This window comes from Chenopodium quinoa, unplaced genomic scaffold (genome assembly GCF_001683475.1).
Source record: "Chenopodium quinoa cultivar QQ74 unplaced genomic scaffold, ASM168347v1, whole genome shotgun sequence".
NCBI classification, from domain to species: Eukaryota; Viridiplantae; Streptophyta; class Magnoliopsida; order Caryophyllales; family Amaranthaceae; genus Chenopodium; species Chenopodium quinoa.
In genome coordinates, this window is record NW_018743212.1 from 711420 (window position 1) to 854364 (window position 142945).

Genomic DNA, 142945 nt, shown 5'->3' on the forward strand with positions numbered 1-142945 from the left:
GTGAACCCTCCTACCCTTAAAAATAATGAAAATTTACATATTAATAAAATATATTATCAATTTGTTCACGAGCTTATCGAGTCGAGTAAGCTAAGAGTTTGCTCAACTCGTGCTCAATTGCTCATTAATGTTTTGATTTGAGTTTGAGTTGCTAGTAAGCAGCTCAATTACCCCCAAAAATAAGTTTAGGAGGGAAAGATGAATCAAGAAATCTATATAAACACGAGGTGGGAAGAGAAAAATCATGAGAAATATGAGAAGTTAATTTAGCTTTGCTTAGTTATCTTTGGGAGAGTGTAAGGTATCTCGAATACTTAAAGTGAATTTTTACAATTTTCTATAATTCCAGCCTTAACAGTTAACAATTAAATTACCATATTTAGATCTTTAGTAGTAGTAGTATTTTATTCGAGGGAGCCTTGGTTGATCTATTCGAGCTATGTTAATCTAGTGGCGCTCTTATAATAATGAGCACAACAATATCATGATGGCAGCTCATGTTTTATCAATCTCACTTGTTGAGTCTTAAATTCATAATGAAGGCAAATTAATTGTAGCCTACTATTTCGTAATGTTGGTTCGTGATTCATCCCCACCCATCACTATTTGCACCATAACCACCATCAAAGGAGCTCCAACCACCTTTCACCAAAATCACGATCGAAGGAGCTTTAACCCCCTTGCCACCAAAACTAACCTTTCCACCATCATCTTCTTTGTCACCAGGCCACCTTCCACCATCGTCCACCGACACCATCTTCTTCATCTCCACTGTCAACACCACTATTATCGGTTCGTCGCCAAATTAAACGAAAACTCCTATAAAACTGGTGAAATTGAGGGCATGGTATTGTTAATCTATCCCTGCCATCTCCTTTGTCTCCTCCATTGTCGCTGCCTCTGAGCTTCTATTTTAAATGAAGGTTAGTAGAGTTAGATATTATTTTAGGACACCCAAAATACACCGTAGACACAATATTACGGGATTGAGGGCATGTTGAATAATTATATTTAAAAATATTTTTAATCATTGGAATTTTTTTATAGTATAACAAATAATTAATGGAAATTCTCAATGGTGCTCTTAGGTTCAATGGTAAACATAAAAAAATCAAATTACCTTTGGTAATCAACTATTTGTGTTACCAATTCAGTGGTGAAATTAATGAGATTAATCTACAATTATAAACCTAACCATAGTTAACTAAAGGCGAAATAACTAATAAATCCTTGAAAAATCAGATTTTCCTTTACTTTTTTAACAATTAAAAAGAAAAAAAAAAATCACCCACCAGCCCACTCCAGTACTCCACCCAAACCCAATCCACCTGCCAGCCGGCGCCGGCCGCTCCTAGACCTCACTCCCTCGGCGCTGATTCCCTCCCCCTATCGCGACGCTTCCCTTTCCCCCACAAAATCCACGAAATTCCTATTCAAAACCCCCAAGCAGCCCCGACCTCCATTGACAACCACCCCAGGCGCCACCCACCGACCGGAACCCTCGCTGGATACCGTCGACCAACACCCCCAGTCCCTCCGGTCACCTGCGAATTTTGGTAACAACCCAAAAGTTAGAGTTGAAGGATTCGATTACCCCCAGTCCCTCCATAGAATCGCAGAAATTGCATTATTCTGCCTTGGCTGAGGAACTCTTTATCTCTTCCCGTACCACTTTCGAAAGTTCTGCAAATTCATTTCCTGATGATGCCATGGCTCACTTACAGTGGCTCTTCCACCCTCAAAACTGAATTTCTATTTGACCTTTCCAATTTGAAATCTAGGTCAATTAATCACTAAATTTGTGTATTCTATTAACCAAAAGCTAACCCCAATCTCATTTCTGGGTAATGAAGATACATTTGCCAAAAAAAAATAAAAAATGAAGAACTCACAAATTTATCGCACATTTCTTTGATTTGATTTGAGATGGTGTTGGTGTTAGTGATGTTAGCAGCGCCGCGGAAGAGAGAGGAAATGACTGTGGGGTGGGAATTTGGTGGTTTAGGGGTGCGGCAATAAGGGGGAGGGGGTTTAGCCGGCTGTAATATTCCGTATTTTTGAAACGTATATTCTAATTATTTAATTAGTATTTTCTTAAAAGGGTAATTTATTATTTTATTTTACTATTTGAATTTTGGAGCCAAAATGATTTTGGAATTTTGGCGCCAACAATACCTTCAAAACTCAATTATTATTTTGGATTTTGAATAAGATTTATTATATATCTATTTATTTCATTTTAAAAATCAGATTATATATATTTCAGATATTTTAATTAAGTAAAATTATATTTTCTTATTTAATTTAAAAGGGCCGAATTAACCTAATTAATTAGCTAGGATTTTCGGATTTTGTAAGTGTAGAAAATCTGATTTTCTTAGTAAAATTAATTTGTGAATAATTGGTATGTTTCTAATTAATTATTTTATACAAAATATATTATTTACACAATCATTTTTATTCCTTAAAAACTAGCAAAATAATTGCCCAAGTATTTAAAGGGAGGTCCGAAAATATGAGCTTAGGAAAGCTCAAATTTTCGGCCACCATATTGTATTTTGAGCAAAATTATTTTGGTAATTTTTGTATTTTAATAATCTTCCCCAATTCTATTATTTTCCTTAATTCTTATTTTTCATCTCCTAAATATTTGATCATCTTATTTCCCTACCTTAAATCATTCTTAATTATTCCCCAAGCAAAGCCATTTACCATTTAATATTTCATGACTACATACTTACCTTATTTCTTCATTACTTAATCACCATAACTTAGACTTTCCTTAATTCTTTAGCTCTCTTCTCCAAGTAATTTCCTTAAACCAATTTACCATAATTCTTCCTACATTCTTCTACCATAATTCTTGCATGAGTTAGCCTATAAATACCCCCTCATACCTCTCATATTCTTCACACCAAAAAACTCAATTCTCTTCTTCTCTCTTACTCTTCTTTTTTACTTTTGTTCTCCTCTTTTCTAAAAATCAGCCGGATATCTTTAGAGACAATTTTCGGGCACTTCTGGTCAGTTTTGGGGTTTTGCAAATCCTTAAGGTTAGGCTCAAGAATCACCCAATTCGGAGTTATATTGAAAGAGTTATGGCCTCTGCAAGTTCTGCCTTTTCTTTCCAACGCAAATCCACTTCTCTTTAATCCTATTCCTTTATTTTCTTCATGGTTAGTTTTCTAAAATATAAATACCTATTTCAAAGCTATAATTTTATATTAAAGTATTATTTTTAAAAGAGTTTTATAATCCATGTACATTAGATTTGGGTTTATGTCTAAAGATGTTGTGATAACCTTATGGTTATGTTAATTATTGCAAGGTGTATTCGTGATTGAACTTTGCAAGTACGAAGTGTTGATTGATATTCAGAATCAAGGTACGTTTAGGTGCCTAGATACCTTTGAAAGTGATTGCTTTGGATATCATGTTTTATATGATTTCACTACTAGAAAACAGTCAATCAACGACGGAAAAAATCCGTCGAAAAACCTTGAAATTCCGTCGGAAAGCAGCGTCGCATTACACTTTGTAGGAATTTCGCGATATTCTGTCGGAAATTCCGTCGGAATGGACCTTTCCGACGGATTATGTTTTGTCGGAGTCAAGTTTGACTTAATTGGGAAGTCCGTCGCAAGGTTCCGACAGAAAATTCCGTCGTAACAAGCCAAGCTTCCGACGGAATTTTCTGTCGGAATATACCTTTTCCGACGGAAAATTCCGTCGGAATCTACTACCTTCCGACGGAAATTTCCGTCGGAAGCTTTTATAAGAAAAAACAAAAAAAAAAAAAAAAAAAAAAAAAAAAAAAAAAAACCCACCCACCACCAGCCCTAGCCTGAACCCACCCACCTACCTTACCTGAACCCACCCCCCTTACCTGAACCCACAGCCCCTAACCCACAACTACCCACAATCCGTATCCCACAACCCACCACCGAAACCACCACACACCACCACCGTCACCACTACATCACCACCGACACCACCACACACCACCACCATTCCAAAAATGAACCCAAAAAACCGAAATTAACACAAAAAAAACCCCAAAAAAGGAATCAACCCCAGAAAAACGAAAAGTCCCAAAAAAACCGAAAATTAACCCAAAAATACGAAAATTAACACAACATAATCAAAACATACCACACAAAAAATCAAAACCAGTAGATCTACTAATTAATCAGAATTTCATTAAAAAAATTAAAAAAAAAACGATAATTAACCAACGGAATTAATAGAAATATATATATATATATATATATATATATATATATATATATATACAATTGTCTAATAAATTATATAAACTAACATTACAATTACATACAAAATCAACTAGATCTACACTTGAGACTGGTGGCTCGCGACGGTGGTTGCAGGCTTGGTTGTTGCTGCGCCATTGTTGTTGTGGTGGATGTTGGTTGTCGGTCTTTGTCAACGGTGGTTGTGGTTGTTGATGGTGGTTGTGGTTGTTGTTGTTGACGGTAGCCGTTGTTGTTCGTTATTGATTGGCTTGAGAAATGGAGGACGGAGAGACAAAAGAGGCGACAGAGAGAAGAAAACAGAAGAGGATAAGGGAAAGAAGATAGAAGAAAACATAGAGGAAAGAGGAGAGGAGAAAGAAAGAGAAGAGGAAAGAAGAGAGGAGAGAGAAAGAGAAGAAGAGAGGACAGAGAAATGAGGAAAGAGAGGCGGAGTGTAAAGGGGGGGAGTTAGGGTTAGGATTTTTTTTTTTTTATTTTTTTTTTAAAAATCAAAATTCCGTTGGAAATGGTAAAAATCCGTTAGAAATGTATATGTTCCGACGGATTTTTTTTCCTCGGAATTTACAGCTTCCGACGAAATATTCCGTCGGAAGCAGTAAATTCCGAGGGAAAAAAATTCCGTCGGAATATTCCCGAGGGATTTTCCGTCGTAACTTACCTTTTCCGACGGAATTTTCACACAGACCCAAATTCCATCGGAAAACTCAAATTTTCCGACGGAATTTATGTCCGTCGGAACAATTCCGTCGGAAAACGGCCTATTTCTATTAGTGTTTTATTGGTGATTGAATTAAATTGATTTGAACTATGATTTATGAAATAAAGTATGGTCGGAGGAATTGATTTTAATATTTGTTTTAATAAATGTATTTTTGAAGGATTGATTTTAAAATTATGTTTTGAATGATTTGAAATTATTTATTTTTAAAGGAATTTGGTTTTAAAAAGTATGTTGTATTGTTTTAAAGAATTTTTAAAAAGGTTTATCAAAGGAAGAGTTATTGATTTTGAAAAGTTATTAATATGAGAATTAATTCTCAAGTATTTATTAAAAGGTTGATTTCGAAAGCATGTTGAATAAAATAAAGAGGAGTTTTGAGTTAACCTATTATAAAGGTTGATTTTCATTCAAAGAGGAATTTTATGAGGATTTATTGATTTATTTATTAAAACGCTTTACAAGCATGGTTATTATATTAATCCCACTATGCAGATTCATTGAAGACTATGGAGTTTGTATGACCTAGTCTTTCTCTCAGAATAACCTTGAAATAGTAGGAGACTAGCTTGGGGGGTGTGCACATTTAGTGAGTAGGTTGAGTTTTCGAAAATAATTGATTTTATTAATCATTATTATTGAGTTATTGGAATTATTTTGAGGATATTTGAGAATTGGTTTTCAAATGAGGAATTGGTTTTCAAAAGAGAAATTGGTTTTATAAATCGTTTCGTCGAATTATTGAATTATTGAGAATTGATTTGAAATAATGAGTTTTGGAGTTCATTGGATTAATTATTGGAATTGGTTTTAAAAGCATGTATGCAAATAAATTGAATTTACTTATTTTGCTGATGTGAATCGAGTCCCCTCTCTAATAACTATTTTTATTGTTTTATTTAGGTACTCTTTTGGTTTTACCTTACTCTTAAAGTAGGGGTTTTACAAGTGAGTTTTAATAATGTTTTAATTATTTTCTTAATAATAGTTATGGGGCCTTAGGCTTCCAAAGTCGTGTTAATTAATTAGTGAGCTCTCTTATTTCATTAATTAATAATTAGAGCTTTTTATTTAGGTTGCTTGCAGGGCAAGTAGGTTAGATTTAATTTTCCTATATATATTTGATTCATATCAACAATTATAGTAGGACGTTTATGAAATAAAAATCAGATTGTTGAGTTTTAACTCGAAGAGAACTTTGTTAAGGTTCGAACTAGTTGTTAACTAGGGTTTTAGGATCGTTGCTCCTAAGATCAAACTTAGAAGTCGTTGCCTTCTAAGACTATCCTTCAAATTTCCACCATTAAAATCAATCAAATCCTTTCACTAAATATAAACTGTCAAAAATACGCATCACTTGCACTTATCGTACTTAGCATATTTTGCTAACCCGTATTTCTTATAAGTTTTGGTTCACCCTGTTTACCGTAATGGTAAGCAGTGTTGACTAATTTCAGGTGGAGTCAAGAATTGAGCATATGGGAGTCCCGGGAATGTTCTTCACCTAGATTAGGATTGTTGGTCTTAGTTTATTATGAGTACTCATGACAATGGTTTCTATTTATAATTATAGTTAATAAAGAAAGAGTTTGAATTTCCGTTGCAAAGTATTGATTTTGGATAGTAGTTTGAGTAGTCTTGCGTAATCACGCGGCGGTAATACGTCTAAGTCTATCTCTACGGTTTAATTATACGTATTATACTAGTATTTTCGTAGAGGGAGATTTGGGGGTGTCACACTGGCGCCGGCGCCAGGGAGGGGATCTTGGTGGGCGTGGCCGGCGCTGGCCGAGAGCAAGGGAATTGGGCTGGGCAGGCAGGGGTGGCAGGGGGAAGAAGTGGGTGGTGGGTTTTTGTTAAAAGGGGTATTTTAGGCATTTATCTTTTCCCCTCCCTTTTAAAACATTAACAATGGTTAATATGTCCTTAAAATGCTTAACTAATGTTACCACATAATTAGTTTTACAAATTATAGATTACCAAATATAATTTGATATTTTAGTGTTTACCATTGAGGAAAAAAAAAAGCTGATGAGTACCATTCTATATTGAAGGCGTAAAAAAAGTTCATGTGACTTCGGATACAATTCCAAATATAGTGTCCGAAATTTGATATTTTGAAGGCGTAAAAAAAGTTCATGTGACTTCGGATACAATTCCAACTATAAATATGTAAATTTCGAATTTGCAAATGCAGATCCACTTGTAAACTACGGATTTGAATCTAGATCTTGGTGGATCCTGACTGAATACAACTCGTTGCTGTTCCGTCGATTCAATAACTTTACAATTTTACAGACATATCCATTAAAATCAAACGAGGTCACAAGATTGATTTTCTAAAAAAATCTAATGCACTTACATCCCGCCAAAACAAGATTAACGAAAAAAATTAAGGAAAAAAGCAGCTTGTGCTACGGCCTACGGAGTAAAATGCAAGGACAAAGGAGGAGTGAGAGAGTGAAATAATGACCAATTACCCCTTTTCAGTTAGTTTTCCCCCAAATTGAAAAGAAAAATGCAACCTAAATCCAAAACCAAACGTCTCGAAAACCTACGAAAACCCCCCATTTTCATTCCCTCTTCTTCTACTTCTACTACATCTTCTTCACTCCCCCATTTCCCAAATCCAAATCAAATTCACCCCTTTTTCTCACTCGGATCCCAAGTCGAAGTTACTTCCGACGAAGAAGGTTTCAAGGGTGCCTGGTATTCTGCTACTGTCATTCAACCTCCTCAATCAAAGCAGAAACAAGAACAGATTTTTGTCGAGTACAAGAATTTATTGTCCGATGAAAATGGTTCTTCCCTTTTGAAGGAATTTGTTGATTCCGAATTCGTAAGACCTAAACCTCCTGTTGATGAGAATGATAAGGTTTCTTTCGATTTAGACGACGTTGTTGATGCGTTTTATCAAGATGGATGGTGGTGTGGTGTTGTCACTTGTATTGTTTCGCAAAATAGGTACAGAGTTTTCTTCTCCAGTCCGCCTGATGAGATAGAATTTGATGCTCCTGATCTTAGGATTCATAAGAATTGGGTCCATGGCATCTGGGTTCTCCCTCAAAAGCAGGTATCAATTTGCTTTTTAGGGTTTTCCTAATTTGGGGTTTTGTTTTTTTTGTCAGATTTTAAATCTGGGCTGCTTTAATTTTATGGGTTTGTTTCTTTATAGGGTTTAATTGAGGGATTTTTTTTAATTGGGGTCTTTTAATTGTTCTCGAGCTCTTCAATTTGTGGATTGTCCCTGAGATTTCAGCTCAATTTTTTGATTACAGTTTACAGTTATATTATTATGGTTAGGAAGACTGATTTATGGACTTTGTTGGAAATTTAGCTCTAGGGAGTCTTCTGTTGTTGCCTTTTTAGTGGCAGTGGTTGGAATTGTCCGAGTTTCGTCATATTCAGGGCTTTGTTGTGGACCTGTGGTAATTGTGTTTTTGCTTTCTGAATTACTCGTGAGTTCTTGCATTTGTGTGAGGTTTCAGTTCGATTTAGAGCGGAAGCTTGTTGCTCTACCTAAATTATGGGTAGGAAATCAGCTAGCTATGATTGACTGATATGGAATATGTTGCAAATTCTGCTGAGAGCCTGAGAGTATTCATTTGTTGCAATTTATTTGCTACATGTTTTACGATTTGGTTGGAGAAATGAGGACATTTGTTCCTTTTTGTTTGTTTTGGTTTAATGAATGCTTTATAATTTGTGCTGTCCTTTTTAATGTTACTGTAGATTGCCGATAGTAATTATAAATTTAGGGCCCAACGAGCTATTCTTTTAGCTTAATGGTAGCGTCACTCTAGTGGAGGAGTCTTTTGGGATATTAATTTGGATATTTCATAAAATTACATTAATCAGGTACTTCATAAAATTTGCCCAATTATCCTTTTTTGGTCCCTGAACATGTCAATTTCTTATGTCCAGCCCTGCATGGATGCGTGATGTGAATGTTTTCTTAGAAAAATTGTCAAGCTTCTCTACTTCCTCCAATTTGCAAATCTGTGGTTGGCAATGTGCTGGATGACCTTATTTGCTTATACCTCCGAAAAATTGCTGTGTGAAATTCAATTGACTTAGAATTACTGTATTGGTCTTTGTTTGTTGCTTGCCACCTACTTAAAATTTGATCTATGGCTTTTTAATTTGGCTTTGCAATTTTCATGATTAATTTTTTTTTTGTGATTGAAGATTGTAATATAAATGTTTTGAATCTAATAACGTGGTTTGTTGGCAAAATTTTGATTTTAGATTCTAAATTTTTTGATGGAAGAGGGCTCTTTGACAAATTCCTTAGGACGAGATCTATCTTTCTTCGTCCCCCACCCCAAGCTGGTCATGGATATTTGGAGCACTGATTTAGTTTCTAGTCAGAAAGTGTTAGGGGATCACAATGTAAGCTGGTTTTACACTCCTCATCCCTGATTGTTGTATGCCTAAATTCACTTGAAGGCCTTTATTAGAATGTTGAAAACCCTTGACACTAACCCGATCCATCTAATTCAATTGTGTTAGAATCCTTGAGACTTTAACTTACCTTTTCCGTTAGGAGTATGGACCCTTTTTACCTAATTTAAGTTAGTGATTCAAGAAACACACACTAAATCAATTTCTTATGCCCGATTTGTCATTTCACATTTCCCCTCTCATCAATTCAGGTTTGGCTAGCCCCTAACTTGCTAGTATAGTAGACTAGTAGTATATTAAACGTTTAAAGAAAATACATAAATTGTAAAATTTTCTATACGTTTAAGTTGAGCGGTTAAAGTCGTGCCAATTTTGGCCTGAAAATTTCGACACTAACCGATTTTTACGTTTTCGGTTTGTGTTTTGCTACCGTGTCAGATTAACTTTTGCCAGCACTAGATATAAGTCATTTTTTTTTTTGCATGGCCTCCTCTGGAATATGACTTACATCTAAGGTTTTTCTTTCACAAGTCTTCTCCTTCTGTGCAGCTCATTTCACAATTTTAAGTCTTCTCCTATCCATACATCTACAAGCTTGGTGGTTGATCTGGCCTTTTGATTCTTATTCTTGACAGAGAATGAGGGATTTGAATTTTAGCCCAGGAACAGCTGTAGAAGTGAACATTGATCCAGATAGTCCGTGTGATGTTTGGTTCCCTGCAACTTTCATTAAACAAGCTGCTAATAACTTGTTCTTGGTGGAGTATCAAAGCTCAAAAAAAGTCGGACTTCAAAAAGTAGCTGTAGATTCTGATCATATTAGACCTTCACCTCCTAGTTCGAGTAACAAAGCTTTCAATTTACTGGAGAAAGTGGACGCATTTTACGATTATCGTTGGTTGAGTGGGGTGGTGACCAAAATTCTTGCAGACGGAAGGTACATAGTTTACTTTAAGCGAACAAAAAAGGAAAAGGAACTGTCTCATGCAGATTTGAGGCTCCACATGGAGTGGAGTAGTGGCAAGTGGATTCATTCTTCCCAGGTAAGCTTTTTCTTAAACCCCTGAGATGATGTTTCAACCAAAAAAATTTCAGTATTTAGTGGCTATATCATTTATTTATCTCTTTTTAAAGTTGAGCTCTGTCTCTCTCCATACAATTTTAATTTCCTTCGTGCAATATTTTCCTTTTCTCTATCCTCTATTTCTTAGCATGTTGGTGGTTAGATGGTTGGTGGGGATTGTTCTATTTGAGGTTGTGATCAGAAATAGCTTTTTGATTTAAGCTATTTTCCTTTAATCTTACATAGTTATTGGTGGTGGTTGTCTTTTAGCAATAGGATTTCTGTCCACACTCCCAAGGTGCTGGGATTGAAACTTAGAAGTGTGAAATATGAACAATCAGTTGATGGAATCTGATCCCCAACTAGACTGTGGAATTGGTCACCTCTTATTTGCAATCAATGATTTGCTAAACAGGGCCCTTTTCTCATTTTCTGGCTTTTAGTTATCTTTGACGTTGATGTTAAGCCTCATGTCCCTTAATTAAGGCAACTGTTTGAGCCATAAGATCTTTATCTGGAAACAGATGGTATGAGCTGTGGGTATATGTCATAATCGAGGAAGGCGCCATCTTTGGGCTTCTAGCTATTTATTGCAGGGCTTATTCCTTTCTTGTGAAGGTCTGACCAATAGCCTTGCTTCTGGTGCTTGCTCTATGTATTTAAACTCTTGTTTCTCTTTTAGGATTCCTCAATGACGTCAAATTCTGAAAAGCGTTCAAACTATATTGTTAATGGTGGTAACAAGGAGAAGACTCGCGCCCCTTCTGAAAGTGCTGGCTCGGATAAACATTTTATCATTAATCTTAGGAGTTGTCAGAAAGAGTTGACGCCTGGCAATGAAAAGGCCAATTACAGCAGCGCAGCACCTAGCAGTAAAAAAACTAAACAGACAAGTGCTAATGGCAATGCTAGTTATCCCAGACCTTCAAGAAAATCGAATGATGAATCTGCATCTGATGTGCCATTATCTCCTGAAACATGCAAATCAAAAACGCAACAAATGGAGGGATCAAGTAATGTGACTTCAGTAGATTTTGATTCCCCGGCACCTGGTCATCCTGAGCATTCTAATTTGAAACAATTTGAAGACATCAGTCAGCCTTCTTATCCTACTGAGATGAAGGTATGTCTCTGGAATATTCTTTGTGTTATATCACTTATATGTACATTACTATTGGCCAGTGGCATGAGCAAGCTGTTTCTGAACGGGCCAACTTATTGCTTTTTTATACAAAATCTGTCACTATTGATATTCCACTCTCGCAATACAAATATAATCCACTCTATAGTTTTTGCACAATAAGAATATTCCTAGGAAGTGAGATTGTAGGAAATGGATATTGTGGTCTTGTATTGTGCAGGGGTGGGGAAAGGAGTGAGAATTAGAACATCAAGGATTTTACTTGTCACCACTCCTGATGATTTTTGTAAGCTCTAAAAAAAGCTCTATAGACTAAAAGTGTTCCTTTTGAAAGGTAAGAAATGCTCTATATCATTGAAATAATCTTAAAAACGTTACTCTTTGTTGGGACGTAGAAAAGGCTTTATAGAAATGGGAGACCTAAACTAGATTTGATTGTAGGCTGCTTTTACATTTATATGTTAATGGCTGTGAAGAGTTTCCTATATTCTTAATTGGTGTACAAGCAGAAGTTATTCATATGGCCTTTATTTGTAAGATGCCTAGATGCCCCTGATGGCTAGTAAGGGAGCATCAGTTACTGTAGTCTGGTTCTGTACAATGATGCTATATTTATTTATGGAAAAATTGAAAAGAATAATCCCACCTTTGCTCGATCTGCTCAAAACGAGCCAACCTTTGCGTTAATTGGGAACAATCCCACCTTTGCTCCCTATTTCTCAAAACAAGCCTTTAATCGGTTTTTAAAAATGGTAACTGGTTTGTGAAGGTGACTTGCCACGTGTCACCTTCCAATTGGTCCTATTTTTTAAAAAATAATTAAAAAAAAACAAAAACCAAAAATAATAATTAAAAAAGAAACTAATTAAAAAAAAAAAAGCCCCTTCCCTGCCCCAGCTGCCCCGCCTGTACGACCATCCTTCTCCCCGCCTGACCGCCGCCCTTGCCTAAACGGCCATCCCCCTGCCCCCCTTGCCTTCCCTTTTTCCGGCAACCAGTCATTATGAGGTTGATGTTTTTACTCAATTCACCATGTTTTTCTTGTTGTAAAGTTCTTTTGATATAACATAAATGAGCTGATTCATCGGGGGTGGTTGTTTTCGGGGTAGGAAGGGGGTTTTCGAGGTGGGGGATGGGGTTTTCGGGGTTGCTGGGTGGTTGTTTTTGAGGTGAGGGTAAGGATTTTTGGGTGGCTGGGTAGGGTTTTCGGGGTAGGAGTGGGGTTTTTGGGGTGGCTGGAGTGTTTGGGTTGGTTGGGTGGGGTTTTCGGGGTGGCTGGGTGGGGTTGGGCTACCGGGGAAGGCGGCTGGGGGAGGGGTTGCCGGGGAAGCGGTTGTGCTGTGGTTTGGTGGGAAAAGGGTGGGAGGAGAGAGATTAAGGGAAAAATTAAAAAAAAAATAAAAAAAAAAACCTGTTAAATAGGTTGTGGGTAAAAAGATCCATTTTGAGAAAATGGGGGCAAAGGTGAGATTGTTCCCAGATAATGCAAAGGTGGGCTCGGTTTGTGCACATCGAGCAAAGGTGGGATTATTTTTTTCAAATTTTCCTTTATATATTTATTTTTGAATAATTACGTTCTTCTGTATACCACTTTTACAAAAAATTTCTCGTTTAGCTTCCCAAGAATTGCTTTGTTGGACAGTTTGTCAATTAACAATACTATAGAACTATATTCTTTAGTTTCCTTTTCACTTGCAAAAAAGAGCTGATCCTTCTGCAAAAAGCTATAGTTAGTAACTTAGTAATGCTGATCTAATATTGACCATAACATCAGTGGAAGCCAAATGGAGTGAGCCATATCAAAGAGACCCAGAAAATAATTTTCTTCATGGTTGTGGCCAGAGTTCGGTACAAAAGAGAAGATGGTTGCCTAATGAATACAGATTAGTCAGAAAAAGAAAAGAATATATGCTTTAAGCAGCTTCCGAAAGGAGGAGAGAAATGCTAACTACTTTGTGATTACACACATTCAACAACAAAGACAATTAGGCAAACAAACCAAGTATGATGAAAACAAGGAGAAATTAACCGTGGGAAACTTGAGAACTGGGAGAAATCCACCAATCCAGTATAAAGTAATACTTTGATAAAGAATAATGGAACTTACAAGCTTCAATTACACCATTAAAGCTCCCACCTCAATACAACTCTCTCTCACACTTAAGAGTTAAGACCTAAGTGCTTAGGCTATTACAATCGAGGCTCTCTTTCTCTTCCTAAACATTCTACATCTCTTCCTTTTACCCTAGTACGATGACTAACACGAGTATGCATAGTGCAAGGCATAAAAACACTCAAACAGACAAGAAGTTTCCATGTCACTCGATAGAGCATAACTCGAGTGAACAATCCCCAGGTTCTGAGTGAATCAAGTCAGGTTCACTCGAGCCTCTGTGGTGGTTTGGGCGAATTTTTTTAAGCAGGCCCCAAAACGGACTTCCAGTTACCTTCAAGCATGTTCGCGCGAGCTCCATTTCTTCCACCATGATTTAGCCTTGAACAGCCTCAAGGTAAGCCCTACTTCTGTGATGCCTACCACCTAAATAAAATTAGCGGAATGCTCTAAAGGCATTGAAGGCTGAAGGATTAAGCCATATCTATGAGTGTGATTAAGGAATTGACCCACATATGGCAAGTGTAGGGTAAGGGGTATGCCCCATGATGAAAGGTATTGCCTAGGATCAATAACACTCAACCAAAAATGCTGAGGGCTTTCTATTGCTCCAGATGCTAGTATCACTTTTCCATTAACATGCTCCATTGTAATATTGCATGCTAATAACACCCCGATGTATTGCCATATACTACCCTAAACCCCTAATGGCTAAAAGTTTTGAGTTATCATATTCAGTGTAGAGCGAGTAAAATTCTTTCCACTGTAGTATTAATCAAATAGATTGCTTTGTGAGGTAGTTTAAAACAAACTTTTTGTAAAAAGTGGAATGTAAATGATAATTTCCTACATTTTTTTCAAGATTTACTATTCATGCTAAAGGATGACTTGTGTGTAGAAGGTTCAATAACGCTGAATTCTGAATGCTTCTTCTTTCTTTTGCTTTTCCTTCTCTCAAATTTTTGTTATGTGGTTGGTATACTTAATTGCCTTCCATTTGTCATTAACTCATTACTTGATGTATAGATTGATCCTTAACAGTTTGATTTTCCTAATTAGGTGGACCATGAGAAACAATCTGCCTTGAGAAAGAGAGGAAGACCAAGAGTACGACCTTTACTGTCAGGTATTTAATATATTTTTATAAAAATTTCAGCATCTCTTTTGATGGAAATTGTCGATTGAGCATAACTTTCATATTATTTAGGGGATGCTGTTGGAGATACTATCGACCAAACCCCAAATACAAGTGACGTGATGAAACCATTTGGACCTATAGTCATAGGGCTGACGCATAATGGCAAGATGATTGACACACTAGGTGAAAGTTCAAGTCAGCAATTGATATTGGGGCATAAAAAGGCTGTAGATGATGAAGAGAAAAACGTGGATTCTTCAGCAGATCATGAAAGCGTAGTAAGCAATGTAAATAGACAACACTTTCATTCCATTTGTTCACAATGAAACATTTCTTTCTTTCCCCAAATTTTCTTTTTTCCAAGTAGCTGATTACCTCTAGTTTATATATATATAGGATCAAATGAGAAGTTCCTTAAAATGAGAAGGATTTTATGTGCATAATTTTTGGACTGAATGTGCATATTTTTCGAACTAAATGTGCAAATAAAAATTTGACATAAATTCAATGTGCATAAATTTTGAACATAATGTGCACATTTTCTGATTTTCAGAAAATTCAAAATTTTTATTAGTTCGAAAATCAATTTTGCACAGTTAGTGAAAATAAATAATATGCACATTTAGTGAAAAACTTTTGCACATTTCTTCCTTTTCATTCTTCTCATTTTAAGAAACTTCTCATCGGATCCCAACCCTATATATATATATATATATATATATATATATATATATATATATATATATATATATATATATATATATATATATATATATATATATATATGGATATTTTTTATTTTAACAACTGACAAAAACCCGAAAATTGTTTTTAACACCCCAAAAAAAAAAAATGTATTTTAACACCAGACAAAAACTACAAAAATGGTTTTTACCACCACTTAACTGATTCCGTTAAGGAATCCGTTAAGTGGGGTCATGAGCCACGTGTCGCTTTATTATTGGCCAAAAAAGAAAAAAAAAATATAAAAAAAATAAAATAAAAAAAACCTAAAACTACACAGCCACCCTACCCCCACCACTGCCACCTTCTTCTTCACCTTGACCCACAGCCGCTGACGCAGCCACCGCCGCACCACCTCCCCCTCCCTCACCGACCGACCTAAACCCATCCCCACCCTTTTCCCACAGCCCTAAACCACCCTAGCCCCACCACCGCCATCACCAGCCACAATTTTCGATTTGCTCTGATTTTCGATTTGCTCTGATTTTATGGCTGTTGCTCCAAGAACGGCCACGAATTCGGCCATTGATGGCCGAAATCGGTCGGTTAAGGCCACTCAGCCCCAAAACCGGCCGATTTCAGCCATTAATGGCCGAATTCGTCGCTGTTTTTGGGGAAGGAAGGTTGCGGAAACGGCCAACCCCACCACCCTTGAATCGGAAACAGCCAACCCCACCTAACCACTAACCCGATACCCAACCTCACCTTCGAACACCCAAACTTCACCGGATCCTGAAACCCAAGCCGACCCTATACTGAACACTAAATCCACCCCTTCTCACCTGAACTCCCCCTCACTGGACCGCCATAGAAATTTCGAGGAAGGAGGAATGGGAGGTAACTGTTCATCGACAGGGGTAGGGGGCTGCTGTTCGTCGACGGGGAAGGGGTGGGAGGCTGTTATCGTCGGCAGAGAAGGGATGGGGGGCTGCTATCGTCGGCAGAGAAGGGGTGGGGGCAGCTAGGTGAGGGAGGAGAAGAAGGTGGTGGGGCTGGGGTGGATGGGTAGTTTTAGGAATTTTTTTAATTTTTATTTTTTAAAAACAAGTAAAATGTGACACGTGTCGCTGTGGACCCCACTTAACGGAATTTTTGGACGGAGACCGTTAAGTGGTGGTAAAAACCATTTTTGTAGTTTTTGTCTGGTGTTAAAATACATTTTTTTTTTGGGGTGTTAAAAACCATTTTCGGGTTTTTGTCAGGTGTTAAAATAAAAAATATCCTATATATATATATATTGAAAACTCTATTGTTTTATCAATCTTTCTCGAACCTCCTCGAGTTTCCTGGAGGAATGTCTTCTTTCTCTCATTTAGGAATCCTAATAAAGAAGGATATCTTTCTTTTCTGTTAGGGGAGTGAGCAACAGAAAGAAGGTGAAGTCACCAATCAGAAGAGGAAGAGAGGCCGGCCACCTAAAGTGCTGTTTCGGCTTGGTAGTCCACAGACTAAAGAAGCAGGTATTTTTATATGCAAGTATACATTAATCATGCAATTTATTATATTGAACTGTGGGTTGAAATTCTTACTATTTTTGTATTTCTCTTATTGGGTGTATATTAACCACGTGCAGTGCCAAAATTTGTGGAAGAGGAGAAGAAAGATGAAGCTTCTGATGCCAAAGATGACGATGAAAGACACTTTCCAACAAATGAAGTTGAGAAGCTTGTTACTATTGTTGACCCTTCTGGGAATAGCGACTCTGCACCTACTGATTTTCATGATAAAAGCGTGAGGAAATTTACAGATCAAATTAAGTTACTAAGTGACATACGTAGGCTGAGTACTAGAAGTACTTTAAAAAAGCAAGGGAGAAAACAAAGGAAAGTCCCAACAGAATCAATCATGGTGGATTCAGATGAACCTGTCAAACCTGTTGCTTTGAGGACTGTATTGAGGAAAGGAAGGAAACAGAAACCAACCAAACTGGTTGATCCTCAAAGAGAAGGTATTACGCATCTTTATACGGGTAAAAAGTTAGGTTTGACTTCTTTTTTTTCTTTTTTTTTTTTGGGGGGGGGGGGGGTGGGGGCGGCGTGTGCTTATGGTTGTTGGGCTTTTTAGTGCTTTGTTGCACCACATGGCTTGTTAAAAGAAACCTGTAAAGGCTACATGAAGTCAGCTTTGTGGGCATTTTTCACTTCTCACCCTATCAAAGGAGATGGTTCATTTAACGACTGTAAATGATTTATGTAGCTTTGAGCCTTTGAAGGAGTTTTGGGACCTTTGCAGTTGTCAATTTATTTCTAATACTGGAGTATTTTAGTGATTGGATCTGTGCGGTCTTGAAAATGAAAACCCTATTTTTATCCTCTGACTTGCAACTTGCTTAAATTTAGGTGATCTTTTTCTCATGCTTTGTTGGATGTGTTTTTTGTGTGGATTTGGCAGATGTTGTAGATAATTCAGGAATCAAAGCAATTGAGGTTTATAACAATGTACCTAGAGAGTCTGACAAAGCTGTTGCTGGAACCTCCAGCAATGCTTCTGATGATGATAGGCCATTATCAGCCTGGTTTGAAGGAGCACATTCTCCCACAACTGATGCAAGTAAGATGCTGCATTTACATGCTTATATCCTCTGTTTGATTATTGCTAAAACTTTTAATTAAAATTTGCAGGAATCCCTCCGGGTGGGACTGCTAATGAATCTGGTGAGAGTGGAGATAGAGGAGAAGAATTGAAGACAACACCTGTTGGTCTCCGTGAAGAGAATGAACAAGATAATAGGTGCACTTCAGCTGAAAATGTCAGCCAAGAGCAATACAAGAATTTCGAAATGCCAATACAATCACAATCCACTGCAATTGTGCCTGTGGAAAGTCGAGACTTGCCCTTTGTAAAGAATTCCCTTATCTGGGAGATGATAGAGAACATGGAAGTTTTGAAGCGAATTCCTCAAAAGCCGCATTTCCTCCCTTTGTATAATTGCAAGGAAGAATGTCGTGAAGGATTAGCCATAGGCAGTATGGTAACTTTCACCAGTTTAGTGGAGAGAATTTCAAAGTCTCTTTTTAGTGAACCCAAAAGCCTCTTGGATGGGTATCTGGAAGCTCTTGTTGACTTGGAAGAACTAGGGTTTAATGTAGCACCGGTGAGAGAGCAATTAAACAAGATGATAACCATAAAAGGCAAGTACGAGCATGCTCAAAATACGTCTAAAGAGATTGAGAGTCAGATCATGGAGCGTAATTTTGAGAAGTCACAAATCAACGAGGAGGTTGCAGAGTTTGATAAGAAGATTGCAGAACTAAAGGAGAAACGGGCCTTAGTAGTTTCAAAGAAAGAGAGAAAGGATGCTGAGATTGCATTGCTGCAGACGAGTGTGGATGCTGTCAAGGGTGCCCTTGCAAACGCTGAAGAGGAGTTTGAGAAAGTAACTACCTCACTTTGGTAAACATTGTTCGCTTGTATACATCTTTGTAACTCTTGTGTGTACAGAGCATTAGCGGGTCTAGCTTGTAGTGCTAGAATCTGAGTAGGTCTAGGAAGTAGTGAAAGACAGGAAAAAGAAAAAGGAGAGGGTTTCATCTGTCTTGGCAAACTTGAGGTGGCCAATGTTAGAATTGCTCTATATGCTGCTGCAATATCGCAGTCAGAATTTGCTGTTTGTAGTGCTGTGACTGCTGTCTACAGGATCATCTATTATACCTGTTTGTCCTAGACAAAGTTCTATTGTTACTGCTTAAATTGAGCATCCTAGGTTGCATTGCATGAACCTGGTGGTTGAAGGCCTATTCTTATAATCTTAAGTACCTTGGCAAAGAAAGATGGGAAGGCATTACTTATTCACATGACTACATAATTGTGTAAACGTGGGGAAAAAAAAAATCATATAATGCAAAGAAGAAGGGATTTTTTTTATTTTTTTATTTTTTTATTTTTTTTTATTATTAAATTCGGATTTTGATAGGAACAGATGAGATTTATGTTTGAACTAAGCTGAGTTTTATTCGCTAATTAATTTTTTTTTTTTGATATTAATATGATATTCTTTTCTTATTATGTATTGGGTAATCATATATTGATATAAGAAGCCAATTTGGTTATAAAAGTTGGAATGGAATAGTATGAGAATTAGACAACAACCAAAAGTCTCCGTATTAATCATAAAGTAGATTACACATTAGAACATTAGAGGTAGGACCATACAACTTCTTTCTATTAGAAAACTAAATATTCTCGGTGGGCAAGACAACTAAACTTAAATAACTTATCTGAAGTTATTAAACCTTATTAAACTTATTAGACCTTATTGGACTTATTAAAACTTATTGGATCTTATTAGGCCTTGTTATACTTGATTAGAATTTATTGGAACTTATTAGATCTTATTGAACTTATCAGACCTTTTTAAATTTATTGAATTTTATTGTAACTTATCTAAACTTATCTGAGCTGATCTGAATTTATCAAACCTAAAACTTATTTTTATAAGGTGAAGAGAACAAGTGCTTAGAGTCACTCATTTTGAAAAATAAAGTGTTAGTAAAAACTCAAACCATTAATGTCACACTTTTCTTTAATTTTTCTTTTCTAATTTATATGCGGAGAACTTAATATTGTATTTGTTAATCTTGAGGCTAATTCATTATACACATTCAACGTTATTTATTTCATATTCTATCTAACTTAATTTCTTTTGAGAAAACAATCAATACAATCACGAACTCATCCTTTCCTCTCCCTTCCAAACTCTTTATATGAAATATGAAAATGCATTATTTTAGTTTTAATATACTCCCACTGTGTTTTATTAATATTACACTTTGAGTAAAAGTGACGATTCAAGAGAGAAAATAAGAGTGACGATTCAAGTGAAATATAACAAATTACGAGATACTTATAAGTTTTTTTTTTTATTTAATTTTATTTTTGGTGAGAGGTTTATGTCATAATATATATGGGAGTAGTATAAAGATTTTTCAAAATATTTCCCAAAATATAGGGAATGAAAAACAAAAACAAAAATATTGTATCAAACTTTAGTCTCCAAAAGACCAAAATTTTAAAAAGTCTCGAAAAGAAAAAAAAACTATTTTTCCCATTCCTTTACGCAAAAAAAAGAAAAAAAAGTTTTAAAAAAAGCCTTTTTAATACAACCCCCAAACAAGTACCCCTTCCTTCTCTTTCTTCCTTTCTAACATCACTTGAATCGTCACTCTTATTTTCTCTCTCCTAACTTGAAGCATTCATCAATGGCGGAACCTGAATCCGAATACGAAGAAATCTTCAAGAAAGGCACCATAGTTGAAGTCAGTTCTGAAGACGAAGGTCTCCGAGGTTCCTGGTACACTGCTACTGTTCTCCGCACTATTTCTCGCAAATCCCGCAAAATCTTCGTTGAGTACCACAACCTCATGGAAGACGACGCTGGTTCCAAGCATCTCTGTGAGTTCGTTGACGCCATTCTTGTTCGCCCTATTCCTCCTCGTGAACCTCATCGCATTTACTCTCTCATGGATGATGTTGACGCCTTCCATAACGATGGTTGGTGGGAAGGTGTTGTTACTCGAATTCTAGAACCTTCTAATTGTTACTCTGTTTTCTTCCGTTGTTCTCGTGAGCAGATCGATTTCTTCTCCTCCGATCTTCGCTTGCATCGTGAGTGGGTTCGGGGTAATTTGTGGGTCCCGCCATTGGAGCATCATGCATCTCCTTCTTCTGGGTTTGCTGCTTTCTCTCTCCTCCCTATTGAATTCTTCAGTAGTTGTATTTAATTTCTGGGTTGTTTTATGTACTAAGATAGTAAGATTGATTAATGGATGGGGTTTTTAATTTTGGGCTAGCTGTCAATTTTATGATTTCTGAGATATTAAATTAATGAGTGTTTTTTTTTTTGGATATATGTTTGTTTTGGATATTTACTTATTTAGTGAGTTATTGTACTAGTACAGTAATTTCGAAAATTAAAATTATCCCATAAATTTAGTTATGTGGGTGTAGAAAAGTTTGATTGGAAAGGAAATTATATGCTAATTGATGGGTATTTACATTTATGTTGATATATTATTAGTGTACAAGGAAATTAATTTTGGAATAGTTATACTTTTAATGATCCCATATGTTGATTGTGTGAGAGAACTAGGGAAGTAAATATTGGTTAGTTTTATTTGTGTTGTCATCATGTTAACTGTTGTTGGCGTATGATATGGGTACAAATAAGGGAAAAATGAAGAGAACAAAATAATGCTTATTAATTATATGCTAATTGGCAGCCTGAGGAAAAGGAGTGGAGAAGATGGGAGAAATGGTAGTCATACATCGGGTGATAAGGATAGGGTTACGAGTAATGGAGTAGAAAGAGATGTAGGAAGGAGAACTGCCAATACTCCGACTAAACAAGATGGTGGGTTCGTGTCGAATGGAAGATGCACTGAAGAAAGGAGGAGAAGCAACCGTTCCATAAATAATGACATTGTAGCGAAGAAAAGAAAAGATGTAAAACTGAGTATAAGTAGCAATGGTGTGTGCAAGAAACATAAATTGATGGTAAACGGAAATTTAAAAGAACCACAAAGGAGAGCTAGCAAAAATTCAGGTATAATTGTTTGCTATCTAAAATTCAATGTGGTGTTTTATGGTTGCATTACTTAATCTTGTGCCTGTGCTTGAATTTATTATTGTCTTCTAGAATGAAAGACTCATTTTTTTCATGGGCCATATCTTAAGAAAATGACAAGAATATTTCAAGGTGTGTCAATGAGAAAAACATTATTAGATCGACTTTTGTAAGGACATTTTGTATGAACGAGCCTACGAGGAAAAACATTATTTTGTGGCATCTTGGTAGATCAGTCTCCACATGTAATAATAATATAAAAAAACCCCATAAATTTTTAGTAATACGTAATCATAGATATTTGGTTCTAAGTGTTTGGAAATAAGATTTGGTCTGCTATAATAAAATTAACAAGTTTCTAAAATAAGGTGAAGAGAACAAAATCACTTCATATCCCTTAGCATCTACTTTTCTTTATAGTTTTGTAGTTTGCCTCTTGTTTTCTATTCCTGTCCTTTTCAATTAAAAACAAGTGGGTGCTTCATAGATGATTACTATTTATGGTTGCTTCCCTGCTGTTGATGGCTGTAATGCTTGTATATCGCAATCGCACAATAAGATCTGATACAAAAGTGAGCTTTAGTTTCCGTATTAGGATTAGACAAGCAATGTGGGGCAATTAATTTTCTCTCCTTTTCACACTCCACTTGTGAGACATGGATTGGAAAATTACTCTCACAAGTGAAGTGTGATAATGAGATGAGGATGTGTTAAATATCTACCAGCCATGGGTTAAGAATTTTGTATTGCATTGTGCTAGAGCAGTTGATGGGATGGGAATTGCATGGAAGTCCTTATGAGATGCTAAATTCTGTTTTTCAAAGGGTTGTCATATGAGCATCTGAGTTACCACAAAATGATTTACACGAGTGCAGTCTCAATTTATTACCTTCCTTTCCTTTGCTGAGGGCATGATCAGCCAACTGAATAAGCTGGTCGTGACTAACTTCAATTGAAGATCCTGAGTATATGCTGAGGTCATGACCAGCTAACTAAATATACCAAGAAATAGAGGTAGAAGATAGTAAGATAGTTATTATGACTATGTAAAGTGCTCGAGCAATGATTTCTGCTGTACATTTGTATAACAGTAATATTTATATATGCATTATGTTCCTGAGTCATTTTTCATCTAAAACAGGTCGCTAACTATTAAATGATGAAGGATTCCCTCAAAAGAAAGAAAATTTGATGAAGGATGATCGCCACTCTAGCATTTCACATTTTCCTTATTTCAAGAGCTTTCTATATGATTCTATAGTTTGTGGCCTCACCAACATATTATTTGGAGCTTTTGTGGTATGCACCATATAGGTAAACTACCTTTACAGTTTATCCTATTCAACAAGCTTAAAGCTCCTTAGTTCATATTGTCCGCTGTCTTATTTTCCTCTGTGAAAAGTCATAATGTACCATGTTCTAGTTTACTTTTGACTCGATCCTTTTTGTTGTGTGATACTGTGATGTTGTTTATCTTGGGGCCAACTCTTAGGGTGTGCCATCTGTGTGATTGCGCAGGCCCCCCTTGAAATTAGGGACCTTATAATTTCTAGAAATTATATATTTTTATTCAATTTTTAAATAAAATTCCCCTGCCCCCTCACCACAAGTGCTTTTCTGTCTTTAGAGGAGCTAAATTTTTAATGGACCGGTGGCACTGTTAAACTTGTACTTTGTAGGGCATAAAAAACTCAAGTCACTTTTTTTTTGTTTGTTATTGTAATGCTATACATTTTGTTTCTGTTAATTACACATTCACTCAGTTTTAAAGGACTTTATATTTATTAATAGGTACAAGGCCTCCAAAATATTAGAAAGGACACGTTTATTAAGGACTGATATCAAAGAAGTTTCATAGAGTCCTATACTTGAACATGTCGTTTCTAATATTATCACTTTTGGAAGTCAGTGCAGACTTCTTGGAATGTTCTCTTGAGATCATTTTTTAGTGTTACACAAAAATTATGAACTTTGGTTTTCCGTCATGCAAACTCTTTCCAGAAATGGCAACCTTAGTCTAAAGTCTAGTCAACCTGCCTACGTTTCCAATGTGCCTTCTAAATTGAAGATAATGTGCTCACTAATGTCCCGTGCTTATAAATGCGAGGATCAGCCCTACCACTGCAGAATGATTGCTCATTTCCTATTGTTTAGTCCTAGTTTGGGCATATGAATGATATAAGTTGTGCTTTACTATTAAGGATTTGTCTTTGTGCATCACCTTAATCTTGAATAGAATTGAATTAATAGGCTTCCTTTCGGCAAGAAATGACCTATTTGTTGTGGAGAATCCTTGTGAAGAGCAAGCTTAGGTTGTTTTCATTTCTTATGTAAAAGAAATTTTTTTGAAGAGAAGATTTTTCCATATTTGTCTAATGAAGGTTAGTTAAAGTTGTATTTAACAGAAAAGGCAGGCTAGATATTGGTGATGAAGAATGCAATTCAGTGATATAGGATGCTGCCAGCTACCAAGGTCTTGGTCGCAAGTGATTTTTGAGGCCCTAATGCCTGTGACCAGAAGGGCTCTTGAAGCGGCATTTGCATCTCATCGTCAAGGATATGTATACTTACAGGAAAATTAATGTCTATCTCTTAGTCATTAATATGTTAGAGCTTAATGAGCTTGTAAACTTGTGAAATACATGTTTAAGGAACTTATAGCAGACCTCTCGGTATAAGTTTTTTTTAACAATATTTTTGGTCATGACATGTATCAAGTTTTTTTTAACAATATTTTTCTGGCAAAAAGTCAGACCTCTCGGAAATGTTAGAACCATTTTATTGTGTTATTGTTATATCATATTAGCAAAGGCTTTAATTTCAACACCTTGTTAATTCTCTCTTATGCTATTTGATGATGACTGGCCTGTGATTATAGAGGTTGGGATTTAGCCCTTTTAGGCATGGGAAGGCACATAAAAACAGAAAAGCTTTGGACTTTCCAAAGCCTTTATCTGATAACGGCTTTAGTTCATGAGATGACCACGAGATTAAACCTTGAAAGGTCTACGTAGTCGTACATCCCATAAATTGAAACAATCCGTCACACATACAACCCTTCTGAATGTTGGTGCCCCTGCTGCCTCCGCCTCCGCCTCCACTCCACGGGGCTGTCAACTGCTCGACTACTCCAAGGGTGCATGATATAAAATCCAATTATAGCCCAATTTGAAAAAATACGAGTAGAAGGGGGACTAAGAGTCTCAAGTCAGAACAGATTACTACAGGTTTACTGTGAACCACCAAATTTCAGCTACTGCAGTATGAACACCAACACCTTCAAACCACCTCCTACCAATCTCACTCTCTCTCCTCCCCCAAATTTCCCAGAAATCTCAAACTGCAAAGCTATCAAACACTTTAAACAAATCCATGCCAAACTTATCAAAACTTCCCAAATTCATGACCCTCTCATTTCTGCTGAACTCCTTAGGTGTTCCGCTTTCGCGCTTAAAAATCTCGACTATGCTCGTCTTCTGTTCTACCGTATGAACCATCCCAACCCCTTTTCATACAACACCATTATTAGAGCTATTGTTGATTTACAAGATAACCCAATTGAAGCTTTGTCTATATTTACCCTTATGTTGCGTGATGATTCTCTCTCTCCTAACAAGTTCACTTTCCCTTCTGTGCTTAAAGCCTGTGGCAAACTCAGAAATTTGATTGTAGGTAAACAAGTTCATGCCCAGTTGATAAAATTGGGATTAGAAGATGATGAATTTGTTGTTAGCAATCTTTTGAGGATGTATGTCATGTGTGGTATTATGGATGATGCTCAATTATTGTTTTTTAATAGGGGTTTGCTTGATGATTATAGTGTTAATAGTAATAAGTTTTTGGATAATAATGGTGTTAGTAAGAGGAGGCAAGAAGGTGATGTAGTTTTGTGGAATGTGATGGTTGATGGGTATATTAAACTTGGGGATATGGAAGCTGCACGCCAACTGTTTGATAAAATGCCTCGGCGAAGTGTGGTTTCGTGGAATGGGATGATTGCTGGCTATGCTCAGCGCGGTTGGTTTAGGGATGCTATTGGGGTTTTTAGAGAGATGCAGATGGTGGATGAGAATGTTAAACCGAATTATGTAACATTGGTTAGTATCCTTCCGGCGATTTCCCATTTGGGTGCCCTTGAGTTAGGCAAATGGATTCATTTGTATGCCGAGAGAAGTGGATTTGAGATTGGTGATGTGCTTGGCTCTGCACTGATTGATATGTATTCTAAGTGTGGTAGTGTTGACAAGGCACTTCAGGTCTTTGAAAGCCTTCCGAAAAAGAGTACTATAACATGGAATGCTGTTATCAATGGACTTGCTATCCATGGTCGTGCAACCGAGTCTATTCACTATTTCTCAATGATGCTAGGTATGGGGATAAAACCTAGTGATGTTACCTACATTGGTGTTTTGACTGCATGTAGCCATGGGGGAAAGGTGAATGAAGGCAAGATGTTCTTTGATCATATGATAAGAGTAGCCGGGTTCAAGCCTAGGATTGAACACTATGGTTGCATGGTTGATCTCCTAGGTCGTAATGGACTCTTAAAAGAGGCTGAGAATTTTATATGTGACATGCCCATGAAACCTGATGCTGTCATTTGGAAGGCCCTGTTGGGTGCGTGTAAGATGCATGGGGACATCGAAATGGGAAGACGAGTAGCTAAGCATCTAATGGAGATCGCTCCTGATGATAGTGGATCGTATGTTGCTCTATCAAATATGTATGCATCTTTAGGGGACTGGGATGGTGTTGCTCATGTTAGGTTGTTAATGAAAGATAGAGATGTAAGAAAAGATCCTGGATGCAGCTGGATTGAGCTTGATGGAGTAATCCACGAGTTTCTCGTAGAAGATGACTCACATCCATGTGCGAAGGAGATCCATTTGATGTTGGAGGAGATTTCTAACAAATTACAGTCCATAGGTTATCAGCCAAATACCACACAAGTTTTCCTAAATGTGGATGAAGAAGCAAAACAAACTGCCTTGTACCATCATAGTGAAAAGATTGCTGTTGCGTATGGGTTAATCAGCACCAGTCCTAAAACACCACTTCGGGTGGTTAAGAATCTTCGAATATGTGAAGATTGTCATTCATCAATTAAACTGATATCAAAATTGTACAGCCGGAAGATTGTTGTCAGAGATAGGAAGCGCTTCCATCATTTTGAGGATGGATCGTGTTCTTGTAACGATTGTTGGTGAATTCTCCATGAAATAAATGATTACGTTTTTGTTATTGAAAGATTTGTAGGAACCAGCTCGAGGTCTATGATATACAGAAAGGGCTTGCTGTAATTAAGTAAACTACAGAGTATAGAGAAGTTTTAGTGAGGTATTCTCTTTGACCTCAGCCTCAATAGGTACCCCAGTAATATATTCTAAGCCTCAAGCCCTCAATATCTAGACCATTTAACTATTAGTGATGTATTTTGGGATGTAAATATCCTCAATAAGACATTAGACATAAACAAAGAATTCAAAATTGAATTGTGCACGACCATACATCACATAATGAATTTTTTAGTGAATAGACTATTTTAGTCGCACAGACTGTGGATCGCAGTCTGAATTTTTCACACCAGGCCAATTGCACGGCCGTGGATCATAGTCTGAATTTTCATTGAGTAGACTCTCTATTAGTTGCATCGTCGCACGGCTGTGGATACCAGTAATTCAGCGTAACTTATTCAAGTACGTTCTAGGGCATAAACCCTTTATGATGCACAAAGAATTATTGTGGATTGTGGAATAATGAGGCCAAGCTTGTTGTCTATTTTGTTCCTTTCTCAGATCATTCATACTTTGGACCATTTTCAGAGATTTGGGGACCTAATATTGAAAAATCAAGTAATGGTAAAGTATGCACATGAGACTCACAAAAGGTTGTTTGAAATAATGTACATCCTTGTTGCTTTCAAAAAAAAAAAAAAAAAAAAAAAAAAAATGTACATCCCTATTCGGGCATAAAAAGGCCCATTGGAGCATGAGTTATTGAAGGAAGGTTCCAACCACTCAGGTGGCCTCTTTGATTATCGTTGGGTCCATGAAAATCACGTCGACCTCTTTTCTTCTCGGGGTCTAAAAACTTGAAAATTTTGTGAAAATGAAGACTATTATCCACGCTTGGATCTTTTTTTTTAGAGATTTCGAGATCGGGTGTTGAAAAATCAAGTAATGGTTTGGGATGCATCTAAGGGTCATAAAAAGTTGTTTCACATGTTTGACATTATATACATCCTTTGTCGGATATATAAAGGCCCATTGTGACAATGAGCTAATGAGGGGAGACGTTTTGATAACAAGCTAGATTAGTAAATAGTTAAGAGGCAAAGTGAGCAGTTCCAACCATACAATTGGTATTCGAAGGTTTGTGAGGTCCATGAGAAACATTTTGGCTCCTTTCCTTTTCGCATCTAAAATTCGAAAATTCTTCAAAATGAAGGCTGCAATACATAATCGCAATGATTTTGGGAGCCGATACGGTGTCATAATGATATGATGGTGAGAGATGTATCCTGATATCATAAAAAGTTGTTTGAAATCATATAAAAAGTTGTTTGGAATCGTATAAACCACTTTTCTAACTTTTACGAAGTTTAAATTCTTTCAAATTCATAGAGCATGAGTATAAGACTCTATCAATAACGTCTCAGCGGTCTCAACATAACAATGGTTGACTGGCCGGTTGGTGGTCCAACATGAAATATGCAAAATGGGCAAGTGGCAATTGGCATGTATCAATAGTTAGTAACTTAGTACTGGTATTCATAGAAACCCAATTAGTTACCAAGGGAAATTCGAACCACCTTACTAAGCTAGTTACAATCAACTACTAATATTTAAGACAATAACATTCTTACTCATTATGGCCCAGCCACCGTACAGCTAGTAGGGAAACTACGTATCATTATCAGGGTGGATGCAAACATTTTGCAGGGGAATTTTTATTTAACTCAGAAGTGACTTGTTTGTCTTACATCCATATATATATAGAATATACAATGTTCTTTCATAGAAAATGAATACTCGAGGAGTTAATTTGGTTCACATGAACATAGGGTGGCTATGAAACTTTTTTAGAAATTTCTATTTTCCACAATATTTGAAAGTTGCTTATATATTTTCCGTTGTGTAATTTCTTTAGCTTCAATTCTTGTCACATTTTCGGTATTCCCATTAATTTTTAATAGGCATGGTTTATGAGGATGCCTAATAAGTAATAATCAGTATGACTACCACCCACTAAGAAGATCGCAACCCAAGCTACACCTACCCTTACATTAAGTGAACCTTGCTTATGTCTTAGAACCATTTAGATGTCACGCTCCATGAAATATAGACATAGCCATACGAGCTTACTAAGACTCTTATATTCCGTTCAATGAGCTTAAAGTAAGGGCTGTCCAAACAAGTATTAACATACTTGTACATTGAATAATATGCCAAGTTCAAGCACATTATGTCCACAAAAGTTTGTACCAAATTGAAGGCACGAACACGGTTAATATATGAAATCATAGAACCATGAACAAGCTATAAATAAAGTGACTTCTTTTGATTATTAAATAGTGGTAAGGATTATACCTTCCAACCTTGAGGCTGGGAGTTCAATTCTCATTAGAGTCACTTTGAGGGTAGGGATCCCTTACCCTTCCCCCCTTCACTGAGTGTCTGACCCGCAAATATCGGACCAAAAAAACCGTGAGGTTTGAGGTATGGTCAGAGAAGTAAGCTATTAGGACTAGTTTACTACTCCTGTACTCCGTAGTAACTTACAATGCAATTACTAGTTAATTTAATGAATTAATAGCTGATTGCTATGGTTGTTGATTGAGAGAGATCAGAGACAAGATAAACCTTGAAGAAGAATAGAGTTTTACGCAATTTTTGCGCAATGAATTTGTTACACCCATGTTTATGGAGGTTTTGACTAAGTACTTTTTCATTTAATCTTGCGTATGTAGTACATTACTATCATTTACTTGGTATCAATCCAGATAACTCACTTATTAACACTCTGAGTGCTCTAACTGATTGATTGGACGTACCAAATTAACCTAACTAATTAATTATAACGTACCAAAAAGGATGCGAAAAATGTTCAACAATTGTATCTTTGAGAATTTTATTTTATTTTATTTATTTATTTAATTGACCTTCTATCAATACATTAAATTAATTTCTATAATTGTATACGAGTTATAACTAATTTTCCTAAGTAAGATAAGAATGATATTATTTGTAACAATTTGGCTTTCACGACAAAATAGATACAACTTAATCACCTTTGCCAACCAAGAAGGTAAGAACTCGGAGAATGTAGACGGGAATATATAGATGGTCTTAATTAAAATGGTCCAATTAATATGGAGCTAGCTACGTGCTTAGCTAGTATCTGAATGATCATAAAAAAAATCTAGCATGTTTATTTTTTGATCAAATTGCGAACTACGTGACACATGTTAATACATAATTCGAGCACACGAAAGTACTTTATGATTAGACTATTAGTTGATTCTTGCCTTAATCCCTTTTTAACTATCAAGCATTTTGACTTTTCTTATATAATATAGTAATATCTTACATATGTGTAATGTATATAAGTCAGCAACCGAGAGATGATGCCTCGCATCCTCAAGGTGCGAGGTTCAATCCTCACCAACAATAAATCCCACCCCCTATTCATTTAGGGCATTTTCAGCTAGATTTTCTGTGATAGGAGCCTTCGGTTGGGGTCTAATTGACCTTACCTTATATATATATATATATATAGGGGAGGGATGCGGTAAAAATCCCTCCTTATATAAGAAACCTAGTTATATAGGAACCAACCTCAGCTGTAGGATTAAGTTACTTTGGACGGTTAAGATTAAAACACATATCCTCCCTCAAACCCTTTACCAACCGTCCAATAAAAATTTTGGACGGTTAGATCAAAAGTAATAAACGCCTGATATTAGTTCTTATATAAGATTGAGTTCTTATATAGAGGAGGGTTCTTATATGAGCTTTCATATATATATATATATATATATATATATATATATATATATATATATATATATATATATATATATATATATATATATATATATATATATATATATATATATATATATATATATTTATATATATAAATAAAGTCAGCAACTAACCAACTGAAGTACCTAAAAAATCATACTATTCAATTGCATGTTTTTATTGCATTGCACTTCTTCCCCTCCTTCCCACGCAATAGTAGAAGGACAAATTGAACATTCCTCAATCAATGCACTCCACTTGAAATATGAAGCAAATAAAAGTGGCATGGTGGTCTTCAATCTCGTCTTACCAACATACAAGTGTAGTGTAAGAATCGAATATTCAGTAAAAACATAAAATAGTAATAGTTTTTTGTATTATCACCATCTTTTGTCATGGTGGCCGGCGACTAGGGTGGTTGACGGGAAGAGTGTAGGCGGCGGCTAGGGCTTGAAAGAAGTTAAAAATAAAGTTTTATTGCGGAAGTTACGGTTGGATCTAAAACCTAATCTGTGATACCATGTTAAATTTTGTGAAAACTCCTCAGATTGGAGTGTATTCCAATAATTCATATATATAGGGTTACAAAGATGAGTCCTAATCACGTTAGGAAATCTCAAAACATGTTTACAGAATCAACAACTTTTTGGTGCAGCAGGCCACACCGTGTGGCAGGGGTTACCCGAGTTATTTTGTTAGGGGTTACCCGAGTTATTCAGTCGGGGGTTACTCGAGTTACTCGGTCAGGGGTTACTTGAGGGGTTCGGACAGGGGTTACTCGAGGGGTTCACTCGGTCAAGGGTTACTTGAGGGGTTACTCGAGTTACTCGGTCAAGGGTTACTCGCTCGAGTTACTCGGTTAGGGGTTACTCGAAGGGTTACTCGAGTTACTCGCTCAGGGGTTACTCGAGTTACTCGGTTAGGAGTTATTTAAGGAGTTCGGTCAGGGGTTAGTTACTCGAGTAATTCGGTCAGGAGTTACTTAAGGAGTTCGGTCAGGGGTTACTTGAGGGTTCAGTTAGGGGTTATTCAGTCAGGGTTTACTTCAGGGGTTACTCGAGAGGTTCGGTCATGATTACTCGAGGGGTTACTCGGTCAGGGGTTACTTGTGCGGTTACTCGGTCAAAAGTAACTGAAGTAACCCCTGACCGAGTAACTTGAGTAACCCCGACAACTCGAGTAACCCCTGACCGAGTAACTCGAGTAACCCCGGCAACTTGAGTGACCCCTGATCGAGAAACTCGAGTAATCCCGACAACTCGAGTAACCCCTGATCGAGCGAGTTAATCGAGTAATCCCTGTCACACGGTACAGCAGACCGTATACAAAAATTTGTGTTACAGAATATTCACAAAATTATATCCTTCTATACAGAATAATATCTAGAATATTTATCATACATTCTATCAGTCTTCACTTGGATTAATGCATGCTGAAATCTAATACAGTTTGTAATGGCGTGGGAATTAGATATAATCACTTAAGTTATACATAAGTAATAGTATTATACTTCCGGTCGCCAATATTTGAGTATAGTTTATTAGTTTATAGTTTTATCAAGTAATGACGAGAGTCAGAACTAATAAAGAGAGACGCCTTCGTAATTAGATAAAGTGACAATTAATAGGCAAAGTGGACAGTTCCACTTCACCCACCCATTTGGCCTCTCAGCTGGTCTCGTAGGGATCATTAGAATAATCATCTAGATTCTAGAGCAAGCACTTTTCTTTTCCAGGTCCAAAGTAAAAATTTTCCAAAATTAAAGCCTATTATTCGCGCTTTTAGGCCATATTCAGAGATTATTTCGAAATCCGATGTCAAAAATTCAATTGATTTGGGGAATGCATCCTAAGTTTATAAAGATTGTTTGTAACTATATATGCCCACTAGTTGGTCACATAAAGACCCCTAGTATAACCTCAAAAGATGTTTATTAATAATCAAATAAATTGACGGTTTAGAGAAAAAAGTGAATAGTTCCAATCACCTAGGTAGCCTCCCAGGGCTTCGAGGAGTCCATGGCAAACATCTCGGCCTTTATTTTCTTGAAAATGTTATAAGTTCTCCAAAAGTAAAGGCTATAATCCATGCTTTTGGAACATTTTCATAGATTTTGAGGCCTAGTGTGAAATACTCAAGTGGGGGAGGGGGGAAGGGGGGGGAGGGGGGGGAGGCGATTCCAACCACTCACATGCCTCCCAGAGTTTCGAGGAGTTTATTATGAGAAACATCTCGACCCCTTTCTTTTTTGGTTCCAAAAATGTCGAAATTTCCCCAAAAGTGAAGGCAATAATAATCCATGAGCACTTTCGGAGATTTTGAGATCTGATGTCGAAAACTCAAGTGATGACAGGGGATGGAAATTAAATCCGATTCATTAAAAAAAGTTGTTTCGAACCACATACACCCATTTATGGAACACATAGACCCGTGGTGACCTTGAGTTATTAACCAACTATTTGGACAATTAAGAATTAAGTAGAAGTGTACGATTCCAATCACCCATGTGGTTGAAAAATAAGCTAAGTGTAGTAAAAATAAGCTTTAAATAATATTGAATTACTAAAGTTAAGTTTTTTAATCAATAAAAATTAAATAAGTTCAGTCAAAATATATATTTAATTTTCCTGTCAAAAAAAAAATAAAAAAAAAATGCATTGTTGAGCATTAAAAAAAATTGTTCTGTATATTTTAACTTTTTAAGTGAAGAGACAAGACAGATCTTAATTATATTATGCTTTCAAACTTTCTAATTTGGGGCCAAATTATTACACTTCTATTTTTTTTTTTTTTTTTTTTTTTTTACACATTTTCAGAATTTAATTGGTCATACATACACATGCATATTTTGAGTCGTTGGCGATATAACTCAGGTCAGTAATTGAAGCCACCAACCTCAAGTTATCTATAGAATCCCCACCTCGTATAACACTAAGTAACTTGTAATACGTAGTATGTAAATAATGTAATATGTCAGAAGTACGAAGTAGCACATTATTGTAACTCTTAAAATTCTAAGTAAAAAAAAAAAAAAAAAAAAAAAACTAAAAAAGCGGTCCTCATTAGTATTTATCCTGATTTATGTGAGGAAATTAACGAAGAAAAGTTTAGGAATTGTCTTACCAAAAGTTGCCTATGTGACTTAAAAAGATCGAAAGTGAGCTGCCCTAGGGGTGTTCTCGAGAACTATCTCCGACTCTAGCATAAGGTGGAGAAAGAAAATATGTAGAAGAGTTTTGTGTAATGTGTATAGTGATGAGTATTATCAGATAACGAGATTGCCTTCCAATATATTTATAGGGATGCATGTGTGATGACAATATTCATAATTATTGAAAATCTTTTGATTATGAGAACGACGAGTCGTAATAAACCTGTGATTGAAAGAGGACGTCAAATGGGAAGGTTGTATGTGTTCCATTCGTATTAAATTAAATTAGCCGGAGTTTAATGTCAAAGGTATCTTTCATATTTAGTGTGTCCGATGGACCTCATTTAGAAACTTGATGAGGAGGAGACCAAAAAATCTCTATCTATCTATTGCAATTTCACATTGAATAAATACAAATATCTAACTCATGATTCTAATGAACACAACCTTATTATTTGTTAATAGGACTAAAGACGATATAGCAATAAAAACACTATTAAAAGACAAAAGATGTGACGATCAATTAAGTTTATACATTGGACAACGAACTAAGTGTTGATAAATTATTTGGTGTATAAATTAGCTAAAAGAGCTAGTAACAATAATGAACTTATTTAATCGTAAGAGTTTATGTGGGGGAATTGAATCTTCTTGTCCATAGTGTATAGTAACAATGATATGATGGAACCAGATCAGTATCAAGCTCAAAAGTGGAAAAGTATTTTATCTTTTGATGTAGTTCACAACATATACCCATTAGACACGTTAAAGTTGTTAATAGCATTGAAAGCAACATGAATCCAATCCATCTACTTATTATTAGGTGCTTGTACCGATCCAAAGTGTGGACACATTAAAAGAAGCCAAGGTAGCACGTAGGCCAACCGCCAAATATAGCCTTTGATGCATGGAAAGAGTTCAAATATAGCATAAAAAGAATTTAATCCTTCAAATCATAACATATTGTACGAGACGACGATGAATGAGTACGTGGAAGAGAAGGGATCACACAATCCCTTGGAAATCACATTGTAGTTCGTATAATCACCAAATTTGATATTTTGCAATCAAGATTAATACTTCTTACATTCTCAAATAATTACCATCCATGTATATAAATATATCATATTATTATGTGATGTGGATTCATTTATTGGTTATCTCCCTGACATTTTCTCTCCCACTAATCCACTATCAATAGGTTTTAAAAAATTCTTTACACTATCTACCCTTGACACTTACAAGTTACACTCCTTATTTTTTTTGATTTTAATAGAACGATTGACAAAAACTATGGCTATGTACAAACTTATTTACATTTTTGCTCTGATTTGAAACTTATTTACAGATTTGTCGTCCACGTAGATTCGAATATAATTATTTCGCTTTTAAAATTTTTTGCAGAGCAAAACCACTATCCTGTGACCTATGTTCAAACCGCTACTTTGACTGAAGAAGCACGACGGTGAGGAGGCGAACAACTACTATACTACATAGGCCGATCGATTTGGACTTTGGTGAACACTCGCTCGTCCGTTGGTTTTACTGGGCAATTGGTGTACGTTGTTAGAGAAGCAGCAAAAGGAGAAATTTAAGTTTCTCTTAATGTGTAAAAAATATAAGGTGAAACGGCTATCCTAAGTAGCAATTTTACTCTATAACACTACTTAGGATAACGGTTTATCCTTTTAATTTTTCTTTTAAAAACAATTATACTCTAAACCTACGTGGACGGCAAATCTGTAAATAAGTTTTAACCAAGAGCAAATATGTGAATACGTTTACAAGTAACCTTAGTTTTGTTAATCGTTCATTTTAATATGTGTATCTTAATTTAGCAAGACAATAGGTAAATGAATGAGAGAGTGAAAATCACTATTTGTTATATATATATATATGGCTATTTTTGTTGTTTGTAGATGTTTAACAAAGGATGTTTCATTATTATTTACTTTCTCTAATCTCTATTAATTAAAACAATTACGTACTCCCCTCTCTTCTCTCTAAAAATCCTAGCCTCCATTGTTGAATTTTGAAGGGGCTTCCATCGATTTTCAGTGAAAAATCCCAATCTTTGTTTTTTGTGTGCCTTTTCTCTTTGTTTTTGTTTGTTCTAGATTTATAATAACTCTTCCTCTTTTAGGAGGAACGCTTCTCCCTCGAAAGAAAGGGTTTTTCTTCTTCTTTAGGAGGATTTTTCTCCTTCATTTGAAAGAAAAGGTTTTTCTTCTCTCTTTTGAGGGAGGATTTGCTTTTTTGTTTGATGGATTGTTATAGAGTTGTTTCATGGGTAAAGATTTGTGTGGGATCGAAAAAGAGGTTAATGAATCAAGTGAAAATTTTCTTCACGGCTACAACAGATCAATAGACCCCCTTGTCGAAGCAGGCTGTAAATCACAGCGATGTGAAAGAGGGTTTGCAACAACGATCATAGTTTTGCTGAAAGGATGTACAATTTATTTGCAGCAACGATAGAAGCTTTGCTGAAAGGATGTTTTTATTTGAATCAATTGTCATGTATTTGTTTAATATAAATCTCTTTGTAAATGTCGTATGACTTTTTATTTATGAATCAATCTTTTGTTAAAAAAAAAAAAAAAAAAGGGAAGTTTCATTATTCGTACTAAAAAATTATTCATATTTAATTTAATATACATTTTTTTGGCGTGATAATTTAATACAAAATTAATAAGTAACCTACTAAAACCCTTAATTTGGTCCCTCATTTATCTTCCACTATACTGCTATTTTTGGCGCATTTAATCTTTGAAAAGTAGACATTACAATGTTTAATTGTTAATTGAAAGATGAAAACTGCAAGCTAGTAACACATATTTGTTGAATTGATCGAAACGTATGGGTTATGAGACACATAAACCTTGGCAGATGTCAAAGATTAGTTGATTAAAGTCTTGCGGACAATACTATATACTAATAGTGACTCTAAAAGCATATAAACTACCTTAAATTTTCTTGACAATTCTTACATGCATCTAACCTATAATAGAGAAGCAGAAACGCATGCAATGGAAGATGGAGCAAAGGAGAAAATATGGCTAGAGTGACAGAGGAACAAGGGATCAAGGTCGGGATCTATGAACTCATACATAAAAATAATATACTCTAGTCATCATATTTTGTTGTTTTTGGATCTTTATTATGCTAAAATGATCGACTTAAATTTTGCTTAGTTTTTGGATTTGGTGGGTTATGCTGGAATTTACATAAATATGAACTAAATAAGTAGACATGAAAATAGTATTCATTATTCAACAACTCATCATACTACGTATGTTTTTAAGAATGCTCGCTGTGTTAAACTTGTTAACTTGCCTTATTTTGTGCTTACAATTGGGAATTCTTTCACACAATTTTTGTGTGGCAGCATCCTATGCGGAGCACACATAACACATGTCATCTTGTGCGACCTTATTAATCAAACTTAGTCTATTAGATCGAGTTGAGTAATAACTTTAATTTTTGAAAAATTAGCGACGATAGCCAATCCAAGAAGCTAAGGGCCCTTCGACCAGCAAACGTGAAAGCTAAGATAGATATTACAATCATTATTGAATAGCAATCAATCAAAACACAGCAAAATGGTGATCCAAATCACACAGCTACATACAATCAACTTCAGTAGTCCATTTCTTAACTATATCATATCTACCAATTAAAACCCCTTAGCTTCAATTCTTAGGCCATTTATCATAGCATACCTATCAAATGAGCAATAATATAATCAACGATTTTCTATCAAATAACAACCATATGTATGTGAAAGGCATTGCGTAATCTGTTCCTACAACATTTATTAATGTTGTTGATTGTTTGATCATAAAAGAGTTTAGGTGATCGAAATGCAATGCAAGTCGATTGATGTACCCTAATCCTACTCACTATTACTTTCTGTAGCTTAATTAGCACAAGGTAGGTAGTTTGCATTGTCAAGTTATTATGCAATTACTAAGTGAATGACATTTAATTTCACCAAAAATTTATATCCTCACATTGCTTACATTAAAAAAATTAATATCGCGTTGATGATATTATAACAATTCAAAATGCGACAACTAATTTCAGACTGGCTAAGCAAGAGTAGGATTGGATTAGTGTATTATTACAAACAATGAAACAAGGTTATTCAACACATGGCCTAACCAAACTAGTAGCCTTTTATGAATACACCATTAAAAACCTATACTCGTAGTCCTACTAAAAACATGAAAGTAAAATCATCTCAAGTACGTATACTTTAAAATGATAACATAAAAATAAATACGCACTTGTATTTGGAAGTTTGGTTTCCAACAAAAAAATGATCAACGTCCAAAAAAAAAAAAAAGAACGTCACATTGATGAGAACTTATTGAGAAGTCTCAGGAGATGGTGTACATATCCTCTTTTTTATTAATTACACAAAGCACTTTAAATGCCTTCTCAACTAACCTGTCCTTTTCTTCCTCAACTCCCTAATTTCATCCATCTAATTCCAAACACCCCGTTTTGTTTTGGTCATCATATATATTCATCATCTTATGTAGTATCATATATCCCTAAGCTATACTCATCATTAAATTATAATTCGGGCTTTCGCAACGATCAGCCAGTTTCGAACTCATTACTTCACAAATTACGCTCTCCTTTTCCTTGTAAATTTTGTTCCTTCTCTCTCTCTCTTTTTTTTTTTAATTGCTTCTTTTAGTTTATACTTGGTATATATTAGCCCGTGTTTTTCTTTTCTTTCATTTTGCGCGTTAGAAATGGTTTTATGTATTTGTTACGTTCGAACTGGCTAGTTTTGATCATAATAGTATTGCAAAAACTGCAAGGCAAAATAACCAAGAAAGAGGAGGAAAAAAGGGTTGAGCAAAATGTGTGTGATTGATCAAACTTGCATTGTTATAAAGTTGAAACACACACATTATTTACGAACTTTTCACCGACTTCTATTAAATGACCTTAAAAAGTTAGCTTGAATTCACCACTTATTTATTACCACCTGACCTCATCAACTTTATCTTTAACGTATATGCTGTAAACAAGTAATAAATCAACAAAAACAAAATTGACCTATCATGGTTAATATTGTACGTACGAACATGTGGCTATATTTTTTATTCTGTATTCTATGCTTGTTTTGAGGTCAAATATTAACATAATTAAGGTTGGTGAACCACAGTGTATGATATATATAAGCTATGACGACGACCAAGAAATTCTCAGCACAATTAGGTAATGGAAGAGATGGACAAGACGGCCGCCCGGCCGTCGGTCCAATTTATCGGAATCTTCTTGCCAAGAATGAGTTCCCACCACCTCTTCCTGATGTTTCTACTGCTTGGGATTCCTTCAGGTAATTTTGTTTTTTTCTTATTATACTTCACTTTTTTTACTACCTTATAAAGTTTTTCTAGGTTAGTGCAAGATTTTGTGATTGTACATTAATTCATGGTAACTTAGCTAAGGTTGCACCATCGTACACTGATTATGAGACAACTTTTATTGAGAAATGACGTGACATTTTCCGTCTCATGTTTGAATTTATCTCTAATTTTGTAGGCTTTCAGCTGAAAAGAATGCAGGAAATAATATGTTGGGTTGGCGTGAAATGGTTAATGGCAAGGTAATAACTTACAAAAGTAATAAAAAAATATAAAGGGTTAATTTTAAATTCTCTAATTTTGACCATAGTAAGTTAATTTTAATATGTAGCTAATTGGTTTTGGGTGAAAATGTTAAATAGTGGGGGCCTTATGTCTGGAAAAGTTACAAGGAAGTTTATGAAGAAGTTCTAAACATTGGTTCAGCATTACGAGCATGTGGGGCTCAACCTGTAAGAAAATTTATAAATTTTGACTATCATATACTTTTAATTTTAATAATATTTTATCGGTTTATATTTTTACATGACCAATATTCTTGCTGACCATAAATTAATATAGGGTGCAAAGATCGGAATATATGGTGTTAATTGTCCTCAATGGATTATGGCAATGGAGGTTAGTTTGCTTCAAGAAAATAAAATCGTTTATAAATATACTATGATAATTAATAAGTATATTATAATTATATATACTAAAAAATTTCAATTTGTGTATAGGCTTGTAATGCTCACAGTTTGATATGTGTGCCTCTATATGATACCTTAGGTAAGAATTAATTAATTAACTCTCAATTAATTTGTTGAAAGATAATAATTCATCTAAAATACTGTTATTATTGTCTAATCAGGTCCTGGTGCTATAAATTACATAATTGATCATGCTGAGATTGATTATGTTTTCGTCCATTCCCTAAAGGTTGACGAAGTATGTGTGTACAACAACTCTATCTTCCTATACTTGTACGTGTTTGTGCTTTGTTTAGAGGTTTAATTTCGTATGGCCTGATTTGCTGTTGTGCTTGTGTTTTTTGTACAGCTTCTTAACCCCGATTGTTCCTCCACTACACGGCTAAAATGTAAGATTGATATACTTTTAACTGTGAGTTGGTTTGTTTAGACTGAATTCAGTGTGTATTCTAATTAACTAGATGGATTTTTTATGATATTGTAGCGATTGTTTGTTTTACGTCGTTCACTGAGGAAGAAAACCTGAAGGCTCGTAATGCAGGAATTGAGGCATACTCATGGAATCAGTTTCTCCATGTGGTCAGACTATGTGCTTGATTATGCTTGTTTTTAACTTGTGTTTTAAGTTGTTAGCTGTTAAGCTTATATTTAATCAGTATTTATGTGTTCACAATTTATCTGGTCATGTTCGAATAGGGGAAGGAGAATCCATCAGAGCCTGTTCCGCCACAACCAATCAATATCTGTACCATAATGTACACGAGTGGCACCAGTGGAGATCCGAAAGGTGTTGTGCTAACACATGAAAATATGGCTATGTTTTTAAGCGGGTTGGATCTTTTCTTGGAACAATTTGATGACAAGGTAACCAACCTCGCGCACACATTGTATAGTTCTGTTACTTTTTACTCGTGTTATCATTGGCTCTTTATCATGCAATGATATGATTAATTATGTACTCTTTAACAGATGACAGTAAATGATGTGTATCTATCATTCCTTCCCCTGGCTCACATATTAGATCGTGTTATAGAAGAATATTTTTTTCACAAGGGTGCTTCTGTTGGCTTCTTTCATGGGGTACTCTTGAACTCTTGTTACTCTATTCTATCATATCTTGTAACACGCAAAAGTTTTTTTTTACCACCAAGAAACAGGCTACTCTGCTACAAAAGTTTCCTCAGCTCATATCGAGTTTTATGAGTGTTGTTGACTTGTGCAATGCAGAATGTAAAAGAAATCAGTGACGATCTCATGGAGTTAAAGCCAACTTTTTTTGCTGGTGTACCTAGAGTTTTTGACCGTGTGTATGAAGGCATGTGCTTATACTCAGTCCTCCCTCTTTGATCTGGCTTGTACCAATGGAAGTTTACTAATTAATTGCGTGTTCACCAGGCATACAGAAGGCAATTGAAGATCTTATTCCGAGGAGGAGGAAGATTTTTCACCTTCTTTACAAATAGTAAGTTGCTCATGTTCTGTTTACATTTTAGTTCCTTGGCAAAAACAAAATACTTATGATAATAAGTGGTTTATAATATGCAGAATATATAACGGTTATAAGTCTCTTTTTTGTTGAAATGCAGCAAATTATTTTGGATGAATCGAGGGTACAAGCACAAGCATGCATCTCCTTTAGCAGATTTATTAGCCTTCAGAAAGGTTATTGCCTTTGATCTGATTTCACATTCTGATCTACTTTGTGCTTTAATATTCTTCAGAATATATAACTTTTATCAGCTCTTGTTTACTGATTTCAGTGCTTCATGTGTATTTTCAGCTGAACAACTATATTTATTCTTGAGTGTGACACTTATTATTGTACTGCAATGCCTTACTCATAGTACAATGTCTGCAACTAATTTAGGTGAAGAACAAGCTAGGTGGTAGGGTTCGACTTATGGTATGTGGAGCTGCACCTTGGAGCGAAGAAGTGGAGGAGTTTTTGCGGGTTACTTGCTGTTGTTTTGTACTTCAAGGCTATGGTACAGGAAAACTTTAGCCTGCTTATTCCTTCATCTGTAATCATTTGACTTGTAAACTTGGTTTTAAGTTTTAATCAAATTTCTGGTTTTTGTGCAGGATTGACAGAAACCTGTGGATTGTCCACAGTTTGCTACCCTGATGAAATGTCGATGCTAGGAGCTGTCGGTGCTCCATCTGTATACACAGAAATGCGCCTTGAAGAGGTTCCGGAGATGGGGTACCACCCATTGGCTGATCCTCCACGCGGGGAGATATGCTTGAGGGGCAAAACACTGTTTTCCGAATACTACAAAAACCCTGAGTTAACTACAGAGTCTATTAGAGATGGGTGGTTTCATTCAGGTTAAGCCTCTGTCTGGTTCCTGCTTATGTCAGATTTCTTTCCTTGAAAAATTTATACATACATAAATTCTTTCTTTATAAATTGTCAGGTGACATTGGTGAGGTGCTTCCTAATGGAACAATAAAGATCATTGATAGAAAGAAGAATCTGATCAAACTTTCACAAGGAGAGTATGTCGCTCTTGAGTACTTAGAGAAAGTATACAGCATTACTCCCATTGTCGAAGATGTAAAGCCTCTTCTAAGATAACTTATAACCTCTGCTTACTCTAGGGTCCTGTATTCTAATCTCATTACAGTTAAAAGTCTAAGGTCCTCCTTACTCTAGGAACTAATTTTTTGGTGTCTTTTTGAAGATTTGGGTTTATGGAGATAGCTTTAAGTCGATGTTGGTTGCTGTTGTGGTGCCAAATGAAGATAATACCAAGAAATGGGCGGCTCAAAATGGATGTAAAGGCACATTCACTGAGTTGTGCTCCCTTAAAGAGTTCAGAAATTACGTCCTCTCTGAACTTACAGTTGCTGCGGAAAGAAACAAGGTGCATACAACCTTCATATAAGAACTAAACATTTCTAAAACGAGTAGATCTCTGAACATGTCAATCATTCTTGTAACAGCTTAGAGGTTTCGAGCATGTCAAGGGAGTCGTTATTGAACCTCAGACCTTTGAATTATTACCAGGCTTAATGACACCAACTATGAAGAAGAGGAGGGATAAAATGTTAAAACATTATCAGGTAACAAACTATACACTTTCTTCAATTCGTTTCACAAGGAACTTTGATTTCATGCGATATTTCCTGATGTATTTTTCAAACCATGTACAGGCCGAAATTGATGACTTGTACAACACTTTGGCTAAAGGGAAGTGCTGAACGACAAATGCAAACTCAATATAATGTCTTCATGTGTGCAGCTGTTTAAGAAGAATAAACAGTGAAGAAGGCTAGGAGCATTTTCTAACTTTCTGTATAAAGTTTGTATTTGAGGCCAGAGTTTGAAGAAAATGGAAAGTCGCTGAGTTTTATCATCAATTAGATTGATTTCTTAGTTTTGTAACGTTTCATGATGCTGCATATTGTTACTGCTTGTACTTCAATTCTTACTCCGTGTATGATAACTGGCTTAAAGTTGAAGTTAGATAATAACACAACTTAATTAATACCAGATTATAACATGAATCAAATCTGTTGATCGATGGGTTTTCAATTAGAAAGTTTTGATAGAATCCACCTTCAAAGAATTAGACTGTTACTGATTAAGCTTAATAAGCTGAACAATAAATGTGACTGTTTACTAAGAGATTTATTCTATTTTTAACAAATCTGTAAAGGTAATATTTACAAAACTAATTGAATTAAGAGAGAATTTGTTATGTTATGTTATAGTAATAATAACCCTTACAATTTGTAATAATTCTTGAAACAAAATAGCCAATCATATCAATTAATATAGGAACATGAATGTGAAAGATTAAAACTCATTTCGAAACTCAATATCTTCAACTTGATTACTTTAAATAGCGAGTTAAACTCAAACAACCTAATTTTTTAGAAAGCTCAAACACCGATAAGATAGAGCTTGGCTATATGTAATATGCCTAGTTGGGTTGAACGGTTGGGTCTCTTTAGCTCATTTCCACCCTCAACTTAGGTCACAACATAATAAACTTTATAACAATGTTTCGTTACACCAAAAATAATAAAGTTATAATGTTGTTAACCATAGCAAACAGAAAATATTCACTCAAATTTTACCGCCAAATAACTACCCTTCAACCAGCTACTTTGAACCAAATGATAAAGATTTCCCTTCAAAATTCCCAACTTAACGATGCTCGGATGCTCTTTGATGACAATCCCAGTTCTCGAGATGTTGTTTCATGGAATATGATGATTGCAGGTTATATTAAAAAGAACCATATTGATGTTGCCCGCCAAATGTTCGATGAAATGCCTCAAAGAGATATTGTCTCTTGGAATACCTGGATTTCTGGTCTTCAGAAGAAGAAAGATCACAAGAATACTTACCAGTGTTACCTCCAGATTCAGAGTTCTGGTTTGCGGCCAACTCCGTACACTTTTTCGATAGTGATTAGTTCGGTTTTGGGTAGTGTATCCAATGTTTTGATTCCTCAGCTTCATGCTCAGATTGTTTCATTTGGTCATTATTCTAGTGTTTATGTTGGATCAGCATTGATGAGGGGTTATACAGATTTGGAGGATCATTCTGCTTTACGTGGGGTGTTTGATGATATATTAGACAAAGATAATAGTGTATGGAACGCGTTGATTTTGGGTTATATGGACTTGGGTTTTACTGATGAAGCTCAGAGAGCTTTCAACAAGATGCCTCAGAAAGATGTGGTTTCTTGGACTACCATGGTTGATGGGTATTTGAAGAATAATGAGGTTGAAAGAGCTAGGTATGTTTTTGATAAGATGAAAGAAAAGAATGTCGTTTCATGGACTGCTATGATCTCTGGGTATGTGGGAGTAGACATGTGTTTGGCTTTGGAGTTGTTTATTCTGATGATGAAATCGGGCCCTCGGCCAAATCCGCATACATTTGCAAGCATTTTAACTGCCTGTGCTAAGCATTCTGAACTTCGTACTGGACAGCAAATTCATGCAACCATAGTGAAGCAGGGTATACTTGTTGATAATGTCTTGGTGACTGCTTTTATCAGTATGTATGCCAAATGTGGAGACATTGAAGCAGCATATTGTATATTTGAGCAAATGCCTGGCAAGAATTTGGTGTCTTGGAATACAATATTAGGCTGTCATGCCAGGCATGGGCGAGCAAGAACAGCATTGGATGAGTTTGAGAAAATGATTAGCAGTGAGGTGAGGCCGAATAACGTAACATTTACCAACATTTTATCTGCTTGTGCCCATGGAGGTCTAGTTGAAGAAGGGGAAAAAGTCTTTTATTGCATGGAAAAAACTTATGGCATACATCCAGAAAAAGAGCATTATGCTTGCATGGTAGATCTCTATGGAAGAGCAGGTCACCTTGACAAGGCAAAGAGCTTAATTGACCACATGCCATTCGAGCCGGATACTGTTGTATGGGGTGCATTGCTTGCGGCGTGTGGCTTGCATTCAGATTTTGAATTTGGCAGTAATGCTGCAGATGCACTCCACAACTTGGAAAGAAATCACCCTGCTGCATATATGGTGCTTTCAAAGATCCTTGGTGAAAGAGGAATGTGGAGCTCTTTGACAGATATTAAACAGATGGAATATGAAAACATGAAAAAGCAAAAGGCTGGCAGTTGGATTGGTTAAATAGAGCTGGAAACTGGTCTTAATTCTGAAAGTAGACAGCATACTTGGTATGACCATATTTTTATTGCACAACCAAATATCAAGACGATTGAATAATGCCTGGAGAGCATACTGTGTCAAAATGAAGTAATTTCATTTAGACAAGCATGCACTATTATTCATCCATTGATCTTCAGGCACAGAATCATCAAACTTCAGTCATTCAGAGATCCAAGTTGATATTTGCTCTTTCTAAGATTGCTTGAAGTCAAAAATCCATGTACTTTGGTTTGTACATCTGAAAGCAGCTGGAGATTGGAGTTTTCAGTCCCCTGTGGATGTCAAGGAGACAGAAAATCGCTTCATGGAAGTACTGATTCTTTCACAATGAAATCAGAAAGAAACTTGGGGCTCTGCTACGGTCATACAGAATTGAATGCTATGCCACCATTTGGCTGGCTGAGATGGCTTCTTTCCAATTTCTTCTGCACTTAGCCACCATCCCCCAGTTGTCTTGCAGGCACGACTAACCTGATTAGAATGATTTACTAGAAGTAAACTTTGGTACTTCAAATCCATTATTACACTGTCAAAGGCCTCACCCACAAGGTCAGTTTTGGGAGCTCGCACGAAGGATGCAAGTGAAGCCTGAATCTAGAAGGGCAACTATATATCTATCTGAATTTTGAAGTCTTCAACTCCCATGCTCAAATGAGCAATGAGGAAACACATTAGGAATAACCAATATACTCGCACCATGTTTTCTGATTCCGAAATTCTCCGAGGAATAAACTCCAAGGCCAGAAAGCCATTATTTTACATCAGTGGAGTCCGGGTCAACTATTAGACATGTTTGTTTGCCATTTCATTTCTAATCCCTCTTGTTAGTACTCTGCTCCAGCCACACAAAACTAAAGGCCAACCCCAAAAGTGCTATACATGCGAATAAAAACCAAAACAAAATTTTGGATTGGATATCTGAAAAATAGGATGCGGCAGAATACTCAAATAGTTTTCTCACCTGTAATTCTTTACCTTCCAAAAAAGTTTTCTTTTTTCAAATCAAAGATGGAATCATGGAAGTAATTAAATATACTGCAGCAAGTATCAAGCGAGAAAATACTAGTCCAAACAATTTTATAAACTAAGATGGTATTAATTTAAATAAATAAAAGAAGATGACAGAAGGTAACAATTTGCACGAAATTGTAAGTATAACTAAGTTACACTCCAAGTAAAAGCAGCTTCCATTACACAAGGCCAATCACTAGAATTCTAAATTTAATCAGATAACAGGACATGACTGCAGCCTTTGGGAATGTCACAAATCCCACCTTGAAATGATGAAATAGCAAGAAACAAAAACTCCTCAACAAGGTGCACTTCCAAAGCTATCCATGTCCCAGGAGTACAGGAAGAACTATGAGGTGAATAATATATCTCCTACCTCCTATTCTTGCTCTCTTCCCCATCCCTCTCACGCTTCTTGTAAAGCTTCTCCAGAACTCGCTTTGCTTCACAATTAGGGAAGTTTTCAAGGTCATAGTAGTGTGGTGCAATATCAACAAGCCTGTTCAGAGAAAAAATTTAAAAAAAAAAAAAAAAAAAAAAAAACAGGCTTTATAACACAAGATCATTGATAATAGCCAAGCTGTGGTATTAAAGGACAGGATGATCTAACCATTCTCCACGGACATCAGTAACAGTACGAATGAAATTCCGGCTGGTCAACACGTATTCATTGTATATAACCCACTCTGGTTTATGATCCAAGCAATTTGAAGGATGCAAGTGAACCACCTATAGGGAGACACCATTGCATTGTATATTAGTTAAAAACTTACAATTGAACATATGTTTGAGCATTAAGTTATAAATAATGTCATTATTTGGGAGGGGAATGGGGGGAAGGGATCCAAATATCCATTTATCAATGAACAGTTGGAGTGCATGAATGAAATAAACATGAGCATTTGGTTTTTATTATTTTGCTAGCTTCGGTATCATAATCTGAACTTCTGAAGACACTAGTACAGAGTGGGGAGCAAATAAAATTATGTACTCACTTGGTTATCTTTCACTGTCAAATAGTGTCCTGTTTTTTCCAGATGAGCCACTTGCATGAAATATCCTGACAGCATTGCCTTCCGTATGTTGACATAGTAATCCCTGCTGTTGAAATCAGTACTGCATAACTTCAGGTTGAACCTAGCCATAATGCGCACAAGTTGCTGTCTCACATTATCTGCAGCCTTTAATGTCCTCTGGTTGATAAAATTTTCATAACACCAGTTTGGGTCCTCTTCTGTGAAGTGCAGGAAAGAAAAGGTGAGCAGGACCATCCAAGAAAAAAATATAAACCAAAAGCCAAAAGGACAAGAAATGGGCAAAATAGGCACTCACGATTCTGCTTGTAGGCATGATAGACGTTCAACAGCGTAAGGTGATCTCCATCAATGTGTCCAAACCTAGCTTTTGCTTCATCTGCAGCTTTCTGGGCCTCCCTAGGCCTCACAAAGCAATTGGGAACTAGATAAAGTAATTGTTATCACAGACGAGGCCCACGGAAGGTCAGCAGATGCATAGAGGCGAGACCAGACCATTTGCTTGATGAGAAAAAACTGAGAAATTGGATCTATCTGCATCAGCACTTACTTAGAAAATCTATGGCACATGCCAACCAGGGGCATGGAACCCAGACTAGATAGTTGCTGATGGTGACCTATACCGACTCACAGACATGCAATGCAATTCATGCATAGACATAACGTCTATGCATGTATAGACGACTTGAAAACAATTGACACATGCATAGACGTAGCCTATGCATGTATAGACGACTTGAAAACAATTGACAAGGATGCTGTCAGGGACAATTCTTGCCCCTCACAGACAACCAAAACAAGTTTTTAAAATGTGACATGAGACTCAATAATTAAACAAACATGCAAATAGACAAGTGACAAAAGATTACCTGAAAGCATTGCTGATATTGAAAGGATTTCATTTGAACAGTTGAATTCAGGACTCACGACAAGCATCTTTCCCATTTGGGGATCCAGGGGAAATTCACTCATAATTTCTCCAAGCCTGGTCAAATTACCTTCATCATCCAATGCACCAAGATAATTCAACACCTCTAAAGCTCGCATCAGAGTCTCTGGAGCTGGGGGGTCCATAAAGTCAAAATGTACCAGATCATCAATGCCAAGCTTCTTCAGTGTAAGTACAGTATTTGCTAGATTTGACCGCAGAATTTCAGGATAAGTCTGCGGCTGGAGATCATTATGGAAACTTTTCTCTGTGTATAGCCTAAAGCATTTACCAGGTTGTGTTCTTCCAGCACGACCAGCCCTCTGGTGTGCACTTGCCTTTGATATAGGAGAAACCAATAGTGATTCAACACGAACTCGGGGATTATAGACTTTCTGTTTAGCAAATCCTGGATCAATCACAAATACTATACCATCAATGGTCAAAGATGTTTCAGCAATGTTAGTAGACACCACAATTTTCCTCCCAGGAGGACCTCCCTCTTTCGTTGGAGGAGGAGCAGTTTCAAATATCTTCTGCTGCATAGCAGGAGGAAGAGTAGAATACAATGGAACAACTTTCACAGGTCCAACTTGGTCACCTAAATTTCCCACTTCTTTATTAATTTTACGACAAGCATCCTCAATCTCCTCCTCTCCAGTGAGGAAAACAAGTATATCACCAGGAGGTTCACACATGTGTATTTGTACAACGGTTCGAATAGCTGCCTCAAGGTAGTCTCTTTCAGGATCCTGGGTGTAAAAAATTTCCACAGGATGCAACCTTCCAGGAACTTTCATAAGAGGAGCACCATTAAAATAATCCTGAAATTTCTCAGCCTCAAGAGTAGCACTCATAACAACTAACTTTAAGTCCGGCCTGTTTCTTAACACTTCCTTCAAAAGCCCAAATAGCACATCTGTTGCCAATGTCCTTTCATGAGCTTCATCAAGAATTATAACTTTATACCTCTCCAAAAGTGGATCTGTCATTGCTTCTCTCAACAACATACCATCTGTCAGATACCTACAATACAGAATACATGAAACTTAGTAACCGCATAATTGTAAGTAATCCTTTTAGAGAAAAGGCACAAATTATAGAAAGGACATGCATACTTCAAAACCGTTCTTGAATTACTACAGTCTTCAAAACGAATACTGTAACCAACTTCTTCTCCCAAAGTCACATCCATTTCCTCTGCAACTCTACGTGAGACTGACATTGCTGCCACCCTACGTGGCTGAGTACAACCAACCATCATCTTTTTTCGTTTATCAGGAGACTCTAATTCCACAGCCTCCAAAACAAATTGCGGAATCTGATCAAGACATACATTGCAAGTCAGAAGAAAACTTGTCACATTTAATTTCCCTAACAAAAGATATATGATAACATTTTCTCAACAATTCATGCCAAAAAAATGCAACGACAATAAAACCAACCCTCTGCAAGTTAAAATTCCAAGACAACACACCTAAACCATAATACAGACAAATGTTTGACATCCTAAACTCTGTTTTACTCCACCAACTCAATCGTACACCCGTCAAATGTCTACTAACAAATACCTCCCTTTTACAGGCTTACAGCTACTCCACACTTAACAATCTTCCGATTATATTATTCTAAACAAAACCCACATTCTTCCGATATCTCTAACCCCTTTTGTAATTCTAGGCAAATTTGAATCCCAAAATACGTAACTAATCTGTATTTATTGACAGCGAATGTGTATCATGTAAAACATCATAGATAAACTAAATACGCAATAGCAATTACATAGCCTAGAACCTAATGTAAGCAAAACGATGGTTTACAATTTCAGCAAGAGACATTTAATCCCAAAAAATAACTCAAGCTATGATTACCAAAATATCAAGCTCAAATCAATACGAACGTATACACAAACATATCAAACCCTAATTTTTACACATTAAAAACATAGGAAAAATACCCAAAAAAAGCAAACGAGAAAACAATTATAAATAAACAACCTATCCAGGGTTTTCGACATAGATAAACCCAAATTTCAACAGAACTTAACTGAAGAAACAAAAATCAAAAAAACTAACCTGGGTAGTTTTACCACTACCAGTTTCACCGACTAAAACAATAGTCTGATTAGTATGAAGAACCTTCAAAAACTCCTCTTTCTGCTGCCAAACAGGAAGAGATTTACGCTTCTCCAGAATATCGAAAAATCGCTGAGAATAGGGCCTTCCATTCCATCGATTAATCGAAAGATTAGGGATTCCATTGTTCATCATCATCGGAGCAGCAGCACCGTTAGCTTTGGGAAGCTTGTTAATGGAGTTGTCGTCAACAACGTCGAACAAGCTAACCTTCCTCTTTCTCTCTGTCCCCATCAATTCAATTTACAAAACCCTAATTTTAGCCCGGATTATCGGATCCGAAAACCTCCCAATTAATTTATTTTAATTGAATTTGGGGGAGAAAGAGAGAGGGATTTCAGTGTGTTGTGGGTTGGGGAAACCCTAGGAGAGAGAAAGTGAAGAAGAAAGAAGGAAAAGGGAGAGTCCGCAGCCGTTGATATATATATGTGGGGTGAAAAAGGGTGGAGTAGAAATGTCAATATTCGCAACTTCTAGTTTCGTCCTTGTATTTTGTATACGTCGGTTATTAAACTTTCTGTAATTCTTGTAAAAAAAACTTTCTATAATTACAGCTACTTCGTATTTCGCAAAATAGAGGTGTCAATTCGGATATTTGTATCAGGTTTATTAAAGACGGATTGAATTAAATCGGGTTTATTCCAAAGTTAAATCAAACTCCGTACTAAATTATTATGTCTACACAAGTCAAAATCTAAATTAGGGGTTTTTTTTTTTTTTTGCTAGATAGAATCTAGTCGGCCCAGTTAGTTTTTGACACCTCTAGGCTCTTGTTATAATTTTTCTACCTTAATTTACTAGCTCGATGTAAAACAATCCTAGTGTATGTCAAAAAGGTGAATTTAATCTTATGTAGAGTAACTTTAAATTTGATATGATTTTAATGTAAATAGGTCATTTCATAAGTTTTAATAAGGATATATTACGTTTGCCTTCAATTCAGGCTTTAACTTTTGTTTATATATTACGATTACTTTTACTTATTTTAGAAAGACTTTACAACCGATGCACAGTACAATATTCATTCTACACCCTATTTATTGAAAACTTTTTCAATAATAATACTACTTTCGTTCTTAAAATTTCGACTCACTTACTAATTACTATTTGTGGTTAAAATGTACAATAATAACTTTGTTCATATTTTATAAATCAGGAGAAAGTATTGTAATTAGCTTGTTTGATATTGTTAGATTCTTTGATATAAATGTACATCTTCTAGATTTTTACTTGTTATAATTTTCATATACACAATTGAAGATTATACTATGTAATGGTCAAAAGATGTACATGGAAGACCAAGTAACAGTTCTGTGAGTCGAATTTTCAAGAACATGGAATATTTCATCTTCCTTGCCGTTATTTTATCATAATTGTTTGAATATATTTACCTTCAATTATTTTTATTTAAGTTATAAATTAAACATGTTAGCCTTTCATCATTTTATTTTATTTATTTGAATATGATAGACCTAAAATAAGTGATTATGAAGTGAGGAGAACATAAAACTGTAATAATAATTTATTAAAGGTTTCATCTTGAGGTGTTCATGCGAGAATAACTATAGTATGGATACAATTATTTATTTATCATTAATTGCATAGAGTCCATACAGAGTTGTAAATAAACTAATGTGATCTTGATAATTAAGTAGAAAAACTAATCCTAGTATAAGCTTTGGTTGTAGCTTGTAAGTAACATACTAATACTATCAAAATTAATAAATAAATAAACTTATAAGTAATTAACAATATACAAATACAGCAACTCTCTAATTATACAACTCCGTTGTTACCGGCCAAAATCAAGTACTTGTCCTTCCTTGTAAGTGTAGTGCACTGGAAATTGAGAGACTCTCCAATCTCTCTTTGTACATGATTGGCCACGTCGAACCTCGATTGGCTACGATCTTGACACGTAGACAAGCCGGAAACGGTTTCAAGCAACTGGACAGTGTAGCTAGGACGTGGGTTCATTAGGAAGAAAATAGGGTCCAAACATTTGAGACCACTAGCAGTTGTTCCATAAAACATGGTCACATGACAATCCATTGCCACAGGGGCAATTTTGTCATCCATTTCAGCAAACAAGGGACTAAACCTTAAGAGAAATGGTTCTCTACATGTTGTCCCTTCAGGGCAAACAACTAAATCCCCTTCATTTAGGAGCTTCTCCATCATGTTCCCGTCTTGATCGCGATCACGTGTCAATCGGACAGTTTTAATTGGTGCTAGGATCTCCGATACCCTACTTAGGCTGTATGTAACCGCGGTTAGTGGCTTGCTAAGTGCATAGGAGAGGAAAAGTGGGTCTAACAATGTTTTATGGTTGCAAACATAGAGCTGACCCTTTTTATCACCTTTGGAAGATGATTTCGGGTTCGAAGTTGTTGCACTTGTTAAGAGCCTTATGCCAGTGAATGTTAGGATTGGAGTAGCTATTCTTTGTGGAAGGGTTAAAGCAATAACACCTCTAAAAATGGCAAGGATTATTCCAAAAGGTAGCCACATAAATAGGGCTAAAGTGGATGTTGGTGTTGGTCTAAGAGCCAATCTTCCATCATGAAATATCAATGGTTTTGGGTAGTTCTCACTTGGTAGTGCTTGCCATTTCCTCTTCATTTCTTCATTCGTTAGATAAATTTCCTGCAAATTATTGAAAGCAAGATGTTAAACATCTATTTTTACTGATTAAACTATCTTGTCAATTTCGAGGATTTAAAACTTTATATAAATATAATTACATAGAAATAAAAGATTAAAAGTCAATGAAAAGCAGGAACTCAATACACCATAAAAGATATGATTTTTTTTAACGGTTTATTAAGTCGGTTGTTAAATTTATTGCTTAGTATTTATGTCTATGAGATTTAAGCTGGTCTGCTTTAGGATGCTGCCTCTTCAATCGGTCTCGCGTCTCATGCCCGGTATCAGTGTATACGTAAGTGCATGTCTATAAAACTGCGGCCAAAGCTATAACAAACTGCTCAACTTTCTATCAAAGTGACATCCTAAAAAATCTTAGCCCTTAGGTCATACCTGAACTCTTGGAAATGATGTTAGTTATGTTAAACCGAAAATTTGATCAGCATATATGGAAATATATTTTTATATTATATTGTATGACAATAGCAAATGTTCTGATCCTCTTAGCTTGAAAACGGTAAATGTACATGACAATATATTCCCTTCTTAGCATTACACTGGGATTAAAGGAATGGGCCAGGGATCCTAAAAGCTTTATTTTACGGGGTTAGTTTTCTGATTGAGCTACGAAGTAATTAACGCTTAGTTAGTTATGACTTGCGTCCATTTTTGTTGTCCTTTTTAGTACTTATTTGGTACCTATTAAACTAATTAAAGTATCGATACATTTCTTTATCGGTATTTAATTGAATTTTGGCTTTTACACTTTGTCAATATCAATAGAGTTTTTTACTACTGTTGATAATATGTAAATATAATACCAATAGGGGTCTCTTGTGTCCAAAATGGCAAATGCATGCATCGTCACTTTGGTTAGAGACTTCCTCAATTGACCACGAGGGTAGTCAACACAAGCCAACTAAGAGGAAAATCGAGCAACATACAAAAAGCATATTTATATCGTGACAATGATAAATCAGAGTGAATATCGTTATCTTTCAAATAATATTTTTTAATTACTACGTAAATTTTACTTAATATTTACATTATTACATATTGATAACAAGTTATTACTCTAAGTTAGGGCTGAGCAAAATTAACCGAAAAACCGGAAACCCGAAAATCCGAACCGTAACCGAACCGAAAATTAGGATACCCGTTTCGATAACCATAACGGTTTGGGTACCCGATCTGATAATTTGTTATCGGGTACGGTTATTGGGTATCATTTTAAAATTAACGGTTACCCGATCCGTTCCGATAAGCAATTTTTTCATTTTTTTTTCTACTTAAATCTATTTATCCAAAATCTAAAATCTTACTTTACTTCGTAATCACTTCATAATTTAAATAATTAGTAAATTATTAGTAATTTGGTCATAATCATGTGGTATTATTGTTGATTAGTGTTGAACGATATTATAATAACTATATTATAAAGTCTAAATTTTTATTATTGGATATCATATTGGGTACCCGATAACCGAACCGAAAATCCGGATACCCGAACTTATTGGTTCGGATAATGGATATCGTTTTTAGCGTTATTGGTTATCGGGTACCCGAACCGATAGTGTTAACGGTACGGGTACCCGTCCCATGCTCACCCCTACTCTAAGTAAATTAAAAATGAGGTTTCTTAAAAGGTTTCTTAAAAATATATTGAATATCACGTATCATATATTTAAGCACTACGTTACATATATCATATATGTTGCATGTATTACTTAATTACTACTCATATTGAAACAGAAATACTAATTATATATGGAATGATAATATTAATTATTGACAGTAAAAATAAGGTTAAAAAAAAAAAAAAAAAGCAGCATGTTAGAAAGTTACCTTGCAAAAGCGAAAAAATGGATGAGTTAGGGATGCTTTGGTGCCACTTATACCAATAACCTTAGAACCCTTAATTTCACCTTCTCCTAACATGTGCTTAAGATCATGCACATTATCTATCTTCTTGTTATTATCTTCCATTAAACCAATAAAATATCCATTATAAACTTTTAGCTCTTTTCCAACAACATAGTCAACCTCTAAATACTCTTTCACAAAGCTCTCAACCATCACATGAGGTAAGTTACTTACACCCATTTTCCTCTTACACTTTTTCACCACTTCAAACCCTTCTAACCCTACATCTTCAAGGAAAAACTTAGGCAAAACCGCTCTTCCGACCACAAAACCATCTTTCTTGATCCCACAAAAGCTAACCATAACCATCATCTTTAACCCCATTTCCTTGCTAAACATGCAAATGAAAGGGTACAAGACAAGGAGGAGCAATGCCCTTAAGAGACTCCCAGCTTCAAACGCGACAAGCATGAAGTAAGGGAACATAGATGATGATCTTAACAAAGTTTCCTCCACATTAAAGATCAAAGTTTGATCATCTTCACTATCACTTGATAATAGCTCATTTGATCCAATAAAGGAAGGGTATTTAAGCTTGATTTGAGTAGTATTAAGAACATTGATTACTTTTCTATGAAGATACTTAGGGGTTTTGTAATGTTCATGAAGAATTCTAGAAAAGAAGAAAATAATAGCTCTAAAAAAGGATGTATACTTCACCATTTTTTTTTTTAATAGCTTGTGTTTTTGGTTGTCAGAATTATAAGGGATTGTCTTAGTATTTATAGGGTTGAAGATATTGGGCCATGTATATTAATTGAAGTTATTTACGAAAATGGGATTAGGTCCAGCTGTATGGCGGTGTGCCAATAAATTTGAATAGGAATAGAATTGGTTTAGTCAAGACTTGTTAAATTTACTCGGTAAAATTCCTTAAGGTGCTCTGTTTTGAAATACCACTAGGTTGATTTGGTCAATGGTTTACTTAAGGCCTCCGAGTATCTTGCTCTGTCAATTTCAGTGAGAACTTACAAATTGGAAGCCAACGCTAGTACTTATAAAGTCATATACTCTGTAAATGCAGGACATTACGGTAATCAATATGTAGAAGTATTAATAAGGATCTGTTCACTTCACCTTATTTTTGCTGAACTTAAATTATTTTTACTGAAATGAAATTAATTTTACTGAATAGAAATTATTTTTGCTGAACTAAAATTATTTTTACTGATTCTTTGTTATATTTCTTTTTTAAGGTTACTGATTTTTACTGAACTGAAATTATTTTTACTGAATATTATTTTTTTAAGGTGAAGTGAACAGGGCGTAAGTCTAGTTTGTTATGCTAATTCATCAAATTATTCTAGTTTGGCTTGAAATTATCATGATGAATTCTACATAACAAAGATCGACTTAGGAAGCTTGTGAATAAGATTTAAGTATTATTTTTTATCTAATTAATTTATTCTGTCATGTTATAACAATTAACTTATATTATTAGTAAATTTTTAAAGTAAAATAATTTTGGTGAGAAATTTATCTAAGCTTGAGATTTGACTTGAGTTGGAATACAAGTATACTAGCTTGAGATTGAGCAATTCAAGCTCAATTCCGACATGACTATGCTTTTTTATCTATTTGGAAGACTCCAAAAACTTAAAAGAAAAATGACACCAAATGAGCAAACATATAACAGAGGAAATAATTCTTGTATTACATTCTAATTCAGAGCGTAAACTACACATACCAGCTTAAGAGGTCCACAACATATAATGTACAGTATATAGAATTATGCATCGCCCATCGTCTAATGTCGCAATCACAAAACCGTAGTCTAATAATTCATTCTTAGAAGATCGAATTATCACCCGCATCTCATGGAGAATCAAGGAATCCGCGTACATCATTTTGCATCATCCATCAATTTCCGATGTCGGCTATGTACGTAGTCAGTTATGCCACAAATTTACTACTCGATCTATCAATCAATTAATTAATTAATTTGGTCACTTAAGATAATTCATTTTATTGGACGATAAAGGTCAATTGGTCAATGTAACCCCAGACAAACTTGTACTACGGAGTAGTATATTGACATTAATTAATACATTATACATACATGTTGCTATGTTGCTCACCTTTTTAAAAATAATTAAATGTAGGTGGAGGATTAATGGGTTATTAAAGCATTTTATGCCTTGATAAACTTTGCTAGGGATAGGATTGGTATATATGCAATTTTAAAATCTAGAAATTCTATATGAATGTTAATACGTAGTATATAATTTCGTGTCTTTATAGTTGTATTCCACTGTTAAGTCCTGCTATTTTCTTAAACTTATAGACTGATAATATGTACATCTCAAATTTTAAGAACTAAGTAGGAAAAATTGAATTTTATAATAACTTGAACCTCTTGACTCTAATTCAGTGAGAGATAATAAAATACGTAGTAGATTAATTTGAATTGAAGCACACTGGCGCAATTATAGTATCCATTTTTTTAACGGAACACTTGCGCAATAATTATATATCCATGTGCTCCAAACTAGTCCATGGAGTTGTACTAGCATTATAATACCTTGTCTCTGGTAATGCATGTTCATGATGGATGGCTAACTTAATAAGTTGAATATATATAGTATATTGAGTTTTTATAATTCATCAAGACAAGAAAGAGTTTACAGCTTGAAGCAATGCATCTTATGAAATGCATTAAATTCCTTCATTATTCCCATAATATTCCCATACCCTATTGGGGCTTTTCCTCTTGTAAAACGTTATTTTACTCGTTCTATCCTTCCTGCCCCACTCGCTGTACTTTCCAGGAACCTATAAAGGCAGTTTTGGACTTTGGCTTGCATGTGAAAAGGGGAATTTGGTAGTTAAAGTAGCAAGCAAGTCAAATTAACTTGGATTATTTAGGGGATTAAACACATACTTACACAATTGTTAGTACACATCTAATGTTTTGTACTTCTGAATACTCCGTAATAAATTTGGATTTTACTACTATACTTGCACAATTGAAATAAATCCTTAATTGAGCATCACATCCATTGTTTTGGATAATCACATTTCCTTACGTTTCCATTGATTTTACTTATTTATTTTAGCAACTATATTGTCAATATGCGCTCTCAACCTAGGGGAGTTGAGAGATTGAGATGAAAGTTCTATTCAAGTAGTAAGCTCAACGTTGTTCATCAACTGTCATTCACTTAGTTTTCCAAAACTAGCGAAAGAAACGGGGACTAAAAGGCTAAACCCCCGAGCTCAGCTTGACTTAATCCAAGGAAATAAGAGGTTAGCGGAAAGAGTGAATCGATCCATTTACATTTTTAAACATTATGTGGACAGAAAAAAGTTATTTAGAGATGTGGATATTATTTATTGATAAATATATACGAATACTACTTCTATAGCACAAGCTCACGGTTGTCGATAACTAAGTGAAGGTAAAAACATGGTTTTTCTATGCCGAAATTGAAATAAAGTAAAGGTTTAGTAAATTTTAATATACACATTGAAATGAAAAGAGAGAGATCTTTCATAAACAGTGGGAATATAAGTTTGGATGAATGTATTTTTTTGATAAAAAGTTTGGATAGATGAATATTTGATGAAGGTAAATTTTAATCTTTTTTCATTCCCGTCACGTAACGTATGAATCTATCTAATCTATAGCAAGCCTATTTGACTTGTTCAAACGACAACAATATGCATATGAGACAATTGAATTAGAGCCATCCCTAGGTTAGAGGTCATAAATAATGATTGTGACCAAAAGTGGTGAAATAAAGAGGTAAAGGAGTTGATATATTTGGATAAAGACTAAAGAGGGATGGGCCGGAAGAAGAAATAAAAAAAGATGGTCATCATCGTCTCATCGATGATCAAGAAATGGACATACTCGTATCATTCTAGGAAGTACATATACAGTTGTACTTATAAACCATGCATGGTGTTTTACCAGTTATATATTGATTTAGTCAACGCGTCCTAGCTACCCTTAATGTGATATGGACTACTAGGTCCCGCTTATATGGTTTATGTACATGACTTGACTATTTCACATTGCTTATTGCCTTCACGTTGTTCTGGCCTTAGCCTCCAAACACGTTTAGGATAGGTACATTCAGTCTTGTTAATTTGAATACTCCGTATCATAGTGAAAGACGTTAATTATTTTAACTTTAATTGTTGTTTTTTAAATAATACTTTGTGTTTCGGGTGAAACAATGTGGTCAACACTTTGACCTTTGAATGTGGGCTGACTTGTTCGAACCGAACGTGATTTGAGCCGAAGTTGCCTGCACAAAAGAGCACGTTAATTGACTCTGAGGTCGATCCGAGAAAACCCTTCGATACCTAAATCAATACGTGTGATTGAAGTTCAATGAGAGAATTCAATACATACAAGTGTAACAAATGTAAATATGTTTGTAGATACCTCAATAAGGTGCAAATTTGGCTATTATTTAGACCCATGACTCCATGAGGTAGTAAATAGTGTGAGCCCCACAATAGATGGGCTGGCCTTGTGCAAGGGACATGTTTTGGACTTTTAGGCTAGAGGAATCTTATGGACTGATTTGGCTTTGGGTCATTTAGTTGAACTGCCCAAAATAGTCATTTTGGACCCAAACACTTTATATTGTTTATTACGAGTATGAATTAATGGACAGAGTAGATATTGCCTCTAGAGAAGATTGTTGATTTTGTAAGTTTATGTTAGATTTTTTTTTTTTAATTATAAATTATAAAACGTGTTATAGTTCCTAAATTATAAAACGTGTTAATCATTTTAAAAATTAGATTATAAAACGTGTTAATCATTTCAAAAATAAAATTTTTAAGACTCCTAAATTACCTTTAAATAATTATCAAAACAATTACAGTTCAAAGGTGAAGATACCGTAGGGTGAGGAAGATTTGGAGTATTTGTAAGGCAATGTACAGCACACAAGATATAGCAAAAACAGCCTCTTTGCTAGTACTTGTTTCACAAGCTAAACGCACAACAATTGCGCTATGTAGGTTGCAAATTCAGGCTATGTATGGCCTTTGTCATATACGTCGTACACACAACAGCATCATATGCAGCAACACACGTTTATTTCAGGCCAAAGAAAGAAAGAGCGTTCGACAGAATTTGTGTATCAGCTTGACTAACAAGCAAACAACAGCATTGTGTTGCATTCTTGCATTAGCTAAATAAAATGCGTCACCCCTGGGCCAACAAGAGCATAGCCACAAAGAGCGAGAGGTTGACAATTAATAAAAAGTACATACTACATACGAGGACTTGATAATCCTAAGATATCAATAAGCTAGTAATGTCTTCGAAAAATTTAACTTAGATCTAACTGCATACTAAACTAGTTGGAAAACACAACATGAAGTTTGAACCAAAGAACCAAAAATTTTGCTCCGCGTTCTGGGAATCAGAGTCAGGACAAGGTGCTTTTTGAGAGATGCAAATATCTATACAATCTCCCATAGATGAGGCTCTACGAATATTTACAAACGAATAGCCGTTTGGAAATTGGATTTCTCTTTAGACAAACTAATCATAAGTTGAAAAATCCATTTAAGAGAAGTGTCGGGTTATCCAGATGGTTCTATCAAAGAATTTTTATCGGGCATCCCTGCCTTCTTGCTCCTGGGGACTTGAACTGGAAGTCGCATCCAAAGAACTACATAAAGAGTTGAAATTCCTAATATCAGCATTATCTAATGTACGGAGTATATATTGTGTGAAAATAACAGAATTGACTACTCACTTAGGAGACAGAGAAATGGGCGGATTCGTTTCATATGTGGGAGCATTGTTGAAGAATTGGATCGAAATCAAACCTTCACCTGCTGTAGCTGGTGCAGGAGACCCCTGAAATTTCCTAGTAAAGCTATTTCCGGAGTATATGCCTGCAAGATCAAATCCTAATGATGTTTAAGAACAGTTACGAGTTGCCTCGAGTGACTAAACATTGTAGTCATCAGAAGAATTCTTCAGGGTACCAAGTTGCTATATTAGGGAATAAACAAAGCGGCCCAAAAGCACCCTAGTTAGGGATAAACAAGAACACAGCAGATAATATATGGAATAAAATAAATTTTTATATTTTCAGTAGCTATACATAGCTTAATCGTTCGTAATTGGGGGGTTAGTGGCAGAACATAATACATGATACATCAGCCAAATAATGAAGAGAAATTCTCAAATTCAGGAACGAGGATGGACATAGGAGGTAGAGGAAGCTGGAAGTTAGAGTTGGTGAGGATACACAGGATCATCTGTCACATAGATGTGCCTGTGGAATCATATATGAGAACTCAAATAACCTGAAAATTTAAAGAAATTACACATGTCTTAAAGCTAAAACACATGCATTTTAATGCAAAACAATTGAACCAGTAAACTAGATGAAAGTTACTTTTAAATCGCAAAATAAAACATAGGAGTGGTATGATTGGAAATCATAGAGGCATAACAAAAACAGAATTTTATGACCAACTACAATAATACATGCAAGAACTTTTGACAACAGCACTATTACTTTCTTTGCCCAAATAGTTAAAACAAGTTTTCCTACGTAAAATTAGAATAATGCATCATGAATTCATGATACATCCTCTAAACAAACATCAAGATGCACGTATGATGTTATCATGACTTGACAGATGACAAATTTCACCATTTTCCGATATCTACTGGTAAATCATAGCTTCAACATATTTCTTTTCTAAAGACAAAAAATTTGGGGCAAGAATATATTTCAAAAATTTGTTCAGGTAACATATACTTCATATATGTCACTCTACAATCTACATATGGTCTGAAGATAAAGCATGTGGGTTCTCTCAAGGATTAATAGTATTTGATTTTTCCATGCTCAGTTTATGATGCAACATACAGACAACAAGCAAGGAAGTGAATCCAGGTAATCACAAGAAGAATTAAAGGACCTTCATAATCTTCTCAAGTAAAATTTTTGGAAACAAAGGGTTTGGCACTTTATAATACAAACCTCTTTTTTTACACCCTAAAATTGCCTGATATATCAGCTTGGTTCAATCTCTCAGATTAGTCAGTTAATTGATATTATACATTTGTCACAAATTGGTATTCTAAAAACAAGCTTCCAGGAGCAAGTCTCCTCTACCGGGAAGCAAAAAGTTAAGTATGATTGAGCCAACAGAACTAATGCATTTGTTAGCAAGAATATAGGAGAGCATGATGCATAAATGGCCAAATAGAGAAGACTCAAACTCTGATAGGTACTATGTCCATACCTTGAAACACTATAATAAGGAAAAACAGAACAGTTATCACCATTGCAGTTACGCTGCTGCTTGAAGACGACCGCTTAGCATCTTTCATCTTCCTAAAGGCTTTAATCCGTTCAACTCTTGCCCTCTTCCTAGCAGCTAGCTCAGAAAGCTCCTTCACCAATTTCAGGTCCGATGCAGTCAACAACGGACCATTAGGAGGCCGGGGTGGTTTGGAGGCCTTTTTCGAGCCTAGCTTTTTTCGTGACTCATTTGAATTCCTCTTCTCAAAAACAGCAGCAAGGTCTCTACCATCTTCACTTCCTGAGCTTTTTTCAATGAGTAAATCAACTCCTTGACCAGCAACATCATTCGACTTTGGAAAACCATCACTCGAATCAATATCAATGGCACCATTTGCCAATCCATTAGAATTTAAACCCCCATTACGGCCCCCTCGACTCAACGATTTTCTTCCTCTTCCATTCCCAGAAACACCATCCCCACTTTCTTCCTCAGAGGTAGTACCACCACATTCAAGATCAACCAAAAACTCTCCTTCTCGAGAAGCCATAAGGCGCTATATTATAATTATAGTATATAGTATAATGTTGTTTACCACCTACAATCTTCCTCTTATTTATCATAAATCTAAAAAAATACTACAAAATTAAAGGCTTATAATTCCAATAAAAACGTGAATTGGTCAATTATATTTACAGCCAAATAACTTGAAAGAGTGGTAATCCTCTCACTTGATGTTCAAGCCTAACTACCTTTAAATTATTTGTTTTTCCATTAAATCAAATAAAATTAAAAAACAAAGAATTTTGAGAGATCCACCTCAAACTTTGGCTGATGATTGGGAAAGAGAACCCTGCACCTCTAGCTACCCAATTTACCTGCATCATTTTTCACATTAACAATCAATTAACACAAAAAGATTTGATTATTCTGCTAAAAATAATATAAAATCATATATAATCAAACCCTAAACATTATATAATTACTCAAAATCAAAATGACACCCAGAAATCAATTTTAAAAACCCAGAAAAATGACATAATAAACATTAAATAAAATGTATCCAATTATTAATAAATAGTATGAAGAATTAAAATAATAGAATGTACGAACCTGATAGAGAAGCAGGGAATAAAAACCCTAGATCACAGGCGAAAGGAGCAGAGAGAGAAAGATGGAAGATCTTTATAAAATAAAAAAGAAAGCCGAAAATTAAGGGGTCAAATTATTGGACATCAAATTAAGGTCTCCCAAAAATTTAGCTCAAACCCATTTTATACCAAAATTAAAGGAATAAAATCAAAAAATCAAAAATTATGAAAAGAAATGGATAAAATGGGGACATAATAAGAAGACAAAATAAATTAATTTTGTTTTACTGAAATAGAATTAATAATAAAATGGATTTGGATAATAACGAGAGGACGACGACAACAACCACACAGAAAAAAAAAAAAAAAGAAAAAAAAAAAAGAAAAGAGAGTAAAATAGAGTAATGGTGTTTTTGGTGTGAATGTCTTATTGGAGTTTGAGGAAAACGTGTCAGAGTGCGCATATTTTCGCTGACGGCCAAAAAAGTACATTTTTTATACGTTGTAAATTGGATGACGTGTCAACGGCTACCCATGAGGCATGTCTACAGTCTATATACGGATTGGATTTTAAGGCTTAGTTTAATTGACATGGGAAATAAATTCCCATATAAGGTTGTATTTTATGGAAAATCACTTTCCAAATGAAATTTCTGAGAATTTCTTTAAATTGTTTGGTTGTGTAATGGAAAGTTGAAATTTTCATAAACTTTAAATGACGAAGGAGGGGTTAGGTAATTCATTTCCTACATTTTGTGGAAGTGGAAATTCCCATGAATTTTAACTTCTCCTATTTTTACTTTTTTATATCAACTAAACAACTACCCAAATTTTAAAATCCCATCAATTTTCACTTCCCTCATTTTACTTTGTCAACCAAACAACCCCCAAATTACTCCCGCATGTTTTAATAAGTGTTACACTTTGATCGGCACATAATTTTGGACATTTACTTAAATAAAATAAGAGGTAAGTGGGATAGTTAGATATTAAGCAATTATACTCCGTAAAATAAAGATAATAGGTTAATAATTTATTGAAAAGTAATGAATGTGAGAGAAAAGAAATATTAAAAAACAGTAAGGTTTGGGAGGGGACCATGAAAAGAGAAGAAATAATACGAAGTATTAAAATGTAGTTTTTTGCCAAAAAAGAAAGTGCAACACTTATTATAACATGGAAGGAGTATAGACATTAGAGGTGTAAATTCGAGTATATGAGTTGGGTATATGAGTTAGGTTCAGTGAGATTAGGTCGGGTATTTGAGTTGGATTCGATGAGATTAGGTCAATTCTATTTTTAATTTTGAGTCATGCTAAATTATTACTCCGTATCTCTATGAGTCCACGCCCATAATACAAGTTGAAATTTAAATCGGACTTTATTTTGGTCTGTTGGATTAATTTTTAACACCTCTATACACATACTTATCATATGTTTTGTTATCGTATTTACAGAAAAAGTTTTAATAAGATAAATTTGACACCTCTGACAAAAAGGAGTAACAAATGAGTGTAGGTTTAACAAATTTTGGACTATGAGTTAAGATAAGTTTAACAAACTCTAAAGAGTCGAGAAGTGTTGGTTCGACAAAGGGGTTGGGTGAATTTTTGTTAATCTCTTAATTTAGTTAGGTTTCCGTAGATGTTTATAATTTGAGGTCGAAGGGTTTAGTGGTTTTGAGAATGCAATTAGGTGGAGTATTAGGAGATGGCTAGTTTTAATTTTTTATTTTGGCAAAGAATTTCTTCTTAAAATAATGATGACTTTATTCTAAAATGAAAATCATCGTATTGAAGTTACTTTGTGCTATTACAAAAAAAAATTGGCTAGAATGAGATCATGTTCCATTATTTAGTCCTCATATTTCGTGATTCCTATTAATAGTACAAATCTTCCATCAACTATCCATAGTTAGCATGTTATTTACTTCGTATATAGTTATATATTCCCTCTATCCTTTATTTTATTTTTACTTTGTTTTATTCGACTTTTCACAGTTTCGAAAATATATGTTAAAATGTTTTTATCTCCATTTCATACACATAAAAATTATAAAAAATTGATATTAAATAGGATCCCACATTACAATAGTATATCCTGTAAAGTAACGAGAACTCATGGTCAAAGTATAATATATTTAATAAGATCTCACATTACTATAGTGTAACTATTTCCTCCGTCCTTAATTTTTTGGCAATGGGGCAAAAAATTAAGGAAGGAGGAAATAATTATTATTCTATCGATTTCATTTCATAAATTTAATTTTTGATTAAAAGGATAATTGATTATTTCCTATTATTATTACTCCATATTATATAATGTTGATATACACAACAGTATAATATACTTCGTATAACGTTTTAAATTAGCTACTTTTCATATGCAACGCGCTATAGAAGAAACTTATAACATTAATATATTAAATTAGTTGGTATAGAACGGTAATTAACCGAAGAACAAGACAATCTCGAAAGAATATGCGCTTAAACATGACTTTTCTTGCCGGCCAACAGCACTTGATCGGCTTAATAATAAAATTATATTTTCTTCCAGTTTCAGTCGTTATGAGATGCATTATTTTCTAATCATAGTCATGCATCTAGGCATAATCTTTGTACATGCATGTTTAAGTCCACATAAGCCGTACTTACTAGTATTTATTATCTTAATAGTCATTTGACTAGCTAGTATCGTGATTAATAAAACTCTCGCATCAACATGGATCATCAAACAAGTATGGTAATTTTGCGACTTTTTAGATCACAAGTTTGAGTCTCACCATCTATTTATACTGTATTAGAAAGTGGAGATTCCCTTACTTTCTCAAGTCCTCCAAGGCTCCAACTCTTAAGCGTTGGCCTATATAAATAGACTGATTGAACCGTGAGAGATGCCGGTTTAAAAGACCTTATCAAAAAAAGGGGGGGGGGGGCGGCAAAATGTCACTGTCACATAATCTCAGAAATATATTGTGCTATTATCATCCAAAATAGGTCACTGGCTATACAGCAGGAGACGGCTGCATTGCACATAGTCTCAGATCATGTTAGCAAAAAAAACACATTCAATAAAAATCATACTCAAAAATTAAATTTAAGTCAAAAGAAGCCAAATGAGGCCTATCATTTGCAACATATACCCATCTCAGCTAAGACACCCTAATCAAATCCTTTCTAACAACAATTCAGTGAAAAAATGATTATTACTCCCTTTCAAATTAACAGTTTTCTACATAAATCTGTAATGGCGGTAACCTCTTCAGTAAATCAATAAAGATGAAAGTACTAAACAACACAATTCAACATAAACGGTCTAGCAGACAGGATGAACAAGCCTAGAGAAGCTGTTTGAATCACTCACCTGAAAAAAATTCCTAGCTCTGCGTACTGACCACAAAAAAAAAAAAACTATGAATAACAGCTTGGAGATTTTTTTTTTTTACTAGGTGTGAATAAATTCACCTGATTTGAATAAATAACTTATTCAGGCAATAAAGGGAAAGATATAACACGCGAAGGGGCCACTCTGATGGAGCTTCTGTGAATTATGAGAAGTGTTGCTCCTGAATCATCTGTAACCAGGGGAAGTGAGATTTTTCAAGAATGAACTGCAAGTGTTAAACAGCACTTCCCCCAACGCCCTCCTCTTTCACCAACAATAAGATGATGTCGCAAACAGGAGGATGATGACGCACAATCTTTTCTTTCTTTATCCCCATCGGATAATGGAAGATCCCCATGTAAGACCAGCACCAAATCCGGATGTTGCAATGATATGTCCTGGCTGAACTTTTCCACTCCGAACAGCTTCATCCAATGCCAAGGGGATTGATGCGGCACTGGTGTTACCATAATTTGCTAAATTAGACAAGACGCGTTCTGTAGGAACTTCCAAACGTGTTGCAACAGAATCAATAATCCTCTGGTTTGCCTGCACTCACAATTTTAGATCTTTAATGTAAAGCTATATAAAGCACCAAGATTTACTTGAAAATTAGGAATTGAAAAGGAGAGCAGATTATTCGTAACTTCATACTTTAAAATGCACTTCATAGCTTATTTCAGAAACTAACAGAAGTAAAAGATGTTTATTAAGCAAAATACCTGATGCAATAATAACCAATCAATATTGGAACCATTTAGACCAGCCTTTTGAAGTGCAGCTTCAATTGACTGGGGCACACATCTTACAGCAAAGCGAAAGACCTCTTTTCCATTCATATTAATACATGAATAGGATGGGCGACTTGGGGGGAAACCTGCCACGGCACAATTGCTACTTATTGCTGCATCGGCTTCATCATGTCTCAGGGATGCATTTAAATGCCTACATATAAGAGAAGTACATAAGAAATATGATTTGCGGAGACATCACATATAGTCCAACCATAACAACTGAATACTGATTCTGCTGTTGGCAGGGTCCAGAGATGTCCATCTGCACATAGCCTTACTTCTATCCAGAATAAAACTAATTAAAGAGGCTGTCTGCCCGTCCCGAAGACTCAAAGATGTATCACCTCTAGTTCAATGAAACTCGTATGCATACCTTGCACCCTCACCATCACTATGCAGGTCAAAAGCAAACATGCCATCTTCTTCACTGTCACAAGCCTGGTCCAATTAAAAACACCAAATGAATTTGTGCATCTACACATCTATGTAATAAAAGGATAAGCAGTAAATGCCACTCAAAAGCCAGGTCAAAAGCAAATATATCAAATACCCTATTTTCTTATACAGATGCCAGTTTTTTTCCCCTCCTCTTGAATTATAGGACAATATTGAGAATATGTAGGACATACAGCTCAAAGTCAATGCTATACACCAACGCCAGAGACAAAGAGAATGAGATAGCTAGTACAGTGGTACGTGGATAAGGGCAGTCGATTCTTCAAAATTACAACAGTTGTGTAGCATATAATTTAAGGGCATCATGGCTAATTAATTCAACGTATATGTCAATATATGGTTCAATACATCTGTGAAAACATTAATAGATATTCTTCAAAGTAACCCTTCTACTATTGACTTTTCCATGAGGCACACATTATTTTTTCTTCAAACACACCATAAGTAAAGTGTTGGCTTAATCACAGCAGACATTTTCAGTTTTCGTGTTTTTCTTCACATAATCCAAGAAGTTTTAAGTCTGGTAAACGAATTAGCCACATATGAAGCCCAGAGTTTAATGGTACCATCACTATCATGTGTACTGAAAAAAAAATGTGCCAAATGGAAAAGTTGATACTAAGAGAGTACTGCTCAGAATCAATCATAAATAATAACTCTGCAGAATTTGATGTATATCTGATCAAAACCTTCACTTAGAGTACAGAAAACAGCGTAGGTTATCTCAACTAAAGAAGAATGTTATTAACAGCCCACTTGTACATAACCATATTAGTATAGGGGTCACTAAGAAAAGCAGCTGCACTTGTTTAGAGGGAGAGGTCCATCATGATTAAACAACAAAAACGGGGCTGCACCTTTTCCTTGATCTTTAGCTCTTAAGTTTTGAGGTAGATACTACTACAGGCAACCCCCCCACCCGTAAACACACATCCACAAGAGAGAGAGAGAGAGAGAGAGAAAGAGAGAGAGAGAGAGAGAGAGAGAGAGAGCTGAGAGGTTGAGAGAGCCAAAAGGAGCCGACAAATAAGACAGAAAATCCAAAGGAAATTGACACCTCACCTGCACTACTACAGCCCCAGCAGCATCACCAAAGAGTATGCAGGTCCCTCTATCAGTCCAGTCAACAAAACGAGAAAGAGCATCAGCACCTATAACTAGGACATTCTTGAATCCACCACCTGGAATTTACAAAGCAAAAGATTAGCATTTTTGAAGTTTGAAGGATAAACAAAAAAATACTAGAGAAAAGAAATCAAAGTCACTACCCCTTACGTGACAAGCAGCAGACACCAGACCCAGCAAAAATCCACTGCAAGCTGCAGTAATATCATAAGACAAGGGACTTCGGCTGCATCCCAGTGCTTTTTGTACCTGTATAATAATAACTTAATAACATGATTCAGGATGCTTATATAAACATGAAAGGACAAAGAAAAGGTTGCAGGTCTATATGCAAAATATGCATCCCTGTGGAGAAATCAACCATTACTTATTACTCCGTACTAGATTTCACCATCACGACTTTCCACTTTTAACTTTTTTTTTTTGGGTTATTTTCTTTCTTTAATATTGACTGCTTAGTTACTTAGACTACATGTGTTGTCAGAATTCAACAGTTTCACTCATTATTATATGAGCAACAGGCATCAGGCACAACCGTATTTGGTTGATCTCATCTAAGTAGAATGTGTAAGTAAACATTTGTTTATATTCTAAATTCCAAAGCATTCCATACTAAACTTTCTAATGCTCCAATCTATGGCCAAGATTAAAGCTGTAAGAAACTGACAGTAAGAAAAACTGCTCGACACAATAACCAATATTGATTTCATCGTGTGCTAATAAAATACATATAGTCATACACACATGTCCCTAGTTCAAGCCTCATAGTGAGGCTGTTTCCCAAAAAGCAAATGGTCCGCATAAAACTGTTCCTTTTGAGCTGGTACAAAAAGCATTGGGATGAGTAGCCAACATTAAGATGAAAAATACCTGAGGAGCACTGCCAAAGAGGTCCTCGGGTGTAGAAGTGCACATCAAGATAAGGTCAATATCATCTGGGCCAACATTGGCCATCTGTAGAGCGTTCCTAGCTGCTTCGGCAGCTAAGCCTACCATACTATCGTCACCTGTAATAGAGCAACAAAACCAGAGATCGACATCTGTGTGAGACACAGTCAAAAATAAGGAAAATATCTTACAGAAAACCAGAATCCATTATTACACATACCCAAGCTCGTTTGTAGGCTTAATCTCAGTTGGTTTGGTTTATAGGATATAAAATGTTAAAATTTGATAAGACGTTTATAGCTTGAATAAAATAGCCAATTTCTGTTAGATCATGGGTCTTGCTGGCCCAGCATTATCAAGATTGGACACACATACCAGACTTACAAGGAAGATCACTATGAGAGTATGAGTGTTTTAAGCAACAGGGATCAACAAAAGAGTCAAGCAACCCTGTCTAAAGTTCCATATACAAGACAGACACACTAACCTGAAAGGACACGTCGCTTGCGAATCCCAGTTCGAGTAGATATCCATTCATCCGAAGTTTCAACAAATTTAGAAAGGTCATCATTGGAGATCTGCAGCTTTGGTACAGCAGAACCACAACCAACTAGCTTACATCCCCTATTTACTAGCCTGCATGAGGAACCGTCAATAATAGCATATTCAATCAGAGCTTGGTAAATAACCAGCCAAGTTTATTCGGAGTAAAAAAAAAGGATAGAGAATAAGAAGCCCAAGCTCCATGTATTGGGAAGAAAAGATGCGTAGGAGGAAATTTTACATTTGATTTGACGGTAATTTTCCCTTTTTCAATTTTTTGGTATGTAAAGAGTAGAAAACAAACTTCCCAAAGGTAATAGTTTTTCAAAGAGTTTCCACAGTTTCTTCCCTATTCCTAACATCCCTTTCCATTCCTCCCATCCCTCGTCTCCCTTTCACTCCCATTTTCCACTTCCTATCAAAATTTTCTTGTCAGGAAACATACAAAGGAAAATATATCTACAATTTTTTCTTGAATATTGTTTTCCATGAAAAATCTATTCCGGATAAATATTTTCCATCACAACAAACGGATCCTAAGACAAGACAACAACATTTAAAAAATTCAAATTAAACAACCCCAGCAATCTTAAGATTAGAATGAGTACTGACTAACAAGCCATCACATAGAATTCCAAAAGGAATATATTCTTCAAGCAACATGAACTATTTACATGTATCAGGATTCTGTAGCCAAACCATGCAATAGGACATATAATTCAGCAAAGACAAGCTTCATACTCAACTATCTGATAACTCAGAAACGATGTCCCTTGCATGACGGTGCTAGAACTATTGCAACAATAAAAATCGAACACTACCAATTTACCTCCATCCAGGTTTATAGCCAAATAAACTAAATGCAACATAAGAAACACAGTCCATTGACCCTCTTACTTTGGCTGGTTTATTTTCGTCCTAAAAGCTAAAACACTACTCAAAATGTAACATATCATACGTACAACACGAAATGTTGTTCCCTAATTTCGAGTTTTTGCACCCTATAATAAGCTGAACAACTAATGAGAATCAGAATTGATACCAAAACCAGCTCAATGTTAACCAGCACCAGACTTAGCCTTCATCTCACAGAATCAAATTAAATATAGCCCAACGAAGAAGCACAGATAATGATCCATATTTCAAACATAATGCTGCAAAATTATCTAAACCAACAATAAAAAATTGCAAAAATTCAAAACCCTGAAATTTTTCCACAAAAATACCCAAACTTATATGAACAAAATTCCTTGAATTGTAATTTATAACAAATTCCTTCCAAAAATTTGCAACAAATCAATTAAACCCAAAACATTATATGAACAAAATAGCAGCAAAATCTACTTCACGTATAAATATAGTCTTTTTCAATTTGAATTCATCAAATAAGCTAAAGATTATATTACAATCAACAAATTACCTTGAATTGACATCAATGTCGGGCTTCTTACAACAAATGTTGGAGAAACGGCGACCAAATCCATTGATTGAAAGCATGATATTTTGCTTTTCATTAACGTTGGGATTCAAGAAACGCATAATGTGCTGGAAATCTACGTTGGCTACCAAAGACTGTTGATCAATTAAAGAACAAATTATTAAAAATAAAACCCAAATTAATAAAGTTTTGATCTTTGAAGTGAAAGAAAGAGATCGTACCATTTTCGCATCTCCAGATGGGATTAAGGATGGAGTTCAGAAGTGGCTGTTTTCTCTCTCTCGGAGACTCCAAAGAAGGAAGAGTTTGGTTTGGTGAAGTGATTGGGAAAATTTATGACAAAAATAAAATTAAATAATTATAAGAAGTTTTTTTTTTTTTTTTTTTTTGGATGAGAAAAATAGGTGGAGGGAGATGAGAGAAAGTATGCTTTTGAGGTTCAATAAATGCTTATTTAATTTTAAATCCAAATCTAAAATAGTGAGATCCAAATGTGGGATCAACCAAAATGGCAAGAAATGTTTTGGGTAGTTGGGTATAAATATACAAGTATTAAATAATAAAAAATAAAATGTATATTTTCAAATATGACCGTGCAATTTAAAGATTATAATCAATATCAATATAAAAGCATTAAGCTACACGAATCAACTTGAACTAATTGGAGTGTGAGATGTCTTTGTATAGATGCATTTTGTTTCATGATGATATATGCGTGCCAACGTGTGACAAATAAAATCCACTCCAACCCTACCAAACTTTAGAGATATGGATCCTATTGAGTACAATTTTGGGTTAACTTTTGGTTGAGTTAGGTCGAATACAAGTCGATTTTAGATAGTTTTACCGTTGGGATTATTAGAAATTGACATCACTAGCACTAATGATTTATCCTACTTCTTTTATTTACTCTATTCTATTAGTGGACAAGGCAAGACACATGATCATGTAACTTTATTTGTATATATCTTGAACGCATTTGAATGTAACTTTATTTGTAACTATCACGAACGCCGTCGAAAATTTTACGTGTGATTTCTAACTTTTTTTTCTTCTTATGATTCCCCCTACTTCTTTTATCTTATCTTCACCCATACTCGTCTAAAAGAATTTCTTCAATTCCTAAAGATATCATCCAAAATACGAATATATAATAGAACTTCATACACTACAACGAACTAAAGTCTTGTACTATTCACCTTAAAAATAATATTTAGTAGAAATAATATTAGTTTAGTAAAAATACGTTTTGATCAATAAAATACATTTAATTTTAAGAGAATAAAAATATAAGCTAATTAATAAATTAATACTTCCTCCGTTTTTTCTGTTATTGCACCATAAGGACTTTTACACTATTCACTTAATCTTCCTTGACCATCATTTGTGATTTATCAATTAGAAAAAACATAGTCATGTGGAATCTAGTTAGATTTGTCTCGAAATCTACTTTTCAAATTAATTTTTTTATAATTTTTACAAAAGTATAATTGAAGATAGTAATAGCTAAAGTAATGCATTGACAAGCGTAAAATCCCTCATGGTGCAATTAAAAAAAGTACGGAGAAAGTGATATAATTTTATTTGAACGAAAATATTTTAAATTTATTTTTTTTTGGTAAAAATAATATTTTAAATTTTTTAAGTTTCATGTTTGAGAACAAAGCCTAAATCATAAAAGAAATTAGATCTAATATAAAAATAACATAACTTTCACATAATAGCCATTCATTATGAAGTACTACTATAAAACAAAATAAGTTCAAACTTGAGTATGCATGTCTATTGGCTATTCAATAATATACTCACAAAGATCCTATACTCCTGTCAATAACTTAATAATCAAAGTACAATACAACACAATCCATATCATTCCTGTACATTATCCATAACTTGTCTGCAATGGCTCAAGGCAATATAAAAATTCCATGTTTTTTCTGGGGTTGGAAGACAGTCATCCAAACATCAAGCATTTTTATCTTTATGTACTTTTTTTTTTAGGGCATCATCTTTATGTACTTAAACTTCTGCTTTGCAACAAAGATTATCATAACTTCCACAAATATTTTCTATTTTCTATTTATATGCTCAGAAAGCAATGAGTTGCATATGTAATTCAAGAATTATGTAATTCAAGAAGCAAAAGGGGCCAAACCATTGATCCCTGGTATAAATTGCATATAATAAATGAATCATCGGTACTATGAAGTTTTAAATGAGTTCTCAGAGACTGAGAATACAAGTATCACAGATACTATTATCTAGGGGATGCTTCAGCCCCGTCTTTTACAATGGAACACAGAACTTGCTTTGATATATACCCCTCTAGCTCCCTTGACACCCCTGTTAGTTTCAAGTCGAAATTGCTTTTGTATATCTGACTTGGCTGTGCAGCTGTATTGGATAGTGTAGCAGGAGAGCCAGAAATTCGTCTTCTTGGACTTGAGAATCTTCCCGGCGAGCCTGGATGTCTTGCTATTGAAACAAGAGGGGTTGTTTTGTTCTGATCTCTTTCTGGCTTCTCCAAAGGACCTTTTTTCACCTCGAAAGGAAGTGGATTAAGTTGTTCGTGTTCAACCATTTGCTTCTCTTTGGCCTTTTCGGCGGCTTTCAAAGCTTTTTCTTTACTCATCTGTATCAGCTTCCAGGGATCAATGCTAGCACGGAAGTGTTGATTCTGGTTAATGATGGAGGTGCCTGATTGAGGATCGATTTTAACAGATAGTTGTTCTGGGCTCTGAAAGTATCGCAGGGTAATTAGCAAGTCGAGAATAGCAGATATTCAAACAGTCAATAATGTAGAGGCAAGTAGTAAATGCTTGTATATGTAAAGGCGCGCTGCAAATGCTTTACCAGATTTGATTTCTGTCCTATGAACTGAGACAAAATGATCCTTTTTGGTGAAGCAGGTTCACTGCTATCATCTGACGAAAATTCTGAATCATTCAATGACTCCAATCCACTAAATCGATGCTCTGCTCTCATAGCCAATATGTAATCATATGTTCTCATTCCCTGCAACAATATTATTAAGACATACTCAGACTTCAAACAGGCTATATCATATTCAGGTTGCAGCAATAGGCATCTTTTTGGTACACTTAAATAAGTGATCATACTGCAGTTTAAACAAGAAATATTAAACACAGTACACCTAAAATCATGACAGCATAACTAGTGAAAATGTGACTGCTTATGATTTATTCTTGGATAGGAAACTTGTAGCCATTCATGTCACTTGACATTACTTTCTGTTCACAGAAGATCATTAATCAGCTCATGCGCAGAAACAATGAAAAGTAATCAGGCCATAACGTCTACAAGGAAACACAATCTGTCAACGTAGATTGATAAAGAATTACAAGTCGCAAACACTTATAATTTCCTCCCATACAAGATCTAGTACGGTGACAACACTACATGGGCTCGGGCAGTATGAAGTTTCTGCTGGCAAGATTAATAAGGATACCTGTTTGAGTTTTTGAGCACTACTAACAGTTTAAACTTTGTTTCTTTTTAGGAAAGTAGTAATTAATTGAAGCATCACAAATAGTGAATCTTGAGAGATCAGTATCAATTACACAAAGCAGCCAGCAGAAGTACCTTGCGAATGAGAACAACATGAAAGAAAAAGAGTTGGCCAAGTGCTGCTGAGCCATAAGCTGTCAACAAAACCAACACTGCCTACAAGATCATCAGCAATAACCAATGAGCGAAAAGGCATACAAAAAAACGCTAGGTATACAAAGGGCAATCAGATGAAGCTTACAGATATTGCAGCAAGAACTCCCCTAGGAAACTTGGTGGTGTGAAATACCCTTGCTAATTCCTGATCCATGTTTTTCTTATAAGCAAAGCACCGAACGAATACAGCAATAGCTGTTCCTCCTTCAATTGTAAGCTGCAATTATCAGAAAGAATTTAGGCAAAAGATACTTGCAATTGTTTCTCTTCATTCAATAAAAGAACTCGTACACTCATTATGGGATGAATGATTAATGGGAACAAAATTGAAGAACATTTGCAACAAGAAGCTAAAAAACTCACCATCAACAGGACAAATATCATAAGAAGGATGAATGTTGTATAATTCCTTTTTCCAACACAATTGTTCAGCCACTGTAAGGGAGCATAAGATCGAGTTAGAGAAGATCCAATACATTCATACACACACACATACATACAGCCGATACAGGCATACAACATGTACTTTCTTACCCGGCAATGGTGATCAAAGCCTTCAACGCAACGATTACATGTCCTACAATGTTTGCTATGTTTTTTAACATGGAAATTGCACAAGGAGCAAAAGGAGAAATCCTCATCCTTATCATTAGGATCAAGATCAGGCGAAACGGAGTCATCGTCTTCTTTGGTAACAAGGGGAGGCAGAGGAAAAGGAAGCAAGGGATCCAAGTGAACATGACCATTAGCAATGCGCGGATCTAGTAAATACTTCCTCCTTATACAAGTCTTAAGAATCTTTCTCTCCAACCTCCTAAAACACCTCATAACCATCTGTCTCAATATAAAACCATAATTCAACTTTGTCAAGGATTTAACTTTACTCTTCTTCACTTTCTTTTTCTTGTGATTACTATGTCTATTTTTCGAAGACGGATCAGTCCCCGTGCACCTAATAAATAACACCATAACCGACAGTGCCTGATATGAAATGAATCAATTAACAAATTGAATAACTCAAAATTTTAATTTTCAATTTAGAAGTATGTAAATTTTCAAGGGTTTTACCACTGAAGAATATATTGAAATTACTACAATTTCGGCAATTCGATTGCCAAGAAAGAATCCCAGAAAGCAATAGAATGAAGCCACTAGGAAACTGTATACTGCCATTCCCACCATCTGTAAGTAAGATCAAATAAACATCAGAAATTTAATTACCAAATTTCAATCATTTTTATAAAAGGAAAGAAATTTAGTTACCTGTAAAGGGTGGAAAGGACGCTGCCAACCATGGCGCCTGGCGTACATCCGTAGCTAGCAAATTACTGCTGTCGACGCCACCGGCTTCTTGTAGCAAATTCCTCAATATTGAAGGAGAATTGGGGTGTAAAAATCAACCCCAAAAATCTTAATCCTGACAATTTCGTAAAAAATAGGAATAATCATAAATTTAGCTTAAAGAACATAGATTTTGTGACTTTCAACTGAAAATTGAATTGCAAGTAATTGAATTAATAGATATATAGTTATAAATGAAAAACTAAGCACTCAAAAATTACAGAGAAACCCAGAATTTGTTCATATTATTGAAATTTGACGTTCTCTGGTTTGAGCTTGAATTTGAATTAAAAACCCTTAACTGTGTCTGAAGAAGAAGATATCATAAAACAGTCAGAAAATTTTAAAAATCAATAAAATTCCTCGAATTAATGTCATTAATGTTATTCTCTGAGCTGAATCTTACAATTAAAAAAAAAAAAAATTGCAATTTTCAGCCTTGATTCTACACATGTATTATAGCAACAAAAATCAATAATATTAACGGAAAAGAAAGTAAGAAAGAGGAATTAAAATGGGAAATTTAAAAAATGGGAGCCACTTTACCTTGTGATATTGAGTTTTTGCAAGCGTTGGAGAGAGGAGAGAGAAGGATTAAGCGAAGTTGAGCGGGGTTCCCGTTATTTTCAACAATTCGAAATTGAAGAGAGAAAAAGAAAGAAATAAAATGATGTTAGATTTGTTTATTGGGTCAGTCAATATGGCCCAATAATCATACCATTTTTCACTTTCCAAACAAAAAAAGACTTTGTACGAGACGTTGTATTAGTGTGTGTGACCCTCAAGGCCCTACTAAAGCAAACTCTTGTTTTTTGACCCTATCCAATATTAATGATTTGGAGTGGAGTCGTAGTCGGAGTCGGAACCTTGGAGGGTCTAAGTCGGATCTTGCGTAATCCGATTTGTATTCAACCTGTTTCTACACATTAAATTGCCTGATTAACCCTTCTTTAATTCATTAGGGACTCGTAAAAAAACTAAAGTTATTCCGTATAAGATATAATTCAATTTATTAGAGCCTCATAAAAAAAAAAAAAAAACTGGATTTACTCTGTATAAGATATAATTCTTATGTTACCTTGTGTTTGCCTCGTTATATATATATATATATATATATATATATATATATATATATATATATATATATATATATATATATATATATATATATATATATATATATATATATATATATATATATATATATTTTTGTGCCTGAAGTGTATTATATAACTCGACAAGTGATATGAAGGACCGCTACTTTGCCACTATACTATCATATATTCATATCCATAACATTTGATCCCACCAATGATATAAATGATTGTAGAAGGTTGAAGTCGGAAAATACTCGATCGGGTTGTTGATGGAAACCAACAAAGTAGGCGAACATATTTTCTTGTGTAGAAGAATCACAACCCTGCTTAATTAGGTTATCAACTTACAATATATAAAATTAAAATAGCTATAGAATATAATGTAACCGCAGAATTAAGTGGAAACCTCTGAACACATTCAGCAAATACTAAGTGGGAACCTCTGAACATGATTCTCAAGGTTAACAGCAAATGCAAGTGGAAACCTCTGAATCACTGTCCTTTCATTTGTTTAGAACTGTTTAAATACAACTTATACAAGAATCATGCAATATCATACCAGATTACCAGATACTACAAGTTCAAATGCACAAGGCATATTGTTACCTACTTAATCATTTTTTTATAGAATTAGCTCAAGATTAATGCAAGTATGATTTTTACTACTGTCAGATTTTAAGACTATACTTCTGATCCACTGTATAAAATCTGTTCCTGAACTTAATTACAGTTTATTAGCTCAATAATCAAAGTCTAGCGATGGAATTATTTGTTACTCGAGTTAAACTTACAACAAGAGGACAACCAGCAAAGTGGATGCAATCATCCCTTCTCTTTTTGCTTATGCTCATCACACTTCTTTGAGTATCTTTCCAAAGGTGGCAAAGTCTACACACAGATAAATTTGTTGATGACTCGGATTATAGACATGAAAAGATTGTATAGTTTAACTATAGATTAGAAGAATACCTATTTCGTTTTAAAAAAAAAAAAAAAATTACTCGTATTAAGTTTGTTAATCTCTATGTCAATACGACAATACCCATGTCAAAATGTTAAGTTTCCAACACGGGCACTTGAGCTAACATGAGTACCACTTTGTAGTGCTGCAGTAGCATTAAACCACCTAAAAAGTCAAATTATGTAGCCCAAGTCAAAGTACCAACATGACAGTCATTGCGGCATTTTATCAAACAAGTGGTGTGCACAGAAACAGAACAGCAACAAAATGTTCCAAACAATGGAGGTGCCACCAAGAAAAGAGCAAACAACCACCACCACACGTCGGTAATAAAAAGGGATGAGTCTGTCAGACAACCGTAAGATCACCCCCAGCTCACAAGGAACCGGGGAACGATCCTCTACTGCACCAGTGATCCGAAGATCAATGGTTGCTGTTAATCACGCTCTGATCATACGGTCATAATTCATCCACCAGACTTGGTTTTCTGTCTCCTTAGAACTCAAGGATACAGAGGTACGATCCTATAGAACAGATCCTGTTCAAGTAAGGTCGTAACATGAAGTACGCTTGTTTTGGTTTATAAAGAAACATACACAAGTATTACTGCCCAATGTGGGACTTTTCTTGCCATTATTTTTATAGCGGATTTGTATGACACCAAAAATATGGTGGGTAACACTGGTTGTGAATTGTGACATTAAATTTCATGTAAACTTTGTATGCATGCTGGAATCAAGACAAAAAAGTAATTTCTATATGATTAAGCAACGCATTAATTTTTCAGCTTATACATTGAATTAGTGCATCTCCTATACAAAAGTCTGAAATTATACAAGTTTAACTCTGCTCCTAATAGATTCATGCCTAATGTGAAGCATCAAAAGAAGCACTCTCTATCTGTTGTTCAGATAATGTAGTAGCACAAAAGTGTCATAACATAAGCACTATCAGTTTCTTCCTGTTTTCTAATCCTTGTCTGATTGCAGAACACCCGCTGCCAACTAAACTAAATGGACACCACTTTGTCACGTACTTTCGGTGGGTAGACAGTTTTTTTTCCCTCTTAACTCGCGGGAATTTGATCAGTAGTAGAACTGTACAAGTATTAATATCAGCTGGTTTCCGAAAACACATACGAGAAAGTGATGCAGTTTTAAAAATGTAGAGTAGACTGTATACCTCATGAGTAAATTACTAAAAAAATATTACGCTGTTTTTTTCATTTAATAATTAGGGTAATATTATGATGACTAAAGCCTAAATTACCAGCTTTGGGTTTGCAGGGTGTGCTTTTGATTTGCAAAATTACTACCATCTTCCTAAATCATAATCATAATCATAATCATAGAGCGAGCAAGTCATATAGACTTATGTAACCACCAAACAAGTCATTGCCTAGATAAAAGCATATGAAAGCATCTATAGATCAGACAACTGGTGCCATAACAAAGCTTCAGTATTGCAACTCTTTCGAAAACTCGAAGACTACATCCCGACACCATCAGCACTAGAGGATGGTCTAAACTCTTTCTCAACACCCAAACCTACAACACATTTACAAGTATTACCGCGTACATTTTGGCTTATGCTTACGAGCAATTCCTTTAGACTTTGATCAAGCTGAGCTATGGTTTTTATTACTGTGGTTTTTACAACTCTGCTTTCTAGTCCAACCTTGCAAGTAATCGACATAATTGTTCTGTGATTTCTGCTTCTATAATAAGTTAATAACCAGTATTTGAGACTGTAACAAAGGAAAAGAAAGATATAGAGAAAGAAGAAGAAGAAGAAGAAGAAGAAGAAGAAGAAGAAGAAGAAGAAGAAGAAGAAGAAGAAGAAGAAGAAGAAGAAGAAGAAGAAGAAGAAGAAGAAGAAGAAGAAGAAAGAAGAAGAAGAAGAAGAAGAAGAAGAAGAAGAAGAAGAAGAAGAAAGTGTCAAGTTAACTAGAAAGTAACCAACTTTTTCACTCCACTAAGTAAACTCTTCAATAATTGTACTTTCATGGCCTAAAGATTTGAACAAAAAACACATTTCTCATTGCCTTACCCCACACCACCTACAAAATTTGATGCAGCTAAGTTTTCTATCAATTTTTTTCTGTCATTGCCTTACCCCACACCACCTACAAAATTTGATGCAGCTAAGTTTTCTATCAATTTTTTTCTGTTCTTTTTTTTTTTTTTTTTTTTTTTTTGACAATGGGAATTACAAGAGGGAGGGTGATAATATGATAATTTCAACTCATGTAGGTACCATACCAGTTTATCTACTCTATTAAGCTCAATAACTGTCCGTCGAAAGATTTGCCTTAAAAAACATGCAATTGTACTCGCATAAAGTGTCCTGTTATGATATTTGGAAAATATAGGTTATTGAATGATTTGATAATTTCCGCATTTCCTAAAGAATTAATTAAGCTTCATTTTACAATTGAGGGCCGGATTGAGCGTTATCAATAGCAGAATTGCACTAAGAGTAACGAAGAGTATGCTAGTATATCTGCTTCTGTCGAATTCAAAGAGCAATTCATACATAACATGGAGTAACATTTAAGAAGAATATTCATCCCACAAACAAGAAAATTTTAAGGAATATTTGCCTGGAGGTGTTACTTAAATGTAGCAATGTATCAATTATTAATATGCTCTCAGCTCTAAAGATGCATATAAACCAAACAGTTGATATGAGCATTTGTAGATAGATTATGATCAAAACGCCATAAGGCGGTCATGTACACAAGAATTTTCTCCAACAGTATCGTCAGTATGTAGATATGAAAATTCAACACTACTAGTTCACTAATTAGTATTATTACAGTGCCTGCAAAAAAAATTAAAGGCATAGCAAAACAGGCAACCAACAACATACTACACAGCTTAAATCACGGCAAAATGTAAGCCTGTAATAACTGCACAATGTTAAGGCACAGCAACACTGTAAAACCATCTGCACAGACATCAAGCACCCAGCAGAGGCTCGCACATTGCAACAAAGTCACCCAAATCAGCCAAGGAGACATTTTCAATCAACACCTCAGAGTTATAATAACTCAAAAAAGACAGCCTATACAGCCCACAAAATGATAATCCATAAAAGCTGGTATTAGAAGGTTACTGAATTAAAAATCAAATCCACGTAGACAAAAATTCTGTAAGATTTCTGAATAAAACCCTTCAATGGCAGGTAGAAGCAACTGAAGGGCAGAGATCTAGCTAATGTGTCTAATGGACACTTCTGGAACAAAACACTTTCAAAGTTTCAAGGCTACACGATCTCAAATCAAGATTATGACATGGATCAGGCTTACATGAGTAGAGAGGGAATATAAACCTTCCTCACGGAGTCACGGCTATTGAGGACCTCGATGAGCCAGATATACCTCCTTTTCTTCTCTTCTGCGTTGGTGAATGGTATTGTGTCGACGTTGTAATTTCTCAATTTCATCAGAGGGTGCCAAAACACTTGGTGGAAAGGTGGCAGAGTTATACAATTCATCAATTACCACCCTTTGGTGCAGTATATTCAAGCCATCGCCAAGGAGACTAGGTTTTTCCGGATTCATAGTAGGAGGTTTCTTGGGGGGTGAATTTTGGTAAATCCAGTAAGTATCTGGTTCAAGTTCATATGGATTATCAGCTCCTGCTTCATAAATCCCAACCAACACTACAGCATGAGTGGGTCGACCCGGATCCCATTGTAAAACTATTTGTTTCGGATTATCGTATTCATCCAACCCTGTATATGGCTTTTCAGCATAATCTGGATAATCACTTAGGACATCAATTACAGCAATGATTGGAATTCAATAGGAAAGTATCTTCCTCACTTCATCCATATTCACATTTTTAGAAGGTATCGCTACACTTGAATGTGTTTCATGGATAAGGCCACGTAAATAGGGGCATCCTACCCTATCTTCTCTATCTAGATTTTCAAGATCCTCATGCAAAATTTGCTTCAGAAGCTCCATTGGTTTCCACAAACCAACATGGTTTGGAAATCTCTCTTTGAGTCTCCTTTCCCACTTATCATGATCAAGAAGAGGACCCGGATCAAGTTTAGAAGGGGGTTCTGCTTTAGCCCATCGAATTCTCATATCATATTCCAGTTGTTGCCGTAAAAGCACATGACACTGTTTAAGCAAATAAAATCATTGAAATAAAGTATTAGTTTGAAATGTTTACATTGTCAGTTGAATATCATAACAGCTTAATTGATACAATTTTAAATTTCTATGGCTTATAACAGCTTAATTGATACAATTTTAATTTTAAGGTAATGATTTAGAAGTCCATAAAGTACAAGCAGTAATGATGAACTTATTAATTATTTTTACATTCGATCTGGTTACATAGCATTAGGTAATCAACCCTCCCAAGCCCTCATTTCTTTTATATATACATACTATGTTACTCGGACTCTTCTTTACGTCTAAAGTAACTGTGTAAGACTCTTAACACTCGGACACGGGTACAAAGAAGGAATAGGTGAGGGAGGAGCATATGTGGCCTATAATTTCTGAAGCCATTAAAAAAGTAAAACATTAAAAAATAGAGAAAAAAGGAAACAAGGCCAAGGGAAGAGAGAGAGAGAGAAGGCGGGCTGAAAAAGAGATCAAAAGGGAGAGAGGAGGTTTGTGAGAGAGCGAAAGAAAATTCATTTCACCTTAACATTGGAAAACGTTACGTTTTTTGCCAAGACAGTTACTTTTGCATAAATTAGATCGTATGTTCACTTAGGAAATTTCGAAGATAAAAATAGCACTATAATTCAATATGCAACTCAAAGAAAAAATTTAGATCATACCTATTATGTAGCCTAATAAACAAGAGAGGCATATAATTTATAGCATAAAAACCAAAAAAACACAACCCTCAGATTACCAAATAAGAACACAACACACCTTTGCAATAACCAACCTTTAAATGTTAATACATAACCTTCCTTACCTTTATAGAACTCCAATGCCTATTCAAAGATCCTTTCCAAAATTGCTATCATGCATACTCAACAACCTATAGGAAAATAGCTTGCTAATTCCAACTACTTACCTTTTGACAATACATTAAATTAGGCTCTCCTAATCAGCATGTTAATAACACCCCAAACTACGAAACACGATCACAGCCACGAAGATTACATATCTTACCGCTGGGGGGCACGCGCATAGTGCGTGCTCCAACAACTAGTTAATATTAAAAATGGGTCCAATACTTGAGGATTATGCACTTTAATTACGAAATAACGACTAACATTAATATTTCATAGAACTAAATAATAATGCAATTAAACCTGCAAAAAGTAATTAGTAATAACCTGGATTTTGTCTCAGGTGAAGTTGAGGAATGGTCTCACTGTAAGGAAGATCATCCCATATGAACCAAAAGTCAGAATTGCCCCTGATAAATAAATAATGAAAATGTTAATAACAAAATTCAAACAACATAATAAATAAATTCAAACAACACTATTAGTTCGTTATAATCATCATTGAAAATGTGCTAACAATAAATACATAAATAATTATAGATTTAATGGTACTCAGGCCTTGTTTAGTTCACCTTATTTTTACTTATTTCAGAAAAAATAAGTTCAGATCAGATCAGATCAGAAAAAATAAGTACAGTTCAGATCAGATCAGATCAGAAAAAATAAGTTTAGATCAGATCAGAAAAGTTCAGATCAAATACAAATTATTATTATTATTATTATTATTATTATTATTATTATTATTATTATTATTATTACTATTATTATTATTATTATTATAAAAATTATTATTGTTATTATTATTATTATTATAATCTTTATTATTATTATTATTATTATTATTATTATTATGATGATGATGGTTATTATTAATAATAATAATAATAATAATAATAATAATAAATAGCACAAACAATAAACGATAATAATTAAAATTTCATTATAAGCTCCAAATCATAAACGTTTACAAATATAATTTTCATTACAAGAAGTTCCAAATTTCCTTCGCTATATTAAGTTGTACTTCGTTCATTACAGCTTTACGATTCTCGTTAAACAAATCATAATCTGCTCTTGGTTCGATTTCTATACCACTATCAATGGGTATATCCAACTCATGTAATCGAATAAAATTGTGAAGTGTGAATGTAGCAACCATAATTGCCAATTGATGTTTAGTGTCCATATTTGGCATCATTGTCAATATTTTCCATCGAGATTTTAATTGTCCAAAACATCTCTCGATCGTTGTTCGAAGTGAAGAGTGAAGATAATTAAAAAGTTCAAGTATGCCTTGAGGTGGTGGACCATTTCGAAATTCGGGCATATGGGTTCTAATATCTTTATCTTTTATTGGACTCAAATATCCAACGGTATTCGGATATCCAGAATCTACTAGATAATAAATTTCTTGGTGGTCGGGGTCATCTTGGTGGTGGTCGCGATTGTGGAAGCAGGGAAAGGGGATGGTGGTGGGGATGGTGGAAGCAATTCTGGTGGTTACGGAGGGAAGAAGGGAAAGGGGAAGGGGAAATGAAAAAAAAATTAAAAAAAAAGTTTATTTTTTAGGTTTTAACGGCAGCAACTAACGGCAGTTTAACGGCGAGGTTACAATGTAGTGACTTTTCGTACTTTAGGGTTACAGCGTAGAAAGTCATATATGTTAGGTCACAGCGTAGAAAAGTGAAAAAAACGAGGTTACTATGTAGAAAAACCCAATATTTTTTAATTAGAAAATATGTTAGTGTGCTTGTATTTTTCAACCACCTTTATGCTTTTGCTAAGAAAATATTGCATGGTTGACTGCTTTTAGGACAATATTACTTCCTAGGATAGACTGATAGAGTTATATTGTCAGTTCCTAAAACAATATATTATTGAATAAAAATAGTATTGTCAATTCCTATAACAACATACTCCCTCCATCCCTTATTGATAGCCTCTTATGGGCAATTTTCACGGGAAGTAATAAGCAAAAATAAGTAGTAAAGTACATTGGAAAGATAAATTTACATTGGATATGAAAAAAAGTAGACGGAGGGAAATAACAAATGGGATGAACATTTTAGGACTAAAATTTAGCCAAAAAGGACTATCAATAAGGGACGGAGGGAAAACATAATACTTTGCTTTTTCCTAGAAACACCTTCTTCAGATCAAAACAATAATACTTGATTAAGTGGTTTTAACAAAAATATTTGAATATCTTCTAACAAAATATTACTTTTTTTCCTACAAAAAAAAAAGCAATAATAAACGAGCCTAACGTTTCCTATACAAAAAAAATAATATCTTCGTACAACATATTATGTATATTTTCATTTTTTTTTTAATTTCATATTTTTGATAACAAGTCTAATGTTTCCCATAAATAAATTTTTTTAAATTTCATATTTTCTTTCCTCCTATTCTGTCAAACACTTTTGCTTTATACAATTTTTTATTCTTCCACTTACCCCACAAGCTCCATATATTATTACGTTTACCAATTTTTCCTAAAACTCCCCACATGTAGAAATGGAGAAGGCGTTTAAAATCGAAGGGAGTATACGTATAAGGTTTTCAATAATAATAGCTACGCATTACTTTAATTAAAATTAGTACAAAATAACATAGAAAATGTTGCTAGTTCAAACAAACGATAAAATCAAATCCGATACATCATAAATCCATATTACTATTTAATAATTAAGGTATTTGAAAAACAAGTCAAAACTCTTTTTTCTATATAGAAAAAAGCTATGATAAATTTAATCTGTAACTTAGTTTTTTTAGGATCCCCATTTTAATACTTTCTTATAAAAAAAATTCATTTATGAAGTGGGATATTGTAAATAATAAAATTATCAAATATTCCAATTCTATTACCTTATACTATCTAGTAATTTTAATACTTATAGGAGGTTTCTTTAAAAAATTTGTAGGTCTATAATACTACTACTACTACTACTACTACTACTACTACTACTACTACTACTACTACTACTACTACTACTAATAATAATAATAATAATAATAATAATAATAATAATAATAATAATAATAATAATAATAATAATAATAGTAATAGTAATAGTAATAGTAATAGTAATAATAATCATAACAATAATAATTAAACATTAATATTGATTAACATTAAAAGTAGAATATTGAAATAATTAAAATAAGTTCAAATCAGAAAAAATAATTTCAAATCAGATCAAATCAGAAAAAATAAGTTCAGATCAGATCAGAAAATATAAGTCCAGATCAGAAAAAATAAGTTCAGATCAGATCAGATCAGAAAATATAAGTTCAGATCATATCAGATCAGAAAATATAAGTTCAGATCAGAAAAAATAAGTTCAGATCAGAAAAAATAAGTTCAGATCAGAAAAAATAAGTTCAGATCAGATCAGATCAGAAAATATAAGTTCAGATCAGATCAGATCAGCTTAAATCAGGTGAACTAAACAAGGCCTCAGTATAAAGTAAAAGAGAAGAATAGTGTATTACCCAAGCTCAAGAATCCTCGGTCTCTTTGCTGGTCTTTGAGATGATGATGCTACTTTCTCGCTCATGTTCATCTTAGTATAAACCCTAATTGTAAGAAATCAAGAATCCATAAGAAATTTGGTGAGTAAAATTAAACAACTAAAAAAAGGGATATAAATAAAGGTAATGAGGAAGAAAGCCTCCAAACCTAAATTTTTTGCTTAGCGGCACTTAGTATTGAAAGCTTCTAGATTGTGACTTAGGCCCTGTTTAGTTCACCTGATTTTAGCTGATCTGATCTGAACTTATTTTTTCTGATCTGAACTTATTTTTTCTGATCTGAACTTATTTTTTCTGATCTGACCTTATTTTAATTATTTCAATATTCTACTTTTAATGTTAATCAATATTAATGTTTAATTATTATTGTTATTATTATTATTATTATTATTATTATTATTATTATTATTATTATTATTATTACTACTACTACTATTATTTATATTATATTATATTATATTATATTATATTATATTATATTATATTATATTATATTATATTATATTATATTATATTATATTATATTATATTATATTATATTATATTATATTATTATTATATTATATTATATTATTATTACTATTATATTGTATTATATTATTATTATTATTAAATAATAATAATAATATCATTATTGTTAATGGAATTATTTCTAAAATTTCAAAAGGTGAGATTGTTTCTGGAAGATAGGAGCAAAGGTGGGATTATTAGATTTCATTTTCCTTTTTTTATTTAAGCTTTTATATTTAACTTGTTTAGGGTGTTTACGTGTTTTTTTATTCATTTGTTCCTCTATTGAACCTTTTTTTTATATACAGAAAAAGACTCTACCGAGTTGGAACCTCTCATAGATTCTTCCGACCCATGTTAGCGCTAGGCTCCTCTATTGAAACTTGGAAGACATGATTTGGGTCACGCACGAATTATACTCCGTAAGTAAATTAAAAGTGCCAAAAAAAATAAATTAAAATGATACTCCGTATAAAATAGATTGGTACTACAGTTTTTTTTTTGTATATATATTCACTCAACCAAAATACCACAAATCATACTTTTATAGCCCTTTTAAAAATGATGAGTATATTTTTTCTATGAATCTGTCTTTATTTAAACAAGTACTGGAAGCAATGGTTCATTTGTCTACCGAGATCATAAGACCATACCAAAGTTTGAGCGTGGTGCCAAAAAAAATAGGTGACAACACAAAATATTGGCCATATTTCAAGGTATTAAGAAACATTATTATTATCTTGCATTGTCATTATATTATTTTATGCATGTGCAATATATAATCACTTATAAAATGTATCCTAAATGTTAATGAACTATTAGGATTGTGTTGGAGCATTGGATGAGACTCATATAAATGCAGTTGTAAGCGATGATGATGGTGTGGCACATCATGGGCGTACTGGAAAAAAAACATGGAGTGTTTTGGCTGCCTGTTCCTTTGATAGGCTTTTCACGTTTATCAGCGTTGGATTTGAAGGTAGTGCTCATGATATTACTGTATGGAACCATTGCTTAACTGTACCAGAATTTCGATTTCCCCATCCACCTCCAAGTATAATTTAAAATAGTGTATGTTTTTACTCCATACATGACACTATACTAATATGCTGTATAACTTTATTTTGTAACAGGAAAATATTATCTAGTAGATTCTGGATATCCGAATACCGTTGGATATTTGAGTCCAATAAAAGAAAAAGATTTTAGAACCCATTTGCCCGAATTTCGAAATGGCCCACCACCACAAGGCATGCTTGAACTTTTTAATTATCTTCACTCTTCACTTAGAACAACGATCGAGAGATGTTTTGGACAATTAAAAGCTCGATGGAAAATATTGACAATGATGCCAAATATGGACACTAAACATCAATTGGCAATTATGGTTGCTATATTCACACTTCACAATTTTATTTGATTACATGAGTTTGATATACCCATTGATAGTGGTATAGAAATCGAACCAAGAGCAGATTATGATTTGTTTAACGAGAATCGTAAAGCTGTAATGAAAGAAGTACAACTTAATATAGCGAAGGAAATTTGGAACTTCTTGTAATGAAAATTATATTTGTAAACGTTTATGATTTGGAGCTTATAATGAAATTTTAATTATTATTTTTTATTGTTTGTGCTATTTAATAACATAGACAATGTTGCTAGTTTAAACAAACGATAAAATCAAATCCGATACATCATAAATCAATAATAATAATAATAATAATAAATAATAATAACAATAATAATAATAATAATAATAATAATAATAATAATAATAATTTGTATTTTATCTGAACTTTTCTGATCTGAACTTATTTTTTCTAATCAGATCTGATCTGAACTTATTTTTTCTGATCTGATCTAATCTGAACTTATTTTTTCTGAAATAAGTAAAAATAAGGTGAACTAAACAAGGCCTTAGTAACGACACTTAGGAGCAGGATGAATGATACTACTAGAAAACAGGTCATTTCCGACGGAATTTTTCCGTCGGAATCACGAATTTATCGAAAAAGTCGTTTCCGACGGAACAGGTTGTCGAAAACCCTTTTTAGGAAAAACGACCTTTTTCCGTCGAAAACACTTTTCCGACGGAAATTCCGTCGGAAGAGGAATTCAGGAACAGAAAAGTCTGTTGGAAAATTCCGACGATTACTGTTCCGCCGGAAAATTCCGACGTAATTTCCGTCGGAAAAGTCAATAAAAAAACAGCCCCTACCACCACCCAGATCCACCAACACCGCACCTGTTGCCACCATCAAAATTCACCCAACACCACTATTCACCCACCACCACTTTTTTGACCACCCCAACCAAAACCCCATCCACACCAAACCGAAACCACCTCAACTAAAACCCCATCCATACCAAACCGAAACCACCCCAACCAAAACCCCACCCACACCAAACCAAAACCACCCCAACCAAAACCCCATCCACACCAAACCGAAACCACCCCAACCATTAACTTACCTAGCACCAAACTCACACCAACCCCCACCCCACCACCACCGACACAACCACACACCACCACCATTCCAAAAATTAACCCTAAAAACCGAAATTAACCCCAAAAAAAGGAAAATCAACCAAAAATACGGAAATTAACACAACATAATCAAAAAGTACCACAAAAAAAAATCAAAACCAGTAGATCTACATATTAATCAGAATTCCGTCAAAAATATTAAAAAAAAAACGGTAATTAACCAACGAAAATTAAAAGAAATATATAAATATGCAATTGTCTAATAAAATTTATAAACTAACATTACAATTACATACAAAATCAACTAGATCTACACTAACCTAAATTACACGATCTACAAAACAAAAACCTTGAGACAGGGTGGCTCGCGACGGTGGTTGTTGGCTTTGTTGTTGTTGCGCCGCTGTTGTTGCGGTTGATGTTGGTTGTTGTTGACGATCTTGATGTTGGTGGTGAACGGAGGGAGAAGAGGAAAAAGACAAGAGAAAGAGGAGGGAGAATGAGAAGAAGACGAGAGAGAAGAGAGAATCAGAGAAGAGGAGTAGAGAGAGAATCTGAGAAGAAGAAGAAAGAGGCGGAAGAGAGAAGGAGAAGAGGACGAGAGAACAGAAAGAAGAAAGCGACTCTTTTATTCTCTTACGAGATTTCTATTATTCGATTCAGCTTGAAAAGAAGGATCAAATCGATAGTCCTATTCTTTCTATTTAGCTACTTCTTTCTTACCTTAGCAAAAGGACCGATAGCAGCAAGGTCTACTGATAAGGAAGTGAAGAACAAGCATAAGAAGGATAAGCTACTGCACACCCGGGTTCTTGTTCAAATCCCCCAATTCACCAAACCCCATGTTTTTGGCTTGTTTCGAGTTTCTCTTCCATAGGCTGCATCCCGATTCGAGACTTTTAATCAAACACGGTATTTGTCGGGGTAAGATGATTTTCCCTACTAAAATGACATTCCAATCTGATCCTTTTTACCAAAGCCCGGGTTTTCTTAAACCTTTGAGTATCAATTGCACATATATTACTGATTTATCCTTACTCTTATGCTGCTTATGTCCCTATGGGTTTGATTGACTCTCATGACAAAAGAGGAAAGAGAACATGAGAGAGAAGAGAGAATCAGAGTAGAGGAGTAGAGGAAAGAGAAACAGAGAAGAAGAAGAAGAAGAAGAAGAAGAAGAAAGAGGCGGAAGAAAGAAGGAGAAGAGGAGTGAGAAAGAAAAGAGATGGAGTACCGATTTAGCTAGGGTTAATAATTAAGGGCTAATCGAGGTGTACCATGAACCCATAAAACTATTTTTTTATGTTCATTCATATATTTTTTTTCTTTTTTGTAAACTAGTTGTGGTCCCGCACGCTTCGCGCGCAGTACCCTAATGGCGGTGATTATTATTGGTGAATACTGTATTCGGTGGTTTTGTTACACGGTAATTATGTTTGCGTACTGTGTGCATGTCGTAAAAATTTCAAGTATTAAAGGCAATCTAAGAGGGAATGTTGCATTCAAAGTTATTATATGAGAAAGATGTAACTTAAATTATGTTATTAGAAAGAAGTAATTTAAATATCAACGTAAAGGGATGAAACCTCTACCTTCGCGCGCGGTACCCCAATGGCGTTTTTTTTTTTATTAGTAAGTAATGTATACGGTGATTTTGTTACATGTTAATTAAGCTTGTTAGTGTTTTAATGTTGTTAGAATTTAAAGTATTAAAGGCAATCTAAGAGTTTTTTTTTTTTTTTTTTTTTTTTTTTTTTTTTTTTTTTCCTGTGTTAAATTTAGTCTACTTATGTTGTAAAATTGTTTTTCCAATGTTATAAAGTATTCTCTTATATTCTGTATTATGGTACAAATATAATCATAAATAGATTTGTAGGTGTTTTTTTTGTTAAAGGGAATATTGTAATTAAGTTAGTAAAAAACGGAAAATTTTTAATTTACCATAATTTAAATATTTTATACATGGTAATCTATAAATAAACATTACATCAGTGCTTTTGTTTTTTTGAACAACATTCGACCTTTTTATAGTGTTTTCTAAGAACACTAACTATTGTACATATTCTTAGAAAACTCTTCAAAAGTTTTCACTCAACAACATTGCAATCCTATTTACATTAGATACTCTACCTTCATCTAAAGGTATTTTAATGCAATGCTGGAGTAATACAAAAAAAAAACAGAGAGTTTTTGAAAGGAATACACATCAAAATATCTAGTGCTGTAATTATCCCGCTGTTTAATAGATGTCACTGATGTAGTTATCATGCAAGCCCAAAATTTGTAATAAAGGGGGTGCCAGTACAACACCTTTGAAGTTAGTTATAATACCTACTTCTTTTACGTATGTACATTGCTTCTCTTTTTTTTTCTGCTAATTACCTTGAGTAAGAGAGTCAAGTGAGGCCTGTGTCATATGATCATTCACGTGTACAAATGTGTTAGCATCAAATTCTGGTGTAACAGATTTATTAGAAGCAGATGTTGCTAAATTAGCTAGGTCCTTGTTGGTGGATTCATGGTCTTCATTTTCCTGAGATGGTGATGCTGTGAAATAGAGTTTTTTTCGAGCTAAACCTTGTACACAAACCAAGTTAGTTTGTGTGTCTTCACTGTGTGCTGGAGTCACTAGAGATTGCTTGTTTCCAGTTATGCGAGTGCGACAGAGTTGTGTCCACTCAGTAGGTGAAATCTTAGGAGTTTTGACAGGTGAGGTGTATGTGTAGTTGAATGTTTGTGGGGCTTGTTTTTCAAGTTGCTGTCAGCAACCCCATGGCCTTCATCAGCTATAACAATACCTGTAAATAGGGATATAGGTGTATCAATTGTCATGAATGTATTCTGCATAGTTTAAAGGGCTTATTTATGATAAATATGTGTTAGAATTGTTACCTTTTGATGTCAATGGGAATTTATGGAAACTTGTTTCTGAAATTTTCTCTTTCCCTCTATCCTTTGCTTTTGAATCTGGTGTTTCTTTGTTTATAGCTGTAATATTTTCTTCTATACTAACCAAAGCACTTCCATGACGATTGTTTGGTGTAAAATCGACATTCATATTCAAATCTGAAAATTCAATATCATCACTTCTTGCAACACTCAATTTTGTTAAATCCTTTTTAGATGCATCTTCAGCGTCAATATTTTTGAGTGACCATTCCAAAATCCTGCTTGAACCAAGGGAATTAGATGGACTGAGTCTGAAGAAAGTGGTTTTTTTCGGAGCTTTTCTTCAATTGCTTGAAAGGCAACCACACACCCTAGACAATATAGTTGTAATCAGCATATGTATTATTAGTGTGATGTAATCTGTTGTAATCGGATTATAACATTGGAAAGGTATGTATCTTATTGACAATAATTATTATAAGTAGAATGTTTGCAATTGCTTTAAAGTTATGTGTAAATTTAGTAGAAGTATTATGTAAAAGAGCCATACAAGATCTTTCATAGTTTTGATTTCAGCTGCGCTTTTGCTGAACAATTTCTCTGTGTCATTGTTGAACGATGTCAATGTTATTGAACCTGTTACATCAACTACTTTGAATTTGAAAGCAACCCTGTACAATCAAAAAATGATAAAGCTAATGTATATATTCAGCTTTTACATAAATCAAATATGAAGGTATTGTTAAATTATATCCTTAGTTTATTTTAGAATGTGGGTTTTAACAAACCTTGGAGTTGAGACACAGTTCTTGTTGTCACAGACGATGCATGTGAATTGTCTTCCTTCAGGAACACTGCATTTTTTCCCACAGCCAGAACAACCTGTGTAAACAAATACATCATCCAAAGTAGCATTTGGAATGATAGCCTGAATCCAGTGTCGTTCTTCCATCAGTGCATTTGCAGCCTGCATGAATTTATGGAGATAATATTAATATGTATTGTTTTAAATGTAAACAAAGACATTATTTCCAATTTGTATACCTTCTTGTCTTTTAGTTCTTCAATCGTTTTCATAGCTTGTTCTTGTGTAGTATCTCGAATCTATAAAACCTTTGCTTGTCTATCTTGTAGTAGCTGCTTTTGTGCAACCACCCTGTACATGTATAAAGAATAATTATAGCATCACAAGTGTGAATTTAAGAAGTCAGAGCAATTAGTTCTTATTAATTAGTATTTGTAGTCACTTTAATTACCATTCACGTAAGACATTCGCCCTATCTCCTTTTGGGTTATGAATAATTCTTGTAGGCATGGTAGTTGACAAGGCAAACGCTGCACAGTAGATGACATGTTAGCCTTCTAAATTCATATGAACAGTAAGTAGGTTTTTTTTTAAAATTAATTAGTTTATGTGGTTCTACCCCTGCACGGATTATGTTTAAGTGTTGTGAAGCCAACAACGGCAAATTTTTCAGCCCAGAAATTTAGAGCATCACTTGCAGTTCCTGAGAGGTCATTCCATGCAGAGATGGTCAATGTCTGGTTATGTCTGTAGCAAGCAAACAACTAATTAGTTTAGTAATTGCATAGATAGCATAATTATGTTAGGAATTAGTTGTTGTTGTTTTTTTATTTATTTATTTATTATTTTTTTAACGTTTGGTCTGTGATGACAATTTCTCGGACATATCTTTGGTTATTATATTTGGAATTAACCTGCCGTGCTGCTTCTTCTACAAATAGTATCACGCCCAATACATCTGTACAATTAGAAAGGAAAAATAAACAGATTTAAGAAGTTATCTTAAATTCGAGAAAAGTTATGTGCATAAATACATAGATAGTAATATAATGGGTATACCATATTCACCATCTTCGTCAAATTCACAGAAAATTGTATCAATTGGCTGAAAATCTGTGTTATTAACAATTTTGTAATGATTGATACATACATGTGTAGTAGAATATAAGTAATAGTTTTAGTATAGGATAGTACCATATCTTTCATCAGCAACTTCTACTTTTGGGATTGAAGCTATTGACCGATATTGTGGTATTACATAACCTGTTTCAGGGCAGACTGGCTGAACAACTGTCCGATGATTGAAATTTAGCTGAAATGGTAATTGATCATGGATAGTACGGTAATGATCTTCTAGTGGTTTGACAGTTGCATTAGAGATTTCATACTCTCCATTGTATGCAATGGCTTCGTCATATGCTTTAATTTGATCTCCAAAAAGAGTGACACGCATCTTGTTATTCTGAAACAAATATGAGTATGTATAATTTAATTCAATGCTAAAAACACATGTTGTGAGATTGCACTTATTGCATAACTCATTTTAAAAAATATTTATAACCTATACAACATTGATTATATAGCCATCTAACATTGTAAAACACATTTACAGTCTATACCATCAACACCATATCATTAGTTCTATAATATACGACTCCTACCAGGCCATCAATATCATCAATAACATATTCCATTATCTACTCATCTAAGTACATGTATCCCCTAATCCATTATTATTTGAAGCGAAAAAAACCTCTTTTCAAAGTGGAAGGGAATAAGTAGAAAAAATGATGCTTAGGCTGGTACACAAGCAAACTTTGATTAGACATAGAGACAAACAACTCACACATCAGTATAAAGCAATATCAAAACAAATGTGTATTTTGTATATTAATGAGAGGAAGATCATTCATTTGTAGTCCTCGAGTTAGACTACAATCAGAGCAACATCCGAAAAAACTGGAAAAAAAACAAACAACTTTATGAAGGAAGATTGTCTACAAAAGTATCAAAAAATAAATCTGGAGAAGAGGAGGGGACGTGCATGGTCATCTGTTGACTTCTTTGATAGGTAAATTTAATCTATGGTAAGATCAGCACAAAAGTTTGGTAAGATCAGCACAAAAGTTTTCAAAAGTTTCATTAGAACAACTGCACTATATTACAGTAAGTTACAAAAGTTTTGATTTAATGTTCAATGATGCATGTAACATTTATCTAACAGGATTTATAAATTAGTTCGGTTTGATAGGAAAATTTCATTGACCAATAATTGCATGTGTTTTTTCCTAAGACATCTTAGCTGGTTGTTCTTATTTAATAACTGCATGTTTTGTTTCTTAAGTGGTTTATTCTAAATGATCTATATTTTTTAAACAAGAATTATTTTAAAATAACTGCATGTTTTGTTTCTTAAGTGGTTTATTTTAAATGATCTATATTTTTAAAACAAGAATTATTTTAAAAAGCTTAAACCAGATTTTATTAAATCCATGCAATTAATAAGATTCATAGATAGTATATTAATAGAATCTAAAAATACATAATATACCTTTTCATCAAGTAGATATAAAGTTTGAAATATTGTTGCTCTAGAGTTGGAGGATATCCTTTGTCTAGCTTTTTCAACAACTTTTACCTTTACGATGAAATTCATGGAGCTAGGATTAAGCTCATCAAGATGCATGCGTTCTGTTTTCATCCTGATCGGAAAAAGAAAACAAATGTTAGATAACTAATAATTCTATTAAGCATGAATATTTCATCATTTCTTTGATACTATTATAAATGATTCTATTTTCCTTTTATGAAATACATAAAACATATTTACTTCTCATGATATGTATGAAATTTATAAAAAAAAAAAAAAGAACCATTTAAATGTACATATATCAAATAGATCAAGAAGAACAGATGAATATAAGTTTTTTTTTGTTTTACCTTGTAATCCTCTATGAACACAATAAGGTCTTCTGTAGATCTGTTGGAGTTTTTCTAAGGTGATTTTTGGTTGGCTGAAGTAGGTTTATGTTGAGGTGAAGAGTGTAAATGATAATGGTGTTGATGTCTTTATATATATAGTGTAAAAAGTAGGTTCATGCAAAAAAAAGAAACCTAGCTTTATGAATAATAGTATTTTTTTTTTTTTGAAAAAATATTTGTTGGCAAAGATTGTATTGAATATTAAATTATTAAAGAAGAGTACAAAGTGGTAAAGATTACATTTAAAAGAAGGTTCATTTTTAAAATAGCACAATATTTTCTTAAAAAAATAATTCCCTTTTTTTTTTTATTAGGAGAAATACCTTTATTTCACTATAGTAGGTTTTACTCCCAAATAGCAAACTTATACTCAACCTTTCCCAAAGAGCAAATTTATACTCAAAAAGTATGATTTACTTGTTCTATTCTATGACTCTATGCTTCTTAATAGTTTGAAGGCTAGGAGTGGGAAGTGTAGTAATGGATGTAGAGAATCTTACATCAAGTAGGTATGAACAAAATTACCACTTTACTCGTGAAACATATAAGTCCGGCATTTCCCCATAGTAATAGCCAAGAAAGGCTCAATTTTGTCATCAGAGTCAGAATTCGATTTCAAGTGCTAAATGCCATAATAACTTATTATTATCTATCATCTTTAGTGTTCAAAATCAGTGTGCATAGATAACATCTTGCTTGCCATAATTCATACATTCTAATTATCCCATAATAACATCTTGCTTGCCATAATTTGTACATTTTGCCTTAGCGTACAAATTATTTGAGGCAATACAGTTTTTAGATAATGGCGCAGTAATCTACAAATAAAAAAAAAGCAAAAAAAAAAGGAAATTAAATCTGATAAATGTGAGCATAATTGAACGAGATTTCCAGCAACCTCATGATAATAGTTTTTTTCGGTAAAACCTTGATCTTTACATCAATTGAAATTACAAATTTGTATCTAAGTATAAAATTTAACAAAAACAAAAAAAAAAGAATAAAAAATAAAAAATTAAAACAGCCTTAGCTTACACCATAAAGTCCAATTTGGAACTTCACGGTAACAATTGTTTCCGGCAAAACCTTGATATCTACATCAATGTAAATTACAGATTTAAGTTTAGTTTTTCCAATTAATAAAACCAATAATAAAATCAAAAGGATGAACAAGTTAAGCTTACCCCATGAACTCCTGTCCGAAGAAAAATGTTTATCGTCTGACGGTTGTTTGATGATCATATTTGAAAATTATTGTAATTAAGATTGAAAAATCAAGAAGAAACAATAAGTTTTGTTTTGTGTTTAGAAGGCAGGTATTGTACTGTAGAAAATGAAAAGGAAAGAGGTGAGTGGGAAGTACCAAATAAGTAAAGATTGTGTGTTATGCAAAGTACCTTTGATTACACTATACCATGATCATCATTTTAGAGTATGATTACTCCTTTTCATAATTCTTGTCTTTTCAAAGAGCTTAGTGGCATTTTGACATCACCTCTCAGTATCATATATTTGCTGTGTTCTAAACCTCTTAGAATCATAGTCAAGTGGTATGGTGAATTTTAAATACTATTGTAATTGTAATGGTATATTTTAAATATCATTTTAGCAAAAAAAAAAAAAAAAAAAAAAGAAGAAGAAGAAAAAAAGTTTATGATGTATGACTCGACGTGACCCGACTCAAGCATGACCCGACCCGAAATCGACCCGCATAGATTACGACATGCATTAACCCGAATTGATCTGACCTGACTTGAGTTGTCCCGACCCAAACCCAACCCGTTTATCTGAATTGATAGCTCTAGCGTTGTGTGCTCAATTAATTATTACTTAGAATTTTGTTGTTTTTGATTATTTAAATTAAGTCTTTTAATTAATCTAATAAATACAAGATAATAATTATTAGGTTCTTGTGAGTTTTAAAATAGAATGTTATCTTGTGAGTTTTGAAATAGAATGGATTCAACGCAAGAATTTTACCATAGTACCCTGAAAAATTACAGCAAAATCCATCAGGACATGTGCTGTTATGCGCGATCTTCCCCCATCCATATGATCATCATCAACGCCACAAGTGCTGCAATGTTATTACTCATCCATACGACGTATGACTCGACGTGACTCGACTCAAGCATGACCTGACCCGAAATCAACCCGCATAGGTTTCGACATTAATCCAAATTGACCTGACCTGACCCGACCTGAGTTGTCCAGACCCAAAACCAACCCGTTTATCTGAATTGACAGCTCTAGTGTTGTGAGCTCAATTAATTATTACTTAGAATTTTGTTGTTTTTAATTTTATAAATTAAGTCTTTTAATTTATCTAATAAATACAAGATAATAATATTAGGTTCAAATCTGATCTTGGTAAGACATTTTGTTAAGAATGAGGAATTATTGCAATGCCAAGTTTGAGAATAACTTGCCCTGTCATGTTAGTGCTCATGTGACAATAAGTTTGAGAACAAGATGTTATTCTTTTGAATTTTAAAATAGAATGGATTCAACGCAAGAGTTTTACCATTGTACGGTCTTTGTGAGATCAAACGTATAGAAATATATGTTTCCCTTTTACATTGACTTTAATAATTTAAATGCAACTCTAAATTGATTATTTTTTCAAACTAATATATGTTTGATGTATGGTCTTTGTGAGATCAAATGTATCGAAATGGGGTGTTGTAGAATGAATAGATGGCAGCCGAGGGCGGAAGCCATTTAAGAAGTATGCAATTGGAGTGCTCGTGCGAATGGTATGTATGTAGGTGCATCGATCAACCAAGGCACAACTTGCATTGAGATTTCATTTAATTTGTCTAGTAGTAGTACTTTATTTCTTACTACTAATTTAAAATACTCTATTAAATAAAGGTTTAAAATCTTTATTAAATAATATAATAATGTATAAATGATACAAAGTAAATCAACAGCTAACTGACAGAACCTTAAATAATTCTTCATATAATTCCAACATATTGTACATTGCTTAAAATCATTAGGAGTAACAACGTCTGAACAGTTAATGATTGAGAAAATAATTATCAATTAAAGCCCTACTTGACCATTGCAAAAACAAAAGTGTGGAGTTTGCCCTACGGTATTACTGAAATAGATATAGCAATATGATTTCCATCACAATAGCCATAATTGATAATTATTTAAATCAGCTGGACATATAATAACAATTACAATATGTTGAACCTATTAAAAATGGATTAAACAGTTTAATTTGTGCATCAAAAACTAAGATTTTAGTACATTAGACTAATAGGTTTAACTTATTATATCTGTTTATCTAATAATTATTATCTTGTATTTAACTATTATAATATTATGAAAACCGAAATGTGCATAAATTAAACATGATAGATTGACAGGTCAATAACCTTTATAATCATGATAATAAATTAGATGTTAAGATTCAGTGGGTTGGGCTAAATGTTTAAATATTTTATATTATAATACAAGATTATTATAATTATATTAATCTTATAAGTATTATCAATGTAAGCTAATAATTATAAGATTTTAACTAATAAATTAGCATATTATACTAAAAGTGTGATAAAAATCTGCTTGATGCTTATTTTAATTTGTGCTAATGTGTCGGATTCAATATTATAATAAATATTAATAACATCTGAGTTATATTGATTTCCTTCACAATAGTTTTATGATGATTTCCTACTAAAAATGGATATGAGTTCGGTATTTTAGCATCTGTTTTTTTTTTTTTTAAGAAAAATGATAATTATAAAATACAATGTATGTTTTTAAAAAATAAATCTAAAATATTTTAGTAACAGATATTATCACATTTTTTTTTATTTTTTTTTATATATATGAAATACAATGAACATGTGTTCCTTTCAAATTAAACATGTAATTTAAAATTGTAATTTTAAAATCTAAGTTTTAGATTTAATCCGTTTTAAAAATAACGTATAAAAAAAACTGATCAATTGAAACCGAAGAGCGTCCCAACACACGTGTGTATAGATATTATGTCTAATAAGATACCTAGGAAAAGTTTTTTTTATTTTTAGATTTTTGAAATGTTTGCACTATAGCGAAACATTACGTATAAAAGTGAAGAATTTGTGAAATGGTACTTTTTGGAAAAATATAAGGTTTCATTTTTTCAAGAATATGTAATAATTATACAAATTGGATTTGATTGGCTGATATATATGTTTGCAGTTGTCTTGTTTCTAACACTGTTCTTTCATTTCCATTTCTGTTTCTCTCTTTTTCCTCTGTACTCTCTTTTCTTCATTTACCTTTTTTTCTTCAACTAACAAAAAAACCTAAAAATGGCGAGTACTGATAGTACTGCGACTTCTGGGGAAGTTTTTTACTCCACCTACATGGAAGCCGAATGTAGGGAACTCAAAAGAAGAGAAAATTTCAAGTTTTTTGTTATATTTTGCTGATTACAAAGAAGATGAACAGTCATCTGGAATTTCTACAACAAAGCACTCCGAACATGGAGCGAAAAATGGAAGAAGGAGAACGAAGCAGTAAAAGAAAGTGAGAGATTGATGATGATGACCGTCAAGCAAAAGTGATTGTTGATTCAGATGGAGATGAAGATACTGTCATAATGGAGAAAGAACGTGAATCTGAAGAACAAGGTGAGATAAAGGAAGATGATGAGGCTGAGGAAGAGACTGAAAGCGACCAAGTTTTTTATTTAGAAACCCGAAAAAAAAAGTTGTACCAAAAACGGATGATGATGATGACGATGATGATGATGATGAAGTTTATGATGATGATGATGAAGAGAGTGAAAGCAACCAAGTTTCTGATTCATAAACCCGAAAAAAAATAAGTTGTACCAAAAACGGATGATGATGATGACGATGATGATAATGATGATGATGATGATGATGATGAAGATTATGATGATGATGATAATGGGTCTGATTCTGATTATGGGAACTACCATGAAGAAAATTAGGGATCAAGTGAGGATTCTAATATGTATAGAAGGAAAAGTTTGTGATTGAAGGCTACAACAGTGGATTTTGATTATCAAGGTGCATTTAGGGTTTTTTGGGGTTTTTTCATTTGCTAGGTTTTATAAGTGGTATCACGAAGCAAATGCTTTTGAAAATTGCTTTTTTTTTTTTATTAGATTTAAAAATCTAACTATTTAACTTTTAAAATGTATGGTATATAATTAGAAAGTCAGAATAGTAGGTTGAAGTTGTTGAATCAGTTAAATTATGATTTATAAATAATTATTCATCTTCGTTTGGAAGTATTAGTTTTGTGTTGCTTTGTATTGTTTATATTGCTTGTACTTATGCTTGGCACGGGTTGGATGATGGTGAACATATATGTGAAATTAGAGGGTTGCATATTAGGTGTTTTGATGAATGGATAGACTTTATTGCTAATGTATGGTTTTTAAGTACTTATTTGTAACTTTTGGTGATGCTTTAAGGACATAGCTACTGATGATTGTGTAGACTAATTATACTTTTGACACTGCTTTGAAAGAATGCTAAGTTAGTGTATTTATTAGTTCAATTTCACGTTATATTTACATAATAATAAGCAAAAGGTCATATGGATACAATATTATACCAATAGAAAGCAACCTCCTACTGATATTCTAAGTACATAATATCTGTTTTTTTTTTAAGAGATACCTAAGTAATTAGACAGCAAAAGATAGACTATTTACATTGTTTGTTGAGTTTGGTATTTTAATAAACGGTGTTATATAGGAATAGGTATTGTTAAGATTCTTGTCCCTATTCAAAAGCACATCCCTTCCTTAATGTAAAGGGCATTATCTAAGTACAAATAGTCTAAGGATATCTGTTTCTAATGAAAGCCACATTACGCACGCACATATTTGAACACTAAAGCCTATTTGTAATAAGTAGATACATAACAATAGATTGAGTAGGTGAAGCTGTTACCCAACTGATTTGCCATAAATCTGGTTTTCTGCTTTTTATATATCATTACAGTCATCGTCATGAAAGACGACGATTCAACGTCTGCTCTACTTCTCTTGCATAACAACCTGCGTTTTTCCTGCAACAACTATTTCTACCTTGAACTTAATAGTCTTTTCTTTAAGAGCAACATGAACGGCTTTTTCTGCTTTTTTTTTCTTTAATGGATTCTGTGATTTCGTCTGCTAACTGTTTTGTTGGTTCAATGACATTCTTTGCTAATGTAGTTATACCAGTTTTATCATCAACATCAAATCTCTTTTTTTTTTCTGACCAGAACCTTAGGTCTAAGATTGAACCGCCTGATTTGCCACATCCATTAATTCTGTTAATAAGCAGGCATCTTCCTGTTCTTGACTGTAGATTGACAGGTCAATAGCCTGAACAATCTTTGTCTTGATGATTTTTCTTTAAACCTTTGTATGACTTGCCTTAATTGAAGTGCATGTGCTAGTATCACCACAATATCACAATTTCATTACCAAGCAATCAATGCAACGTGATACACTACTAAATCTGAGTTAAATTCCCAAATCCTGCAGGAGTGGCTGTGGATCTGCTTCCTGCAATAATAGATGTGCTGCTGTCTTTCATTTCCATACCTTTCACACTCCACTTAAACTAAATTCTTGGAGGAAACTAAAGTATTTTATTTGAAAGAAGGAGTGAGCTGGTTTATTCGTATTGTCTAATATCAGTATAGTACCCGGTATATCTTTGATGGTAGTTGTAGGGTGTTTAATGCAGGGTATGGGGTGATTAAGCAGAGCATATTTTTGTTGAGGAATGTGTGGCCAAAGACATTGCAGGTTCTTATGGTGTTTAAGGAGCAAGGATTGATACTTGTTGCGCTTTTGAGATTCTCTATGTCTGAAACCTCTATCACCACTCTATGGCCTTGGAAGGTGACCTTCTTGTATTCTCTATTCACTATTGGTTGTTTTAAATTTTAGACTATTTTGATTCACTTTCAAAGCATAGAGAAACGACTCTTTTATTCCAGTATATAGCACTCCTTATGTGTCTTCGAATTACAGCTTGCAATGTTCTCAAGAATTTTATTCAAATGTTTATTGTTATAGATTTTGGTTTTCGGTGAATTATAAAGCAGAAAATCATACATCAATCTTTATATATTAATAAGGATTTGTAGTTTCTATATTGCTTAGTACGTTGGATGGATACTGATATTAGTGATGTAAGACACTGATGGATCATTTTCCTTTTATTTTTCTATCCAACCAATCTTGCAAATCAGATAAAGAACCATTTTAAGATAATGTATTAAAGATAAAAAATTAATGACATAGAAGTGGCATCAACTTTAATTGTATTCTTGACACAAAAGGAAAAAGATACAAGAAAGCAGAGAGAGAAAGATTTTCTGGCTTCCAGATGTTGAGGTCTGGCCATAAATTATGTGAAAACCTCAAATGTGAGCTTACTGATTTCACCTTTTCCTTCAAGCCAGCCGAGGGATCAGGCCTTGCTACTATGCAAGCTCGGTGTAAGCATTATATTCTGATTGCATATGTCCTGTCTTAGGCTTAGTACCACTTTCTTGCCATAAATCGATAATTCCTCAGCCAAGGTTCAACATATATATCATCATCACAAGAAGTTACTGAACCTAACAGGCATGGTTTTCAAACTCTTCAATCAAGTTCTTAAATCAGTTTATCAGTTCCAACTTCCAATCAAGGCTGACAACCTAAAGCAAGATTCCATTTTCAGCTGGCTTTAGACTTAGTCTTTTTGTTCTTTTCACTTTTACAGGAACACTAAGTCCACACAAGAGCTAGTGAAGCTCAATTTCACAACTAAATTAAGTTTAAATTGATTATCATTCAAATGAAAAGAACAAAGCCTCAAATCACATAACCAGGTAATTACATTCTTTGCCTCTAATATAACTATTCGAGGATCAGAATTGTAATTTGGTTTCCTAAAGCAGAACGCAATTCTTAGCAAAGCATACTACTTGCCTGTACAGTACATATTTGAGGCAATTCCACATAGCTTGCTCTATCATATAGCAACATATACATCTTCAATTAGCCCCTGAAAACTAAATCATTGTAAATCAAGATAATTCTGCTACAAACAACTATCAATTGTAACACAAATTTAATACGATTTTGCCAACAATTAACTGTAATATACATTATACATGATTCTGATTTATGCCACATATATTAGTAATCTAGTATTTTACTGGAAAGTGTTAGAAATGGAGGGTCGATATTCACAATTTACCTTCTTTACCTTGTGTGCACTTCTTTCTAGTTCAAGTTGAGACTGTGCAAGGTCTCTTTGCCACTTAATCTCTCCCTTTTCCCTCTCCAACTATACATAATAACAAGACTTTAGTCAGTTAGTATAATTAGAAAGCGATCTCATTTCCCTTCACTCTCTTGTATTTTGAAAGGGTGGACACTGTGGGGACAAGATGAGATTATCTGTGCTTCAAACTTTTGCTTAATAAGTAGCAGAAAAAATGTAATATATTTCAAGAGTTTCAATACATGCTAAAGGATGAAATGGTTCTTTTTGAGCAACAATAATCCTGGTGTGTAAAGTTTTTAACAAGCTAAGAAAGCATACCTTCTAGATTTTCACATTTTTCTCAACCAGCAGTCCCTTTAAACAAGAATGTATATTTTCCTTGGAGGCTTTGATTTGAATGGAATTGAATGGAGAACACATTATTGACAAGACTAAAGTCAATCAGCAACCTGGATTCCACTAATAAAGAGAACTCAAAATCAGTACTACTTAAACTTCTTTGATTCGACATTCAGATTTGCAAGTCCACATCATGCAAAAAATGGAAGGGAAAAAGTATCCTACGGAGTATATGAACATGCAAGATTAAAAAAAAAAATTAAATATTACATTATCTCATGGGAAAATGGCTTGGTAATGAGGACCAATTGTATGCTACCCAAATTTCTTACAATATCCCACATTAGCAAACAACTTAAAATCTAACAATGCACTATTTTCCTCATCTGCTTCCTGCAATAATAAGATAAGGTAAAATTCGATGAGGAGAGAGAAGCTCGGTGTAATTGCAATGCATGTACCAGTATCAGCAAGTCATAACCTTGTTTAAGCCTCTGTATGTCTTGCCTTAATTGCAATGCATGTACCAGTATCACCACAATATCACAATTTCATTACCAAACAATCAATGCAACTTGATACTCTACTAAATCTTGCAACATAGTATAATGAAAGTAAATTCCCAAATCCTACAGGAATGACTGTGGATTTGCTTCCTGCAATAATAAATGTGCTGGTGTCCTCTATTTCCACACCTTTCACACCCCACTTAAACTAAATTCTTGGAGGAAACTAAATTATTTTCTTTTTAAGAAGGAGTGAGTTGGTTCATTGGTACTGTCTAATGTCAGAATAGCAGTATATCTTAGATTGTTCATTGTATTTTGTTTCCTTTGTAAGATTTATAAAAGTTAGAACCCTCACTTCTCGATCCTGTTCTGTGCCACCATTCCTAAACCATATGGCCAAGGTAAAGTACCTCTTTGCTAAATGAATAAATGTAAGGCACATTTTTACTGTGTTCACCCTGCGTAGAAATGCAATCAGAACAGCAGTAGCAATATGGCTTCATCTACTTGTAGCCAAATAACACAATGTATACACCCTTCAATAGCTCAATCGATCCCAACATTTACCAATTCTATAACCCATAACTTCCCTATGACTTAATAAGTGATACTTGCAGTGTGTTTCCTTTTTCATTATTGCTATGTCTTAGAAGCACATTGCAATTATCACTCATTGAGTCGTGTTTTTTTACCTCATAACTCTATGCTTGATGACTTTGGTGTAGAAATTGAAGATATTTCAGGTAGGAGTAAATTCTTCATAACTTGAAAATTGTGGTGTTTAGGAATGCTCTTTCTTTCTTAGCTGTTTTTTTTTTTTTTGGAGTTCATACCTTGTTTTCAGTTTTAATATAGATTAAAAGCTATGATTTCAATTCTTGTCAAGATAAATTACGTTGAAAATAATACCTGACTATTAATTGTAATTGATTTTGACTATTAAAATTAGTCAACTGTTGTTGTCAATCAAAATACAATAGATTTATTTAATTCAGAATGTATTGAGGATAATTTAGGATCCAACTGTTTTAGTCAAAATGGATTGAGGAATATTATGAAACTTTAATTCTATTCATATTTGGTTTAAAATTGGGTCAAACATGTGTATACATAATTAAAACACTTTGACCATATAGTATATCGTTATTATTAGTGGAATTTGATTGTATATAAATACAGGTTCTTCTTAACCATAACATATTCAATATAATTTCTGAATCAAGAGATGTATAGTAACCTGCCAAGCCATGTTGTTATGTTTGGAGATGCCTGTAGACATAAGTTGGTAGGTTGTTTTTTTTTTTATATATATATATATATATTATGTATTATTTATAACATGGTTTTTTCTGTTTATAAATAACTTTGTGAATCTTGTAGGTATTTCCAAAGGATTGGACTGCCTTGTTGACTGGAGTTCGTAGTCCTGTGGAAGTTCTTCGAGGCCCTAATAGTCGTATATGGCCTATGCAGCTAGTGAAGGTTATTGAAGATATCAGAAGTAATATGTGTCTTGATATTGGCTGGGAAAGTTTTGTTAATGAAAATTACTTAGTTGATGGTGAAACAATGATTATTTATTATGCTGGTAATAGAACATTTTATGTCAGGGTCTTTTCTTCGACTATGGTTGAAAGACTTGCTAGTATTGAACCTATTCAAAAAGATGAGGATATATAAATTTATGTAATTTTATATTCAAACTTTATAAATAAAATATTATTATGGCCTCTTAAGTAGAGGTAATTTGAAACTTAAATATATATTTCACACTGCTATATGTAGTGAAAACTATTTAGAAAGGAAAAATAGATGTATGAAAATGTATATCTCCAATCGTATATTTTGCACTTGGAAAATGTTGAAGAAACTCACTGAAAACAGCTAAGTACAGGAAAATTAGGCAAAGTCAGGACATTACATGGCTATAATATTAGTGGTTATAATATTGAATAATGTCCTTGTTAGTTCACAATATAGGATATTGTACATAACGGTTTTTATGAGCTCAAACGAATTTTAAATTCTAAGAGTTTTAAACCTCCTAAACTCCCACTAATTCTACCTAAATACAATCATTACACACGTTCCCAAGCCAACCACCCACTAAACCTACTGTCTCCCCTAATTTAGGCTAATTTTTTTGCTCTACTTTCACCCCCTTCCAGTAGAATTTCCTCTAGATGTAGTACCAATTAGGCTTAACCAAATTTGCCAAAGAAGAAATGTGTCTCCATGCCTAGACATGGCATTGGGATCAAAGGTCTTAGATTTTAATCTTAGATTTCTACTGAGTTGTTTGGCAAACATTTCACTAATAATGGCGAATCTCATGAATAGGGATGGTCAATCTTATGTATGAGGATGGCTGCCTTGTTGAAGGGAAAAGTGTGAAAGAAAAATTCTTAACGGAGTGCAAGAAACATATGATACTGAGTTGGCTGGAATACAAAATTACCTTTGAACACTCCGTGGAAAGACCAGTATAGACTAAATCAAATTCGCCAAAGGAAAAATGTATTCCTATGTCTAGACTCGCATTGGGATCAAAGGTCTTAGATTTTAGTCGCCTTTTAACCTGCCTAAATAGTGGTATTGAGTTGCCTGGAAAACATTCCGCCTCTAAGTATTGCTAATACTTTTAAATAACAATCGCAGGTCAATCTCATGTATGAGGATGGTCGCCCTGTTGAGGGGGAAGGTGTTGGAAGAAAAATGCTCGACAGAGTGTAGGAGACATATGACACTGAGTTGGCTGGAATACATTTTAATGCAGTTTTATAATAAATAGTTAGGCTATAACTAATTGGAATTCAGGAAATTACATGACCACAATATTAGTTGTTATAATATTGAATATTGTCCTTGTTAGTTCACAATATAAGATATTTGAGAAAGCGCTTTTTTGTGAGTTCAAATGAATTAAAAATTCTAAGAGTTTAAAACCGCCTAAACCCCTACTCATTAACACAACCATTACACACGTTCCCAGGCCAACCACCAACTAAACCTTCCGTCTACCATAATTTAGGCTGTTTTATTTTTAGGTTCTACCTTCACCCCATTCCAGCAGAATTTCCTCTAGATGCAGTACCAATTTAGGCTTAACCAAATTTGTCGAAGAAGACATGTGTCCCCATGGCTAGACACGGCATTGGGATCAAAGATCTTAGATTTCAATCGGCTTTTAGCAGGCCTAGAAAGTGGTAATGAGTTGTTTGACAAACATTTCGCTTACAATGGCGAATCTCATGTATAAGGATGGTCAATCTCATGTATGAGGATGGCTGCCTTGTTGAAGGGAAAGGTGTCGGAAGAAAAATGCTCAACAAAGTGCAAGAAATATATGATACTGAGTTGGATGGCAAACATTTTGCATATGATATTTTAAAGAAATTGTTCACCATTGGGACACTCCGTGGAAAGACAAATTTAGGCTAAACCAGATTCGCCAAAGACAAAATGTGTCCATATGTCTAAACATGGCATTGGGATCAAGGTCTTCGGTTTTAATCGGCTTTTAATAGGCCTAGAAAGTGGTACTGAGTTGTTTGGCAAACATTTCGCTAACAATGGCGAATATCATGTATAAGAATGGTGAATCTCATGTATGAGGATGGCTGCCTTGTTAAAGGGAAAGGTGATAGAGTAAGGGCGCTACCGAAAGCTTTTTTAGGATGGATTTGAAAAATAAATTTTCATAGAATATATAAATCTAATTGAAATAGAATCGAATCGTTCTAGACGAAAAATATAGAATCTATATAGAAAGAAAAATAAAATCTATACAGAGTTGGATGGTAAACATTTTGCAGAGGATTATAAAATGAAACTGTTCACCATTGGGACACTATGTGGAAACACCAATTTTCACTAAACCAGATTCGCCAAAGGAAAAATGTGTCCTTATGTCTAGACACGGCATTGGGATCAAAGGTCTTACGTTTATTTAGCTTTTAATAGGCCTAGGTAGTGGTCCTGAGTGGCGTGGCAGATATTTTACTTACGATGGCGAATCTCATGTATAAGGATGGTCAATCTGATGTATGAGGGTGGTTGCCCTGTTGAAGGGAAAGAAGTCGGAAGAACAGTGCTCGACAAAGTGCAACAAACATATGATACTGAGTTAGTTGCCAAACACTTTGCCTATGATGATGAAAAGTGCCTTGTTGAAGGAAAAGGTGTCGGAAGAAAAGTGGTTGACAGAGTGCAAAAAACATATGATACTGAGTTAGATGGCAATTTTGCGTACGATGATGAGAAGAGATTGTTCACCTTTGGGACACTCCGTGGAAAAAAGTTGGAGTGCCTACGATATTAAAAAGAGACTGTTCACCATTGGCACACTCCGTGGAAAGAATTTGGAGTTTACAGTTATTTTGAATGACGTCACTTCAGCTAGGTAAAATGTGATAAATTGTTATAACTTGTTTTGAATGATTTAAAGCAAAAAATGTAACTTATTATATATGGAGTATTATCTCATGTATAAGAATGGTCAATCTCACGTGTGAGGATGGCTGCCTTGTTGAAGGGAAAAGTGTCGAAAGAAAAGTGCTCGACAAAGTGCAAGAAACATATGATACTGAATTGGATGGCAAACATTTTGCATACGATAATTTAAAGAAACTGTTCACCATTGGGACACTTCGTGGAAAGATAAATTTAGGCTAAACCAGATTCGCCAAAGAAAATATGCGTCCTTATGTCTAGACACGGCATTAGGATCAAAGGTCTTCGGTTTTAATCGGCTTTTAACAGGCCTAGAAAGTGGTACTGAGTTGTTTGGCAAACATTTCTCTAACAATGGCGAATCTCATGTATAAGAATGGTCAATCTCGTGTATGAGGATGGCTCCCTTGTTAAAGGAAAAGGTGTCGGAAGAAAAGTGCTTGACGGAGTGTAAGAAACATATGATACAGAGTTGGATGGTAAACATTTTGCAGAGGATGATAAAAAGAAATTGTTCACCATTGGGACTCTATGTGGAAAGACCAATTTTAGCTAAACCAGATTCGCCAAAGGAAAAATGTGTCCCTATGCCTAGACACGGCATTGGGATCAAAGGTCTTATGTTTTAATTAGCTTTTAACAGGCCTAGGTAGTGGTACTGAGCGGCGTGGCAGATATTTCTCTTACGATGGCGAATCTCATGTATAAGAATGGTCAATCTGATGTATGAGGGTGGTTACCTTGTTTAATGGAAAGGAGTCGGAAGAATGATATCATGTACAAAATTATGAGCTTTTTTAATAGGCGAATAAATGTGATTGTTGTCTGTACAGTGCTTGACAAAGTGCAAGAAACATATGATACTGAGTTAGATGCCAAACACTTTGCCTACGATGATGAAAAGTGCCCTGTTGAAGGGAAAGGTGTCGGAAGAAAAATGGTTGAAAGAGTGTAAAAAACATGTGATACTGAGTTAGATGGAAAACATTTTACCTGCAATGATGAGAAGAGACTATTCACCTTTGGGACACTCCGTGGAAAGAAGTCGGAGTGCCTATGATGTTGAAAAGAGATTGTTCACCATTGGCACACTCCGTGGAAAGAATTCGGAGTCTACAATGATTCTGAATGACGTCACTTCAGCTAGGTGAAATGTGATAAATTGTTATAACTTTTTCGAATGATTTAAAGCAAAAAATGTAACTTATTATATATGGAGTATTATCTAATTTTGTTACATGTTAATATTGTTTGCAAAGTGTATAAAGTATATATGTATTTCAATTATTAGAGCATTTTAAAATTACACTCGTTAATTAGAAACAATTTGGTATTTAGGTATCATAATTAGAAACAAATTGGTATTTAAAATCATTGTGAAGTTAATAAATGGAGATGGAGATAGTACTTATTAAATTAAAACTCTATGTTGCTATATTCTATATTTATTACATTGGAAAACCTGTAGTTAAAAATCCATAAACCTTTTAATCAGTTTAACTTTAATTATACATTTTTTTTTTAATTTCAAATGTTACATTTTGATGTGTACAATAGAAATTATAAAGGATTTTAAAAGGTATGCTTTCAAACAGACATACCTTGCCCGATGTATGTAAGACCAACTGTAAATATCACTTTGTTGTGATGATCAAAAGCATATGCAATAATACAGTGTATAGTGTGATCTTTCATTATGAATCCCCATTATTTATATAAGTATGCAATACAAATAACATTGTACCGATAACATTAAACAACAACTTAAATATCTAATGCTAAATTATTTGCGAATACTTCAAAATATCAAAAGATACTACATTTCTAATTGAGTTCAAGTGATACCCTTCAGGTGGTTTGGTGGTATATACCACAACATCTTCAGCCTTTTTAGCATGAGATAGAGCCACATACAACTGACCATGAGAGAAACATGGCCGAGGAAGATATATTGATACTTGATTCAATGTCTGCTCTTGTGATTGAATAATTGTCATGGTAAAACATAGTTTGATTGGAAATTGTTTCCTTTCAAAAGCAAAGGGATAGCTGTTATTTGCTGGAGGGCGTAGATTTGCCCGATGCACAAAAACAGTTGTACCCTTGTATTGTCCAACAGAAATTTCACAGACAATAATGTTGAGTAGAAAAGTTTTACAAATCAGTCTTGTACCATTACAAAGTCCTTCAGAAGGCATTATGTTGAGTAACAAAATTACTGGACAATCCTTCTTAAGGACAAGCTCATGGGGACTCATTCCTCCTGGACAAAGTTTATTTATAAACTCTATCGGATAAATATTGCATGTATCATTGAGCATTACATCAAAACTTTTATAAGTCATTGTTTCTCCTGGAAACTGATCAATTAAAACTGAATTCACTAAATCCACATCATCATTCATCGGAGTTAAAATTGCCCTATCTGCAAAGATATCTGATGTTATTGTTCCTTTCTCAACTTCTGGAAATGTTGCATTTATAATCTCCAAAATGGGATATTTTTCCATGACCAAGTGTCGAATCATTCCATCAGGCAGTTTTATATAATCACACTCATTTGTTTGTAATTCACCATTGCTAAGAGATAACAAAAATGAACAGAATGTAGGGTCTTCACGAGCTCGCTGGTTTTCTGTTAGTTTAAATCTTTTCAGACATGTCCAGATATATGAAGTCACTATGCTTGCTTCAACAACCTATCTTAAGGACTTATGAGGTACAACTGGTAAAACATGTCTAAAATCTCCGCCAAGAATAACGAGCTTACCACCAAAAAGTGTTGTATTTTCACATATATCATGTAGCAGCAAATCAAGGGCCTGAAAATTTGCCTTGTTGGCCATAGAAGCCTCATCCCAGATAATCAAAGTCGTCTCTTTTATTAACTGTGCTAAACTACCTTGTTTTGGCACATGACATGTGAAAGAGTTCTCATGATCAACTGGTATTTTAAATCTTGAATGAGCTGTTCTCCCTGAAGGAAGATTTGATGCTGCTATTCCAGATGTTGCAGTTGGAAATACAATTTTATTCATCATACGAATTTCTGCAAATAAACAATTGTATAAACAGGTCTTCCCTGTGCCACCTGGTCCATCAATGAAAAAAGCACCTCCTTTTCCTTCATGTATGTGTTTCATTATGGAATCAAATGCTTTGAATAGAGCTGCATTCAAACGTTCTTTTGTATTTATGAATTCTTGAGGAATAGCTGCATTTAGGGCATCTGCTATATCTCTTGTTTTTCTGAAATCATCACCAACAGTATAGCTTAGATGATCTAGCCCAAAACTTTTTGAGTGATTTTCCCATTGATTCAAGATGTTGTTCTAACAAACTAATAGTCAGCTGCTTGATTTTTTCGGTACAACCCTTAAATTTATACCTGAAATCTTCTGACAATGCTGTGTAATATTTATCCCATAAAGCAGATGGATCACTTGGTTGATAGAAAATCAGAACTGTTGCAAAAAATCGTCTCAAAGCATTTGGTAACTGTACTTTTGCAGCTTCGGCTAAGCATATAGATGCAGCACCATCATCTTCTAAAAGACCAAGTCGTTTGGTAGTTTCTTGAAATGTAGCACAGACATAATTATCAACCGTGCGTATGTCTAAAAAAGATTTTGAATTTCTGATGTTAAGCAGTAAAAGTCGGAGGAAATAACGTTCACTTTCAGCAGGTATGACAAATGTTATCCTCCCAACAATAATGAGTGTTGTTTTCCTTTGAACCCACTCTTTTGTAATTGCATCCCATCTGTAGTGCTCTGGGAATTCACCATATAAAAGATTGGTGCCACCATTAATTGTTGCATTCATTGTGAAATATTTTGTCAATGGTGTTCGTGAGCGCTTTGGATCTTTCATTACCCGTGTGAGATTTTCATGTGGTCTTACAGCAATGGATTGCATGTTTAGTAGGTGTACATACAGGCAACGACATGACGGGAGGATAGATTTTATACAAATCAAACCCAAATATTCGCTATACTCCTACACATGGGGATACCCACCTGACAATTTGAAATCGTTCAATTCCAGTGATATATTTGAAATTATACAAAACAGAACCAAATAATGCAAATTGAATAATCAATACCAACCTGCCAGATTGAAATTGTTCAATTTCATCAACTTTATTATCATCTGTGGCAAATATCTTGAATGAGATTCGATCATGCCCTTTGTAAACGTACTTGTACAGACATTTGACTGCTTTGATAGTTAAGCATACCTCAAAGTTTATATAACAGTCAAACATGAGTAGTAAATACGGATTGTAAGGTAAACCCATTGGTTATCTAGCTCAGCTTGTCTAATTTTCACTTTTTCACCTGTTTGTCTTCTTCTATATACAGTGTATCCATCTTTGTTGTTTGCTGTTTCTGCTATATAGTCTTTCGGATACCCATTTTTACATACTAATTTTCTCTCATCCATTTTCATGCAAGGGCATCTTGGATTCAGCTTGCCGCACGGTCCATGCATCATGTGAGTCATGACAACTTTATGAAGAAGAGGATTATGAAGTGATGGTATTTCAGCAGAAACAAATTTGTCATACTCTGTTGGCCCTCGTATTTTGAATTTAAATTTCAGTATTATTAAGAAATGTGCATGTGGTAATCCTCTCTTTTGAAACTCAACAACGTAAATCATTGCTGCTACTTCACCGAAGACTTTTTCCTTCATAATCTGTTTTTTAGCGCCAATAGTTTAGCACGGAATATCCGAGCTACTATATCTGGTCTATCTTGTGCTTTCTCTCCAGGTTGTAGTTCAACCTTTATTTCTGGCCAGTTCGCATTGCATGTCATGGTAATAAAAAGATCCGGATTGCCATACCTCTGAACTAATGCCATAGCATTTATACCGGCATTTAAGATCTCTAGGACAGCCGATGAACGATGGAGGCAAAACAACAAGATGTCCAATTTTTGAAGCATCTGTTTCTCCACTCGTCACACTATCAAGAATACCTTGATAAAGATCAGCTCTTATTATATCTTGATTGTTTCTTAGGTAATCGAGCCTTATATTTTCTATCTTGACATACATGTCGACAACAAACTGTTGAAAGCATATTCCAACTCTTAGGAGCATATTGTGCGGCCTAATTTGTAATTTGTAAGCATAGTATTCTCTTGGAGAGATATATTTATCGGCTTTTGTTCAGTGTTTAACAGCACCTACATTTTACAGAAAGAAAAAGTTACTACTCAGAATGCACATCACAATAAATGTTTAAAAATTTAATATATGTGTGTAACATAAACTTACGTGATGCTTCTTCATCCAAAAAATTTTGTACGGTATGAACTGCACATGAATGTATAGGATCTAGAACCTGATGTGTTTGATTCTTCCCAATAGCAATCCGTTTCTTAAGATTTTGGGTCCATCCACATTCACCATGGGGGAATAACAGTGGATATTGTAGTGGGTCATAGCACCCGTAGTAGTGACAAATCCGATGAGTTTGAGCAGACTTTCCATACACAAGAATATGCGAAGTGCTGATTTGATTAGGAGACGCACCATCTGGCCACACCACAACAACTTCATCTGACAAAGGTGCATTGTAAACACGCTGATCCAAAACTGTACTCTGACTTAAGACTATTCGCGTGTTTTCATCTATCTCTATTTCCCTCAACGATCTGAAAAATCTCACATAAGGATTTCTCTCAGTAATCTTCATTAGTATACGAATAATATCTTCCCGTACTTCTGGAAAACATTAAACTCGATTTTGAACTTCGTGTTGGCCATCATAAAAATAGAGTTGTAGGTATTTAGGATTATTATCATTAGGCAATAGATCTGGAACACAGTGATATATTTGCCCATGCATTTTGAATACATAAATCCCTTTGTGTTGTTGACTCAGTTTTGCTGCAAATAGAACTAAAAGCAAAAAGGTTGTTATACATTCGGCTATATTGTTTGAAATGTTTAGCATCTTCTTCTTGTGATATAAATAAGCGGCATAACTCATCAGGAAATTCATTAGCTGCAATCACAACCTCTCCATTGTAACAACAAAAGTGTGGAGTTTCATACGTGAATTTCTTTGCAGTACAATGCAAACAATAGTGTGCATTCCCGAGCATAAGAGGACCTTCTGGTAGAGTTTTCCCTACGATAGCAAGAGGTATAACTATCAATTACAAAAAAAAAAAAAAAAAAAAAAAAAAAAAAAAAAAAAACAATTAATAATATGTCCATATAATAAGTATCACTTGTGTTGAAATGTTAAGTAAACTGGTTTAAATAATCACAGTCTAAAATTATAATACCTACCTTCATCAACCCTACACGAGAAATGATTATGTATTAATAAAAACAGCTTCATACTGTAGTCTTTCACATTTTCAGTAGTTCAGTGAATACCTTGGCATATTAGCAGTTGAAGTTTGTTCAAAAAAACGTTTACGTTTACTTTTACGTTGATGACATGTATGTGAAGAACTCCCCACTTTATCTGGTAATTCATAACAACTAAAATTAATAACAATATACTGAAACAATAAACATATTATATGATATTAAACACGTAATGCACAAAGATACTTAATAATTAGGGAAAAAATGATTGTCAAAAACTAAGCAGATCTAATGATAAAATGTTGCAAAAAACGATAATCTGGATATGTAGGAAAGTAGGTTTTAGGAGTTTCCGCCATTGGAGAATTCGCCATCTTCTTCTTCACCGTTCTTCTACTTTTTCTTTCTCTCTACTCTTAAACAACTTGTTCCCATTCAAAACCACATCCTACAAAAGGTTTAACCATATAATATTTTGTGGGCTTTATTTTGAACATTTACGTTAGGCTACTTGTTCTATTAGGATTTTGATACCATTTTAAAGAGGTAAATATACTTTGGAGTTTGTACAAGCTGGACATAAGTAAATTAATAATATGTGCATATAATAAGTATCATCTGTGTTGACACGTTAAGTAAACTGGCTTAAATAATCACAGTCTAAGATTATAATACTTACCTTCTGTACGGGTTTTTTTACAACATTTTTCATCAACCCTACACGAGAAATGATAATGTATTAATAAAAATAGCTTCATTCTGTAGTCTTTCACATTTTCAGTAGTTCAGTGAATACCTTGGCAAATTAGCAGTTGAAGTTTGTTCAAAAAAACGTTTACGTTTGCTTTTACGTTGATGACATGTATGAGAAGAACTCCCCACTTTATCTGATAATTCATAACAATTAATATTAATAACAATATACTGAAACAATAAACGTATTATATGATATTAAACACGTAATGCACAAAGATACTTAATAATTAGGGAAAAAATGATTGTCAAAAACTAAGCAGATCTAATGATAAAATGTTGCAAAAAACGATAATTTGGAGATGTAGGAAAGTAGGTTTTAGGAGATTCCGCCATTGGAGAATTCGCCATCTTCTTCTTCACCGTTCTTCTACTCTTTCTCTCTCTCTACTCTTAAGAAACTTGTTCCCATTCAAAACCACACCGTACAAAAGGTTTAACCATATAATATTTCGTGGGCTTTATTTTGAGCATTTATGTTAGGCTACTTGTTCTATTAGGATTTTGATACTATTTTAAAGAGGTAAATATATTTTGAAGTTTGTACAAGCTGGACATAAATAAATTGAGAATGATGTAAATTATTGTATCGAAATATAATAGACATAATTACCTGTAGTACTCCCACTGTATGTCCGAGATCTACGCGAACGATGTTCAAGCTTCCTACGTTTACTGGAATTGTATCTGTGAATAATAAAGTATACATATAAATAACAAATAATCTACAACATAAGGCAGACAAACATAGAGACTTACGGTGCTTCTCATTCTTGTATAGACACCTGCAAAGAATTACCAGTTCGTGCACCCCTCTATTTCAGTATTCAAAGACACTTCTGAATTACGCGTCATTCTATGTATATTATCTGAGTACCTCGATTGAACTTCTAAATCACCAGTTCTAAAATATGAATTCTAAATGCATGGAATCTAACTCAGGCAACATTAACTGCAGCTGCACACACATCATACACCCCTTATCTGAATTGGAATTGATAAGCTAAATAAGAGGGGGGGGGGGGGAAATTGCAATTTGTGTAAATAAGAAAACAAAAGATGTGTTTACAGATTGTTGAAATAGCTTAACTTCTATATTATCCAATATTAACAAAGCAGTAGGAACTCTAGCGAAACCTCTTGTAATTAATATCAAACTGGAGACTCACCCTTTTAACATCAAAAGTTTAACAAACATTAATCAATTTATTCCAGAATCTTCACGACATTCACTCCAATTAATGGTGGTAATGGAAATAGGCTTGTATATAAATATGCTATGAGAAAAACATATATTCTACTTACTTTAAACTTGATTTGCTTAACCTACAGTTACTTATGAGGAAGAATATGTTTTTCTTATGAAATTTGCTCAACCTAAAGTTAGTTATAAAAAAAGTAAACTTTGAAAACGAACGTTCGTACAATGTTAAAGAATAATTAATTAATGATAATAAATAAATACAAAAATTAAAGCAACTAAGCTCGTACACCTTCAAAATAGCATTGTAGAGTTTTGTCTCATTACTCTCTCTTACAAAGGTTATTTATGAAACATATGTCCACACATTAGCACTCGTTGTTAAGGAATGCAACATCATTACAGAGTTACATATTATTAACCATCTTAATACACGTGAAATTTTGGATTATTGTATATTTGCTTAGTACATTTTTTTAACAAAAGTTTAAATAAAAAAAAATAATGTAGAAGATTATATATTCTATTATAATAAAATAAAAAACAACCAACGGTTAAATGAAAAAAATTAAGCAGGAGTATACCCCTTATAATGAGGAAAAGACCAATTGCAAATTAAAAGGAGACGGCTAAGCAAAAGTATATTCAAATGTAAAAGGATTCAACAATAAAAGAGCATATAATAAAAAAAAAAAAACAAAAGGTATATTAATAATTTTGATATTTGGGTTCAATTCATAATTTTGTTGTCCTTGTTATTTTGCAATAAAGATGAGCACTTAATTTATTAGCGAGAGTACAAAACAACGATGAAAGAACGAAGAATAATTCGGGAAATTAAATTAAGACAAATGATAAAAAGATAGCACAACTAAATATATTGATTTTCATTAGGAAAACCATAAAACACGACGATAACAAAATTCTTTTAATAATAATGAACAAAGAGAAAACAAATCTAAATCTTCTATTAACAAAAACAGACAAAATATCTATTTCAATCCAACTACATATTTGTCAAAACAAAAGTATTCATTAATATCATACTTATCATTCAATAAACATTTACAAATTTGGGATAAAACGTATAATTAGATATTCACTTCCACATTTTTTACAAAACTTGCACCCTAGGTAATTTCATACTTAAATCTAACTAACATTATCAAAACCCCCCTAAACCATTACCGAAACAGTTAACTCTTAGTTTCCTATATATAACATTCAAAATACATAGTACATTTATTCTGTGAAATCTAAATTCTGAACCTCTACTATATTGTACACTACAACTACATACTACTTATCCAAAACAGTTCACTGTCACCTATAAATTGCCTTCTTGTTATACCTCATCAACACCAATTCCAATTTCTCCTTTTCTTTCTTCTTATCCTCTTTTAATCTTCTAAAATGTGAACTACCTTCAATTGTGACCTGCTCCACCCAATTTAGGAATCTAACAAGGTTGTTCACTACAATAGGTGCTTCATCAATTGCATTTTGCACACCTTTTGCTGCAGTCTTCAACACCAAATCAACCTCAGCCTTCTTTAGTAAAATATCTTTCTCCATCACCAAAATACCTAATTTCAGCACCTCCATGATACGTTTATGAACTCGACAAAAGCTTTTATATCGCAATTGCTATCTCAAGTTCATCTGCATTCTCCATTTCTATATATTACGAACAAATACATACACAAGGGTTCCTACAATGTACAAAAAATTAAAGTTAAATCATTATTAAACCTAACTACTTATTTTAAAAGGGGAACTCATACATATAATAATACAATAAAAGGAATTTTTTGTCATTTTAAAATACCTATATAGTCTGTTTCAATATATCTATATAAATGGACAATTCAAATTAAAGCCCAGTTTTTCCTTTTAAACATTTAGCATAACCCACTGAATCTTCTTTTTAACATAATTTAAACCAAATCATATTAAAAACAACACCAACCTTCTTTAAAACCTTTCAAAGTACACACTCAGTTTTTAAAATCTATAAACCAATCAATAAAACAATTTTTATTTTCTATTAAGCTATTTTATTCTAACACCTTCCCCATTTTCTTCTAACACCTTTCCCTCTTTCTTAATATGTTAATTTTTGGAACACATACTTGAAAAGACCAATTAGAACCAGATACTGCTAATGAAGGTATTTACAACTCAAACAGGAAATGGATTAACCGGACATTCGAACGGATGTAATACCAATTAAGACTGAATCAGATCTAGCAAAAAAAAAAAATATATCCCTATATCTAGACACATCGATCAAATCTAAAATAAATACATTCAACTGCCTAGTTGTATTCATTACAATGGAAAATAATATTTGAAAATTTTGGGTTATTTTTAAAATAAATGTAATAGGTAATTTTTAATTGTCTTTCTAAACAAAAGATCAAATTTTAAAATGTAATAGGTAGTTATTTGGAGGTTATCACCCTAAAAATCTTAAAATCCATTAAATTCCAGATAATCACTTCAAAATCAATGTCACTACTGCATAACCCTGACACTAAAGCAAAATAACATCAACATTCAAATCTGCCAAAACTACCAACGGAATTCAGGATTCTAAAATATCGGATGGAGAACTGCAGGAAAAGAGGAAATCAGAGCATGAATACAACAGTCAGATTAACTCGTTTCTAGTTTCTTATAAAATAATTGCAAGCAACGTATTCTAAGACAGATACAAATTAAAGCACAAGTACACAAACCATTCACATCATTGTCAATTAGTCGCAACACATTCTCAAATAATTCTAGATTCTTCAACCCTAAAATGATTCGATCAACTCTAAATCCTCCATAACTGATCAACCTACAATGCAAGCACAATTTGTAATAAAAACCTAATGCTTAAATTCCATTAGCTGATCCAAAACCAAAGAGATATGAACATCTAAAACCCAAAACATAGTGTCACCCAAATTATATGTAATGGTACCTCAATCTTATTTATCATTTCATCTGCTAACAGAATATCAATCTACCTGCTAGGGCCTACCTTCAACTCCATTCATATTAATCACTAACAAAACCTTTATACAGTTAATTGACTATACTCTAGCCTATAGTACACACATATTCGGAACACCAGCAGCAATATGGCAGCATAAGTATAAATAATAGAATCAAGTGTAATCAACAGCCTTACTATAATGCTAACAAGATATCAATCTTATTTATAGGCTCATCCAAAACCAAAGAGATATGACGTCTAGAACCCAAAACATAGTGTCACTCAAATTATATGTAATGGTACCTCAATCTTATTTATCATTTCATCTACTAACAGAATATCAATCTACCTACTTAGGTCTATCTACAACTCCATATATATTAATCACTGACAGAGCCTTTATACAATTAATTGTCTATATTCTAGCCTATAGTATACACGTAATCGAAACACCAGTAGCAATATGGTAGTATAAGTATAAATAATAGAATCAAGTGTAATCAACAGCCTTACTATAATGCAGATAGGAGGAAAGAAGATCAATTTAACCTAAGTAATTTTAAAACAATTAGAAACATAACAAAAGCTAACTTGTTTGAAAAATGATCTTCATAGGTTCCCAACTCCCAAAAATTAACAATTGCAAACCAAACATTCACATTCACATATTCCTGATGTCCAACAAATCTATCAAACTCACTACGAATATTTAAATCCGGCGTCAATTCATTAGACTCATCTAATTGCTTGCTCTCCGAATCATGTACTTATGGGAACCCAATATTAACAAATGCCAACCGTTTAATAACAATGACTGAAACCAAACACTCATTAAGTTTTACTGTCCAACCAAGCCATAATCTATAATCTATCTAATTGTAGCAAGGTTTCAGAAGTTAAAAAAAAAACCCCTCCTTAGTTCAATCAGTCCAAATGTTTTCCAAAAATTACACACACAACTTACAAATGCCAAATATCAGCTTTAAAGCAAAGAGTAAAGCAAAACACTCACACTCCTGATGTACAACCTATCTACAAATCCCACTGTAGATAATTAGTTATAACATCAAATCATTAGTTAAAACATCAAATCATTAGCAACACCAACAAATGCCAACCCTTATAACAGCAGCGAAGGAAAAAAAATTAACACTCAGATAATTCCAACTGTACAACCAAACTATCACGATGTTATTGAGAATGAATAATATCATCCTTGATTCTATAGACTCATCTACTTGCAGCCAAGATACACAAAGTTCATGAAAACAATCCTCAATAGATCAATCGACCCCAACATCCAGTGTTTTGTAGCCTCGTTAAATTATAGCCAAATTACACAATGTAAACACTCTTCAATAGCTCAATAGATACCAACATTCAACAATTCTATAACCTCATAACTTCCCTACGACTTAATAACTGATACTTGCAGTGTGCTTCTTTTTTTCTTATATCCCTTATCACGAAATTACTACATAGAAAAAGAATATTAATTTCAACCATATTCAAAAAACAACCTAAATAGAAAAAAGATACTACTTTCAACCATATTCAATTAATATATATATGTATGTATATACATATCATATAACACCAGTTCTTTTTAAACATACATAAAAGCAAGACACAAGTACTCTAAAACCAAAATCGAAACATAAAGTCAAACCATATTACTTCAAACATACCAAAATACAATCTCAAAAAACTAATAAACAAAATCCATCTATGCACACTAACCTGAATGAAACTAATCAAATATCTTTTATATAATCTTCAAAACTATAAATGTGAATCATGTCCTTTATTCCCATTTTAAAATTATTATTACAAGTGTAAGGAACAACAATGTTACAGTACACATGTTTTAAAATTTAACTTAAACCGTTGTTGAACCTCTATTCCTCAAAATTAGCTCAACCAAATGCAAAAAAAAAAACGCCCTTAATATGAAAGAACTTATCAAATGTGAATTAAAAACTAATACCTTCACAGAAGATACACCCAACTCACTAATACCCTCACCAAAGACAAAGTGTTCAACTGCATGCAACAAAGAACATAATTAAAAATATAAAACAATTCGATACGAAATCACCTGATTTTCCCCTAATCCCAAAAAAATAAAACAATTCAATACAAAATCACCTGATTTGTAAATCCAGAATTAGAAGCTCACTAACACCTTCACCAAAGGCAAACCGTTTAACTGCATGCAACACAGAACATAATTAACACAACCGATTTTCACCTAATCCCAAAAAAAATAAAACAATTCGATACGAAATCACTTGATTTGACAATCCAGGATTAGAAGCTCACTAACACCTTCACCAAAGGCAAAGCGTTCAACTGCATGCAACAAAGAACATCATCATCAGAACCTATTTAAAACTAAACCCCAAAAAAAAAAAAAAAAAAAAAAAAAAAATCGACACTAAATCACCTCTTTTGAGAATTCAGAATTAGCATCTCACTAACACCTTCACCAAAGGCAACATATAAACCCCAAAAATTAAACATATCTTCACCGAATGACCTCATTTGGAAATCCAAAATTAGTACCTTCACAGCAAATACGACACCCAGCTCACTAAAACCTTCACCAAAGGCAAAACATTCAAGTGCATGCAACAAAGAGCATAATTACCAAAACAGATTTTAAAATAAAAATAAATTATCTATAAACAACAGCAAGAATCATTTAAAGCTCCACTTACACAAAATCATTTTTATTCTAAACAAAATTACAAATGAACAGAGAAACAATCGAAAACAGTATAACTCAAAAACTAAATAGTTAAAATCAAACAGAAACTTAACAAACCCCCCCCCCCCCCAACAATTATCTATAAATTTATAAACAACAGCAAAAATCATTTAAAGCTCCACTTACACAAAATCATTTTTATTTTAAACAAAATTACAAATGAACAGAAAAAACAATCGAAATCAGTATAACTCAAAAACTAAATAGTTAAACTCAAACAAAAATTAAACAAACCCCCCCCCCCCCGAAAAACCCCAGACAAAATAAATAACCTTAATTACCTAATATATAAACTTCAATGGAGAACACACGAACAAAAAAGAAAAAGCAAGAACAAAGTGAAGAACATAAATGAAATAATTAATTAAGGAAAAAAAACGAAGAGAGATAAAACCCATAAACAAAATAATAAAACTCAATCAGAAATTCAGCGAAACCCAAAAAAAATAAAAATCTACACTTCATCACCTCAATCAAGCTTCAATGGCGAACAGACAAACAAAATGGAAAGAACAAAGAAAGAGTGAAGAACATAAATGGAACGAAGATAGAGAAAATGGGAAACAGCAAAGAAAAAGTGACGAAGAGAGAGACAAAAGGGGAAAAAAAAGGGGCAAAATCAGGAAAAAATGGCAACACCGCAAATAACTAAAAACAGCGAGGGTATAAGCGTCCGCACACTGGCCTACTGTTCATAAGGGCCTGCTGTTCATACGGGAAGTTAGGTGAACTTCTCACTTTTTAAGAGTTGTAGATATATTGTATGTAGTTTCCCTATATGTTACATTTATATAATTTTTTTATTAAAAAAATCGAATAAAGTATATAGCAACATTATTATTCTTAACTACTACCATCGTTAACAGTTATTTGCAACATTTGTCATTTTCGGTTGCTATCTATTATGTGCAACAATTTTTTTCTTTCCACTTTTAGTAACTTTTTGCCAACAAAATGACCATATTACCCTTACTTAAACAACTTAGACATCTAATTAAATCACTAACCTAATTTAACTTTTTACCTAATGAATCTAATTATTGTAATCATTTCCACCAAAAATCATTCATCTTCATCAAAATCATTCATCTCCCTAACCCTTCTTCAATTGAAATCTCTGTTGGAAATTTAGAGTGTGGAAGAAGAGAGCCCTCTCCTTGAATGGAGAGGCTGCGTTTGGAAGCCACAGAAAGTCGCGCCCGCGGCATGGGCGCGGTCAGGCATCTCCAGGAAATTTGGGAAATCTGGGATTTCCCTGTCCGCGCCCTGCGGGCTGAAATGCCGCGCCCGCGGGGCCATTAGGAGCGCCCGCTCCTCTGGAGGAGCGCCCGCTCCTCTGGTGGAGCGCCCGCTCCTACTGGCAGTTGCGGTTTTGTTTATTCTTTTAATTGCGAAATTAAAAGAAAAACGTTAGAATGTTTTGCTCTCTCTGGTTTTTCCTCTCAAAGTTCTTCCATTTTTCTTCACATTTTCATCAAGAAACTTGCAATCTCTTCTTGAAATTCTCTATCAATTAAGTTATTTCATTGAGAATTTAACCATCTTATCACACATCTTTGTGCTAAGTGTGTGGTGTTGTCTATTGTTCTCAAAGTGAGTTTCCGGTCAAAACCCAAGCACCGTGGTGGGGGAAATTATCACTTTCGGAAATTGTATACACGCCTTAGACAAGTATCCGGTAAAGAAGACTCACGTGGTCATTGAATTTCTCATGTTCTTGGTGGTGTTCGGCTTGGAGTAAGGCAAGTTTAAGAAACTTTCACATTAGCGTTACTTTGTTGTAATTTCTGAATTACTTTGTTAATTTAGTGCTTGGTTTGTAATACTACTTGAAGTATTTGGTGTTGTATGTTTCATTGAAACTTACACACATTCTAGGGTTTGTTCCACCAATTCTTTATTTGATTCTTGTTGTGTAGAATCATTGTAAACCCTAACAATCTAAAGTGATAATAGTTTGAACAACATGTCTAGTGTGAAAGAACTTACCACAAACTTTATCAAACTCAAGAAGTTTGACGGTGTGGAATTTCGACGATGGAAGAAGAAGATGTATTTTCTTCTTACATCGTTGAAGGTTGCCTATGTGATTAGCACTCCTAGACCGATTGAACATGAGAATGAAACAATGGAGGATGTGCGTGAGAAATCTAAATGGGATAATGATGACTTTATATGTCGGGGTCATATTCTCAATGGGATGGAGGATGATTTGTTCGATGTGTATCAACATGTCGAGTCTGCTAAGGAGCTATGGGAATCATTGGAGAGTAAGTACATGGCGGAGGATGCCTCAAGCAAGAAATTTCTTGTAAGTAACTTTAATGACTTTAAATTTGTTGATGGTAGATCGATTATGGACCAGTTTCATGAGATACAACGTATTTATAGTAACTTGAAACAACATGGTATCAATGTTGATGAATTATTTGTTGTTTCGAGTATTATTGATAAGCTGCCCAATAGTTGGAAAGATGTTAAGCATGACTTAAAACACAAAAAGGAGGACATATCTTTGTCCAATTTGGCTACTCATCTTCAAATTGAAGAAGGGATAAGAGCCATGGAGAAGGCTAAAGATGGAAATCCTAGCTCTTCCACCATTAATGTGGTGGAGGAAGGCAAATCTAGTGCTTCAACTAGTGGTAAGAGGAAAAAGTTTAATTCCTCTAAGGGCAAGTCCAAGAAACAAAAGGACAACAACAAGTATGCTTGTTGGGAATGCGGTAAGACTGGACACCGCAAGAAGGACTGCTACATTTTCAAGAAGAAAATGGAGAAATCCAAGGATGGTCAAGCTTCTAAGAGCAATGACCAACCCACCAAAGGTAATTTATTACATGAGGTTGAATTTAATTCCGGTATGGATTTAAATGCAACGGATCCTAACATATTTATGGTGCAGGATGATGATTCATGGTGGATGGATTCGGGGGCTTCAAGGCATGTATGCAAGGTGAAGCATTGGTTCAAAACCTTTCACAAGGTGGAGAAGAGCTCTTTATGGGAAACAACTCTACCATCATGGTCCAAGGAAGAGGACAAGTTGAGCTGATGTTTAGTTCGGGCAATAGTATCATCCTTAGGGATGTATTATATGCTCCTAGTATTTCTAGAAATCTTGTATCAGGCCCAACCCTGAATAGACTTGGATATAGACTAGTTTTTGAAGCAGATAGATGTATTATAACTAATGGTAGCACTTTTGTTGGACGTTGTTATTTGTCTCATGGTTTGTTTAAACTCTCTTTAAGAGAGAGGTCTGTAATGTTGGATGATGTTTGTTTTAATGTTGGTAATGACGATAGTATGAATTTGTTTTCTTTATGGCATTCTAGATTAGGTCATGTGAATTACAATAAGTTGTCTTTTATGTCTAAATTAGAACTTATTCCTCCATGTGATATTGCTCTTGATAAATGTACTACTTGCATGCTTAATAAGATCACTAGAACTCCTTTCAAAAAAGTTGAAAGATGTTCTAAGATCTTAGAATTGGTTCATAGTGATTTGTGTGACTTTTATAGCACACCTTCTTTGGGAAATAAAAGATACATAGTTACGTTTATTGATGATTTTTCAAGATTTTGCTATGTGTATCTTTTATATTCCAAAGATGAAGCCTTGGTTAAATTTGATATTTATAAGAAAGAGGTTGAAGTGCAAGTAGAGTCTTTTATTAAGAAATTGAGAACCGATAAGGGAGGAGAGTACTATGATCCTGCTTATTTCCAATCTTTGGGTATTATTCATGAGACTACATCTGGTTATGCACCACAATCAAATGGTGTAGCTGAAAGGAAGAACAGAACTCTTCAAGAAATGGTTAATTCCATGCTATCTTACTCCGGTTTGAGTGAGGGATTTTGGGGTGAAGCTATGTTGACGGCTTGTCACATACTTAACCGTGTTCCCACTAAGGGAAAGGATTCCACTCCTTATGAAATTTGGTATAAAAGGAAACCAAACTTGAAGTATCTCAAGGTTTGGGGTTGTAGGGCAGTCGTTAGAGTGCCCGACAACAAGAAAAGAAAGCTCGGTGAAAGGGGCTTGGAATGCATTTTTATAGGTTATGCTGAGCATAGAAAAACCTATAGGTTCTATGTGATAGAACAAAGTGACTATGTTTCGAAACATTCGATTATTGAGTCACGTAATGCAATTTTTGATGAAAATCGGTTTTCATCAATGAGTAGACCAAAGGATCTACAAGTTAGTACCAAAGGAAAGGAAATTGTTGATTATGATGATCAACATGTTTCTCATGAAGGTTCATCTAATAATGAGGATGAGACTCCTCATGTTAGAAGCCTCTAGATGACTTCATAATTTATTTGGTTGAAGGATCTAGAGATGTCCTTAGTTCCACTACTCCATATTGTTTTAATGTGGATAGTGACCCAAAAACTTATAGCGAGGCAATATCTTCCCAAGATAGTGCATTTTGGAAAGAAGCTATAAATGATGAAATGGATTCCATCATGGGAAATGACACTTGGGTCATAGAGGATTTACCTCCCGGTTGCAAACCACTTGGTTGCAAGTGGATTTTCACTAGGAAAAGGAGGCCTGATGGCTCCATAGTGAAATTTAAAGCCAGATTGGTTATCCAAGGCTTTAGGCAAAAGCATGGTGTTGATTGTTTTGACACCTATGCACCGGTTGCAAGAATAACATCGATAAGGTTGTTAATTGCAATGGCTTCGGTATATAATCTAGTAATCCATCAAATGGATGTCAAAACGGCATTCCTTTATGGAGAACTAGAGGAAGAAGTGTATATGAAACAACCCAAAGGGTTTGTTTTGAAAGGACAGGAAAATAAGGTGTGTAAATTGGTTAAGTCATTGTATGGACTTAAACAAGCACCAAAGCAGTGGCATCGGAAGTTTGATGACACAATTTTGTCTTTTGGATTCAAGGTGAATCAAGCTGATAAGTGTATTTATAGAAAATTTGATGATAAAGGTCATGGTGTCATCATTTGTCTATATGTTGATGATATGCTTATTTTTGGTACAAGTCTACAACAAGTAGAATTGACCAAGGAATTCTTATCCTCGTCTTTTCAGATGAAGGATTTGGGGGAGGCGGATGTCATTTTGGGCATCAAGATAATTAGGGACAATGGAAGGCTTATGTTAAGCCAATCTCATTACATTGAGAAAATGATCAAACGGTTCAATATGTTTGATAAGTGTCCCGTGAATACCCCCATGGAACCTAATGTAAAATTGGTTAAGAATTCGGGGAAAACGGTTTCCCAATTGGAGTATTCAAGGATAATTGGATCCTTGATGTATGCCATGACAAGTACAAGACCAGATATTGCATTGGCTGTGGGAAAACTAAGTAGATTTACTAGTAACCCGGGTGCACAGCATTGGTTTGCAGTTCGGAGGGTCTTGAGGTACCTTAAAGGTACATTGGACTATGGTTTCTCTTATAGTGGATTTCCTTCGGTTTTAGAAGGATATTCAGATGCAAGTTGGATCACTTACAAAGAGGATGACTCTTCTGTAAGTGGTTGGGTGTTTTTGTTTGGGGGAGGTGCCATTTCATGGTCTTCCAAGAAACAAACTTGCATTGCCGATTCCACTATGGCAGCGGAGTTTATAGCTCTTGCCTCAGCTAGTAAGGAAGCTGAGTGGTTGAGAAATCTCATGTTAGAGCTGCCTTTATTGCCTAAGCCAATCTCACCGGTGGCTATTCATTGTGATTCGAATTCAGCTTTAATAAAGGTTTATAGTCAAGTGTATAATGGTAAGTCTCGGCATATTTCACTAAGGCATAGCCTAGTGAAAGAGCTTATCAATGATGGGGTCATAAGTCTTGACTATGTTCCTACGAAAATGAATTTGGCAGATTGCTTTACTAAAGCAATGCCAAGACATTCCATCATATTTGCTTTCACTGGAATGGGTTTATGTCCTATAGCACAAAGTTGTAAAACCCAATCTAACGCTTGAAGAAACATCAAGTCTTAGATTCAATGTGGTTGAATTACAACTTTGTTGTTTGTTAGCAATATTTGATGACCCATATTGCTATGTTACTTGTGATGGTAAGGTAGCGTCAATTCAAAGTTCTCAAAGATTTAGAGTTGAGAAGCTCTAAATGAAAGTGTCTTGTCACAAGGACACACTTACGTATATGAGAACCTACCTATATAAGTTCGAAGTTTAGCCGCTTCAAGAAGTCTATATGGACATATAGACTTTGATGAACTTATGAAAGATACAGACACATGGTTGTATAAAAGTGTCAAGTGATGTTAAATTCGAGTTATCTTATGTGTACTTCACCTTCGAATGGTTGGATATATTCGTGTGATTCAATCCATATGGAAATCACGGAATATGATCATCGTTAAGTGTGTTGTATTAGGTGTCAATTCAATCCGAAGGGACATTGGCATTGATGCATGAGATGTGACTTTTTTGATAGAAGTGGAGAAAGTTTTGAATTACACACTCTAAATGGGGGAGGATTGTTGGAAATTTAGAGTGTGGAAGAAGAGAGCCCTCTCCTTGAATGGAGAGGCCGCGTTTGGAAGCCACAGAAAGCTGCGCCCGCGGCCTTATGAGTCGCGCCCGCGGCATGGGCGAGGCCAGGCATCTCCAGGAAATTTGGGAAATCTGGGATTTCCCTGTCCGCGCCCGCGGGCTGAAATGCCGCGCCCGCGGGGCCATTAGGAGCGCCCGCTCCTATAAGTAGGAGCGCCCGCTCCTCTGGAGGAGCGCCCGCTCCTTCTGGTGGAGCGCCCGCTCCTACTGGCAGTTGCGGTTTTGCTTATTCTTTTAATTGCGAAATTAAAAGAAAAACGTTAGAATGCTTTGCTCTCTCTGGTTTTTCCTCTCAAAGTTCTTCCATTTTTCTTCACATTTTCATCAAGAAACTTGCAATCTCTTCTTGAAATTCTCTATCAATTAAGTTATTTCATTGAGAATTTAACCATCTTATCACACATCTTTGTGCTAAGTGTGTGGTGTTGTCTATTGTATCTCAAAGTGAGTTTCCGGTCAATACCCAAGCACCGTGGTGGGGGAAATTATCACTTTAGGAAAGTGTATACACGCCTTAGACAAGTATCCGGTAAAGAAGACTCACGTGGTCATTGAATTTCTCATGTTCTTGGTGGTGTTCGGCTTGGAGTGAGGCAAGTTTAAGAAACTTTCACATTAGCGTTACTTTGTTGTAATTTCTGAATTACTTTGTTAATTTAGTGCTTGGTTTGTAATACTACTTGAAGTATTTGGTGTTGTATGTTTCATTGAAACTTACACATATTCTAGGGTTTGTTCCACCAATTCTTTATTTGATTCTTGTTGTGTAGAATCATTGTAAACCCTAACAATCTCCAGAATTTAAACCCTAATCCCACATTTTGGTTCATCTTCCCTCTTCTCTCTCCTATTGCAATTTTGGATTTGAGTTCGTCTGGTTCGTGGGTCCGAGTTCGTGGGGTGGTTTTAGGGGTTTCAGATCTGGTTTGTGGGAGTGGCGTGAGTTTCGTGGGGATGGGTTTCAGATCTGGTTAGTGGGGGTGGCGTGAGTTTCGTGGGGTAGTTTTAGGGGTTTCAGATCTGGTTTCGTGGTGGTGGCTTAATTGGGAGTAATTCAATTTGTGGTGGTTTCGATTTAATTGGGTTTCGTGGTGGTTTGCTGGGTTCATATTGGTTTGCTGGGTTCGTGGTGGTTTTGGGTGGGTTCGTGGTGATTTGCTGGGTTTTCTGTGTTCGTGGTGGTTTGCTGTGTTCGTGGGTGGTTTGTTAGGTTTCGGTGGTTTTGGTTGGGTTCGTGGTTGGGTTTCGATGGTGGTTTTGGGTTCTGAGTGTCGGTGGGTTTGGTGGTTCTGGTAGTTGGTGGTGGTTTTGGTGGTGGTTCTGGTTCTGGGTTTCGGTGGTTATGGGTTTTTGTTTAATTGTTTTTTTTAGGTAGGATTAATACTTAATCAAGTGCTTATTTTTTCAATAATCATGTTTTAAAAGTTTTGCCTAGAAGTCCGTGCTACCTCTTTATTGCAAATAAATGTTAATGGAAGTAGTATATTAAAGTGTGAAAAATAGGAAGGGTCACAAAATTCATAATGGTAACGTGACGCCTTCACTTGATCCTAATAATCCTATGATTAAGCTATGAGCTACACGTCCTTCTTTATTTTCCTTAAGCTTGTAAAACAATTTCCAGCCCCTAATTACATTTTTATGATATTTGTCCTTTTGGATAAAATCATGTAACAATCAAATTAATTAAAGCCTGAATAAAAGGGTTTTATAATTTTAAAGAAATAAAAAAAGAAGTCACGACATTTTACACTTTATTCTAAAACCTGAATTTCTGAACTTTACTGTTAAGCAATCAAAGGCAATTTTCTTCTTTTAGAAAAAGAGCATATCTTTCAACAAATATATTTTTTGGCTGCTTTTTTCTTTAAAAGGAACTTAGAAGTGAGCTTCGATTCATTATATTTGTGCAAATCTTAACAGGACGACATACGGAGTATTATTGAAGATTAAAATATATACAGATAAATCTTTTGTTCGGAATTAATAGTCTACTCCTTTTGTTCATATACCTCTAACGACTTTAATGTATTATCATTGTCTTCAATTATTTATTAGTAAGAATTATGAAACTTTAATTAATTAAAATTATTATACTAAAATTAAAAAATTCATAGTAACATATATAGGAAATGTAAATTGTGCAAAAAGCCAACTTGATTGTTATTAAGAGTAATTTGGAATTGAAATTAAGTGAATTAATATACTACTTGTACATATATATTACTTCATATATAAGATTTATACACTTGCATTCTAGAATCTACATGGACAAGATAGAAATTGTCCAACAACTACACATATATCACGAATTTCTTATAAATTATTTCATAATCTTATTGAGTACACGGTTGAGGAAGATGACTAATCTCAAACAAGTGTACATTATATTGACAAAAACATATCTGTATTTTAGTTTAGATTGGAGTGCCAAATGTACAACTATACAATAATTCCTAATATGCTAAAAAGAATGTTAGCTTTCTTTTTAAACCAAGAAACACCAAAACTAATAATTAAATGACCTCATTCCTTAATAGAAAATTCTTATATGAGAGGTATATAACTATATATGGTCTCACTACAATAGAGTGACTTCATTGTATCCTTTAGAGATGGCTTATAATAACTTATTGTGATGAGATCAACATATATAGCTTAGCTTAATTTTAGTATCTATCAATATATGTAGGAATCGGATGTTTTATTATCTTTTAATTTTGGGGCAACTTTTTAAATAGTGTGAGACAATTTAAATGAAAGTATTTTTTTTTAAAAGTTTGCTTTTGCTCTAATTTAGTTGCAATCTCAAATATAATTTAGCATTTATCATTAATAATGTGGTGTTTGATCATAAAATTTAGGTTTCTTTTGGCAAGACAATAGGGTATCAACTTGTTTTCTTCAACGAAAGTAGCAAGCTTTTACATGCTAAGAGATCAAAAGCTAGTACAATGACTTTATCTCTATTATTTCCTCCTCTTTTTTTTTTAATCTTTTGCCAAGTTTAAAAAATGCATGTATCATTAAAATATTTAGATTAAAATGTCTTGATCGCTTGGTGCAACTTATGATTGAATTGGATATTGGAGTGTAAGGTTATTAACAAACTAATTTGTGTCGCAATTAGTTAGTTAATAAGCTAAATCTTAAGTACGTAGGGTCAATTAAGGAAGTACAAATAATAAATTAACAATAATTGTTGATTTATTTGTCGGTAGGAAATAAGATGTATGACTCAATTGTCAATTTCACTAAATGGTTTGGGAGGAGAAAAATCAAATGTAAAATGCCTAAAAAATTTCATTAGTGTTATATAATATATGTATTTAGTGGATTTCCATTATACCCTTATGATTATTCTAGGATATTCTAGATATACTAGACTTATTTTTCTACAAGGAAACCCTAATTGTATCACATGTATATATACATATGTATACCCACATCATTCAATAATAAGAATATCGATCTATTTTCTCCCCCACTTTTCCTCTTTCTCTTTAATTTCATAACATGTTATCAGCACCAAGCCCTTGATGAAAGAGCGACTACTAACAGAGAAACGATGAATCAATCAGACTCGTATACATAGCGTTAATCATAACGTGATCACTCTACACATCCGATTAAAAATCATATTCGAAATCTATGAAAGCCACACTCCATGTAAATTGTTGTTGGTGGAAATATTTAGAAGAATACACTAAACTGTATTTTCTGTGGGCTATGATCATTGTTAAAGGCCCAACTGAATTATATTTGTCATTGTCCTCGGTATATGGACGCAACCAGATAAGTTCCTTCTTAATTTTATCTTATTTTTAACTATCATCTTGCCTAATAAATTTTATCATGTATGTGCCCCTTTATGCATTATTTATTTATTATGATATCTTGCTTTTAAAATGTGGTGGTAGAGTTATGTTTTAAAATAACTAATAAACTAGTGTAACTAACCTTGACGAAGTAACAAAGGAAATTAACCTTGATTAAGCATTTACCTTGGCCGACAAGGCAACAATTTAGATCTTGATAATAATCATAGACTGTGCACTGTAATTCGGTTGTAATCTCAACAATCTTGCCAATTCAACAAAAGGTACGCTATTATTTTTATTTTTATTTTAATTGTTTGTTAGTTGTCGGAAGTTTCCTTCTTTACATTGATTTGCAATTTGATTTTTTTAAATTTTGTATTAATATAATACCATCACAATGAAATTTTATTATTAATTTAATTGAAATTTAAGATATTAAACTTTCAAAAGGTTTTGATTCATGTGCTAAAATTTAGAAATTAATGAGCTAAGAATATCCAATTCCATAATTTTAACATAGTGTGCTACTGTGCTGCATAGACTTATGTAAGCATGTAACTCATAATTAGGAATTATTTTTGTTATTCAATGGATTAAAGTGCATATTTCTTGATCAAATTTTTATGTGATTTAAATTATGAATGAACTTTAATTGAGTTGTAATCTAGTGCTCATTGTACATAGCACATGTTGGAGTATAAAATGTTGGACTTCAATCTATAAGAATTATATAACAGTATGTATACTAATAATAACCATTTATGTTATGCGGCAAAATTCTTTCACAAGGAGTGCCACTAATCCATAGTAATGATTACTTAACTTGGTACTATATTGTACTGTAACACCAACACTAAGTATTAAGAATTATTTAAATCTATGCTTTTTGATCTTGTTTATTGTAAGGAATGAATTATGATTATTATTGCTACCTTATTTTAATAAACCATGGTATAAGAATTACTGTGTGATGTTTGATTATATTCTTTTGATTGCATATGGAGTATTTATATTTGGTCATTGCCTCACATAATATCTAATCTTAATTATAATTCTAAGATATTTTATTTATCAAGATATCTATGTGTACCGAGATTCCTTTTTGATTAGTATGTTACAAGTTCTAACAAACTAATTAAAGATAAGATTGACTTTATCAATTCGTAGCTCTATTAACCAAGAGACCAATTTTATTCGTATATCAAGTCTATTTTGCATCCTTAGTATTAACCAAATATCTATATTTATTATGTTCATCCATAATTTAATTTATCTTTATTTGTTTTGTCGAGGAATTGCTTGATACTTGATAACTTGATACTAGTCAGATGCATGTCTGTACAATTGTATTTTAAACTATAAAATCAATGATTGGTTGCAAGCTAATACTCTATAATTGCATACTCCTTTTTCAATTTTGGACTTGAAGTTCCAAATTTTGTTCTATTAATATATACTTTACAATATCTCATGAACATGCATTAAAATTGACATTAACTTAGTAACCTTATAAGAGGGTACTATTATGAAACATACTAACACGATGGTATAAGTATTGTTTGATGTGTGATTGAATTTGATTATATAGTTATATACATGAATTTGAATTATAGGAATGATGAATAAATTGAACGTGAAGTATTCATACGTAACGACTTGAATTTCCTTAAACTAATGAATTAAAGGGTCAAATATACCGTATATGTGGCCTGAATATGTCCACCAGTCACAGGACTAAAGTGATTTTATAAACACAATGTCAAGAGAAAAATATACAAAATATTTTGAATAGTTCTAATATTGTCTATTGGTTGCACATTTAAGGTATTGAACTCGGTCTATATATATATATAAATGTTGATAAATAACTGAATTTACTCATTCCCATAAGTGAATGATAATTCTTATGATTAAAAGGTATATGTTTCCATGATGATTATCATTCATGTAAAGTTCATAATAATTACAAACATGAGTACATAATATTCATTTGAAATAAAATTAATCTAAGCATGACATTGTGAAAAGATTAATTAATTAGTTGAATAATGTATTCACTATGCCCATACTTTTGAGAATTTTCAATATAAAGATTTATATAATTGGGCAAGAGGAAAATAATAACTTTGCTTTGTTTGATACTTGCATTGCTAAAAGAATTAATGGATTAAAAGGAGCAAGGGATTTAAAGATTGTTGGACTATTTTTATACCCCCATATGCAAGGATTAGGGGGAGATAGTGTTTATTCCATTGTTTTTATGTAATCCTTGCACATGAATAATTAAATATGTTGATGGTCAGTTTGGTACATACACTAGCCTAAATATCAATGATTTAATGATTTAATAGAGGTGGCCACATGATAATCAAATATTTAGAATGATATCATCCTGAAGATGGAAATGAATAAATGTCATTGACTATATACCAACTGTAAATGCTCCAATTAAAATTGATATCCCAAAAGGATAACAATAGTTTCTAATGATCTTAAAGCACGCCTGAAGCGTAGTAGCCAATTAAGTTCCAAAGATAAGAATTTTCAAACAGGAAAGAGCAATTATTGACAATAGCAAATTTGAGAAAGTGATACATTGTACTAGATCTATATAAGAGAATATGTTTAGTAAAATTATTATGTACCATGATTATATAAAATACTCCAGAAGAGTATAAAATGTCCAACAAGATTAGCATGTATCAAGATTATAATCAATGCTCCAACAAGGTATGAGCTGAGTTATTATTGGATCAAGTATTCAAGTATCAGTTGATTGTCTTGCCAAATGTATAAGAAACATACATTGGTGTTCTAATATCACATCATACTCATGGCAATGCATAAAATATATCTAATAAAGTAAACACTAGTGTTGGAAAAATGACCAAAATTTAAATTTAGATAAACGGTTGGATGTGATAATTAAATTATGCCATCGGGGTTCAATAAATACCCGTTATGGAAACCTGAAGTTTCATTTGATAATGTGCTGACACTCTCTCAATGTTAGATATATAAAATGAATTGAATGGCAAGACATAACATTGAGATTGAGCTATATTTGGATTGTAATTTTTAATGATTTGTGTTGAAGAAAATTTCAAGAGATAATATATTCGTTTAGAATAAATTTTCATACGAAAGAGTAATAGATGACTAGAAGTTCACCAAAATAACTTATATGTTGTCACATGTTGGTGACCAGAAGCTCACCAAATACAAGTTGTATGTGGAAATTCTGAATATTTAATTAGTATCATACTATCAAGGTTTCTAGTGATCCAGAAGATCATCACCTAGTAAAATTACAATCAAGCTTATATTTGTATAACAATTCTATTGATTGGGGCTATTGTATGTCAGCACATAAGAAATAGGAAAAGAAAGAAATTCAACTGCACAACATATGTCTTCCCATTGATATTGAATTATTGATCTCCCGAAGAGAACAAATTATGAAAGATTTAATAATAAATACGTATGCGTTATGCAATGTATAGTTAATTTTTCTTTAAAATTACTCTCTAGAAGAGATAAAAATTTGTTTAATATAATTCTTCTGAGAGATAAATTTTGATTGTGATCCTCGTATGAAATGAATTTTAATGCAAATTTATATGCTAAGTTGGTATAGAATTAGATGCCCCTATAAATGAGATATTTTACCAACTTAGGGGGAGAAGAATCAGCAAAAGTTGGAAAATCGAAAAGAATTTGATGATCCCTATTGATTAGGGGATTTTTATCCACCAAGCGCCGTTTGACAAGTGGACCAACCAGGTTCCGCCACGCGTCCTCCACGGACCACTTAAGACACGCCACGTGTCCACCCATGCCAAATGGGACAACCGGCCATCAAGGCCCATTTCAGTCTAGAAGCCCGATCGGCCCTAGGTTTACCTTAAACCTAGAGAGTTGCACGCTTCCCAAGGCTATAAATACTCGATTAATCCTCATTAATCAGGGGACCGAATACATTACGGGACACACTAATAACCGGCTGATCTCGCTAGCAAAGCAGATTACCTACATTAAATACTCTCACCTAGAGAGACCTTATTACTTTGATTTCTGTATTAATTACTCCTTAATCAGGTACTAACTTGACCGTTGGAGGCGGAGCTCTCAGGAGTCTCCGTTATTTTGCAGGTACAGGCGTCCGGTTCCAGTCTCGGAATTGTAGCTCTCCCGCAGGACATCAGAAAACCCCGAAACATTTGGCGCCGTCTGTGGGGAGAGTACTTCAGAGATGGCATCCAAGTCTGTACCGACCCCAGAAGAGAGGCGTCCCCTAGACGACCCTCAAGTTCAGTCGGACCATGATACCGAAAGTGAATTTGAAGTTGAAACTCATACAGCTCCAGACGGGACCCTAAGGGCCCGCCGTACCCGTCATACTGAAATAAGGGAACGGGAGTATCTTCAAACAGGAAGCGAGCCAGCAGGCGCACCGCTTGCTCGGCAACAGCCGACTGATGGGTCTGCTCCCATCACAAGGAACGAACTCATGACCTTCATGAGGGGATTCAAGGGAGAGATCCAAGAGTTGATCAACAAAAAACCGCCTGCTTCAGTCAAAGAGCAGGCGGCCAAAAAACCTTCCACTTCACTGAAGAGGAAGCCAGTTCAAGGGCGAGAGGCGACTCCCCATCCTAAATCTAAGAAGCGGGAGCCGTCTGCTCTTGATTTCACAAAACTCCGTTATCCTACGGGAAATAGGAAACCGGTTCGTCATATTCAGGCGGACGGGTCAAAGCAAACGTTCACAGATGCTCGGCACCTGCTAGAGCAGAAGAAGAGTGACCGATTATCAGAGTCGGCTTCTACTTCAAATTTTCAGGACAGTTTGCGAAATGCCTCGATGAGGCCAACTCAGTCGTACCATGAGAGTCAGTCAGGCGGCACCTCCCGTCAGTCTGGCTTTCATAGTGCGCAGGCGGTACCAAATTTGCCATTTGTGCCGCAACAACAATATTTTATGCAGCCACCTCCATTTGGTGGACCTACAGCAAAAAACGTCCAACCTATGGACTGGCAGCTACGGCTGCTTAGACTTGGTGAACAGCCGTCGGCCTTCTCCAAGGAAATTACTGAAGCCGCTCAGCCGGCCAAAGTAAAAAATGTTTTAGTAGGCGCCTATGATGGCACTACTAACCCGGAAGACCATCTGATGGCATTCACCAACCTGATGTACCTTCAAGGGTTGGATGATCCCACTTGGTGCAAGTGTTTCCCAGCAACTCTCAAGGGAATTGCACAGCAATGGTTCGGCAACCTGCCGACTGGTTGTGTAAACAGTTTCAGGACGCTTGCTTACTTATTTGTCTCCAACTTTGCAATGAACATCCCTGCGAAGAAAACGACCCTTGATTTGGGAACAATTCAGCAGGGTGAAAAGGAGGGGCTTCGTTCCTACATCAGGCGGTTCAACCTGATGAGAATACAGATTCAAGGGTTACCGGATGAGGTAGCTTATACTGACTTTTTTAGAGGTCTCAAAGACGGGTCTACCTTCAAATTTGATTTAGTTCGAAAAAGGGTGGCGACTCTTCAAGAGGCCTTGATTGAAGCAGAAGCCTATATACAGGCGACTGATCTGTGTACAATGAAACAGTCGGACGGGAAGAGGTTCGACAATAGAGAAGGACGACAGAAACAGTCGTCCAACAAAGATGAAAAAAGAAAAGGGGTCTGGGCGGCTGATTCCTCTAAACAGCCGGCCAAGAAGAAAAAGGAATTCAAACCATACTCCCCAAAGTATGTGTTTAACAAGGATAACCAGTTTATCCTAAAAGAAATAAAGGGACGGCTCTCAATTGAGAAACCGCTCCCCATGAAGGGTTCTGCGAGCAACCGGAACCAAGACAAAATCTGTGCTTATCATGATGACATTGGTCATCACACCAACGACTGCATTAGTCTCATGCGGTACCTAGACCGCTTGGCTGATCAAGGTGATCTTGACACTTATGTCAAGAAATCTACGGGGAATACTTCCTCAAAAAAGCAGTCGGCCAAAAAGAATCAACAGGCCGACAGTTCCGATACAGATGATGCAGTCGTCTACACCATTGCAGGCGGCTTCTCAGGAGGCGGCCCCACTATTAGGGGCAACAAAGATAATATAAGGCGGTTAGATGTAAATTCCGTTCACCAAGAACGACCGTCCAAATATACATTTCCTGAGATTGTCATCACTGAAGAGGATCTAGGAGGAATAAGGGGGCCGCATGACGACCCTCTCGTTATTGAATGTAAAGTGGCCAACCAGAGAGTTGGTCGAATCCTCATAGATACTGGGAGCTCTTCAGATCTCATCAGCAGCAAATGTCTGTCAAAACTGAAATATCAGACGGACTGCATACATCCGGCCTCCCACCCTTTAATAGGGTTTGGAGGAGGAGTCGTCCACCCACTGGGACGAGTTGATCTACCCGTCCGCCTGGGCGAAAAAGGGGAAGGACGACACATGGTAGTCCGATTCCTAGTTGTAGAGGAACTCTCTGCCTACAACATGATTCTGGGTCGCCCAACCCTGAATAGTGCCAAGGCTGTTATAATCCCGTCACTTATGCTGCTTAAGTTTGAAAGGGACAATGGAACAGTCGGCTCCCTAAGGGGAGATCAGAGGATGGCCCGAGAGTGCTATCTCTCGGATGTCAAACCCACTGCTAAGGCCACTGGGTCAAGTGGAGAAAAAACAGACCTTGACAATGTCAAGGAAAGTGCGCCTGTTCAAGAAACAGGCGACAGAAAAAGAAAGGCGTCCCAGACAGAGTCCGCCAGAAAGGCAAGAAAATAGCAATCATTGGCAGAGGACCGGCCGGATGAGTTCCGCCCTCAGCCGGCTGGTGAGCATTCGGACCCCAGGTTATCAATTTTGGGCAGAGGGTAACTGTCTTTGGGGCACGCCTATTCTGGTTTTCATCAAATTCCTTTGTGGAAGAAAGATCATCTGACGGACC

At 34.4% G+C, this 142945-nt stretch overlaps 13 protein-coding genes across 27 annotated transcripts; 5 read left to right on the plus strand and 8 right to left on the minus strand.

Moving 5' to 3' along the window:
- Window positions 1-7259: 7259 nt before the first annotated feature.
- On the plus strand, window positions 7260-19341 carry LOC110734244 (DUF724 domain-containing protein 6-like). Of its 3 annotated transcripts, none has more exons than XM_021914311.1 (10): window positions 7260-8065; window positions 9241-9384; window positions 10032-10439; window positions 11142-11582; window positions 14773-14839; window positions 14921-15129; window positions 16950-17055; window positions 17169-17543; window positions 17987-18145; window positions 18217-19341. In XM_021914311.1, the coding sequence occupies exons 1-10, from the start codon at window positions 7511-7513 to the stop codon at window positions 18990-18992; spliced, it is 3240 nt and encodes a 1079-aa protein (XP_021770003.1). In that variant the 5' UTR covers window positions 7260-7510; the 3' UTR covers window positions 18993-19341. The 3 variants fall into 3 exon arrangements, with proteins under 3 accessions (XP_021770003.1, XP_021770001.1, XP_021770004.1); XM_021914309.1 differs by having other exon boundaries at window positions 7262-8065; window positions 14921-15138; XM_021914312.1 differs by lacking the exon at window positions 9241-9384 and having other exon boundaries at window positions 7264-8065; window positions 14921-15138.
- A 428-nt stretch (window positions 19342-19769) lies between these two features.
- LOC110734246 (DUF724 domain-containing protein 1-like) lies at window positions 19770-24997 on the plus strand. 6 transcript variants are annotated; one of them, XM_021914316.1, is made up of 4 exons: window positions 19775-21263; window positions 21814-22136; window positions 23299-23471; window positions 24550-24997. In XM_021914316.1, the coding sequence occupies exons 1-3, from the start codon at window positions 20794-20796 to the stop codon at window positions 23304-23306; spliced, it is 801 nt and encodes a 266-aa protein (XP_021770008.1). In that variant the 5' UTR covers window positions 19775-20793; the 3' UTR covers window positions 23307-23471; window positions 24550-24997. The 6 variants fall into 6 exon arrangements, with proteins under 6 accessions (XP_021770006.1, XP_021770008.1, XP_021770007.1 ...); XM_021914315.1 differs by having other exon boundaries at window positions 24563-24997; XM_021914319.1 differs by having other exon boundaries at window positions 23299-23456; window positions 24563-24997.
- A 59-nt stretch (window positions 24998-25056) lies between these two features.
- On the plus strand, window positions 25057-27644 carry LOC110734245 (pentatricopeptide repeat-containing protein At5g48910-like). Its single transcript, XM_021914313.1, has one exon. It carries the CDS (start codon window positions 25421-25423, stop codon window positions 27362-27364), a length of 1944 nt encoding a protein of 647 aa, XP_021770005.1. The 5' UTR covers window positions 25057-25420; the 3' UTR covers window positions 27365-27644.
- An 11092-nt stretch (window positions 27645-38736) lies between these two features.
- Window positions 38737-43945, plus strand: LOC110734248 (long chain acyl-CoA synthetase 1-like). Of its 2 annotated transcripts, XM_021914320.1 has the most exons (20): window positions 38737-38986; window positions 39517-39690; window positions 39897-39960; window positions 40081-40170; window positions 40280-40336; window positions 40438-40486; window positions 40569-40645; window positions 40757-40796; window positions 40892-40986; window positions 41104-41271; window positions 41377-41487; window positions 41635-41722; window positions 41803-41869; window positions 41994-42069; window positions 42275-42392; window positions 42490-42735; window positions 42825-42964; window positions 43092-43274; window positions 43354-43473; window positions 43564-43945. In XM_021914320.1, the coding sequence occupies exons 2-20, from the start codon at window positions 39536-39538 to the stop codon at window positions 43609-43611; spliced, it is 1992 nt and encodes a 663-aa protein (XP_021770012.1). In that variant the 5' UTR covers window positions 38737-38986; window positions 39517-39535; the 3' UTR covers window positions 43612-43945. The 2 variants fall into 2 exon arrangements, with proteins under 2 accessions (XP_021770012.1, XP_021770013.1); XM_021914321.1 differs by lacking the exons at window positions 38737-38986; window positions 39517-39690; window positions 39897-39960; window positions 40438-40486.
- Window positions 43946-44532: 587 nt separating this feature from the next.
- Window positions 44533-46029, plus strand: LOC110734582 (pentatricopeptide repeat-containing protein At4g02750-like). The gene has a single exon (XM_021914748.1). The coding sequence runs from the start codon at window positions 44533-44535 to the stop codon at window positions 46027-46029; it is 1497 nt and encodes a 498-aa protein (XP_021770440.1).
- A 1099-nt stretch (window positions 46030-47128) lies between these two features.
- On the minus strand, window positions 47129-51585 carry LOC110734249 (probable pre-mRNA-splicing factor ATP-dependent RNA helicase DEAH2). 3 transcript variants are annotated; one of them, XM_021914322.1, is made up of 7 exons: window positions 51117-51585; window positions 50160-50362; window positions 48983-50067; window positions 48412-48537; window positions 48075-48313; window positions 47690-47808; window positions 47129-47578 (listed from the first exon to the last, which is right to left on the minus strand). In XM_021914322.1, the coding sequence occupies exons 1-7, from the start codon at window positions 51408-51410 to the stop codon at window positions 47452-47454; spliced, it is 2193 nt and encodes a 730-aa protein (XP_021770014.1). In that variant the 5' UTR covers window positions 51411-51585; the 3' UTR covers window positions 47129-47451. The 3 variants fall into 3 exon arrangements, with proteins under 3 accessions (XP_021770014.1, XP_021770017.1, XP_021770015.1); XM_021914325.1 differs by lacking the exons at window positions 47129-47578; window positions 47690-47808; window positions 48075-48313 and having other exon boundaries at window positions 48423-48629; window positions 51117-51410; XM_021914323.1 differs by lacking the exons at window positions 47129-47578; window positions 47690-47808; window positions 48075-48313 and having other exon boundaries at window positions 48423-48647; window positions 51117-51410.
- Window positions 51586-52788: 1203 nt separating this feature from the next.
- On the minus strand, window positions 52789-56763 carry LOC110734250 (probable glycerol-3-phosphate acyltransferase 3). Its single transcript, XM_021914326.1, has 2 exons — window positions 55668-56763; window positions 52789-53822 (listed from the first exon to the last, which is right to left on the minus strand). The coding sequence occupies exons 1-2, from the start codon at window positions 56406-56408 to the stop codon at window positions 52953-52955; spliced, it is 1611 nt and encodes a 536-aa protein (XP_021770018.1). The 5' UTR covers window positions 56409-56763; the 3' UTR covers window positions 52789-52952.
- Window positions 56764-60842: 4079 nt separating this feature from the next.
- Window positions 60843-64499, minus strand: LOC110734251. 4 transcript variants are annotated; one of them, XM_021914327.1, is made up of 4 exons: window positions 64095-64498; window positions 62982-63859; window positions 61472-61628; window positions 60843-61384 (listed from the first exon to the last, which is right to left on the minus strand). In XM_021914327.1, exons 2-4 carry the CDS (start codon window positions 63529-63531, stop codon window positions 61324-61326), a joined length of 768 nt encoding a protein of 255 aa, XP_021770019.1. In that variant the 5' UTR covers window positions 63532-63859; window positions 64095-64498; the 3' UTR covers window positions 60843-61323. The 4 variants fall into 4 exon arrangements, with proteins under 4 accessions (XP_021770019.1, XP_021770020.1, XP_021770021.1 ...); XM_021914328.1 differs by having other exon boundaries at window positions 61472-61613; window positions 64095-64492; XM_021914329.1 differs by lacking the exons at window positions 60843-61384; window positions 61472-61628 and adding an exon at window positions 61784-62030 and having other exon boundaries at window positions 64095-64499.
- A 2663-nt stretch (window positions 64500-67162) lies between these two features.
- LOC110734252 (3-oxoacyl-[acyl-carrier-protein] synthase III, chloroplastic-like) lies at window positions 67163-73081 on the minus strand. The gene is made up of 9 exons (XM_021914331.1): window positions 72922-73081; window positions 72683-72834; window positions 71207-71355; window positions 70702-70838; window positions 69975-70080; window positions 69769-69887; window positions 68624-68688; window positions 68179-68401; window positions 67163-68005 (listed from the first exon to the last, which is right to left on the minus strand). The coding sequence occupies exons 1-9, from the start codon at window positions 72922-72924 to the stop codon at window positions 67784-67786; spliced, it is 1176 nt and encodes a 391-aa protein (XP_021770023.1). The 5' UTR covers window positions 72925-73081; the 3' UTR covers window positions 67163-67783.
- Window positions 73082-74831: 1750 nt separating this feature from the next.
- Window positions 74832-78476, minus strand: LOC110734253 (protein S-acyltransferase 18-like). Of its 2 annotated transcripts, none has more exons than XM_021914332.1 (9): window positions 78272-78476; window positions 77648-77801; window positions 77453-77566; window positions 76919-77365; window positions 76748-76819; window positions 76470-76601; window positions 76304-76384; window positions 75554-75715; window positions 74832-75437 (listed from the first exon to the last, which is right to left on the minus strand). In XM_021914332.1, the coding sequence occupies exons 2-9, from the start codon at window positions 77693-77695 to the stop codon at window positions 74958-74960; spliced, it is 1536 nt and encodes a 511-aa protein (XP_021770024.1). In that variant the 5' UTR covers window positions 77696-77801; window positions 78272-78476; the 3' UTR covers window positions 74832-74957. The 2 variants fall into 2 exon arrangements, with proteins under 2 accessions (XP_021770024.1, XP_021770026.1); XM_021914334.1 differs by lacking the exon at window positions 78272-78476 and adding an exon at window positions 77947-78261.
- A 34849-nt stretch (window positions 78477-113325) lies between these two features.
- LOC110734583 lies at window positions 113326-115465 on the minus strand. The gene is made up of 3 exons (XM_021914749.1): window positions 114936-115465; window positions 114318-114796; window positions 113326-114182 (listed from the first exon to the last, which is right to left on the minus strand). Exons 1-3 carry the CDS (start codon window positions 115463-115465, stop codon window positions 113326-113328), a joined length of 1866 nt encoding a protein of 621 aa, XP_021770441.1.
- Window positions 115466-115795: 330 nt separating this feature from the next.
- Window positions 115796-117254, minus strand: LOC110734584. Its single transcript, XM_021914750.1, has 4 exons — window positions 116834-117254; window positions 116738-116742; window positions 116399-116623; window positions 115796-116248 (listed from the first exon to the last, which is right to left on the minus strand). The coding sequence occupies exons 1-4, from the start codon at window positions 117252-117254 to the stop codon at window positions 115796-115798; spliced, it is 1104 nt and encodes a 367-aa protein (XP_021770442.1).
- On the minus strand, window positions 117168-124820 carry LOC110734254. The gene is made up of 6 exons (XM_021914335.1): window positions 124808-124820; window positions 119247-119320; window positions 118677-118767; window positions 118560-118597; window positions 117947-118037; window positions 117168-117692 (listed from the first exon to the last, which is right to left on the minus strand). Exons 4-6 carry the CDS (start codon window positions 118590-118592, stop codon window positions 117364-117366), a joined length of 453 nt encoding a protein of 150 aa, XP_021770027.1. The 5' UTR covers window positions 118593-118597; window positions 118677-118767; window positions 119247-119320; window positions 124808-124820; the 3' UTR covers window positions 117168-117363.
- Window positions 124821-142945: the final 18125 nt, after the last annotated feature.

What these genes read in the sequence shown, in the direction of transcription:
- LOC110734583 (XM_021914749.1), bottom strand. Translation starts at nt 115,465, where the DNA reads ATGCAATCCATTGCTGTAAGACCACATGAAAATCTCACACGGGTAATG. An exon ending in GCATTGTCAGAAGATTTCAG is followed by an intron (nt 114,797 to 114,935) that starts GTATAAATTTAA and finishes TGATGATTTCAG; the next exon opens with AAAAACAAGAGATATAGCAG. An exon ending in AAATACAACACTTTTTGGTG is followed by an intron (nt 114,183 to 114,317) that starts GTAAGCTCGTTA and finishes TTAAACTAACAG; the next exon opens with AAAACCAGCGAGCTCGTGAA.
- LOC110734246 (XM_021914314.1), top strand. Translation starts at nt 20,794, where the DNA reads ATGGCGGAACCTGAATCCGAATACGAAGAAATCTTCAAGAAAGGCACC. An exon ending in CATGCATCTCCTTCTTCTGG is followed by an intron (nt 21,264 to 21,813) that starts GTTTGCTGCTTT and finishes GCTAATTGGCAG; the next exon opens with CCTGAGGAAAAGGAGTGGAG. An exon ending in GAGAGCTAGCAAAAATTCAG is followed by an intron (nt 22,137 to 24,549) that starts GTATAATTGTTT and finishes GGTTAGTTAAAG; the next exon opens with TTGTATTTAACAGAAAAGGC.
- LOC110734244 (XM_021914309.1), top strand. Translation starts at nt 7,511, where the DNA reads ATGCAACCTAAATCCAAAACCAAACGTCTCGAAAACCTACGAAAACCC. An exon ending in AGTGGATTCATTCTTCCCAG is followed by an intron (nt 10,440 to 11,141) that starts GTAAGCTTTTTC and finishes TTTCTCTTTTAG; the next exon opens with GATTCCTCAATGACGTCAAA. An exon ending in TTCTCCCACAACTGATGCAA is followed by an intron (nt 18,146 to 18,216) that starts GTAAGATGCTGC and finishes TAAAATTTGCAG; the next exon opens with GAATCCCTCCGGGTGGGACT.
- LOC110734251 (XM_021914327.1), bottom strand. Translation starts at nt 63,531, where the DNA reads ATGGCTTCTCGAGAAGGAGAGTTTTTGGTTGATCTTGAATGTGGTGGT. An exon ending in CCTTATTATAGTGTTTCAAG is followed by an intron (nt 61,629 to 62,981) that starts GTATGGACATAG and finishes AAACATCATTAG; the next exon opens with GATTTGATCTTGCAGGCATA. An exon ending in CCCATTTCTCTGTCTCCTAA is followed by an intron (nt 61,385 to 61,471) that starts GTGAGTAGTCAA and finishes CTCTTTATGTAG; the next exon opens with TTCTTTGGATGCGACTTCCA.
- LOC110734584 (XM_021914750.1), bottom strand. Translation starts at nt 117,254, where the DNA reads ATGAAGATTACTGAGAGAAATCCTTATGTGAGATTTTTCAGATCGTTG. An exon ending in GCTATGGCATTAGTTCAGAG is followed by an intron (nt 116,249 to 116,398) that starts GTATGGCAATCC and finishes GCTAAAAAACAG; the next exon opens with ATTATGAAGGAAAAAGTCTT.
- LOC110734582 (XM_021914748.1), top strand. Translation starts at nt 44,533, where the DNA reads ATGATAAAGATTTCCCTTCAAAATTCCCAACTTAACGATGCTCGGATG.
- LOC110734252 (XM_021914331.1), bottom strand. An exon ending in GACATTGATGTCAATTCAAG is followed by an intron (nt 71,356 to 72,682) that starts GTAATTTGTTGA and finishes TTCCTCATGCAG; the next exon opens with GCTAGTAAATAGGGGATGTA. An exon ending in ATTGGTTATTATTGCATCAG is followed by an intron (nt 68,006 to 68,178) that starts GTATTTTGCTTA and finishes TTGTGAGTGCAG; the next exon opens with GCAAACCAGAGGATTATTGA.
- LOC110734254 (XM_021914335.1), bottom strand. Translation starts at nt 118,592, where the DNA reads ATGAAAAATGTTGTAAAAAAACCCGTACAGAAG. An exon ending in TAAAAAAACCCGTACAGAAG is followed by an intron (nt 118,038 to 118,559) that starts GTAAGTATTATA and finishes ATGAATTACCAG; the next exon opens with ATAAAGTGGGGAGTTCTTCA. An exon ending in TCAACTGCTAATATGCCAAG is followed by an intron (nt 117,693 to 117,946) that starts GTATTCACTGAA and finishes TTGCTATCGTAG; the next exon opens with GGAAAACTCTACCAGAAGGT.
- LOC110734253 (XM_021914332.1), bottom strand. Translation starts at nt 77,695, where the DNA reads ATGTACGCCAGGCGCCATGGTTGGCAGCGTCCTTTCCACCCTTTACAG. An exon ending in GCTTTGATCACCATTGCCGG is followed by an intron (nt 76,820 to 76,918) that starts GTAAGAAAGTAC and finishes GCTCCCTTACAG; the next exon opens with TGGCTGAACAATTGTGTTGG. An exon ending in GAGTTCTTGCTGCAATATCT is followed by an intron (nt 76,385 to 76,469) that starts GTAAGCTTCATC and finishes ATGATCTTGTAG; the next exon opens with GCAGTGTTGGTTTTGTTGAC.
- LOC110734250 (XM_021914326.1), bottom strand. Translation starts at nt 56,408, where the DNA reads ATGGTGAAGTATACATCCTTTTTTAGAGCTATTATTTTCTTCTTTTCT. An exon ending in CATTTTTTCGCTTTTGCAAG is followed by an intron (nt 53,823 to 55,667) that starts GTAACTTTCTAA and finishes AATAATTTGCAG; the next exon opens with GAAATTTATCTAACGAATGA.
- LOC110734248 (XM_021914320.1), top strand. Translation starts at nt 39,536, where the DNA reads ATGACGACGACCAAGAAATTCTCAGCACAATTAGGTAATGGAAGAGAT. An exon ending in GTGAAATGGTTAATGGCAAG is followed by an intron (nt 39,961 to 40,080) that starts GTAATAACTTAC and finishes AATGTTAAATAG; the next exon opens with TGGGGGCCTTATGTCTGGAA. An exon ending in GCCTCTATATGATACCTTAG is followed by an intron (nt 40,487 to 40,568) that starts GTAAGAATTAAT and finishes TTGTCTAATCAG; the next exon opens with GTCCTGGTGCTATAAATTAC.
- LOC110734249 (XM_021914322.1), bottom strand. Translation starts at nt 51,410, where the DNA reads ATGGGGACAGAGAGAAAGAGGAAGGTTAGCTTGTTCGACGTTGTTGAC. An exon ending in AATTCAAGAACGGTTTTGAA is followed by an intron (nt 50,068 to 50,159) that starts GTATGCATGTCC and finishes TCTGTATTGTAG; the next exon opens with GTATCTGACAGATGGTATGT. An exon ending in TGACAGTGAAAGATAACCAA is followed by an intron (nt 47,809 to 48,074) that starts GTGAGTACATAA and finishes GTCTCCCTATAG; the next exon opens with GTGGTTCACTTGCATCCTTC.
- LOC110734245 (XM_021914313.1), top strand. Translation starts at nt 25,421, where the DNA reads ATGAACACCAACACCTTCAAACCACCTCCTACCAATCTCACTCTCTCT.